This window comes from Aythya ferina (assembly GCF_964211825.1).
Source record: "Aythya ferina genome assembly, chromosome: 4".
Taxonomy (NCBI): domain Eukaryota; kingdom Metazoa; phylum Chordata; class Aves; order Anseriformes; family Anatidae; genus Aythya; species Aythya ferina.
Genome location: NC_140300.1, coordinates 45,622,214 through 45,756,690, shown reverse-complemented (window position 1 = coordinate 45,756,690; position 134,477 = coordinate 45,622,214). Strand labels below are relative to the sequence as shown.

At 39.4% G+C, this 134,477-nt stretch overlaps 1 protein-coding gene and 1 long non-coding RNA gene across 2 annotated transcripts; both read left to right on the top strand.

Annotated features, from left to right (window-relative positions):
• Window positions 1–20,095: 20,095 nt before the first annotated feature.
• On the top strand, window positions 20,096–127,187 carry DCHS2 (dachsous cadherin-related 2; the record flags this gene model as incomplete). Its single annotated transcript, XM_084517974.1, has 20 exons — window positions 20,096–21,940; window positions 60,320–60,511; window positions 69,899–70,130; window positions 84,162–84,398; window positions 85,366–86,385; window positions 87,747–87,934; window positions 88,737–88,836; window positions 94,914–95,071; window positions 95,905–96,745; window positions 97,378–97,617; window positions 101,677–101,811; window positions 102,056–102,265; window positions 103,580–104,434; window positions 110,525–110,635; window positions 113,149–113,360; window positions 114,882–115,033; window positions 117,841–117,971; window positions 119,494–119,780; window positions 122,565–122,703; window positions 123,713–127,187. 20 exons carry the CDS (start codon window positions 20,096–20,098, stop codon window positions 126,340–126,342), a joined length of 9,915 nt encoding a protein of 3,304 aa, XP_084374100.1. The 3' UTR covers window positions 126,343–127,187.
• Window positions 36,569–40,331, top strand: LOC311435959. Its single transcript, XR_014692509.1, has 3 exons — window positions 36,569–37,417; window positions 37,612–37,740; window positions 39,486–40,331. It is a non-coding gene; the product is annotated as an uncharacterized lncRNA (long non-coding RNA).
• Window positions 127,188–134,477: the final 7,290 nt, after the last annotated feature.

Sequence of the window (134,477 nt, the reverse complement as noted above, 5' to 3'; positions counted from 1 at the left end):
TAAGTGCTTCTCTAGTACAAAGTAAGCCTAGATGGTGAGGTGATGCACCTACATCTGGTTGTGTAGGATACACAGATTAGATTTCTCCGCAAGTCATAAAATGAAGTAAAATGGGAGGATTTGAATCACTGAATATATTTTCCATGCTTCTGGGAAGTGTCATGCTGCAGTGTCAGTTAAGTAATCTTGACTTGGAGTCTCATTCGCAGAAAATAATTGTTGCTTATTTCATAAAATCTATGTCTTCTGTATATGATCAAATCACACACATTTGTACCACAAACTTTGGATTTTGTTTTATACTGTACATAACTGCAGAGAAGAAAATGATTTTGATGGTAACATAATTAATAAAACAATTAAAAATGTAACAGGTAAAAGTGATAAATTCTAAGATCATTGTTTGCTGTGTGCTGAAGCATATAATGTAAGTTGTGCTCCTGGAATGCAGTCATTTGCCAGCAGCACAGAAGTTGTGCAGAACAGTATGTATTTGTCAACCTAAAGGCTTACAGAAGTAAATCTTTAATATCCAGTTCCTTCTTGGTCCTGTTAGATAAAAATTAAAGTACTTTGCTTGATTTTAAATGACAGCAATTTAGCCATCAATAAAACCTTCTATACAATATGATTTCATGTCATTTTTTCCCACTTTGTTCTTAATGCAAAACCCAATCAACTAAGCACATTGAAAACTAATTTAGGATTAAAAATCACAACTGTTTCTCATGTAACAATAACATTTATTTCTGCAGTTCAGCTGTAGTGGAAAGTCCTGGCTCTCATTTTATGTACAGCTTCATATCTGCATCAAGGGATTAGCAAAACAAATAAAGAATTTTTAATAATTTTCTCTAATGCGTTTAAAAAAAATCTCAAGAATGAGGCTTAGAGCAGGTTCTGGATGGGAGCTGAGGATGTGGAAAAAAGTTTAGAGTGAAAGTTCTGGTATGTATTACTGAAAGCAAATTAAAATATCAAAATAAAATTTGCTCTCAAATAAGTGGGAGGTTTTTTTGTTTGTTTGTTTTTTGGAAGATTATTTCTCTCACTGGGGTGTTCTATTGTTCACTGAGTTGCAAAAGCTATTACTGGCAAGTTGTATATCTAAGTATTCACACGGCACAATTTTGTGTGCAAGATGCATTTAATTTTATTTTTTTTAGATCAGATTTCTGATTTTTTTTATTAGTGTACTGAAGAAAATGGTGAGGCTTTTGGCTAGTGAAATCGATCAGCTAATGAAAGTTTTGTTCTGTAAAATTTAACACTAGATTAGCAGGACTTGAGACTACTGTAAATAAGGCTTTTTATGGAAAATGTTCCTTAAACAGAACATGCAGTTAGTGAATCGCTTCATTCTTTTAAAAGCAAACAAGCCTTTAGTTGAAACGAGTTTGAAGGCTGCATGAAAAGGCAGAGAAGCTTTTTGACTTGTTCTTGCCTGTCATTTCAAAACTTGGCAGGCAGGAAACTACGGAGTTCCTTGGTGGCCTTTGGGATGGAGCTTGTCACTTTGAGCGACTCCATCTGATGCTTCCTTAACAGTAGCAGTCTACGAATCAGCTTTCTGGCTTTTGCATCTTGAAGCCTCATGAATTCTAGTTCTGTGCTGACAAGGTCATAAGCTGGCTGAAAATGGCAATCCATTTTCCATCCAATTTTTTTGCCATCTGTCTAAAGATGAGCCTGCCAAGAATTTTGATGCACAAAGGGAGCTCTGCATTTCTCATTGCTGTGAGTAAACTCCGACTGTAGGACTATTCAAATATATTTGCCTCTGTGAATGCTCCTACCTGCATTTTTCATATACTTCTTTATCTTAGAAAAAGAAATCAAAATAAGCTGGTCAGGAGTCACTCAATGTTGTAACTTCATCTGTTATATGTCAAATGTGAAAAATATCAGCATAAGCCTTCACAAGTTTTGATGTTCAAAATGATGTGATATGTTTTTGAGCAAAATAACACAATTTAACTGAGACAGTTTTCTCTTTAGTAGGTATTCTAGCAATTGCTGTAAAGCAGCACTCAGATATTTCAAAAGATGTATGAAAACTTCTCCAGGCTTTATTTCGGATGGTAATTGTGGAGTTTCTAGATGCACGCTTTTTGTTTCCCTCTTCAGCATGTACTCATGAAAATCTCAAACTAAAAATCAAAAAAAATTGAATAGTGGATTTGTGGGATAAACCAATAGGTGTTACTGTTCACCTCCTACTGTTCCTAGGGAAACTATAGTATCAATCACCTTTGTGACTTGAAAGCAGCAGCACTTCCTTCACCTACATCTTAGGATTTCAGCCTTCACCTGCATGTAACCTTTTAATCCTTATTTAGTGTTTTCATTTTTAGTATCATGAGTATGCAAGCCCCCAAATGTGTGTCTACTGCATGGATTAATTGGGGTTCTTGCCTGCAGATCAGACCTTAACAGTACAAACAATTCAGACAAATGCTCTGGGTGACAAAGATTGAAATGACCAATAAATATAGTTAAGAAGAAATTGTATGTTTGCACTGATGGTAAAACTACCTTCTATGTTTTATTTTTCTTCCAAATAATAAAGAAACCACCACCACACCCTAATTACTCATTTTATGTGTGAGACAGACTTGCGTCTTCCAACATTTTGTTGCAGTGCCTCTGCATCCATTTTGGTAAGACACCTCACTTTGCCTCACCTTCATTCTTTCTGTTACAGTAACAGTTCTTGGGTTTGGGGATGCTGCAAGCTTTTTTTCTTTTTTTTTTTTTTTTTTTTCAATTGCTCAGAGTACAGCTGAAGGGTTAAACACTTGAGAGCAAGAGTCAATCCAGCATCAGTATGAATTATGAAGGGCAAGGACTACACCTGGGATAGAGAAGGACTTCCTGGGGACCAAACAAGAAATAGTTGCAATTAACTGAGATCTCTCAGGAAAATAAAAAGGACAAGAAAAAGCTAAAATGAGGAGAGACCAAAATTATGACATCTGAAAGGAAATATTTGAGAGCAGGCTACTTGAGAAAGTTCTGCTGCATGTGAAGAGTCTCAAAGCAACGCAGAGTTAGGAGGCTGGAGATGTTTGCTGCTGCAGTGGGATTTCACAGAGGAAGCACTCACACATACAATTCTAAACAAGGCTTAAGTGTAAAGCTTGAAGAGTGAAGCCAAGGTTTGCATTGTGAATAGCTTAAAAAGATAAAGTGAGGCTGATTTTAGAGTTGACTGAATGCACGGATTACCTTAGGACACTGGGTTAGCTTCTTTCTGACAGGCGGATGGCGGAGCTGGAGAACAGCACGAGTTCATAGCTGGGGAGCATCATGCTGACAGGATGTATTGCTGTTGGGAGACTATCATGCGATAAATAAGGATGTAGCTAGTGCAATCAGGGAAACTTTTGTGCCATACCCAAGTGTTGTTTTTTTTTTTTCACTAGGAAAAGATACCACAAATCTTAACAGGACAATCATTTCCAAGCAAATCCCCTTGACAAGCAAGCTTCCTGCATTGACAACTAGAGATCTGCTCTTGATAAAGTAGTAATATAGAGTATGAACAGAAAAATTCCATACAAAAATTTGAGTGTGGCTTTAGCTGCCAGCTGAGTCAAATTTCATGTCCTGTAAGTATTATTAATTCTTTCCTGTTCATTCCATTTCTTTTCTTCCCATGCAACATGGTAATGAACACATTTCTTTCAAAGAAACTTTGGCAAGGCAAATCTACTAGAATCGATCAATTCTGCTAATGACTTTGTTCTATTTTGGAACCGAAAATCCCAGGTTTATTATTCCATGCTGCTCTAAATCAATGCATAACAGGAAATTCAAAAGCAACTAGTGAATCATACTCACTGTAGTAGCTGAATTAAATTATATATTAAAAATGCTTGCTGCTAATTAAAATAAATGTAATAAAATGTAGCGTATGGCTCTTCCTGAGTAAGCCTACTTTGTTAATTTGTAGGTGAAGTTGTATAAGGCTTTTAAATATGCAAGAGGGAAGAAAACTGCACTCATCAATTTGCCAGTTTCATAGTGTTGTTGGTACATGCAGTAGCCAGGTCAATGATGCAGTTTTTCTCCAGGTATTAATATAGCATGGTCATGCTTAAAATAGTATGGTGTATTTCAAACTTTCACCCACTGAAGTCCATATTGCTTTCCAGTAACATAGCCCTTTGGTCTATGGCAGTGTATTTTTTATAGTAGTATTCTCTTTCTCAGAGGTTTTTAATTTCTCCTTGATTTTTTTTATTTTGATTTTGATTTTTTTTTAGGCAACAATAGCTTCTAATGGGGAAAATATTGCTAAGAAATTAGAAGCAATCTCTAGCCCATATATCCAGACTGATAATTCCTTTCTTTTCTTTCTTTTTCCCCCAAACTTGCCCTGCCCTTCTTCCATCACCAGCAGCCCTGTGGAACCTGCAAGGTCCTCAGCTGTGCTGGAGAGCATCATGTTGTCCAGAAGCGTGTGCCATGCTATGGATCACTCTTCCAGATCCCCATCACTTCATCAAACATGGTGACTGAACTATGTGGTGGAAGCATTTCAAGGTGAGAAATTGTTCTTGGAGAAGGGAATAGGCTGACTGGGTAAAATCTAACGTTCTCTGTCGACATGCAGTCTGATATTGACAGCTGACTGTTCTCCCTCCATCTTGTTGCCCCACTATTTTTTCTTGAGTGATTGTTCTCATGGTACAGCACAGTGTGTATAATATGCTCTGGTGGTTTCTAGAAACACCCCATAGTCCTAGCAAAATGTGACAACAGTTTTCATGTTCCAGGGAGAATAAAGACAAGTGGTAAAGGCTAAGACTAATGAGAGACCACCAAAACCTACAGCAAAGTTAGGAAGATGTCTGTGTGTTTTTTTTGCTTGTTTTTGTTTGTTTGTTTGTTTTTCTCTCTTTATCTCCTGCTTTGCTCAGCATCATGCTCAACAACAGTTTATTGGCCTCAGCCAATAAAGGATAAGGATAAGGATAACTCTAGGATAAGTTGAGACTGACCCAGATCAAGTCCTGGCAAATGCTTTGAATTGGTGTGGTCGAGACAGGGAAGATGTGGTAGAAGAATGTCAAATGCCATATGCTAGTGACAAGCTGTCCTCCATGTGATGGAAAGGTTTTTCATACAGCACTCTTTACTATTTATTCTTAATTTCTTAAACCCCATAAACATTTACTACAACATTTGCTACAAATACTGTAGTAAAAAGATCTAGTATTGCAGGTAATACAGGTCATAAAATTGGACAGGACTTGTAAACTGTCTCAAAATTGCAGCCTTGGGAATATCCCAGGAAGTGTAAGGCTTGCAATGATGTGATATCTCCTACCATTAAAACAAAAACAAACAAATAAAAACACGGAGAGGAAGCTACTATAATTAACAGTCACGATTAGGAAATAGGATTTTCTACTCTTCCAAACACTATCTCCATCTTCATTCTGTTCAAAGAGAAAACAGAAAGGGAAGACGAGGGGGGTGGGCAGGGGAACAGAAAATGATTGTTCAGGGCATAAATGGCCACATGTTGTTGTCCTGTAAATGTATGCCTTACCCCTTGTTTAAGCTGAGGCAGTTCATTTGAATCATCTGTGATGACAACTGGTATCAGTATAGTTATAAGGCAAGTTATACCAGAAAAGTTATATCAGGCAAGTTATGTCTGAAAAACAAAGCTGACGATGATTGTGTGTAGGGGACACTACAATTAACCAGGAGGAGACAACACATTTTTAAAATAACACAGCTGTTGTCGTTAATACCTCAGGGTATTGCTGTGTTTCACACTGTCCTAGTTTAAGGCATGTCAGTTTGCACATTTTTTAATGTGGTGCATTTCGCTGGTGTAGACAGGGCCTAAATAATATGCAGTGGAATTTAGAAATGTTCCAGTACGGACAACATATCTTGCCAAGAACAGGAAACCTCATCCTCTTTCATCTTTTTTTCATGGTTATTGTTGAAAGGTTTTCCTGCACATTCTCACATGCAGTTCATGTAAAGCCACTTTTCTCCCTCAAAGGAAGGAGAGCAAAATTAGTACTAAGCAAGAGAGGATAAAAGCAACGTCCCCTCAACTTTACCTGGAAAAAGATTAAAAAGTATTAGTTTAATTTTTTGTTGGTGAGTGGATATAAAGCAGATATACCCAGATTTCCCTTTTCTTCTTTGGTGGTTGAAGGTGAGAAAGGAATCACCTGCTGGAAACATTGGAGCTGTGTTCCTAGGGTCATACCTTCTAAAATTCACTGTGGACTTTGTAGAAACATGAATTTAAGAAGTGCTTTGCTGACAAATTTGTTGTTTCTCCCGCCTAAGATTGCCGTAATGATAAGCATGTTTGTGATGTATCACTTGCCGCAATAAGCGCTGGGTCCCAAGCTGCATTTTCACATGTTTTTGTTCAGAGAATTTCATGCAGATTTTTTTCCTCTGAAGTGGGACTGTGCAGCAGTCCCTGGTTCACACCACGAGGTTTCTGAATTTGCTTGCTGAGATCAAGTCAGCTCAGGGAAAAGAAGATCTGCAGTTGAACATAAACTGTAGCTGGCTTTCTCACTGCCTACTACAAATGTAGTGCAGGCCAGATCCAGCTTGGTTCTGCTCCACCAAGCTGTGTTGGGGCAGGCAGGCTTCTGGCAGAGCTCCACCAGGCCCCGGGGGGTGGCAGATGGTGTCCACCAAATTCCCAGTGTGCTGCTGAGGGGCAACAGGTCAGACTGGCACCACTTCTTCTGGAACTGGGTCTCTTCTGGACTCCAGGACTGAAATCCTGGAACCTTTGGCTTCTCAGGAGCTGAAGTTTTGGTGAAACCCTGAGACACAACTGGAGGAGGCTGATGTCTGCAGTAGCCCAGCCCAATCTCCCTTTTCATTAAAAAATGTGAGACTTTTATGCCAAATCTAGCATGCTCCACAACTTGGCTATCAGCCTTGCATGACAGACATTAAGCTAGAAAAATAAAGCAAATGCACATTCCTGTGGAAATAAATTCTGGGAAGCTAAGTTTGTAGCTCTTATTTCTTTTTTTTTTTTTTTTTTTTTTTTTTTTTTTTCCCCTCATTTTAAATCATGCATCAAGGCAGCAAGGGGGTGAGTTGTGATGTGAGTGTGGCGATCCTTGTTGTTGCATCCCACATAGGGAGGAGGAGAAGTGCTGCTTCTATGTGCTCCACTCTGAAGTCATCTTTGCCATGATAAAATCTCTTCACTGGCATTTTATCCATATCTGACTCATTGGAGATATGCATTTGTTTTCCATTAGTTGCCTCTGTTAATACGATGGGTTTCCTTAATATGATCCTTAAATATTGCATTTTAATGAAAGATTTAACATTAACATTGACATTCCTTCAATGGTCTGATAAATCATTGGAAGATAATTTGCTCTTTCTGCCTCATGTTTTTCTTTTCATTCATTTTGCATCATTTTTCTTTCCTTCTTTCCTTTTCTGTGAGCCAATGTTGCTCACCTGCATACCATGTCTAATGTTTTCGTATGCATTGTGCTACACATGGAAGCTGTGAGGAAGAGGTGGTTTTCTGCCATTGCAAACACAAGTTTGCTCTGTGTCCTCTCAGGGTGCATCCTGTGTGCTGGGAGCAGGATCTGGAGGTACCTGGAGGTCAGGAGGATGAGAGCTGGGAAGAGCGAGGAGTCATTAAGAAGCAATGTTATCATTTTTTAATATTCTCCTCAGCAGGGTGCCTTACTTACTTTCCATGTATCTTTAAATTTTGCACATAGGTTCTGGGGTTTTGCTCCTTTAACAGAAGGAAGTTAACAAAAAAATATCAGAGTGCAAAAGAGAGTGAGTATTGAGAAATAACTCTGAAGTGAGATTTTTCATGTGCTCTTTGAGTCCTATAAACCCACTACAGAAGTAGGACCATAGGATTAAGCCTTCCCAATTTCATACTGTAAAGTTTCCTCTATCAAGACTGGACATTTTTCTTTTCTTCCCCTTTGCAAAGATTTAAGCCAAAAGATAAGTCTTGCCTCATGGCTCAAAGGTCAATAAATCCAGTCTGACATATACCTGTGGGGAAATTAAAAAATTACATTGTCCTCATGGCTGCATTTTCTAAAAACATCTTTTCTCTGCCAGTGTTTTGGTCATAAGCTCTTCTCAGCAAATTCTGTAGCTATAGTTGTGCCTTGAAGTTGCTCTAGTAATAGAAATAACAGGGGAGAGTTGATCTCTACTTCAAAGTATATTCAGTTACAATCAGTTATTAATTTAGGTGAGGCAGACAGAAAAGGGCAAGCTGGGAGTGCTGGGGTGGGATGTTTTCATTCCTTTTAAAATGCTCTAGCAACACTAATGTACTGCTGTTTTCATTCACATCCTTCCGCAGCTCCGAAAATGACAAACTGGGGGATCAACATTTGTTCCACCTAAACACCTGCTTGAACCACTTTCACATTTCCTGCCCTCACCTTCTTCTCAAAATAAATTAATAAATATAAACCCACAGAGTGAGGTATTAGCCCAAGCACTTCGTCTTAATGACAGAGACGTCAAATGATATGAAATGACAATCTGAACTGAGGTGTGTAAAAACTCCCCACCTCAAATGACTGCTTTAGATCTAAGTTTGCCATTGTACTTGTTGAGAGGAATTCCAATACGTTTCCCTTTCCTTAACCTCTTTATTTTACAGTTTATTCCTTGTTCCACAATTTACTGTGTTTGAAATTGGACACAGACATGTATGGGTGGAAAAGCAAAGGATAGGTCCCAAACCGTGCTGTTACACACTATTAACCATAGGGATAGCAGCCAGTGAGCTCACTTGATTATGCCAAACCCAGATTATGCAGCACAAGCCCCAACAATTTGATATAATTTTCTGAAGAAGCTATTCCAAATCTATTTTCTGGTGGGGAGAGAAGACAATGTTTTGGGGAAAGGAATGACTCTCTTTAGCTGTTGAGCAAATACAGAGCATCTGCCTAATATGCACTGTGCATATCCAAAGACACTTAGGCAGAAAAGGTTTGTTTTGGAACAAAGGGGATGGATTCCTGTCCCGTTAGAGTAAATGGGAGACCTGCCATTGACTCCAGGCAGGCCAGCTTTTCACCCAATATCTTTTACATATGTTCTTGTATGTTACGATAATTCATGAATGAACTAAAACAATCCCTGTAGAGAATATATAAAGATTTTTCTTCTCTACCTAGGGGGGGAGCAATCTCTGTTGCTTCGTATATTGGGGTTCTTGGAAAAGATATGGATTGGAGAGCCTTTACTACATTAATGATACATACTTTGTCTTGTATGACTCTTTTGTATAATCTGTCAACCGCAGCATTACACAGAGGTTAGTTGAGAAAGGAGCACAGATGGGAAGAAAATGCTTGAAACTGGATCTGAATGGGGCTGAGGCGATGTTGTCTGGATGGAGGCTGAGGAGAAAATGAAGAGAATAACTTGCCCTTCGAGCGTGTCTATTTTAGGCTGTTCCAAGTCTATGTTCCAAAGGCATGGTTGGATTTCCAGTCCCATTCTGGCTGGATTTCCAAACACTTAGGACAGCATTAGTAGCCAGGACAACTTCTGGGGGGGCCCCGGGGGGCAGGGGGATTTCTGTATGTTGCCTGGCCAGGAGATTCTGATGAATCCTTCTGGGGATGGTTTTTGTTTTTGTTTTTGTTTTGTTTTGTTTTTTAATCCAAGCCTGCATCTGCCAAGCAGCAGGTTTGTTCAACGTGTGCCTCATGAAGATGCATCTTCCATCTGAGGGGAAACTGATACCCATGGAGATTAGGGGCTGGCTTATCCCTCTGTGAGCATGTAGTGCCTGTGCTCTGCAGTCGGCTTTGGCTACCTCTCATCTTGATTTGAACATGTTAGTTTTGGCCGGAGAAGTTCCAGCATGCTGAGTGAGCTTGTCCTTTCTTGGCCCAAGCCATGGTTAGTGCTGGCCCTTGGCCTGCAGGGCTGCTAATGTGAGAGGGAGTAAGAGGTAGCTGGAGAGCCATTTTTTGTTCAAGATCTTTGATTTGGAAACTCACTTTCTCCTCTTGGTCAGAATGCCTTATGGTGGGTGAGTAAGAAGTGGTTTGGAGCTTAGGCAAGCAGAGAAAGAGGATGAAGCTAATGTCATGCTACTTTCTCTTGCAAGACTGTAGTTAGTTAGCAGCTAACTGGGGGAATCCTCTAATAGTGTAACCAGAGTCAGTTTAAATATTCAGTAGAGTAAGAAGTGGCCACCCAGAGAAAATAAAATCATAGCTAATATGAAGCTTGTGTAAATTAGAGTATGAGAAACTGAGAGGAGAAAAGCACTGTTGACACTGTTGACTGCAGAGTGCCAAAATCCCAAGCCTTTGCTGATGAATTAACATTGCCCAGCTCAGGGATGGAAGCAGTAGAGCTCTTTGGGTTGTTTTGTGTGCAAGTAAATAAGCTCAGTTTTTCAGAGCAACTTGGGTGTCTTCCATACCTATGGTATGACTGACTCACAGTTGGGGAAATTGGTTTCTGGGTAATTGAGAGCTGTCTATATTTCCAAGGCTATCCTACAATTTTGACTACATGGCTGTTATTTGTGTAATAAAAGGAATGTATTTTAAATGAATAAGAAAATTAAATTGTTCACTGCAAGAGACTTGCATCTGTTTCATAGACTAACAATGTGCAATTCTGAGTGGTCCAGATTTTGTATTTCCCCAGCACGCTGCTGATTCCTAGCTTCTAATTGATACTTCTGCTATAGCTTTGTCAGGCAGTTAATCTAGGCAATAAGGACACAAAATTGTTGCAGTAAATAAAGCATTTCAGATAAGCACTTTAGTGCTCAGGGGAAGAAGCCCATGGGAATACTTCAGCTCATTCTGATTTCCTTTAAAGATTATCTTGGCCACAAAGTACTATTATTTGTCCTTACAATATATTTTTTTTTTCTGGAAAATGTTAACACAAGCTCTCTTATATCATATTGTCTTATAATAAATTATCATGGTTTGGCTGGTGTTCTGGTTACAGCCTGCTCTAAAACAGAAGGAAGGGAAGTAGCCTAAAATAGCAATTAGAAGAGAGATTTGAGGGTCATGAATTATTTTCTATTCCTGTCACTAGTTGAGGTCTCAGCTCAAAATGCTTTGAAGTCACAGGAAATCCTTTTATTGATCTCAGCAGGTTTTGGATCAGGTGCATTCCCTCTGACCTCGGACAAGTCAGGTGCCTTCTGTGCTTGGAAAGGAAACGTGCAAATTCTGCTTACCAGTTGGACAGGATTGCCATAAAGCCTAATTCATTCACATCTGCAGAGAGCGGTAGAACCCGCAAACCAAGGCCGCTTTTTTAAGTGCAAGCTGCTATTTCTGTGTAGATTAATTCATTTTACCTTCCTACTCACTGCCAACAGTCTGTTTAGTGCAACAAAATCCTGACAGCCTGTGTCAACAACCGAAAGCAGATATTTTATGACAGGGAGAGAAAAGAAAAGAAAATACAGACCTGAACTCTTCCCCTTACAGGGAACGTATTAGTTGAAGGATTTCATTGTGTATGAAAATAGAAATAGTGTCTGTCATTTAAAAGCCCTTCTCATAAAAGAAATGCATGTTAAATTAAAACCGCTGTTATTTTTTTCATTCCCGTGCAATATGGACCCCTCCTGGTTCTTGATGAAGAGTGAGGTGAAATATCGCACAACTGAGCTGCAGAGAAAATATGGGCTGTTCCAAGCACATCAGCCAAAATGAGCGTTCAGAGAGAGATCACTGTGTCATGAGCTCATGCTGGCAATATGGTTTTTTCTATGGGTGTAAACTGAGATTTGAGCCTAGGAGAGACCCTATAGCGAGCCTCACAGGAGCACTTCCACTTGTGTTGTTTTCTTTAGCATCAGCAAGGAAGCTGCGAGCTGCTCCCAGACCTAGAAGCACTGCGACAGCCCCAGTGGGTCCCACAGCTCCACAGTCACCTCCATCTCCCTCATGGCAATAAGCTGAAGATGGAGCCAGAGATGAAAACATCCAGATCTTACCAAGGAGACAATGTAATTTTGTCCCATGTAACTATTTGCCTTCGGTGGGTGCAGAGATGTAGTGGGCAGGGATGGGGATGCAGCAGGCAGGAGCAGGATGGGATGGTGGAGGTGCGTGGACCCACTGGTCCTTTCTCATTTCTTCTAAAGGGAAAAGGATGCCCTGAGTGTGGTCCAAAGTCAGCAAAGTGCTGGATTTCTCAGCATCCCGACTTTGCAGTCCAGTAAATACCATGCTGCACACAAACATTTTACAATTCCTCTTAAGAATTTCCTATCTGTATTACTGGCAAAGTCTGAAAATCATATTAGTAATTCTCGATGTACTAAAAAAGGATAGTAGCTTGTCAGGAAAAAGTGTATTTAAAAATAGGTGTACTCTTCTAATCCCCAAAGCACTGGCACCCAATTTTAGAGTATGACTGAGTCAGGGGGACCCTGGCGTTGGGAAGGGACTTCCCCAGCAGCACGACTCAGACTAGCAGGTTTAGGAATCTGGTTTTATTTGCCCAGTAGCATTTTCTAGCACCATTCAACAAAGTGATGTGTCTTGTGTTATTTTGAAAGAAGCAGCCATGGAGCCTTTGACTCCGGAATCTGGAAGCGATGCACCCAAGTCAGGCATGAACAAATGGCAAGGGTGACTGAAACAGTGAGCTAGGCATACAGACAGTCCTTGCCTAAAATTAGCGATATCGGTTTAGTCTTCCTATATTTTCTTTTTACTGTAGCCACATGTTAGGGCATGTATGTGTATCAGTTTAGAAGAAATGTTTTCCTTTTGGACATGCCTAACAGTCTTCCTTTTTTTCTCAAAATATAAACTTAAAATTAGAAGTTTTTCATAGAGCCTTGCTTGAAGGCTTGAGAAGCTCCTCCTTCCTATTCATTTTGGTTGAAATCATTCCGAAATACAAGCACTGGTTTCTGTACCTACTGATGAATGATATGTGCAAGTGTCACCACCCTTAAACAGTTACAGGATGTAAAAACAAGAAGGTGAATATTCTCAAATATGACTGGAAGCAAATAAAAGGCATTAAAGAAGACATTACATAGACAGTTTCTTGTTGGGGAAGAACATCTGTTTTTAGTGAGTGTGCAGTCTTCACATTTTGAAACTTTAAAGTTACTGCTGCGGCTCTGTGATCTCAAGTATTCAGATTATTATAGCATCTGATGGTTGACATTCCAGCTACCAGAGCAGGGGACACATAGCTGAAATTGGCAAATGTCTACGTTATTTTATTCTTTAGCACACTAGGGAAAAAAAAAAAAAAAAGTGTTGGGGGGGAGAGGGGAGGGCAGGGCAGTGGTCAAATACTGCTAGAGCAGGCTGTGAAAAGCAAGCAGTGAAAAGCAAGGCCTGAGGCACCATCTTGGGATCTGAGCTAGTATATGGCAGAGAGCTTCTCGTCCCAGTGCACGTGCTGTGCGCAGGCACTAGCTTGTCCCTGGAAGCCGCAATGAGGGGATATTTGGGCTTGTCTGGGACTTAACCTGCCCCTTTGGCCTGTTACCTCAGGCTTGGCAACCTGAGAGTGCTCCTGTGGCATCACCTGCTGAAAATCAGGGTCAGCATTTCTTCAAGGCACTTTGTCCATTGTACGATGCAAATGTGCCCTGTGGACAAGTAATTCAACATCTGCATGTGCTCCCCTGTGTGGAATGGTGATAATGAACCTTTTCAGCCGTATAAAGATTCTGTAAAGACAAACTCTGTAAAAAAGGATGAAGACCTTGAATAAGTCAGTGAGAGCATCATAAAAATAAGATTTCCCCCTATGGACATGAAGCGGCTGGAGGAAGTTGGCAGAAATCTGCTTATAGATGCTGCTTCTATGCCTTAAATTAAATCAGGCAATCGACTTCATCTCCAGCATTTGGTCTTGGCTGACTTTCACGCAGACAGGATCCATTAATTAGGATTTACACGAATGTGTTTTCACACATAGTAAAAATGGGTGCCTACCCAAAAGCCATGAGGTGTTCCTCCACCACTTACCGAAATGAAATCAACAGAATTAGCTAACCAGCAGTTTACCTCTAGCTGCCAGCAAAAACAAACGTGCTGCAGAAGGTAATGCAAACATCCGCTCTTCTCTGGCTTCTGCAGGCTGTCACCTCCACACACCAATGTGTAGGACAGCGTAACACCATGTGTCCTGAAAATCAGCAGGTCAGGGCACTCACACAGTGGAAAAACGAGGATTGCTTTGTTCCTGTGTATTTATAGACACACCCACCCACCTTCTTTTTATTAGACGGTTTAAGAAAACAGGCAAACCTTTCAAAATCGTAATTATGCTAGTGTCAGCTGGAGCGCAGCAGCCAAGACTCAGGCGTTCAAGCTCCTTATGAAATTATCATCTGGAAAAGGAGTGCAGAGGCTCAGAAACTGCTGGTTAGTTAGTTGCCTTTAATTTGCATGTGTGTGCGTGAAAATAGCCAGGGGCCTTAATTCACACGTGGATTACAGTGTATTTTAGTTTTAAAAGCAAAGCCCCTTTCCGATTTATAGCTATTTTAAATAATTACTAAGCTCTGAACAGCGAGGGAATCAGCTGGCATAGTGACTGGAGCATATTAAGATCCAGCTTTGTGCCGACCCTCTCTCCGCTCAGTGCCACAAGCTCGAGTCCCCAGCAGGGACTTGCTCTGATGAAGTGATAGCAGCAGGTTTCCAGATCTCCAGCGCGCTGTGTGGGCTGTTCTTCTGTGATGAGGGCAGCTGCCCTGGGAAATGGGATTTTCATAGATTTGAAAGCCAGAAAGGAACATTCAAATCATTTAGCCTGACTTCATTTTACTCTGTAATTCCTGCCTAAAGCCCTATAATTTGTGACTGAAAGGGAACGTATCTGTTAGACGTCTAATCTTGATTTAAAGACTGCAAGTGGCAGAAAATGCATCGTATCCCACAGTACCCTGTTGCAGCCATCCTTACTGTGTGCATCTTGTTTGTAGTCTGAACGCTGCTGACTTTTAACTTCCTACTACTGTGTTTTGACTTGCTGGCACCAGTGGTGCTGTGCGCAGCGTTAACCACAGTTAATGCTGGCTAAATGACTTCCCTGAAGGGAAATCTGGGAAGAGCTAGGTCAGAGCAATCCTGCTTCTGCAGGCTTCTTATGCCTTCGGATATGGTTGTAAAGCTTTTTGTTTTACTCGTGAAAAGTCAATACAGTGGTCAAAGGAGGTTACAGTGTTAAATCTGACCTGGGATTATTTCTTCTCAAGCTTCCCAGAGTTCACCTCCAAATTTTAAAGACATCACTAAATTCCAGATTCAGTGTTGGTAAGCAGATGCAAAAGACAGCTGCATGTGAAATGCGACTCATACAGTCAAAACCTCTTATGTGTTTCCTGCCTGGCCCAAAAGGGTGAACCCTTCTCCATCTTAAAGGGGTTGCTTCAAACCTGCACTGGTTTGTCAGGAAAACAGACAAGAGAAAAATTCCTGTTTCTGTTTTAGAAATAAGTTTATAATATGTTAGTTGTGATATATACTACAAACCACACAAGGAAGTAAAGAGCAATCAAATAGAGGGTCTTTTGCTTTTGGATAAATATTGTTGTTAGAATAATAAAATCTGTGGCTAAGCTTATAAACTATATAGAGAGAGTATATATATGTATGTATATATATAAGTGAATAGAGTGTCAAAATGTGAATGAACACCGGTCTAGCAGAATCTCATTTATATCTGTTAGTATTTAATTTCATATATAATTTGACTTTGTTTTTTTCAGAAACTTTCTTCTTAAAAAAAAAAAAAAAAAAGGATCAGTTATATATTACACATAAACAAGAAGGGTCTTCATCCTGCTGGCAATAGTAGGATTAATGTGATGTGGACAGAAGAAGAAATTCGGATTTCCCAGGCTCTTTGGTGAACCTACCTGCTGGCTGCAAGGCTGCTAGGAGCAGTACACTTGACACATGGTGTGGTGCTCTGGCCTGTAGATGGAAAGGCGAGGAGTAAAAATGGAGCGAGATTGATGGCAGAGAGACTACCAAAGGTCTGTGATGGAAACACAACTTCAGGACAGATTAGGCCTGGATGATAGCACATGAGGTAAGTGAGCTAGAAATAAAGTTAATGTGAAGATATTGATCTAGGCAATCTTACTTAGATGGTTATAACCGAGTGACAAATCCTGAAGTAATCGCACATGGAAGGCAGCAGCAACACCCACTCCACAGAGGCAAAGGCACTGCAGCATATCTGGAACTACAAAGAAAATAATAATAATAATAATAATAACAACAACAATAATAACAATAATAAAAACAACTACTACTTTTCCTACCTGTAGCCTCATTCTCTCAAAACAGCTTGAAAGCCTCTATCTTGGGAGGCAAAATCAGGTATGCAATTTCCCATTGGATTCTGGCAACGAAACGATTCTTGGTTAGTGAATGCTCAAGCATCTGTTCCGCAGCAAAAGGAGTTCTGCAAAACACTTTGTGCTCAAGAGTGACGGCATGGCTCCCAGGAAAATGAAATAAAATCAAATCACTCTTAACTACATTGTGCTGTGTTAGTAGAAAAAGAAGTCCCGTACATTGCTTTCTAGTACAGTCACTGTGACCAGCCTTCATTTGGTCACCGACAAATCTTTTGTGCAGCTGACACTCCTTCAGAGAGGTGTTGCTGAAATCAATATACGTCTGCCTGGGGAGCTATAAATAATGAAACGCCTGATGATCTGCAAAGTTAACGCTTTCTCCATGCATCATGTATCCCAGGCTGAGTATTCATAGTGACCCCAGCCGGTAAGGCTGTGGACAAGCATTCTTCCTTAGATCCAGCTGCAATAGTTGGAGATATTAGTGTGCTTCCCCACCCCACAGTTCTGCCAGAAAGGTGATTTGTATGGGATCTCTGCAGTCCAGCGTAGGAAAAATAACACTGGGGTTAACGGAAATTGTTGTTCCAGCATTGATTAAACCAATTTGTGCCCTTAAAAGCAAACCCACAGAGGATCAGGGAATGCCACCTGCTAGGCAGAAATGCAAGCACAGTGCCCACGGGCTGAAAGGCAATAACAAGCAGCAGACACCACACCGTCCTCAGACAGCACAGGAAATAACCTCATGGAAAGACTTTTCCTTTTGTTTCCTTCAGCTCTGTCTGGAGCAGTTCAGCCACCCTCTGCCCTCAGCTGGCTGCTACCTCCCAATATGATGCATGCTGGAAAGGACCTGAAGAGCTCCCGCTCTGTGTCAGTACAGAGCCAGCTGGTTTGGCTGGAGCAGCTGCTGTGGGCTGACTTTGCTGCAGGAAGGGAAGCAGTCATGCTGCTTCAGCACCACCTCAGCTCCATGGGTCCTGAGTGTGGGGGGGACACGTCTGAAGCTGCCACAGCTGCTGCGTGGGCAAGGCGATGTGTGTAGGTACCAGTAAGTCTAGCAGTGATGGGCCTTCATGGCTGTGGCAACATGATCTCTTTCAGTGATCTTTTGTGCTCTAGTATTTGTACCACAGCTTTGCTTTGCTACAGTTTAATTCTCCCTGAAGGAGGAAGAATTTCCAATTAGCCCAAGGAGGATTAAACCATGGTGAGCATTGACTTACAAATACGGGACAGTTACATTTGAGCAGCTGATCCAGTTATTGCCTCCGCTCCCTTCCTCGCTCCCTTCCCAGAGGCTGGGTCCCTGCCACAAGGAGAGCTGAACTGGCACACGGAGCTGCCCCGGGATCACTGCAGGTCCCTGCCTCTCACAGCAGAGCGGTGCTGACACTGGGCTGCCTGGAGGAAGGTCAGGTTGCTGGAAACGTCACTGCTTTGGAAGTGCTGGTGTGAGCTCTTCACCTGCCTACGAAGGCAGGGATGGTCACCTCCAGGAAAGCAGTTGGCTGTGGCCAACATCCCTTGCCTTCAAACAAGGTCACGTCTAAGTGCAACAAAACGGGTAGAGGTGCAAATACGCAGCACGCTATCCTGTCTGCTCTCTACACCATAAGCCTAGGTAGAAGATCTAAGTAGCAGCCAAGTGTCATTGCTGCAAGAGTGGCTCATTTGGGATGTCTGGGTAGTGCACTGAAACTTTGCACCCTTCCTTTGGGTTAATGTCGCTGTGGTGGCTTCCCTTGATGTCTGACATGATGCCACTTCTATTTTACACGTAGGTCAGCATGTCACTGGGAAGATGGGGAACAGCGGGGGTAGCTAAATATATCCAGGAGACTGCAAGCATCGCCTCAAAATTTAGAAACTTCTGTTTGTGATTTGTGGAAGAAAAGGAATGAGGTCATGAACACGGCAAAAGAGAGGGGGAGAAAAAGCTTAAGAAGGGAATGGAGAAAAGAAGAAAATGCTCAGAGAGGGCAGAAGGACAAAGAAGGTGGAGAAGCACTCACAAGGTAGGGCTTGAAGCAGGCAGCACATCTGTGGTGTCCCAAAGATGCAGCATTTCTGGAAACAAGCTGCAGTTGGGCAGGGTTTTACATGGCTTTACTTGATGCAAAACTGATAACATGCCCTGGTCTCACAAAAGACAGGGATGCTGGGTTATCTATTAATACTGCCAGAACCTCAGACAGCTAAGTCCATCTTATTTTTTTATTTTTTTTTTATTTTTTTTCCAGCTGTCTCCATGCTTGCTGTATCTGAATACAGAACTTTGCTCCTTAGGCACTGCCTGAGCTTGGCAACAGCAGGTTTTGTTTATTTCCTCAGTAAATGCGCCTGATTGAACATGATTCACATGTTTTCTTAGTGACTGCATGGGCTGCATGGGACATGGCAGTTTTTCTAAACTTGCTGTGATTCAATGGAATTCAGGCATTTTCATATTGAACATCTGTGACTTGGGGAGGATCCATGTGTTTTCTCAATGAATATGAATGGAACTGGCAAGGGCCTCAGCGTTTCCTTCTTGCTTCTATGCTTGTAATTATCGCAGTATATAAATATACAGAGACTTTCTCAGAATTTGCACTGTGCCTAAGAAGATCTGACAAAATCTAGATTTTGCTCAGCCCTGTCTCTCTACGTAGGGAGGCCAGTCAGATGTAGTGATATGATCTCGTGCGTCTCCCCTCCTGCACATGCAGGCACACACGCGTGCAGATTTCTAGACTTTGGAAACTGTTTTTCCCTCTTACCTGGATATGTGGACTCTTTAGGTTATAGCAATGTGGGAAAAAGCCACACTTCTCTTCCCTTCTCCTCCCCTACATGGATACTTTTAGGGCTGTTGCAGCGGCTTTGCCCCTTCCTCAGGGAACTGGTGCTCTGGCACCAGAGGGACGTGGGTAGCTGTTCTCAGGGTAGCAACTAGCAAAAGAGCTGCTCTTCCAAGTGTCCCACACTCCTTCTTAGCAGACGACTTAACCTGCAGCAACTCCTCCTGCCACTTTATTTTCTTTGCCCCTATTTCACTTGTTTGCCCTAGGACGAATGTGATTTTCTCCGACTGGCCGGCAGGAGAAAGGGGAAATGGAGTTTGGGAAGGGAGCAGCGGGAGCAGCAGGAGGCTGCAGGTAACTGTTGAAGCATCGCACGTAGCTTTCACGGGAAGATGGATGTCTGGTACTTAGCATTTATATGATGCCGTATACTCTCGGTGGCACCGAAGAAACACTAATTCTTCCCAGTCAGATACGGGAGTCAGGAATACCGAAAAAGGAACGAAATCGTGGTCCCCCTCAAGCCGACCTAAGTTCCTCCTTAGAGCTTATTTCTGGTAAGCGCTTCCCTGCCGTGCCGAGCGCTATTCACTGACCTAACGCTGGGGTAAAGAGCGAGCCTAGAAAGCGAGGACCCGAACATTAAGGCGAGAAAAAAGCCTGGCCGAATATAGGGACCTCGTTTCTCCTTGCAGGTTTCCGTCCGATTAAAATTCTCCCCCGTGCCCCTGCGTGCCCCAGCTCCCCGGGGCGCTCCGCTCCTGCCCGAGCCCAACCCCGGCCCTCCGAGCGCCGGGGGGCGGCGGGGGGCGGCGGGGCGGGGGCTGCGCGGGGCGGTGGCGGCGGCGGCGGAGGGGAGCCGCCCTGCCCGCCCCCTCGCACTCGCTCGTCCTCGCAGCGCCTCGCAGGCTCGCCGGCTCTCCTCCTGCCGGCGCAGCGGCGGAGCATGGCGGGGCGGCGGCGGGGCGGCGGCGGCGGCAGGTGCCGGGGCGGCCGAGGGGGGCGAGGCGGCGGCGGAGCCCCGGCGCCGGCCGCCCCGTCGGGGCGGGCGCTGGTGCCGCTGTGGCTGTGGCTGTGCGCGGCGGGCGGCGGCGGCGCGGTGCCGGCCTACAAGCTGAGCCTGGCGGTGGACGAGGGGCTGCCGGCCGACACGCTGGTGGGCGACATCCGCGCCGGGCTGCCGGAGGGCTCCTTGCCGCCGGGGGGCTTCCTGCTGTCGGAGGGCAGCGGCGAGTCGGCGCTGCTGGCCGACTTCCACGTGCAGCCCGACACCGGCATCATCCGCACGGCGCGGCGCCTGGACCGGGAGCGCCGGGCGCGCTACAGCTTCGCGGCGGCCACGCTGCGCGGCGACGTGGTGCAGGTGGAGATCGCGGTGGCCGATGTGAACGACCACCCGCCGCGCTTCCCCAGGGACCGCCTGCGGCTCGACGTGTCGGAGCTGAGCCCCCCCGGCACCGCCTTCCGCCTGCCGCCCGCCCGCGACCCCGACGCCGGCCGCTTCGGCACGCAGGGCTACGCGCTGCTGGCGGCCGGCGAGCCGCCGCTCTTCGCGCTGCGCTACGGGCGCCCGGCGCCGGGCTCGCCGCCGGAGCCGCTGGACCTGGTGCTGCTGCGGCGGCTGGACCGGGAGCGGGCGGCCGAGCACCGGCTGGTGGTGGAGGCGTGGGACGGCGGCAGCCCGCGGCGCCGCGGCCGGCTGCGGGTGGCCGTGCGGGTGCTGGACGAGAACGACAACGCGCCCGCCTTCAGCCGCGCCGAGTACCGGGCGCGCCTGCGGGAGGACGCGGCGCCGGGCACGGCCGTGTGCCGCCTGCTGGCCACCGACCCGGACCTGGGCGCCAACGGCGAGGTGCGCTACGCCATCAACCGCCGGCAGAGCGACCCCGACGGCTACTTCGCCGTGGAGGAGCGCAGCGGCGTGCTGCGGCTCCGCCGCCCGCTGGACCGCGAGGCGCGGGCGCTGCACCGCCTGGTGGTGGAGGCGCGGGACGGCGGCGCGCAGCCCGAGGTGTCCAGCGCGCTCGTCTCCGTGGCCGTGCTGGACGTCAACGACAACCGGCCGGCCATCCGCCTGCTCTTCCTCACCGAGAGCGGCGGCCCGCGGGTCTCCGAGGGGGCGCGGCCGGGCGACTACGTGGCCCGCGTCTCCGTCTCGGACGCCGACGAGGCGGGCGGCGAGCCCGGCGTGGCGCTGGCCCTGCGCGGCGCCGACGGCGCCTTCGCGCTGCGCCCGGCGGGCGCCGGCGTCTTCTTCCTCTGCGTGGCGGCGCCGCTCGACCGGGAGCGCCGCGACCTCTACGAGCTGCGCCTGGTGGCCCGCGACGGCGGCGCGCCGCCGCTGTCCGCCGAGCAGCCGCTGCTGCTGCGCGTCGCCGACCTCAACGACGAGGCGCCCGCCTTCGCGCAGCCCCACTACCGCGCCGCCGTCTCGGAGGCCGCCTCGCCCGGCACGGCCGTGCTGCGCCTCAGCGCCTCGGACGCCGACGAGCCGGGCTCGCCCAACGCCGAGGTGCGCTACGCGCTCGAGGGAGCGCCCGCGGCCCTGGCGCTGCTGCGCATCGACGCGCGGAGCGGCGCCGTCAGCACCCGCGCTCGCCTCGACCGGGAGCGGCAGGCGGCGCTGGAGCTGCGGGTGGTGGCCCGCGACGGCGGCCGCCCGCCCCGCTCCGCCTCCGCCCGCCTCAGCGTCCGCCTGGAGGACGCCAACGACAACGAGCCCCGCTTCGAGCGCCGCGTCTACCGCGGCCGCCTCCCCGAGCACGCCGCGCCCGGCCGCTGCCTGCTGCAGGTGAGCCCCGGGGCGGGACACCACGGCGCCGGCACCCCCGACGGCACCGGCCCCACCGCGGCCCCGTGCCCCCGACAGCCGGCCCGCCCCGACGGCCGTGTCCCCCCGAGGGCCAGCCCGCCCCCACGGTCCCGTCCCCCCGACGGCCGCCCCGGCCGTCCGGGCGGGATGGGAGCAGCGGCGCCGTGCACTGCAGTGGCTAAGTCACAGCCTACGCAGCCTACGGGTGTTTATTTTCTTGGTTTTAGGGCCTTAGGTTTTCTGCCCTAAAATAGAAACATTGCTTACACACTCTGCAACGTGATGCAGCCCAGGTAATGAGCACAAAAGCTCGGATCTGCAGAGAGACTCAGGTGCCGGCTCTCTCCAAGCCCTACACAGTTAAATAGCCTGATTAAGCTGCCCACTTTGGAGGATTTGGGAGAGTTCTCAGTGTAAAATCAGTAAGATCACACATCTCGGAGGGTAAGTATGGCACACAGGGGAACTTTACAGCAGAGGGCAAGTGTGACACAGAGGAACCTGACATTAAAAAGCATTTCTGGGGCTTTGTAATGTTATCAGAGCTCTCTCTGATAATGAAGAGAATCAGTTCACCCTGCCTTTACAGAAAATGATTCATGATAATAGAAAAAATGTCCGCTTTTGTCCATCAAAAATCCTTCTTTTTTTTTTTGTGAGTGGGGTTGAATGGAGGTTTTTTAAGGCCAGGCTTTGCCAGATATCCCTTCTGCCTTTAGCTCAGAAGGAAATTTCAGAATTTCTACACTGGAAAGCCTTCAGCTTTGTATCTCATATCCCAAAGCGACAAGGGAACCCGGCTGCGGGGCAGGTGCACGGGGCCCCTGCGGTCCGTGGTGCTGAAACGCAGCGGCTCGTGCTTGTGGTTTGGTCAGACAGGCGCCGCTTGAAGGACCCGGGGAAAAAAAATAGAAATACAAATGCTTGGGTTTGTTGTTTATTTGGTGTAGGTTTTCTAGCAGGTCAAAGCACCACGTGCAAGGGTATTATCCGGGGTGTGCTGAGTTTTGCAAACATCACCAGGCTGCCATGATCCTGCTTAGAGAGTAGGAAAAAGGCAGGTTACATGGGTGGATGATCAGACCTGCGAGATTAACGCCAAAGGTGAGCAAGAGTGTGGGAGGAATAACAAATGAGCATCCCTTGGGCTGCCGGGGAGGGAAGCTGGTCTTTCTGCATACAGATTAATCCTGTATCATCAGAGTGATGCCCACATTTCTCACTAGGCTTAATAGGTTTAATCCTTAAACATACCCCCTTTCAAAATACCCTTTTCCAATCCATTTTCCCTGCTTTCATCCTATTCACCTGTCGTAAGCAGGAAAAGCTCTCATAAAGCAGGTGATTTCATTTTCATTGCTCTTGGAGCTTCTGCATGCTGTGAATGAAGAAAATAGTTTTATTTTGACCAAGCCATCTTTCAGGATCTTTGGTAGGAGTCCTGGCTCTCACTTGGCTCTTGGACTTCAGAGCTAGCATGAAGAGGGGGTGACCCCAGAATGTGTTATTGCTGCTCCTGAAAACAAACGCCACACAATGCTGCGCAGTTTTTTCCCTTGTGTTCTTCACTGCATGCTGTTAATGGGAGATTTCTTTCCTTCTGTGAAGCCTTTTACTCTGCCTGTGATAATCAGTTAGGTTATTGTTCCCTTCTGCCTCCTTGCCTTTGGGATAATATCTCATGGGGTAGATAAATGAAGTGTGTCAATTTGCATTTAAGCCTGTCTGTCACTGGTTTCTGCTGTTCTGTAGAAAGTCACTGGTTGGAGAAATTAACTGCACTGCACTTAGGGGACACAGAGGTTTCAGCAGCTGCTGGAGCCACTGCTGTTTCCCAGGCATAGGGACAGGATTTTCTGTGTTGGCAAAAGGCTCTCCCTTCCAGTGCAGATTGCCCAGGAAGGGAGAATCTGCATCCTGAAAAATAAGTGGTGTTTGTTTATGTTGGCTAAGATAGAAAGAAGCGTGGCAATGTAATGATCGCATCACTGAAGAAAATAACACAGGTGAGATCAGAAGTCTGAGCAGACAAATGGGAAAAAATCTTAATGAAGAAAAGGGAAGATCAGCGTGGAAATGATTGGAGATTGGAAAGTAGTACACAGGTATACAGTGAAACACGTATAACTAGATTTCTGAGGATGTTATTAGAGTTTATCACATTTTTGTGTCTTTGGCTACTGAACTTCTGGCTTGTAGAAGGTTGTGATAGATGCACCTTTGTTAAAATTTAATGATTACCATTGGTGATTGAATCAAGTCTTGCGCAGGAGAAGTAGGCTGAGTTTGCATGGTGTGGTCACCATTATGGCACATAGCAAAGGACAGGGGCTGCAGGGTGAACAAGGGGTGTGTTTTGTGGTTCCTGCTGAAAGGGAATGGTCTTTGAGGTGGCAGCACTTCTGAACTTTTAGCCTTTGGGGCTATTTCATAAGTAAAATGCAAATCAGTACAGGTTGGGTAAAGGAACATTCAACATAATATGAGTCTGTTTTCTGTGGATCTTCAGTATGACCTAGAAAGGAGATAAGATGGACAAAAAGTGAGAGCAGCTCTGGCTTTCTTCATTTTTATTTATTTATTTATTCTTTCTATACTTTTCATGCCAGTCTAATGGAGCAATGTGATTGCAAAGCCTGTGGACAGCTGAGTGATGATGATGATGATGTCCTGTTTCTGTGCACCTTGGTGTCAGCTGGGCAAGTTCAGTTGGGTTTAATAGAGGATGATTTATGCCTCTGTGATGATTGCACCTCTGTGGCCTAAGGGTGATGAGTGTGACCGAGTGTCTCTCTTGTGAGCCATTCTCTTACTCCTAATGTAATGAATTGAGGAATAAAGTTTTCCCATTGACCTGCCTTGATAGCACAGGTTAAATTCTCGTTACTAATTTCATTTTTGAGCTTTTTAGGTGATTGCGGTGCTTTGTAATACTCATTGAAATGGTTCTCTCTAGTACAATACATCTATCTCAAAATTAGAGTACTGAGTTGCCAGGTCTGTCAGGATTTTAGCCTCCTATCCGAAGCAGCAATATATTTTCTTTGTCTCTCATGCAGCAGGCTAACACTTGATTTAAAGGAAAATAATTCAGCACATCAGGTTGGCACCTCTTTTTCTTAGGTTGTACCTTTTACCTTGGTGAAGCAGAAATGTGCCAATTCTGCTTTGTATCCTCCAGGGACTCCTGCATAAATGAGTATTTTTCCCTTATTGGGCTATGCGGAGCTTAGAGTTAGAAAGAGATTTGGTGGCTTATTGCAGCTCTCAGCTGAACTCCTATTTCAAACTTAATGGAGGTGTTTATTTTGTGTTACACAGCATGGCACATTCTGTATATGTTTGGGACTGGTAGGTTAAACTTGCTTCCCCAGCAAGGGTGTGCTGGAGCTTGTGAGGTGCTCCGTGGCAGAAGTGTAGCTCACTTAATTCTGCACATGAGTTCTTAGGGAAAGTATAATAATGTGTTTCAAGCCTGTAATTGCATCTTGAAGAGAACATAAATTGTCATGAATTAGTGACAGCCATGTCAGTAGTTTTTCCTAAGTTCATTTTCCTTCATGGTTTATCAGAAAATATGTTTATTGGCTTTTGAGTGATTTCTGACAGCACAGAAGAGGAGAAAAAACATATGTTATCTGTCAGATGATAAAGACCTATGTACATTCCGCTGTTATGACAACTTGCACTTTTCTGGTCCATTAAGGAAGCTGTTTTAGCTCACTGGTTAGAGCTTCTCTGTTCCTTTTATTTAAAAATGACGGTCCTTCTGGTGCTGAGATTGTGAGGGGTTTGTAAATGCAATGACAGCAAAGAAAGATTTTGTTTAAAGCTCTAGAAGCTAACCTAAGTATACTTGCAATTAGTCCATGATTAGGGAAAGGCCTGTGGGTTTCTATAACATAATATTTAAAGGTATAATAAGAAGGATGCTTGGTTTTTGATTTTTGTTTAAGTGCTTAGTATATTTCAGATAAATTGTTTTTACTTGAAATACACATTTCCAAGAGGCACTACCAGAAGGAGAGGGTTCTAAAAAGGACATTTTAACATGCAGCTGTTCCTCATTTCTTCTCTGCCTTCTGCAAAATAAAAAGAAAGAAAAGAGGATAAAAAGGGATGAAGGCTACATCCCTGCTTGAAGTGATGGAGGCTTGGAAGCCATAATCTTTCATTGGGCCCTTGACCATGTAGCAGGACAGCCTGCATGCTGCATTTTCCTTCCATTTCTTTCCCTGAATGTTGAAGCAAGGAGCTGAAAGGAGTGTCCTTTCTCTGAAGAATTTTGGTTTTAGAACATTTCATCCATACTGCGGTTACAGAAATGAAGCCAACAAATTAGGCTATAAAGAGCTGTAAAATCTGGCTCATCCTCATTAGACGTGAGGGAGAAAGAGGCTGGAAGAGATCAGGCCATGTGGGCATCTCTAAGTTTCTTGAGCTTTCCAGGTCTAGCTTCACTGTATCCGATTTAAAGAATTCAGCTGCAGGGAAGAGTTAGGTTTTGTTTGTTGACTTAGAATGATACATTTTAAAGCTACTGTAATTGACAACAGAGAGACCAAAAGCCAGGCTGAACTACAGTTACAGCGAAGAAATCAATCATCTCACCTCTAATTACGATGCAACACTATTCATTCATTCATCCATCCAATTAATACTATATTATTAAGCCTGACAGCAGTCACTGTATCATGATTTATCTGTTTGGTATATGATTTTGAAGCAATTATTTTTCTATAAATTCACAACAGATATCCTTTTGCCCTCCAGAAGCCATTCAGTAGATTCTCAGTAGATTATAATAGCTTTGCAGAATAAAATCAGTTTTCATGGCTGCCCTGAACTTTATTTGATCTATAAAATACGTAGCTTCACAAGTATGGATGGTCTGGGCCTGGAGACTAATAAATGGCTATTTGACCGTGCAATATTCTGATGATTCCTGTATGGAGATGGAGGAAAGGAAAAAATTCAGAAAGCAAAATACATGATTTTAATGATTGTTTTAAAGTCGCTTTAAATTGACAGGAGTTTTACATATTCTTTTGCTTCAGAATTCTAATTTTGGTGCCCTTCTCTAGCTTTTTAATAATAGGAAAAGAGTTCCATTCAATAACTGAAAAGTTTGTAGGAAGGAGAGTCCAATTCTTGGTCCTATCCATTCAGCGCCAGTCTTAAGCACAGGCTGCACACTTTAGGTGCAGGAAGAACAGATCCTAAAAATGCATGGATATGAGAAGTGGGAAGTGGAAGCCTTAAACTTTTGCTGTTTTAGTTTCTAGTTATTCAGCAAGTTCCTTTATAGTCACTGACTTTCAGGGTTAGTGGTTGGTGTGCTACTGTTTCTGATGGGAGGCAGTCCCCTTCACAAATGTAATGGTTTTGCTGGTGTTCACCTTTAGTCAAAGAGCTGACTTCAGCAGTTGTTTTATGCCACACTCGAGCAAATTATAAATAAGCTGTAAATGGCTGGGTATGGCCTGTCTATTCATTTATCAAACATTAACGTCAGTTTATCATCCATATAGATTTTCATAAATTGCTGGGTAAGCAGAAGGCTTAGTCTTTCCTGGAAGGTTTTAAAACATTGGGAAATATATGAGTTCACAACCTCTTAAGGTCCAGCTTGCCAGGCAAAAGGATTGACACATCGCAGAGTAAGCCCTTATTTTTATTTCACTGCTTTATTAATTCTTGAAAACAAACTTCTAATTGCACGCTTAAAAAACAAGAATGATTTATAGAGTCTGCATTTGTCTTTTAAAATTCATGAGTTTGATTTAGAACCTACTCAGGAGTTTTATGGGATTTGGTGTAGTGTGCGCATAGGAGAAACTTGTTCTGTGATGCATTAATGATAGGGTTTGTTTGAGCAACCCTTACTCCCTGTTCCCTGTTAAATGGTAAGGAGCAAGAACACTGCTGTAGATTTTTAATAAATTACTTTATAAATCACAGTTCATTTAGTCATTTCTAAGCTCTTTGAGACCCCTCTCTTTAAACCTGTGCAAATCAGGACCTTTTTAATTTCATTGGCACTTGAGTGAAATCATTCTTCTCTGGTGAATGTAGAATTGCAAAGGATTTGCATCATACCTGGAGATCATGTCCAGTAATGGTGTATTTGGTTCAGTAACAGAACTTCTCTCCTCATAAACATGTGTATATGTATGGTATAAGTGTATATATATATATATATATATAAATGTGCAGGAATTTAAACAGTTGCATCCTATTTAACACATACGAGACCACATGCAGTAACTGTCAGCATTCACAGTGACCACCAGCACACAGTAACGCAGCAGGAGTGCCCGTAAGGACCCATATGCTGGCCAGCGGTGCGTGGGTACAAAATCTCTGCCTCCTTCCTTGGCGATTACTAGGTTAGGGTTTTCAGGGTAGATGCAGGAGGTATGTACCAAAGTATGTGGATCACCAAGGAAATTGTTCTGTGTACCAAATCTGTATCATCCTCATTCCTTGCTCAGTCCCTGTTAAACCAGGCAGTGTAAAGAAAATGTTAACCAGGCTTTTTTTTACATGGGTGAAATTTACCGTACACCCCAAAGCCTCACACTTCATGGGTGAGACATGAGAGTAAGCAGAACATGTTTTAAGGGAAGATGCATTTGTTGCCGCTCCTTTTCCTCCACTCCACATTGATACGGAGCTTACTCCAGAGTGGGTCACATCTGTGGACTTTGAGACACTGCTTTGCTGAGAACTGGACTTCTCTTGTGTAACTGACAGCACAGCATTAGAGACGCAGCTCTAGGTTCTGTCTTCTCTCCTCCCTTTCCTTAAATGAAAACAAGTATTACATTTCTGCCAGACTTTAATGCATCTGATTCCTGTGGATGCGACTTAAAAATCAGGATGCTGTCATGCCAATTTACTTGCACTCACAGGCTGCACTGTTTTAAGAGTAAAACTGTTGTGGTAACAACAATATCTGCTATAATACAAGCAAACGTACTGACTTCCAGCCTTGACAGATGTCTCAATCTCCCGCACTGACCTTGTGGGACTCCTGTGTAGTGTTTTCGTCTCCCCTTCCCCCTTCCTCAGCTATGTCCCTCATGCAGGGAATTAGCTTGTCATGCTTATGTCTGCTCCACTTCCACTGGCTTCTACCTACATCTGGTACTGGGGAAGGGGTAACAGGAAGGGCAGTTTTTTTAACTAATGTCTGACTGAACATATGTGAGACAAACAACTTGTGTATGCCTTGGTGATTTTTTCTCTACAATTATAAATAAACACATATGGTTTAGTGCAGCGTCCAAGGAACTGGATGTATGTCACCAATCAGAGAAACTGCTGGAGACTCCTGCGCTCAGCCTCTGGTGGGTTACATGCTACACCATCTTTTGTTTCCTAATGTGTAAAACCCCAGAAAATATGATTTTATAGTACACATTTGTTTATGTTTTGTAGTTCCTATATTTTGTAGTTTCTTTAAATTCTGAACTCATGGCCAGTCATACCAAAGTAATCGTTTATTGGAGCCTGTTCTCCCAGTTGGCCTTCTGCACCATGACTGCCTTGATAATAGACCGACCGTTTGTAGAAAAGAGGTTTTCTCAAAGATTGTTATCAAAGTCAAGGATTTATTGATATCTTCATCTCTGCTTCCATATAAAAGTACGGCTATATATTAAGCATTCTCATATAGACACCTAATTATTTTTACATAGGGATGTACTGTTAATCTTTTGATAGGCTATTTCTTTGGACATTTATCCAGTTTGATTCTGTAAGGAATTCCATACACTTCTATTAATTAGCTAATTTCTTGACTACATTTCAGTTTGGTACTTTTACCACCATAACGCTTGATGATATTACTGTAGGAGTGATGTTGTGCCCTTATGTGGAAATTGACAAGATAAAGCATGTTCTTTAACATGAACTTCTGTTCCGAAAAGATTTTCAGTTGTCTTAAGATTCTGTCAGATGGAGGAGAATAAGCTCTTTGAGACAAGGATTATCACCTTGTTAATGCTTGTGCTGTACATTGTGCTGTAAGTTTGTGATGGATAGGTTGTTTTTTTGCTGTGGTATTAGAAAATTTATTAATCTCAAGAATGTATCAACACAGAATTTAAACCTTAAAAATCACAGGTAAGTTTGGGGGAAGGGGATCAGTAACTGGAATTATGCCAATTCAGTGCTTGCTCTGTTTCCAGTAGTTTGGTTCCTGTTCTGCATATTTGGTGCACAGCACTGTTACTCGTGCTCATCAAGACAATGAATAGAATATCATTTTATAGCATTTCGAGAGGTGAAATCACCAAAGGCATTTCAGATTTGTTGCTTACAATTGTAGTTACTCTAGTGTAGCCCTGGAGTAGCTTTTTAGCACCATTAGTGCCAAGGGGCAGTTGGTGTTCGGAGCCTCGTCAGAATCCGGTCGCCAGCTTGTGCTGGGGTGATAGGATGGAGCAACATTTGCTCAGGGGGAAGATTGGCTGTTTACCTCACAGCACAAATCAGCAATGTGTGTTTTTAAAAATGAACAAACTCCGTAATTCCTGCCTGCCTTCTGCTTTACATAGACCTCTAAGCCCGTGCAAAGTAAGTGTAAAATGCTACCATATGGTAATGCTGTACGACAACCTCGCGCCCCTTGATGGCTGCAGAAGTTGTGGGGCAGTGGGGAGCTGGAAGGCTGTTTTCAAAAGAGCCTTTGTTGCACAAGTGTGCAGGCAGCTTAGGAACATAAGCCTCGATGAAATCAGCCAGGACTTGTTCTTTGGGGGTTTTTCAGGTTCTCTGACTTTTGAAAATCCCAGCTAATTTAATGTGTGTCTGTGTCTCCAAGGTGGAGAGAGAGAGAGCTGTATTCATGGTGCTGTAGGAGCAAGGGGACAAAATAAACTGCAGTACAAACATGACCTACTTTCCCTGAGCACAGAACTTTTTCTTAATGTCACATATTTTAACACAATCTGTGCTTCCATCACCAGTGACACTGGAATAATGATTTTCCCCAAAGGTTACAGTTGAAGACAGACTCACGACTTCAAAAATTCTTTTCCTTTTAGATTTACATCCATATAATTTTTAAAGGAGCTAAGAGGGGACATTTCATTCTGGTTTTAAAAAGAAAGAAGAAAGATGAAAATGTATATTTGGCTTCTATTGTTGTTTGTTTGTTCTCTCCCTTTTGTTACTATTAAAGCAAAATTCCATATCCTGGAATTTGTTTCTTTTCTTTCTTTAGCTGTCTTTGAAGTTGATGTCTTTAGCAATAATTTTGGCAGTGCTGCAGTCTTATAATGATTTTGTTCTGATAGCAGGCTGCTTTTGCATTCTATTTTCATTGAAAAAATCAACTGCCAAATCTCTTAGATTTGTAATTTTCAGTTAAAGAAGTAAGGTTTGAATTTTCTTGGAACTAATCACTAATTGCCTTTTTTTTTAATTCTTCATTTGTGCCTGTGTCTTTGGAGGGGAAAAATAGCTGGCAGAGGGAACACTCATTTTGAAAGTCTAACTGCTTTTCATTTTCTGAAAGGTTTGTCTGAAGCTGTTTGCGTTGAGGACCAAGGCCAACATTCAGGACTTAGACCAGAACATGTGTTGCATTTCCAGAACACTGCAGTTATGGGACACATGTTATCCTGAAGTTTTTGAAACTCTTTTGTTGAAACGGTTGAAACGCCATTTTGGAGAACATTTCTGTTCCTGGGAGGGTTCTGATGTCTATCATATCTAATTGGAGGCCACTTAAAATGTACTTTGTTACTTCCCTTTTCCTTCCCATCTTGTTTTCATTTCTTCTTACCTGGTTTCTAACCATATGATCTTTTGATTAATAGCTGAGTCTATACTAAATAAAAATGGAAAGAGATGTTGCTTCACAAAATGCAGATTGACTAAATCTATTAAGCTTAGTTTGTTTAGAAAATCCATTGTCAAAAGGATACCAAAATACTTGGCAAAATGTTGTATTTTATCACTTATTTTATCTTCTCGCTAGTCTTCAGAACTTGTTCTAAAGTTTGTATCTGTTTTGGTCAGCATGATAGGACTGCAGTGCCCACATTCATTTGCTCTTCTTTTCTACACTGTTGCCTCTCCTTTTGGTATTTTCAAGAGAGGTGGATTCGTTAAGACCTAGAATAGTTTTGGCTGCAAGCTTGTTGTTTTATTTGTAAGTTCTTTAACAATTCTAGGTCAGATCCTCTCATTCTGAACACGGATTTAATGTTAACTTCAATATGTATAACTTCCATTCCCACATTTTCATTCCCATTAGTTATGATAACTGCTGATATCAGAGTGAGGAAGGTACTCCTTCACCTCTCACTCAGTGGCCAATTTTAACAGTATGCTAGCTTCTCATCTTGGCACTCCCATTTCTGCTCATTTTTTTCTGTTTAGGAGTATCTACATATTTTTATCCTGACTGACTTAAGTCCCAGTCTTCCCCCATATCCAAACCCCTGTATTTGTCTGTTTGCCTTTAACTGTCCATTCCATTTTTAATGTTACTTGCTTATCACTTTAAAACTGAGATACAGGCTGTTGTTTATTTCCCTCTTTTTTTACACTCAAGTTATAATTACATGGTCTGAAGTATTCATGTCTAATATCTTTTACTTTAATTGATTTGTGAGTCTCTGAGAAGCTAAAGGTCCTCATAAAGAAATGATTCCTGGTGATGTGCTTTCTCTAAGAACATTGTAATTCTTTCTGGATATCTTCTAATCTAACCCCAGGGCTGAGGAGGCCTATAGCAGATACTGAGCTTTGTTCCATGTGATGGTGGGGAAAAAATCCACCAAGCGACATACCCCGTGAGCATTAGCTCAACACTTTACAGCTGTTAAAATCTCATCTTCTTGCTCTAAGGACTAACCATCTATGTTTCTCTTGGCTCACAAACTCACATGTGAATTCATTCTAGTTTTGTGTGTGTGTGTTTTTTTCTTTTTCCTTTTTTTTTTTTTTTAATAAAATAGGGGTTAGCTGGGGTTGCTGGTAGAGTTCCCTCTCTGCTGGGACACTTCACTGGGTGATATGTTGGGGATTTATTTCATTAGGCCATGCATTCTTTAAGCCCCTGGAATCTGGACCTCCGTGGGGTCTCTAAGCACCTTCTGGAGATACCATAAATCTTTCATGTGACTGCTGGGATCCTGCCCAGCTCCTCTTGGCTTCTGCAGCTTCCGGCTTTTCTTAAGTAACTGTGCTTCTCTCCCATTTTTTTCTCACATGAGTCTTACATGTCTCCAGTTAAATAAGACCCCATCTTCTTTCTCTTGTCCAAAAATTACTGAGGTTGCCCCCTATGCTCATCTTTCAAGTCTTTTTCTAAGCTTGTGTTTTAGCCACTCTCTTAGTGAATATTTCTAGCTTGAGTATTCTTTGCTCTCTCCACTTCCTCCTGGTGGACAAGCAGGAGAAAATTCACTTCTGGCTTTAATCACTCAGCCAGAGAAGCAATTGTTATTTTCAATGGCCAGTTACTTTATCTGGTTGGGGAGTTATGGTTGGAAACTCTTACTGGAAAAGGTGTGTATGAGAAAAAAAAAAAAGAAAAAAAACAACACTATTTATAAAACAAATTCAGAATGTCAGATGAAGTTCATGAGTGGTTTACAGGGAAGATTCCTGAACTGTCACAAGGAGTGTGGATATTGTCACTGTGCAGTTACTAAAAACGTTTTTATTGTGTGGAATTGTTAATGAAGCCTTCAGAAAGCCTCAAGAGGCATACAGTCATCTTTCATATTCCCTATCCTACTTTTAAAAATGCTCTATATAATTCAGGACTTCTGAATATTTAGAATAGCTGTAATCCCTTTCAGAATTAATATTTACTCAATTAAATAAGATGCATCCCTAAAAAGCAAGAAATGAGAAATTGTGACTGGGGAGAATAAACATCTTACTTCTTCTATTCCTCTTGCATCAGTGAAGTTCTTAAAGGTTGCCAAGTACAGTGCAGCAATAAGTATGAGGTCTTTGGTGGCTATAATTCAGCCTACTTTTGTTTATAACTTCACTGCTGCATGTACCAAATTGGAGAAAAGAAGACCCTTGAAAAACACTTGAAAAAAGAATTTTAGCTCTGGGATGAATGCTGCTGTAAGAGTTTCACATTCTGAATATCTGCACACTGCCTGAGATTCAGATGAGCTTTCAGAGCAAAAGGGTGTTTTCCTTTTGTATATAGCTGTCAAAGTGAAGGATGCTCACCTAGAAAAGTTGTGTTACTAAGGATTTGCACATATGGTTTTGAAATGGTGTGAAGCTAAATGTGATTAACATTAAATGTACTGGTCTACTTACTACTCATCTGCAGGAAGATTCTAGCTGTGAGACAGAAGCTGACCGTAAGTTGCAGCAGCATCTTTTGAAGATCATCACAATCATATCTATTTCATGTGCTTGACATGTTTTGGTCATTTAAGGCAAGGTAATGTCAGAGTGTAGGTATGTGAGACTTCTGATTGATACATATTTCCATTGGGTAACAAACTGTGGTCAAAAAATATTTTTAATTAATGCATGGAAAAAGAGTATAACCATTTTAAAGAAGAGATTTCCTCTAAAGTAGTAAACATCTGAGTTACGAAAAAATACAGATGATATGCTGATAAAATGATAGGCATTTGGGGTTATTTTTGTTTATTGCTGCTAAAAAATCCCTTCCTTGAGTTAGATTTCAAGCTGATAACCCCATTTCATTCCATATACATCCAAAACACCTTCTTCCTTTCAGATATTTCTGTGCTTTTTATCAAACTTCTTTTGATAAAAAAAATCAAACTTTTTTTTTTTTTTTTTCAAACTTCTTATCAGTAATCTGTCCATTTAAGTTTGTTAAGTTGTCAAATTATTTTCTAAAAACAAAGTGGTAGTATTGCTGCTTCTTTTAAAGTTACGTGGATACTCTTGTTTAAAATGTGAGAGCTTCAAGAATACTTTTTAAACTATAAGTAGCCTAGAATTATTCAGCTTCTGTGAACAGTATATCTTCTCCTCATATGGGCAGTCATTAGAGACCTCCTTGCAAACTGGAATACAGAACACAGATTTAAAGTCTCGGGAACATCATGCATATTTCTAACAATTCCAGGAGGATTTTGTATCTCTAGATGGTTGGCACGCTGTCAGCATTTTCATCTGTAGCTGGAGCATTGATACTATGGATGATCTTAATATGATAAATTATTCAAAAATGTAAAATACAAACATTAATTCGGTAGGGCCATTTTTAATTTGTTCTTTTAATCTATGTGATTTGGAGTAATTTAACAGTTTTTAGTAACTCCAGCATCACCAATCAGAAGTTCTTTTAGGTGAAATTTCTGGGTCATCAGTATGTTTTTGACATTTAGGCCAGCAGCGCGGAATAAGTAGTAGCAGTATTAGGTAATTATCTTCTCTGGTTCACATCCTTAAAGTCATGCCTTCTGTTAGCTCTTTTATCACACTTATCCTGGTTCAGTGCTTTACATCTTATCCCACCTTGTCTGAGCTGAAAAATTAATGCACGCTTTCAGTCTGAATAAACCTGAAATGTATTTTATTGCTTTTTCCCCCTTTCAGATTAAATATGAAATTAATAAGGTGCTCCAGGCTGGATGAAACATTGGCTTTGTTTGGAAATAAAGCTTTTTTTTTTTTTTTTTTTTGGATCCTTCAAAAAAAAGCAAAGAAGTTTAAGTAAATGTGTAAGTGTTCTCTCTTCTTATCTAATAACTCAGTGATTAACTCACACAGGGACTGAGGCAGAAAACAAGCACCCATCTTCCATTTTCTGGAGGGGGTTGTGCACAGTGGTATCTGTAAGTTAAGATTTTTCCTGATCCTTAGAAACAGGTACAATTCAGACTTTTTTCCACAATCACAGGTTTAGACTTGTGCTTGGAAAATACTTTTAGTCCTGAAGGTGTTCTTAATTGTCGTGACATTACTCTCATGATATACTTTTCTGGATAAGAAAGTCAAAACATAGCATTTGCCATGCAGAAATAGAACCTAAGAAAGGAAATTTGAAAGAGGAAGAAAAGTCCAAGACAGCAACACGAGGTTTTGTTTCATAAAGAAAAGGTTACTGTGAAATTTCAGTTTTCTTTATTTACACTCCTGCCCTGTGACTTCTGCTGGTGTATTTCCCCCAGTGGCCTCTTTAATACTGAAATCCTGATTTAATTATCTTATATTAATTAATACAATACAAAATGGAGGAGGCTGAACATCAGTGGTTGACAAGGAGGGACCTGCCATGAGGTTGTAGAAGTGGAATAAATTTGTGAATGTCTTTAGGAACACTTCTCCATGCAGGAGCACTGAGGTGAAGCTCCCTAGCATTTGCTGGGAGTGATAATGAGTTACTCTGGCACCTAGTTGGTTTTTCCAGGTGTTAGCAGTCTTAGAGGATACAGCCTCAGCTGCATTCACTGCAGTGGGATGTAACACTCAGAGAAGATAATTACCTAATTTCATTTCTGCAGGAGAGATTATTAATGGCTTAATTCCCACGCCCTAGAAATTTCACCTGCTCAGCATGTAATTTGCCTCCTGCCTTCTCTAGTCGCTTAGTGGAGCTTTATATCACTGACCTCTATGCTATGTGTTAGTTTTTCTTTGGTTGTCATACAATGTAGACAGGAAAAATGGATTACTGGAAATGTAAAGCTGTATCTTGTAATTAAGGCTAGAGTAAGCAGAGGTAGCATACTAGATGTATAACTGTAAAGTTGTGTAGTTTGTGAAGTGTATGTGGGAAAGCATTGGGTAGCTTAAAGTATTTGTAAGTCTTACAGACTCTTTTCCTTTAGCAAGGATTGTATTTCAGTGTGCTCTAGTCTTGGAAATGGATGGGTTCAAGGTGGCAGCAGTAGTTATCTGTATAATCTTTCTGTCTTTATTTAATCATTTTGATAACATCTGAAATGTATTCTTGAGGTACTGAGATATAGTAAGTACCTACTTGTCTTAAAATGATCAGATTATGTTAAAGGGATCATTGCAGCAAAGCATTGTAATTAATGTAATACTAAATGGAACAGGGCAAATATTCCACCATTCACAAGCTATATTATTTGATTGGAAAGTCCTCTTTATATGTAAATGCCAGGTTGTGGTTAGCCTGCATGGAAAAAGTTGTACTTCTGCCTGTCTATAGAGGTAGTACCTAGAGAGCTTTTAGAAGTCTAGCGGATATTTGAAATGGAACACCTGGTAAATTTTAGATATCACTATTTTCCTTGGGAGTTGTATGAAAAGACACCCACCACACCCATTGGCACTAATGTTTGTAACAAAGGGAATTAAAAATACTACTTAGTTACCTTTCCCACTTCACCTACCAGTTCTGGAGTTCAGCTCTGACTTGCATCCAGACTAGTGTAATGCTTTCTGCCTACAAGCTCAGTGATAGATGGAACATGGAGCACACAAATGTTATTGAGGCAGACATGCTTTCAGGTAAGCCAGTACTGAGCAGTCAGAGGGATTGTGGCTGTGCTTAAACCAGGGTAGGATTTCATTGCTGCCAGTTCTCTGCACAAACTAGAAACGCTTGTTTTGTTTCTTCTTCTGTATTTTTAAAATTTTATCAAAATGTTGTATTTTTGTGCTTTGACCATGTGACTAGTTTATTTTTCTTCTTTGTTTTGCAGCTGAAGCTGTTTCAAATTATTACTTTTGTCTCATGCATTCTGTCTGGAAAGAATACTTTCTCCCAAAGTCACTAAGAAAAGGCACGTAGTGCTACACTGTGTGCTTTATCCCATGAAATCCTTCATGTTGTAAGTGACGCCGTAATGAACTGGAAGATACATGAATTGTGAAGTCTGATTTTGATAGAATAGTGTTTCCAATTATACAGAGATTTTTACTTAACGTGTTTTTTTTTTTTTTTTTGTTTTTAATTGTTCATGTTAAACTTTTGTGTTCTAGCATTCATCAGCTCAATAGAATTACATTATAAATTTTCATATCATAAGCCAGAATGGTGACTTGCTTTCTGTGCTGTTAAAGAACTTTCTCATATGAAAAAACGTGCTTTCAACGTTACAGATGGCAGTAGATTCTTAAAAAAGCTTTTATGTTTGTCAGCAACATTTGCATTCCATGCTTTAACAGTCAGGAACACATAGTAACATCAACGTGACAAATGTGGAACAGTTAGTCCTGTCATGATGCATTTTTGGTGTGTGGCAGGGTTTTTCTTTTTCTAATTAAGTCAACCAAAGACTATTCGTTTTTCTTTCTTGTCTTTCTGCAATGTGGTTGGTAAATCCCAAACAGCATTACCCAGGATAGCGGTCAATCTGTTTTGTTCCTGCAGAGAATTGCTGACACGTGTTGGAGAACTTCTTAAAATGTCAGAGCTTATTACATTAACAGTCATACTACTCTGGTTCTGTCAGTGTTGCCATATTATGTCAGAGTTTAAGTTCTCTTGTATTCCTGGCCATGATGCTTCTCTACTTTGAGTTTAGTAATTGTGAAGCATAGTCCTAATTCTGGATTCCTTGTCCATTCAAGATGGAAGCTTAAACTGGTTTTAACAAAAAAAAAGAGGTGAAAATAGATACTCAGATGATTTCTCAGACATTCGTTCCTCTTACTGCCATTATTCTTAATTTTCTTAGTGTCACCTGAATTTGTTGAGGACAGAACAAGTATCTTCCTTCAAAGCTGTTGATAACCCTTATCGGACAACACTGTCCAAGGTGTCAGAGTGAAAGACAAACTTCTTTTCCTGTCTTAATTCATTTGAAAATGCCTTGTACTGATGGCTCTACTGAGATATTTAAGGACAATTAGGTTAAGTGTAATTATGTAATAACCTAGGTCTTAGGTAGGACGATGAAGACCAGTTTTAATTTTATTGTGACTTGTTCTTTGTTGTCTGTCATAATAGTACTATCTCTGTTTATTTAAGTATAAATTTGAATAGTGTAGTCATATAGCAGTTTAATCTGTCCCATTGACTACAGTGATATCAGCCATGGAAAACATCAAAATTAAGTATGCTTGGGTTTGGCATTTAGGTTTCCTTTTATTTCTGGAATTTGCCAGCACTATTTGCATTGTCATTGCAGCATAAAATCTTTATAATTTTGAGTAACCTTTGTAAGGTTTTCTGCTCTATCAATTTTCCTATTGCTAATTCTTCTCTCCATTTCTGTGATATTGTAAAGAGTTATGGTACCTAAATTTTCAGGTTTGTTACAGCCTGTCTTTAGATATGTATATACAAGAAGTGCAGCTTGATTTCACTATCTGTGTTCAAGGACGTTTAACACAAGAATCAAAGCCCAAAGTCTGTGGAAGTAGTATTTCAACAAGTATAGAAAAACCTGAAGAGAGCATTGTAGTTCACAGTAACTGTCAAATTTCCAAGTGTCTTAATTGCTGGGAGATTCCACTCCAGCTGTGTAGATTGCCCATGTATCTTAGAATTCCTCAACAAACATCCTAAAACAAATTTGAAGCCATGCATTTTTATATTTCTACAATGACCACGGGCAGTATTTTATTACAGAATGAAATTTGCTTTCTTCCGGAGTGTAGCAGCTGTAGCGTGTCCAAATGCCTTCATCTGAGGAGCTCCAGAACCAACAGGTCAGGTCCTATTGTGAAAAAGAAACCAGCCACCCGCTTTCTTTGGAAAACAGGATACTGACTCCTCACCGTGAAATCAGGGCTCAAAGGAGAATGTGAAATTTAACAGCTGCTGCTTAGTTTCTCTTGAGAAGGCTCACATGCTTCCATGAGGCTTGCATTCATTGTCCTTAGACAGCAAGATACCTGGCTGCTTGGAGGAGAAAGGAAAGGGGGTGGACAGTTGATGCTCCACCCCCCACCCCCCCAAAAAAACCACCTTATTGTCTCCTTCCTGGATATTATTCTCTGGAGCTGGCTGATGGCTGTTTACATGGTTGCTTATACTCATCTCTAGCTACACAGAAATTGAATAGGTGTGTAGATGTATTTTCATGTGTAACTTTGTTATTGAGGCTACATGACAAAAGCAAATGTGGATTTCATGGAGGGGAAAACACTCCACAGGGCAGAACTTGAAACAAACCATGAAGAGTACTTTTTCCATGCTGGCACTAGAAGCCTAGAGTAAGGAAGGAGTTGATGTGTGTTATCTTCTGGGACAAAAGCAACTGGAGTTGTCAAACTCCAGGGCCAGTACAGCAGACCTGCTTCTTCTCAGGAGTAAAATGTTTGTAGCACACGACAGAGCTGCAGTGCCACCTCAGTATTCAGTCCCTTGGACTGTTAGCTACCAGATAACATAGACATAGGAGCTATTAGTATGTGAAAATGAGACACTGCTGTGTAACGTTAATGAGCAGAGAAGGAGCATATTAACTCTAATTTATAAAACCTGTCAATGTACTATTTTTATTTGTTGTTGTAAGAAAAACACTTTTTTCCTAAGTACTAATAACAATACTATAAAAATACTATTACAACACACTTGTGAGATTTTCATTTAGTAGTTAGATATATACTTAGCTTGTACAAACCACTATGCTGAAAAGATGCACTTCTGACCTTTGGTGTGATGAAGTAATAAATAATAATAATAAAGCTTTAAACTTTCCTTATGACTGTGTTCAATCTGGCTTTAAAAGTTTATATCTGTCTCTAAGACTATGTGAGCTTCATAGGCAGATAAAGGGGTTAGAATACAATGATCTTTAGGTCCTTTCCAACTCAAACTATTCTCAGTTTCTATGAAAGTATACGATAAATGATGCTAAAATGTGAGAATCCTCCTCTTCCTCCTCAACATTTCATCAGATACCCATCTTCCTGTTCTGGATGTTGGCAACACCCTTTCTTTAGGCCTCAAATAGCAGTATTCTTCTTTGTCTGCAACTTTTATTCAGTGATTCTCTTTCCTTTCTTTCCCACCTCCTTGTTGATGTACCTGTGCTATCACTACGTGTCCTCCAGATTCTCCAGAATCTGGGGACCTCATCCTTGTGACATGGGACGTAACTGACCTGCAACTGTGGATTATTCCTATTGAACAGCTACTTTGGTGTTTGTATTATTGAGAAGAAAAGTTAGAAAAATCATCTGAAAGAAATTTAACATTTTTCAAGGTAAAATTTTTCTTTTGCCACCGCCGACCAGATTCTTGTAATAGAGGCAGGGGTGGGGATTTCATTTCAGCTATTTGCGTTACCAGGGAGGCTTAAGGAAAAAGGCTTTGCTTTGTGTTTTTGTAAATCTAAGGTTTGTTGTTGTCCTCATCCCTTCTGGAAAGGTTCTCCTTATTTGAGGGAGGGGGGGAAGCAAGCATTTAGATGTGTAAAGTTAGACTGATGGTTCTGTCATTTTCTAAGAGCAATCTTTCTGGTAGCTGAACTTTAATTGCAATGAAGAGGTCTGAAGATAAGAATGAGAACCTTCAACTTGACCTGTTATTTAATGGAAAATTAATCAAATGAACAAATCGAGAAGAGGTTTAAGTGATTGTGGCTACTGAGCAAATGCCTTGCTGTACTTGAATCTGGTTAGAGCTTGCCCAGGACTTGTAGTAGTGTGTGGAGTTATTAGCTCAGTTGCAGCTGAAGTGGTGAGGCCTAAAGGTGATAAATTTTGTCTTTGATCGAGTGCAAGTGTGACAGGAATGGGACCCTCTTAGTAAGTCTGGCCTTTTGAGTGTTTGGGAAGAATTATAAATTCAGGTAAATACCAAAACTGGCAGCCTAATGTTGTGTGAGGAGATTACTTTTGGTGTGGATTATACTAGAAAGGTGGTATTTTTATTTTAACAACTCTTATTTTTCAACCAACGCTATCTTAGCATTGCTGGGGTTCATCCAGCTGTCTGCTATGCAAGTGTGAATCTTATTCATGTTGTGGATAACTAGGAAATAGGGCTCTTATATTTGATAGCAGAGAGGGATGTTAGCAGCACATAAGCATTTACATTTAACTTTACCCAAGGGCTTTGTGGAGAGGAAGAGCAGAGATGTTTTACGGTTTTCTGAAAAGAGCTCTGAAACCATCTCAGCGCAAGCCCAGTAAGCCCTGTGAGGTGTTTATGGCAGTAGTGTTCCCAGACGGGAGGAATTCTGCTTTTTGGCAATTCCTGTGTCAACTTGGAGGCAGTTATTGTCAAGTCTCTTATTTGGCTTCCTCAGGAATTGAGAGGTGGTATTACAGATGAGAAGTAGATAGAGGAGTTGAATAAATGGAGAGCTTAATATGGTGTGCTCCAAAGGAGACTCTTCTCAAAAAGAGTCTTGAAAGGTAAGATGATATAACTGAATAACAAGGAAGTTTTAGCTTGTAGTTATTCTAAAAGCTCAGGTTGTTAGTTATAGCTTTGTAGCATGTTACTAATGAACACTTCTTCTCATTACTCCTTCTTAGTTTTTAGGACTGGGACTGAACATCTCAGGCTGGCTACCACCCCTTCATTTGTCTTTGTCACAGAAACCACCATGAAGGAAGCCACTCTTCTTGGTAGCCAAGCAAAAAGGTTTAAAGTGTTCAGACAGCAAAATTTTCTCAGTACTCCGAAAAGTGTGTTCGCTTATGTTTGGTGTTGATACACATCAAAGGAAACTTGTCCTGTCAGAGGGGAGAGAAAGGTTTTCATTTTGTCAGTGTGGTTAGTTTGGGGCTTTTATGGGAACCAAATGTATGGTAAGGAAATATCTGCAAGTTTCCCACAAAATTCATAAAGTCTCATTACACTTCTTTACATTAAAAGATCCAAATACAGTTGTTCACATGACATTATCTGGTTGCACACAAAATGACTGCTGTGTGACATTTCAAGTTTGATAAAAGTAGCATGTAACTGTGGACAGGTTACCCCAATAGACAAAATAATAGTTACTTCACTGAGTGATTAAAGCCTGAAAAAGAGGGAAAATAGATCTGCTTAGATACTACCCAGCCAAAGAAAATAAGGACCAAGACCTCAACAGTAGCTGAGATTTATGGGATGCTGATGCTCGCTGAAAAAAGGGCTTATATCAAGTATATGCTAGCTTAAAATTAATTCAACATTTGTAATTTTACATCTATATTGTAACTGTTTGTGTTTAAGCATGTTAATGTGAGACAGCTGCTAGAGCTTCACACAGAGATGAAGTCCACATGAGCCTTTTTTTTTTCCATGCAATAGAGAGGATTCATTGTTGTTTATGCTTTGAAGTGTTGCAGCAAAATAGTGTTTCACTACAGAACTGTCTCACAACTAAGCAAATAGTGAGATACTACTGACTGCAGGTTTTTCTGATTTCCACTGGTTCAGTTTAAAACTGCTTGTTATCAAACAAACCAGCAGGAAGGGTTTGCTTTTCCCATCTAGCTGCTATTGGTGACACATAGGTGACAAGGAGAAGCTTTTGAATACTGCTGAGGTGCCTATCAATGACCAATATGCCTGTGGAGGAGGTCAGACTATCTTTTGAGGTAATAATTTCAGTGCTAATTCTTCAGAAGGCAAGAAGACTGGTGTATTTTAGCAGTGCAGGATGTTGTGAAAGGGGGTGATAAATAGTTCTTGGTATTGCTTGGAGTCAGTTGTAGAGTAAGAGTAAGGCAGATGCAGATGTAGAGTAAGGCAGATGCAGACACTGTAAACACTCCTCACACTGAAGGCTCTGCTTTTCTACACTTATCTTTTGAATTATCTGCGGTCATGTAACCTTTGTTTTTTTGAGTTGAGTTTTCAAGGTGAATTCACTTAGACATAGACATGCTTATAAGACCAGTGGGCATTCATTAATGACTTAATCCCATTGAGTTTTGTGGTAACTTGACTTGATTGCAGAGCACTTTGAACCCCTGTATTTTGATGCAAGAGATTCCTCACTTCAGTCATGAAATTATTGTGTCCTGTTCAGTACCAGTACTCCCATCTTGCTTATAGAGAGGGAGTTTTACACAATGCCTGAATCCTACAGCATATGTAGTTCCTGACATACATTTTTCCCTGTTGAATCCAATATTTGGGGATTGGTGGATGAGTTTCTTTCTTTGTAGGACCATTGTTTATAGCAGCAGTCCCATGTGCCTGCCCCAGTTGCCCAGAAGCACAGGACTCTCATGGAGCTGCAGTCCACAACACCTGGCCATTGTAGGCTTCCTGTAATTTGTCTCTAGCCTTTTATTTTGCAAAACATTGCCGTTATCTAGTACTAGTTTATTTTCTTAACCTTTGGGGGGAAAAAAAAATCTTGACATGATTGATTTAGGCACAGGTATCAGATGAATGCATGTCAGCATGACTTTGACATTTTATCACTGATATCATTGCTTTGGAGTGATATTATTTTCTATACTGAGTGTGAAATGAGCCTTGTTAAAGGCAAAGTGTGCTCATTCCTTTTCCTTTATAATGTTATTACCTTATGTATTTAAAGTTAATGATCACTCTTCCAAAATTTCCCAGGCTATTGCTAGCATGTTGAAAATTATGGAACTCTGTGCAAGGGGAAAGACTATTAAAAGAGGATAAACATACCACTGCAGGGTTTCCTTTAAATTTTGTATTAAATATTTTATTAATTTCATAATATGGAATCTTGTAAGACTTTATTTGTGAAAACTGTAGCTTAAGATTTTTGAAATGCTGAAGCTGTAATTATTTTATAATTAAAGGAGGAATTGAAGCTGAAGAGATGTTATTTCTTATCATGAAGTAATGTTACAGGTTAGGTGGCACCACAGAGAGGAGGCACTTGCAGAGGAAAATAATGTTGAGAATAAGACCTCTTTCTGCATGCTGGCCTGCATATAAGGCTTTTCTTCTGTCTTCAACCCGCTACTGGTGACAGTGGGATTAGTTTCAAAATGTGTTCAAGTGCAGTCATGGTCAGTTCAAATCTGTCCCCCAGGATTTTGTGCTGTAATAGAGAATACTGTCTATGCTGGGAAATGGATTTCAATTCACATTTTGCAAATGCCTTTCCTTGGTGTGGTGGTAAAATGCTGAATTCCTCATGCTGTAGAAATTCACAGCAGTGTTGCCGTATTTCTTATCTTTGGCACATAGGCTACCATGTTTTGTCTCTTTCTCTGTAGGGTGACTTTATATCAAATTAATACTGGAATTTCTTAACTTCTGTCTTGCTGTTCTTAGGATTGTGTGGAAAAAATATTAAATGTATCTGTCCTATTCTCTCTTGTGGCTTTAGAAAGTAATTTTTTTTTCTTTCAGGTAACTTTTATAGTTTTCATTCTGTCCTTTCCTTGGTCTCAGCCTATCCCTCCTTTGCTTTCCTGTATGTCATATATTTTGAAAGGTGTTGGTGTGTGTACATCTATTTACAAAACATATTGAGTTGAATTTGCTCTTGGGACTTTGTTTTCTACATGTGTGAAGCTGCACATTTTCCTTTAAAAGGTGTGGCATGCACGATCAACACACAATGCTGACATCAGTGGCTTTACGTGAAAGCTCATTTGTCTTTCCTTCCCTTGTTTCAGTTCTTCATGCACCAGCAAAACACAAATGTATTTTGCCCTTTTGCCTAGCTGGATTTACTCCATTATTTTGCTTTAAAGTTGTCTTTTTAGTATCATTAACTGAGGTTGCTAAACTTCCTTTTCCTTGAAGTGTGGAGGACTTTATTTCATGGCAGTAGGCTGAGGCAGAAGGACCGCAATGACTTCAGAAAGACTTTTTTTTTTTTGACTCAAATTATCTTAGTAATGGATGTTATTTACTATGATTAGGTAAATTATTCTTATTAATCCTGTGGAAATGCATCTTTACAGGGTCAGAAAAGAAAGATCTTTGCATTGTGGGCTGTGAAAAAGCCTGATGCTGTTGACAGTTTAGTATTAGTATTGTGGGTGGCTTTACTACCCAAGGGCTGTACCAGTTGGTACCTGACATACATCTTGATTTCTCTGAAGGATGAAGACCTGGATTTCTCTGATCATTTCACTTTTCCTGGAGTTTTGTGCTGAATTTCCCCTTAAGTCCTTTTCTTTTCTTTTTTTTTTTTTTTATATGTTATTTCTAGTGAGAAGAAAGGTAAATTCAGTTCCAGTTAGGGCAGCAGAACTGTCTCTCAGCACTTGGCTCTATTGCAATCGATTCTGACAACATATAGCACCTGGTATTTACAGCTGGTTCTTCAGTGTGTGAATACATACAGAGCACTGGTGCTGTCACTGGGAGCTGAGTCAGAGTTGTGGACCTTTTCTCTTTAACTGTTGTGACTAACTGTGGAGAAATACTTTGTGTTTTTGTCTGTAAATCTCTCCCTTGCTTGAAGATCTCTTTGAGCATATTGCACAGCCTTGCAGATAATTACTATAATCAACTACTTGGCAGCATCTCCTGCTGTGTAATAATCCTGTTTAGCTCAGCTGCTGTCAAGGAGCAGCAGTTTTTATCCCTGTGTGTGCTATTTATGAGTGGGTGTTAATGATAAAGTAGCTCTACCAAGGGTGGTCAAAGACAGCTCACTGTTCATGAGCTATGGCTGCTACTGAAAGATCACTGTGTTCAATACTGCTAGGTGTACTTTTTCCAGTCCATTCTGCATCTACTTCAAAACACACTTGCTTTTTATTGACCCACCTGCACTCCTGGTGCATGCGATGTGCATGACATTACCAGATATACATTCAGGCTGTGCTGCTGTAGCATTGGGTTACAGATGTGAAAACAGCTCAAATGACAGTGTTCTGAATCTTAGTGGTGCACAGAGTACGGTGGCTATATGGAAATCATTTCCTGACACAAACTTGTCTGCAAAATTAAATGTGCAGGCTTCTCTAATTCTGAAGCTGATGGGTAAGATGAACTACATTTACTTTGTGCTAGAGCAGGTGCTTTCCCACCAAAAATCTTCACTCTCAGCATAATTTTTCTTTATTAAATTTCTCAAGTGTCTTTGCAACACCTTATATGAAGAATGATATTTTAAAAGCTGATAACAAGAAAAAGCATTTGATTGCTTTTTTTTTTTTTTTTCATTCTTGATTTTCATTTTTATGCAAAGTGTGGTACTTTGGTAACACATTTTGAAGCTAGGACACTGGGTTTCCTCCAGCTGCAGTTCAGCCCTGCTCTGTGCTCCGTTACTGCATCCTATCTGTAGATCTGCATGCTGGTTGCCAGGAGCCTTCCTGACACTTGTGCTAGCAGAGAGATGGCTGAAATGTTCTGTCTTTCTGTTGGCTCAGCATCAATTTCCAAGTACCCATTTTCTCCTTTGGAGTGGAAAGGTATGTAGCCTTTAATTCCTTGTCTAACAAAATATACTCCATTACACTGAAAAGGCATAAATTCCAAAATGATGAAATAAAATTCTTCCTGAGCAGTGACCTTGTAGCCATGGCATGTTTTCAGAAGTAGTTTAATGTGTTTAGAGAAAACTTGGATGTTTATGTGTGTAATGCAAGAAAAGGTATTTCATTCAGAAAAGTTTGGGGAAGAATAAAAGCCTGACCTCTGCATGCTTACCTATTTATTATGTTGAATCCTTCATGGAGGAAGTGAAAGATGAGAGAAAGGGAGTAGTTTATCAGCTATGGGTTCTTTGCATTTTACTCAGGGATGTGGCCCTGGCCATCCTCCAGAACCAAGGTACTGAACTAGAGAGCCAGTTCTATTTTGGTCTGGAAGCTTTGCATCTTTATAATGCCCCTTCAACAGCTACAGTTTCACTTGGGAAAGGGAGGGGGGGGGGAAGAGAGGTTATAATGAGGCAGGACAAATGAGAAAAATGCACTGGAACAAGATCTTGAGAATAAAATACAACAGGGTATTTACAAGCCAACTGGAAACCTGTGGTGCAAAGTGGAAAGAGCACACGCTGCAGCCCAGATATCCCCACCTCTGTACTGAACGTTCTCCAGTGTCTCCTGTGTGGCTGAAATATAATAGTCCTGTTGTGAAAGTGTAGCTGCTGTGATTCCCTCTTGTGTTGTTTAACAGCAGCCAGGTCTCTGTAAGAAACTTTGTTTTACAAGGTTAACGAAAAGGCTGTTGCTATGTATCTGTTGTGTAGCTGCTGGCCAGGGAGAGCTGCCACCCTCTAGAGCTGCAGAAAGGACAGAACCTGTGCTGGGGATAAAATGATATGGCAAAGGTTGGGAAAAACAAGGTATTTTGGGTCCAGATGGTGAAAAGCTCCAATGCAAGCGGCTGAGATTAATGAATGTTGTGGACAGGTACCAATACTACGTATGAGAGACGGAGGCAATTGAGAGGAGGATCTCATTATTCAGCAGTTCCCTATTCTGAGTGCTAACATACCTTTTTAGTTTCTCCAGAAAGCAGAGGAATGCTATGCAACAATGAAAATTAGAACTACAAATTCAGCATGTATATGGGACAAAACTACAGGCTTTTGGCTTAATAAGAATATCTGGTCTGCTTATAGTTTAAATACCATGCTACAAATGGTCTCATCTGTTAGTCTGAGGAAAAATGTAGAGAGTCAGTAAAGAATGGATCATCTAAAAGTAGCACATATGATAAAGTGATTTAGTATTAGTAACATACTGTCTGAATATTCAGGGAGGCTTCAATCCTTCCTAACCATATGGATGTGCAAATTCTGCAGGCACAAGTTGGACATACACTTCTTTTTGGAGTTACTGTGTTTTTAATTGTTGTTTCTGTGAAGCAGATACTGAAGAATGCTTCTAGTTGCCAGACTCATCTTGCTCTTCTGGTTGCTGAAGTTGAAATTCATTCCAGTTAGCTGTTTTGATCACTGAAAGGGCTACATCCAAAATGTTCAGAACCACTCTTCAGAACAGAATATTTCCTTTTCCTAAGAGAGAGCAATAGACTTCAGAGAATTTTGGAGCTGAGCAAATGGACCTGGCCATCTGGCTTTCATAATCTCCCACTTCAAAACAATTCTGAATTCTGCTGCTGTGCAGGAATATAAGAACAGCATAGGGCTGCAGTATACTGTTTGTGGGAGAACCCCTTATCGTGGGGGGTTAGAGGGGAAGGGATGCCTCTATCTGTGTAAGTGGTGTGGCCAATTTATACCCTGTCAGCATCTCTCATTTCCTTCATGGAATTTAACCCATCTGTTGCTTTTACTAATTAAAATATGCTGTTGGTACACAGTGTGCTTTCCTTAGATGTTATGCTATAAAAAGTAGCTGCATTCTGTGCTTGTAGATGTGCTTGAGCTACTTCCACATGTGATGCTCCTTTTGTTATTGTGTATTTTGAAAAGGCTTGAGATTCAGTGGGTCACACTATTTAAAAACTCTACACCTCCAGGGGACTGGAGGGGGATTAAGTGAAGTAAGCAGAGTCAGAGACGAATCAGTTGTAGCAGGACAAGATCCACTTCTGCAGTGGGTTCATGGCTAGAATAGTTATTTTCTCCTCATTTCCTTTGATTTGATCCTGTTAGTTGACTCTGACTGTGCATCCTGACATGTATGCTGGTAACATGATGGTCTTGTGGCTGTTGCATAATTGGGGTTGTGCGTGAACAGAGAGGGATCATAGAGGAAAGGCTGGTGCACCCCACGGTTTCATTTAGACAGTCAGCCTGTGGCCAGTGTGCGCCTGGGGACAGAGATACTTTTGGGCCTGTAGTTTTGTGCTGGGGTAGTTAATGACCTAAATGTTATGCTGTTCATTTAAAGATCTGTAGCGTATTAAAGGGTGCTATGTAGAATTATTTTCATTCTTTATAAGTAAGGCTTGTTTGGTGTGATAGGTACCAAGTGAACTTTACTAGTCCTTCATTGAACAGTTTTCCGTGTATGCAGTTGAGCATAATTCTCATAATACTAATTAAGATTGTAGTTTGGGAGCAAGAAGTTATTTATGGTATGTTCTCTTCTTAGATATTGATAGTGTTTAAAAGCTCTACCTTTAGAACATCTTCCAAAAAGTAGGGTGGTGGCTTTGTGGTGCTTCTGTGACCCCATTATGTGTAAGCAATAATATGCAGGTATGTCCTTTAACTTCTTGGGAATGACTCTGCCACCTCCACATATTCAAAGATAGGCCATTGTTCTGGTCTCAGTTAGAACAGAATTAATTTTCTTCCTAGTAGCTGGTGGAATGCTGTGTTTTGGCTTAGGATGAGAAGAGTGCTGATAACACCCCGATGTTTTAATTGTTGCAGAGCAGTGCTTATACCAAGCCAAGGACATCTCAGCCTTTTGCTCTGTCCTGCCAACAGGCAGGCTGGGGGTGCAGTAAGAGCTGGGAGGGGACAGACCCAGGACAGGTGACCCAAACTAGCCAAAGGGGTATTCCATACCATCTGACGTCATGCTAAACAATATATAGGGGTGGCTAGCCGGGGGGAGGGGGCCGGACTGCTCGGGGTTAAGCTGGGCATCGGTCAGCGGGTGGTGAGCAATTGCATTGTGCATCACTTGTTTGTACATATTATTATTACTTTCCTATTATCACCATTGTAACATTATTGTTATTATTGTTATTATTATTTTGTTATTATTATTTTCCTGTCTTATTAAACTGTCTTTATCTCAACTCACGGGCTTCACTTTCCATTTCTCTCCCCCGTCCCAGAGAGGGAGGGGGGAGGGTGAGCGAACGGCTCACCCTCACGTGGTATTTAGCTGCCAGCCGGGTTAAACCACGACAGCCATCTAAATTACCTTTAAAACGCATACCCAGTTCAAATCAAAGAAAGTGATGGATTAGTTGTGTATATTTACTGCACACTTTTGTTTTATTTTGGACTAAATAGTCTTTTTTTGTGAGACAGTATCCCAAATATTGTTCAGTGTCATTCAAAACCCTAACCTGAATAGCATGTGTCATGCCTTTTGATCTTTCTGGTTGCTTTTTGTTTTGTAGTCTGCAAGCCTCAACTGTGTGTGTGTGAGACTTGTATAGAGCAAAAATAGCTAGGGATGGATATGGAGTGTTGGAGAAATAGGAAACAAAACTGGTGTGTATATGAAAAATTGCTTCAGAAGAAAGGGGAGAAATGTCTCTATAGTTTGTGTCAGGCTTCATTTCTGCACCAATCATTAGGAGATATATAGATCCCTTGCTAATTTTTATATATGCAATGAACAGAATATAAAAATATTTTTTTAAAGTGCTATGAATACATTATTCAAGCTGTGAGTTTGGCCACATTTTAAATTTTCCATAAAAGCAGAAATGAACTAAGAGAGCCCTCATCTTCTTACTTCCAAATATAAAATGACTATGATTTATAAGGCTAGTTACACAAAATGTATGCTTTAGTTAGGAGAGAAATTCTTCTCTTTAAGACGCAGCTCTTATAGGGAATGACAGAAAGTGGTGCAGGCTGTGTTTCTGAGAGCCAACCTGAGACGCTCACTGATGATTTGAAGATGCTATTAGTAGTGTTATTTTGCATGTAAGCGCATTAACAGGTATTCACAAGGGGAGAGGGCACTAGGAACCAGTTTTCTGAAGGTGCCACAAACTGCAGACCTCACCATGAGGGTTTTTAAAGCTCTGATTTCTGTGGAAGAATATGGGAGGGTAGGCAGTCTCTAGCACATAAACAAGAAGTGGGCCAAACACTTGAAAGACTTTTAGTACCTGTTGCACAAAGAATATAGGATAGAAGGGAGCCCACCACTATTTCAAGAAGTAAATAAACTAGATCTGCAAGTCAAAGGATGGTACTGTGAGGAATGCAAAAGAACCTGTGTAGCATTGATTGACTTTTTTTTTTTTTTTTTTTTTTTAAAGGAGGACTCTTCCTGACTTATGGAAAGGGGGTCAATTTGGTGCCTCAGAAAACATCCAAACCTAATGCATAGCACAGCTTCAGTTATAAGGCAAGCCTGGGAGGGAGTTCACATTGGATGGACCCTCTCTGAGATCCTCTGGGCTTAATCAAAACAGTGTGTTTCCCAAGATAACCTTCTGCAAGGGTTTTCTGGCCAGTAGTGGTATTTTGAAGGCTGGTTCTCCAGAGGCAGCAAGCCAGCAAGCCTTCCTGTTAATCTGCCACATGAGCCCTTCAGCTGTGTTAAACCACCACATTTACCTAACAAATACAGAAATCTGAAAGTTGCAATTTAGGCAGCACACATGTGGTGTTTATTTACTATGAAAGTGCAGTAACAAAACCTTTTTTTCTTGCAGAAAAATCAATCTGATTTCCATCCTGGCTGTTCATTGATCCTTCCTAGTGTAATTGAAGTGAAGTAGGAAAAGAATTTTTGAAGTAATTTGACTAAATACAAATAAAATCCAAGAACATTTATTCTGATTGGTATGTCTTGGGAGGAATTTAAGCTCTGTTCTTAGTGATCTTGTTCACAGCATGGCTCCATAAATAGCTGTATCAGACAAGCCAGGAATATTGGTTGAGCACTGTGGTTTGTGGGCAGCGATTAGCAGCTCAGACTGGTTTGAGGGTTTGGAAAATGCTTGCATAAACACATGTAAGTGTGCTGTTTCAGCCTGTTGTAAGTATGTGCCATTACTGCAAGAGTTTTTAGGTGTTTTCCTGCTGCCGTTCCACCACTTGCCCTGGGCTCAGCTGCATCAGGATCAGAGCTGGCTGAAATCTAATAATGCAACAATAACAGCAAGTTTTAATGACAGGGTTTTACTGGGTCACTTCCTAGAGCTGGCCGGTTGTGCAAGCCTGGGCGCCCCCAAGAAATGGACAAGGCTGCTTATCCACATCTGCAGTTCTTTCTCTCCTCTGTAACCATCCTCCTTCAATTCCTCTGTTACAGACAATGGTATAATTGAAAGATTATTTTATCCTTAGTGTTCTGCTTTAAGGTCACACATCTACTCTTCATTCAGGATATCTACTTTGATCATTTAGGCTCAATTAGCTAGTATATCACATTCCAGATATTTATATAGTAATTATATTGATTTGATCTGAACCAAGAAAATTATTTCTTCTAATTAAAATTAATGTAATATGATATAGTGCCTAGAAAAGTCATATAATCAACTTATTCATACAAAGGAACTGTAATAGGAATAACATCTTAAGCAACAAGATAGCTGGTACCCTGAGTTCTTTACAAATCCTTATAAATCATCTTGTTAAATGCAATATTAAAATGAATACAACCCCCAAAAGTTAAAACATGGTCCAGTGTAAGATCATCAAAATAACATGGTATATACAAAATATATTTGTGACATATTCTAGATTATTAAAATCATTATTCATAACTCCTTGCTTTATGCAATTAGCACAGAATAGGAAAACTTTTGTTCTCTGCTATTACTTAGCAGAGGTTCTTAGACTTGGAACTCTGCAGCTTGCTAAAGTTAATGAATAAAAATGGATTTGTACTTAAATTCTTAACTGTGCATAGCAGGTCTTTAGCGTGCTATAAAATCTAAAATTATAACAGTATATGAGCAGCATTAATGAACATGCTGTTTTGCTTTTACTGAAAAGTAGGGGTCACCTTTGATTAAATAGTATTTTAGTCCTGGAAATATTTTCTGTTTGCTATGACAGTTTACCTTCCTCAGAAATATGTTCTCCATTTCTATTCTTCCATTTTACATAGGCAATAAAAATAAATGATATAAATCCAGATTGTATTTGCACAGTAAGGAAAGAAGGACGGAAATGTAGACCAAATGGACTGACCAAATAGATGCTGGATCTCTTAGCAGATGATCTTGGCATTGGACCCTAAGCTTCCTGCTCCTAAAACACACTTTCTAATCACTACTCTATCATGTAGTAAGTAGATATTAGCAGCACTGCTGTTTGGAATGAAGTCAGATATTGACAGCTGTATTTTGTGATGGTCCTGATCCTATTGATGTATTAAGTGTGATAAGGGCCTGCCTTGCAGATTGAACCTGACTCCCAGATTTCTGGATCCTGGCTTGCATCAAGGGGATTTAGCTGCTCACACCACTTTGGGGGAGGTGTAGAAACAAAACTAAAGGCACGTCAGGAACTTCTGGTTTAAATAGCAGTGAATTCAGGCTCTGGGTAACATCAGAGCAGGAATTTCAGATTACTGTTTGGACTGACATGCACAGTTCTTTCTGGATCCCCCTTGGTTTACTGGATGATGACTAGATTTCAGAATGAAAGCATAATGCTGAATGTACTCATGCTATTTTCTCCACCAATTATTTTATTTTTCTTTTTTCTATGGATTAACTGATAGCAGTAAATTGCAGGTATGTCAATATCAGCAGGTTTGTTCATTGCTATCAGTTAGAAAAGAAGACAAAAATCTAAAATCTCACCATCATACATCAAGTCAAATGTTTCCTTTCATTTACTTGAAAGATGAAGTGAAGGTACCAAATGTTACGAAACAAATCAATATGTTATTAAGATAAAAATTGGTGTGATCTATGTGATTCATGTGTGAAATGGGGTTAGGCTTATCTGATTTAAAAAACTTGGGGTTTTATATGGATATGCCATGCTCCCTCATGGGTTGGCTCACAAGTACAAAAAAAAAAAATCCAACAACACAGGTGCGCTCTCTCTCCTTCTTGGAAAGAAGTGATGGATGCTTCCAAAATACTCATGGTCAGTTGTTGTGATGGCATTTGGATTGTACTGCAGGACTAGTCTGGTAAGGGTTTGTCATTAGGCATTGCTGTATTGCCATGAACATTTCTGGTGTCCCATAATATGAAGGGTGTTGGAATTTGGTTTGGTGACCCCTGGATGTTTGTAGGACAGGACTATTTTTATACCACTCATCAGCCCTGTAACTGTGTTATTGAATTGCTTCCTTTCAGTGTCCTGGTAGTTTCCCTTTGTCTGTATCCATATGTAGTGACCTGCCTTATATTTTGATGAGGAAGATTTTGGAGTAGTAGAGAATGGGTTTTATTTACATTCTGATTTTCTTTGATTACCAGCAGTTAATTTGCTTTTCACAATGTCGCTTCGACTGAAAGCATTAAACGCACCTTCTATACACAAAATAAAGTCTTAAATTTTGACATTGAGAGACCCCAAGCAGGCTCCATGAACTATAAAAGCTGCATCTTGGCTTGCTGGAATCAAATTGAGGAAACTTGACAAAATGTGTGTTGTATGGGAACAATTCTTAAGCTGTGAAAAATTAATTTAGTACTTTTTAGTCTCAATTAATTGCTGTCAGAGATGACCAATGTCAAGAATGTTTTGGCCAGACTGCCTGCTCTTTCCCATTGTAGCCTATTTTTATTGTCAATGTGAAAGCCGTAAAATGAAATCTGGTCACCCACATGTGCAATTCAATATAGCAAAGCAGTCAGCTTTAAGGCTGCACACTACCGAAGTCCTAGAAACAGTCTTTAAATAGAATGCAAAATGCATGCCCTGAATTTTTTGTCTGCATATTGAGTTAATTGGACTGTATTCTCTGGTGTGGTTTTATGTGCACAGGTCACTTCTATTTTGTATATAACTTAAAATATTTGTTCTGCTTTTCAAAATACACTCAGTTGTTAATAAACAGGAAATAATGTCTTTAGAAAAAAATGAAAATACCTAAATCTATAGACAGGAACTTTATTTTCATCTGTCAAAACAGTAGGGTGACAGTTAAACATATGCTTCAAGGTTTTGAAGCAGTGGGAACTTTTCTGTCAAACTGGATTAGTCTTTGAAATGACTTGAACTTTAGGGAATTATAAATTCTCTATATAATATCTATTATTTATTGACAACACTGTTTCATGTACTTAGAATATGGGGAAAGATTGCCCATTGCTGTGAGTTGTTATAGTCCCACTGAAGTGAGTGGAACCAGCTGACAGTCTACCAAATGTATGCTTTCTATTAGTTTGTAAAGTCTCTTCTTCCTTAGTATAACACTGAAAAAGATTTTTCTGTTCCCATCTATCTGAGCATGGTGCCAGAATTTTTTTCTCCATTTGGACTTCCACATGTGTTGTAGGATTAAAGTGTACATATAGATGAAGTTAATGATCTTCAAGTACACGTTATTTTTTTCTCTGAGATGAGGCCTTCTTTCCACATGCAAATAGAAAGTTATTTCTGCACTTCTAATGTCTGATACTTGGTCATTTAAAGACACCAATTATTTTTATCGCTATATTTTATACCCTTTCTTTTCTAACAGTTCCCACCATTTGTTGCTTCATGCACTAATCTGAGCATCACACTGATTGCTCAGCTTTTTTTATTGTTCTCCATAACACTTCTCTAGGTTCCACCTTCCTCCTCTTGAGCGTACATCACTGTTCTAGCCATTTTTTACTTTATTGGTAGTGTCAGCAGGGCAAAAGAAACTTTCTTTTTCTTTTGACAAACTTGTGGTCTAGAAAGTGCAGAAATAAAGGATGTAGGTTACAGAAAACGTGACTGACTGGAGGAGTCCAACCAGCAGTTATCATGCTGCTAAGCCATGGCTTTTGTTGGCTTTTAGAAATGTTTCTTGGGAATGCTTTGTCCTGTAGTTACTTACTCCCAAGTTTACACTCCTTAATTACACACATCTTCAGTTTGGCACATTGAAAATGTATTTAGCTAAAGAATAAGTAAGGCCCTGAGAGCTTAATTTCCCATCCCCCCCCCCCCCCCCTTTTCTCCCAGCTCCCGATATCATATTATCACATTCAGCCTACAGAACAGTTGAAGTTACAGCTTTGTGCTCTCTTGCCTTCCCCACCTCCAAGGCCCATAAATCCTTTCAGCTCTATCACCTCTGTGCTATTGCCAGCACACAAAGCTCTTGATCAATGCACTGAAAACTCTCGCTGCTGCCTTCATTTCCTTTTGCTGGGACTGCTGTAACTCAAAGCTATTGAACACTTAATTACTGTAATACCCTATAGGAATGGTACTAGTACAGCTTGTAATGCCCTAGTGCAACTGTTATACCCTGCCGTGCTTTGGCTCATGACTATAGTATGCTTCAGTTCGTAAAATGTGTGGTAACTTGTTCTCTTCACCTGTATCTTGAACTTGAATCCAGTGAAAACACACAAACCTTCTAAATCAGCTTGTATTGATAATTGCTCCCTAGACCTCAGGTGTTGTAGTGCTATTCAACTTCTGTTTGCTACAGTAAATTATTCTTTCATTTGTAATTTCATTCTTTTCATCTTCAGAGCAGAGACTCCATGGGTAAAACTGCAGATTAAAAAAATGATGAAAAAACTGTTAAGTGGGTGAAAATTGAATGGGTACTATGGACTTGGACAGAGATCATATTTTTATAAATGCAGACATTGATGCCATTTAATTCTGGCATCATTTATTGATCTTCAAAGATCAATAAATAAAATAAATAAAAGACCTTCAAAGCCATACTGCTTTGAACTGAAGCATTTTCCTTTTAAACTCATCAGTCATCCTTCCTTTGCATGTACTGTTAAAAGTCTAAGGACTGCATAATCTAAAAGAAGGAAAACAAGTGGCTGAACATAATAGGCTAAACTTCACACTTGTAATTACTCACCCACATTCAATTGCAGACAAATGTCAGCATTTACACATGTAACTGTATAGGTATAATGACACAGGACCTTTCATTATTGTCACTAGATTTCAGGCACAAAAAATAAGTTAAAGTATTTTTCTCCTAAGGACCAAATGAATTACTGTTCGATGATTGAATACAGAGGGCATGCTAGACTTCTGTTCTATTGTCTTTTATAACAGCAATAACAAGGTACAAGAGTGATAAAATACATGTGGTAGAATTCATTTATGTATAGCTGTAAAGCATGCTTAAGGCCAGATCTTGGTTATGCTGAAGTTGAGGATGAGTTTTGTCTATAACTTAACCAGGAGGAGTCATTGGACTGGAGTCACTGAACTGGACTGGCCATGAATTGCACCCTGTGCTATAGCTGGGGGTTGCAGGCTGCAAGGGAGCATGAAAGGCTCTAAAACTGCAGGGCTCCCTACCATCTGCAGTGCCAGAAATCCTGGTTTAATGGCCTGAAGTGCTGTAAGAAACTTGAAAAAGGGATGTGATGGAGTGTGCTGCACAATCCCAGTCAGAGATATCTCTTGACATACAAAAAAGTGGATCATCTCATGCAGAAGCAGGCAAATCCATACAGTGCTTTAAGACAGAAAGGAGCAAAAAAAAAAGGGTCTGAACTAATGTGCATCTTTTGGGCCATCTGTCACCTTGAAGTTCTGATGTAAGTAACTGGTCTAGGGTAAGTTTTAGCCTTATTTGCTTAAACTCTTTGTACACAGTTTCTTTCCCCCCACTTCTATGATTGTGCCCTCACAAGCCATGTTTTCATTCAGGTGAGTTTACTTCAGTCCCAGTTCAGTACCCTAATGCCAAAATGATTCCTCTGAGGGCCAAGAGGTGAGTGCAACACTAAGGTGCTGAGTGGTCTTGACCACATGTTTATACCAGTGAGGAAGGCAGCTGGGGCCTGTTCTCCAGCCTTGTGGCCACTGACTTGCCACAGCTTGTGTCCATACACACAAATTCATTTGTCCCCCTTCCAAAGAAACAGGATGAGCTCATCCAGACTTTGCTAGGAATAGTCCCTGGTATGTCCTGCTTGGCTGCTGTCAAAAACATGCCTAAAACTGTGCCAGATGTCCAACAGTACAGGCAGCTGTGCAGTAGCACACCAAACCCCCGCCCTCCCTGGTTCATGACTGCGGGTATAGCCTACAAACCTGGGTCAGGGCAGGTGATCGGTCTCACAGGTCTTCTTGGGGAACTTGACTGGGTTTAAACTCCCATACTTGGTGGTTATAAGGTTTCTGAAGTTCTGGTTAGGTCTTCAGGCATTGTACTCACAGGCAAGAAAAAAGGACTTTTCTTCAAAGAAGTAGAAAATTAAGCCAGATGAAGAAGAGAAACCTTTCAAGTATCTCCAGTAGTCACAAACTAAAAATGCAGTCTATTTTATTGTGTACTTATGTTTACAGATATCTCAAATCTTATTTTAAAAGTGAAAAAATTCCTGATGGCATATACCACAAGAAAGCCAAACTCAGCACAATTTTTTTAATCGGGGACTTTGTGCCTTCAGTTTTATTGCTGTAATGTACAATACTTCTTTGTTTGCCAAATATTTAAGCTATCTACCCCTCAGCTGAAGAGCAACAGCTTTACACTTCAGCGTCCTATGTATTTGTTTTTTAGTGGCTGGTGAGGCAGCACAGCCTTGTTGCAGTGCTAGCATTGCCTGTCAGAGTTCATTCCTTGGGCTGTGGATGGAGGGTTGGTGGGAAGTCTCTGGTGGTCTTGGGGCCAGACAACTCTGGCGGATCATGGCTGTCCCCCCTTGGGTCTTGGAACTCAAAAGATGGAGACCTCAGCTTTTCTGGGCGCGGAGCTCTATCATCTTCATAGCAACAGTATGTCTTTTCATCCAGACAGTACTGTTGCAGCTTGTGACCATTGTTTTTCCTCCTGCCCTGCACCTGAAGAGGGACCCTGATGTATTTTCAGTAACATCCTCTTGGATAATGGAGGGCTTCTAGTAGATCTCCCTGCAAACCACCTCTTCTCTATGCTAAGCAAGCCCACTTCCCTCAGCCTCTCATAGGGCATATGTATATTTTATGGGCAAAGCCTTCTGACATTATAAAAACATTTTAAAAGTATTTTTAATGACTGTTGACTTCTGCTTTGTTGGTGCAGGTGGACATCCCTCTGAATGAAGTCTTGCTTTAAAGTAGTTGTTTACAGTGTTTGGGATTTGCAGCAGTTTTCATGCTGCTTTTTAAATGTACTTAATAGAGCTGAAAAAATGTTGGTCTTGTTGTTCAGCATCTGTAACTCTATCCAAGGCTGTGCTTGGGATCAAGGGAACCTGGTCTCTCCCAGGAACTTACTGCAGTCCATACATCCTTTGTTTCGTGCTGTGCATGCAGGTGATGGCTGTGTTCAGTGGTGCTGGCAGATATCTGGCTCTGCAGAGGACTGCAGATTAAAGCACCCTCTAGCCCTTGCCTTTCATGGATCACTGTGTCACCAAGCCCTCGATTAAATTAAGGATTTAATTAAGCTCTGGGAAATCTTTCAGACAACACTTTCAGTAAGAATGTCCTGCATCACTTCTCTATGCACATGTAATATTCATGATAATTCATCCAAGAACTGTGTGAATTACCTCTGCTGATAAAAATAACAGGAAGGGAGAGTAGCTTAATGTATGGCCTAGTGACATGGCTTAATGTGCGTGTCTTTTCCAGTTAAGGGATGTTCATTTGATTGAGATGATTATTGACAAATAAACAAGTATGTTACAAACATGGTCTAATCGATCTTCTATTCTTGTTGCAGTAATTATGCTGTCAACATCTGAGTTGTCATTTTACAAAATGCAAACAGATAGCTTAGGGCATGTTTGTACTCATAGGGCATCGTGTGTATGCATGTTTGCTTTCAAAACACAGGCATCTTTAAAACAAAGTCTATTTCAAAGGCATCTTTAAAACTGCCTTCATTTTTCCTGTTTTCCTGCAGGTCAAGGCAACAGATGCTGATGCTGACCAGTTTGGTGAAATTGAGTATTTTCTTTATGATGGATTCCATTATTATGAAAAATCCAAAACCTTCCAGATTGATCCCCGTACTGGTCAAATCTGTGTGTCTCAAGATATTGACAGAGAAGGAGATCCAACTACTTACGATCTCTTAGTAAAAGCTGTGGATGGGGTAAGTTTTGCCCTTCTGTAATGCCAGGTTTGTGACTACATCTGCAAATTTGGATGTGCTGTGTGTGTACCCTTACAGGGAAATGGAGTATGTGAAAATTGCATGATTTATGAATAAATTTTCTTGACTCTACAGAGGACAGAATGATACTTCACTAAACAAGTTTTGACCTAAACTGATAAAAGTTCAAAAAGTTCACTGTGCAATCCAGAGTCACTCCTAAATGAGGTATTAAAAAAACATTTCTAGAATGTGTTAGTCCTTGTTGATTTTCCTGATCCTTTCAGGACTGGTGGACTTCAACTGCAGTGTATTAGCTGAATTAAGTGCTATCATGGAGTGCCTTCATTTAGTTTTGTCCTAGTTTGTATGCTTTGAGGCCAGTGTGAACCAAAGCAGGGTAAAGGAGGAGTCAAAAGAATGGTGAAAACAACAAAGAACATTATGAAGAACAGGCCATTTCCTTGGACAGGCCAGTGGACTGAAAATTCAGAAGAGTTCTGCTTGTCAAATCCAGATGTACACTGGGGTAAAACTGCCTAAAGCTGTAAAGAGCGCTATGCAGTTGTTCTTTTAGATTGTCTTCCTTTGAAACATACTGTGGAGATGTTTGTTCACATCACACATCAAGCTGCTCAGGGGTGGACTCTATAGGGTGACATGTAACAGAAGATTTTGGTAAAGTGTCTCCTCAAAAAGAAGGGGAAAATAACTCTCTGCTTCATTTAGTGATGATCACAAAACCATCTGAAGGCTGTTGGCAACAAGGTGCCCAGAAAGGAGACCACTCACTACTTTTCTTACTTTCTTTCACAGTGAACTGTGAGAAGACTGAAGAGAAAGGTTACTGGCTGTTTGCAAACATCACATTTAACAACTGTTTTAAACTGAGGGATTCATATTATTCAGGTCACGTTTTACAGTACAAGTTGAGCTGAAAAACATCAAAAAAAATTTGTCTATAAAGTTTTTATTTTGTACTTCAATTATTATGCTTGCATTTAAAGTAGTCCTAAGCTATCTAGTATACACTTTTTGAAAAAGCTGTTTTTTCTAGAAATAAGTTTTTCATAAAACATATGTGCTTTTCATTATAATTCTCCAAATTTCTTCAGTGTATTGTGATTTCTGTATTCGTGAGTAGATGGACTTGCTGCAGTTGGTGCTTGGTGCTATTTGTTGTGTTCAGAGGATGTAGTGGTCAAGGGTATATTTGTATGCTGTTGAATTTGGATGTATGTGTGTAATGCACCTGCATTTTTCTTTAACAGTGACTAATCAGTGTTTATTTCAGAGGCTACAGAAGCATTCTTTTACATTAATACTGCCTTTCGCAATATGTTCTTTCTATAGTTTTCTTTTTGAGGAGAAATAGCATCATATCACTTTTTGTTTGTTTCCTGACATACAACTCTATCTTACAGATTACTTCTGAACTTAAGTCTTTTTTTGGGACAATGTCTGAAACTTCTCCAGCAGAAGTCTGTGGCCATTTTGGAATTTCTCTGGGATGTAATTTCTGTCTTCAAAATTCCTTTCTAGGCAAAATTTCATAGTGTACACCTAAGTACAGATATCAAAAAGTTGAAGAATAAAGCAGTCAATAATACTATACAAAACACGAGAAAACTACTTTGCAATAGCTGATAGCTTCATTTTTCTCCTACATCCAGTGCTGGTTTTGTGCAGGTCCTCACATGTTTTGGATCTGTATAAAGAACATGTACGTTGAAAATCTAAAAGAAAATAGGTTTACATGATTTTTTTTTTACATGAGAAAAGTTTTTTTTTTTTCTTAAATTGTTGCTTTGATGATACTCTTCATGTCAAAAGTTATAGGAAAATGGGCAATGCATTGAAACTATAGATTGTTTCATTTTTAAGATAGGTCTGTGATTTATCTCCATTTAGGGACCTTGTGTTTTCAGTAGTTCAGTAATGGAGAGGAGGATTCAATTTTTGATTCCCTTGTCTGTGACAGACAAGACCTGATCTTTTTACTGGAACCCAGCACTTTACAGTTTCTATTGATTGCACTTCAAAAAATTAGGTCATCTGACACCTCAATACTGAAGCACCAAAAATCAATATTTGCCTTTCAAAATTTCCAGTATGCCTGAAAAAATGCTGAGCCACCAGCCACCTCTACAGCGGAACTGTAGTGGGTTATTTTATCTCCTGGCACTCTGCTGCTGTTCATGATGGATTAAATGTGTTAGGTGTGCAGTTCAAGGTGGAGGCTGTGATCAGGGGAGAAACACATACAAAGAAGTTGGGGGAAGAGTGAAGGGTCACTGTTGACAAAGAGGAGGGAAGAGAGATGAAGAGGAGAGAAAATAACAAAGTTAATTAGAAATGAGGAGAAAAAGTGTTTTCCAGGTGGTGCTCAGCTAATCTTACAGCAGGGCTATCAGTTTCTTCCACCTGTTCATGCCTGCTCCATTACATGGTTTTGGATCTTGTTGGTTTTGTCTTTTATGCCCTATTTAGAAGCAGTAATGGGAGAACTGAAATGGCCCACAAGAGCCCATGGACAGGAAGGCACAAAGCACGTTCTGTTAAACTAGTGTTAAATAAACATCCTGTGAGTATGTGGGAGCCATCGTACTGACTTAAGTGGGGTCATAGTGTTAGCTTTATCAACTGACAGCACTGATTTGGGTTCCAAAGTCTCTCACTTCACACGTGTATCTGGTCCTCCTCCTTGAAATGCTTTTATATGGAAAGAAGTCATGTAGCTAGCTTATAGAAAAGTTTGCACTGTATCCATGGCATCTGCATTTAGCCCTACTTTTGGGCCTTTGTACATGGATTGTGGAAGATAGACATTTTGCTCCCATAGCAAGGGTCACACGCTTGTCATTTGCACACCAGATCTGACTGGAATTACACCCAGCTAGTCCCAGCTGCAAACAGCTGTGTTTTGCAATTGTGACAGATCAGAGTTTCGGTAGGCATTTCAGGAGTCTTTGAACTTCTAGTCAGATACTTTCTTGTATTGATACTAAAATTGAAATGTTTGCCTTCATCTGATTTTATTTTAAAGAAATTTTATTTTGGAAAACTTCACAAACAATTGAGAGATTTAGATCAAACTTCCTGTGAAATCAAGTATTACAAAAAGAAAATATGGAAAAACAGGAGTTCTAGTAAGTGTTTTCAAATGCATAGGGAACAAAGTTGCTACTACTTCCCATTTGAATGTGTGGAAGTTAGATCTGATAAGTTTTGCTGCTTATGTTTTTTGTTTCTTTTTGAAACATGACTGGGATGGGTACTAATACAGTGTGTTTTCCTGCTTGCCCAAGGGTGTCCAAACAGTTACATATGCAAATTTATGCTTCCATTACTCCTTTTAAGTGATTCTATCTTAGTCCTAACATGAATTCATTCTCATACAGGAAAGCTTATTTTTTACAGCATATGTTTTTGCTGCTGTATGGTGGCAAACTTTATTGCTATGTATCATGCATATTTCAATCCTATTGTTTATTTGCATTTTTATGCCTGTCATCTTTCTTTTTCTTTCAACAATAGTAATGCTTGCAGATGTTTAAAAATCAAAACAAAAACAAAGCCTGTTATGGTCCATGGAAACTTAATTGGAATAATGCTAGTTTAAATTCTACCTACTGGCACCTATATCATCTGTTTAGGGACAATAGTTGTCTGGTTTTCAAAGCCAAAATCTCCAAGTTGCACAATTTTGGGGTTGGTGGTGCACAATGAGAGGCCTTCAGGAGCATGTCCAGCTTCAACATTCTGAAGATCTGGCGTATGCAGTTTTTCCCCTCAAAAATGGGGAAGACCTATGCTTGCACAGGTTGCTCTCATGGATTTTCCAGCTCCAGCAACAAACACCTCTCTAGATAATGCAGTGCACGTACAAGTCTACCATTTCTTTATCAGCGTGCCAGGAAGCTTCAAAAACTGCAGAGGACAGGCAGGATGTTGTGCTTCTATGGCCCTCACAGTGTAAGGGGTGCCATACCACATCCTTGCAGTGGTGGGATTGTATGCATCATTATGGGCTTAAACGTGTCCAATCCCAGCTGGATCTGTGTGGTTTCTGTAAAGTCTCTCCATAAGACTAAGTTTGTTAGAAGCACATGCTTGGCTATGGCGGAATCCAGGAGAAATTTGTATGCCATGATGAGAGTTCAGATGATGGAAAAAACCCCAAACCTGTTTTTTTTTTTTTTTTTTTCTTTGTAAAAGGTGGGCTACTTTGTTTTTGCCCTTTCTTGCAGGTGAGGTTCTTAAGAGCTTTGGTAAGGCTGCCCTTCATTAGGATTTGACAGCTGTCACTGAATGGTGGTGGTGGGCTTGTTTGAAAGTCTGTGCTACAGTGACTTCTCATCTTGCTTGTTTTCCTCTGGAAGTGAGCCAAAGATAATTGGTTCTGCCTTGGCTCTGGAGTGTGGGTGAGTGTCCTGCAGCCCTTGGGAAGCCTTGACTACTTAATCTGGGATGCAGTGGGGAAGGATGCTATCCTGCGTTCTCATCAGCTAGTCTGGGCTCCTTCTTCCCTGTCCTCCCGCTTCAGGCTGCTGGCGGACAATGACACAAAGAGCTCCTTTAATACCCTGTAACCCAGATACGCCTACTATTTGGGGTCAGAGGGAGCAAAGCAGCCTGCATATGGCATGTTGAACCTTTTGCAGAGATAATGTAGCAGCTGAAAAACTGAAAACCTGGAATGCCATATAAAAGAAACAAGAATGCTTCTTTTCATCTGTGGTTAATTAATATTAAGTTAAGGCTTAATTGGTAGCTTTTCTAGTTTTTTTATCTTTGAGTCATTAGTCGTCATCCTTTTCTGAAAAACTGCTTTTGAATAGATCAGATTTCTTTTGGATGCTGAAAACTACTTCAAAATCAGATGTCCTTGTAGAAACTAAGACTTTTTAACGACAGTTTTTTAAAGTAGATCATAAAGTAGTCACATCTATTTGCATATACAAGTGCATCTGCTAAATGTGAAGGTATGGTTTTATAGAGCATTATGAATCACATCTGTGTGCTGCATACTCAAAATGGTTACTTACTGAATTTACTCAGGATTATGTGTGGCCTTACACTGGGTGTTGTCACCTGCTCCTTGTTATGAAGCAGTTTTTCAAAACTCAGCTAAAATACTGAGAATGCTTGCATAGCCAAAGTGCACATATTTAAAAAATTAAGAACAGAGGAAAAAATTGAGCTTTATGTATTGTGCATTAACTGACCTTGCTGTCACAGAATACATGGTTAAAGCTGCCTTGCAGTATTACACAGTACCACAGTACTGTGCCTGGGTTCCTGCTGAACCATGCATTTTGTAAGTAATTGCATATAAAGTCTTTGAGTTCTGTTGTTCACAACAGGAGCGTTGGCATACTGTGAGACAAATAGGTAAACATCTTACCTGAACAGTAAGAGTATTTTTTAAGATCTTTTCCTTTAATAAAAATAAAAACCCTACTAAAAAAAATAAAGCTGGCATAATTTTCAATTTGTCTTGAGATTGTAAGTGAAAGTTTTATCATGGAAAGAAGAGATCAGGTTTAGGCTTCAGGGCTGAAGTATAGCAGTACTTTTACTCCCCCCCCCCCAAAAAAAAAAGTGTATCTTGTCTTTCAAACTCATTTACAGCAGATCATGAAATTGCCTACCAACACAGAGTATGCTATTACTAACTTTTATGTTACAGCTCACTTTTATAGAGGTACATGAACAACAGTTCATTAAACACTTCAACTCGGCCAGTTATGTAGGCTGATATTTATTTAGGTTCTGAAGAACTTCTAATGATACTGAAGCCTCATTGGCTCTTATGCTGTCTTTGAGTATAGAGACAGATTTTGCTCTTCATCCTTTTTGTTGTTGATTTTATTTTTTTTTAGCAAACACAATACTTGTCCAGTTTTCTTTGTATTTTACACTGAAGCAATTAATGTAGAGATAAGCACTCAACACTCAAAAGCTTTAACTTCTTTAGAAGCTTTGCTTGTGAAATAATTGGCAGATCCTCTCCATTTCGACAGGATGGGGACTTGAAGATTACATACCATCTTCTAGGTTTAATAAAGAAAAGAAAACATGTTTTCATATTAGAGATCCTGTATATCACAATTCAGTTGGGATCAAGAATTTGACAGCACCATTCAATGATCAAAAAGGTTGGATACTGTAGTGGAAATCTTGACAGATTCTTAAAAATTTTATGTCAACAAGACCAAACAGAGCTATTCAAAACAGCATTGCTTCTACTACTTGTTAATCTCAAGCATCTCTCCTGCTACAGGCAAATATTTTTTTAAAGATAATGAAGAGGGGTACTAATAGCTTTATATTTTCTTACAAGTCCTGTAAAAGAAAAGAAAATATATCTCATGGTTATTTTGACTTGGTGGTAGCTTTGTATGTCCTATTCTTACTGTATGGGCCACTAGAATCACAGGATTCTTATACTAGCCTACATAATTGTTAGTTTTTGTCACATCAAAACAGTAGTTAAAATATCTGAACATTTGAGAAACAGGATTTCAAAATGAACTGTGGCTTTTTGTTGCTTGTAATATGTTTTGACAAATGTAATTTTCTGTCAACAACATACTTGTTTAAATCAGCCTTCATGTTTTGGAAGATCAGCTTTGCCTCTGAGTAGATATATCCATGTGTTTAGAAATAGAAGCAGTTTATTCCTTCTCACTGGGGATGTTACTTAAAGATTTTCATAGCCAGAGCAAGAACTGGGCCATAACCAAGTTAATATTGCTCTTGACTCATGTGAGGGAATACACTGACGCTTCAGGAAAAGTAGGGTCTGTCTCCATCATAAGATTCGGTCTCTTCTGGGAGATTAAGTAGTTAGTAGGTCTCCAACTTGCTTCTCCCATATCGCCAGACTGACTCTATTTCCAAATATTTTACAGTCTTTACATAACACCATAGGATAAATATAAATCCTCTGGAGAGGGTTTTGGTTTTTCATGTCTGTTTAGCAATAATGAGACTTGGAAGAAGCAGCTAAACACATTATCATGAGCTTTTTTGCAGTTTGGTTTCATGCTGCTCTAACCTTTCCTCTTTTTAGATGTTTTATAGTCTTGACCTAATTTCTTCCTTGGCCCACTCACTTTCCTTAAAAACATTATTTCTAATTCCTCTCCTAGAATACCTGAAAGCTGTGGAGCTGCAGCCCCAGGGCATCTTCTGACTGGGCTTCAACAGAGCACATAGGTTTTAGGTCCTGTGCAGTGATCTCCTTCTCAAGGAAATCAAGACCTTGGGGAAATGCTCACACTGCAGCGGGGTTGGGGTGGAGGCAGTAAGCCCACTAAATACGCGTATCTCCTGTTCCCCATTTCAGTGCTGTGATTCACAACTGTTCTGGCAGTCCACAACTGTTTTGTACAGTGCCTTGCCCTGCTCCCCAGGTGCTGGTTGACTGCTCCATGGCTTGTTGTGGCCTTGCTTTCCTCAGAAGAAAACCCAAGTGTGCCACAAGGAGGATGTGGGCCAGATCTCCTAGTTTTGAGGTGAAATATAGGCACAGTCTTAATTTTCTGAGCTTTCATGGAACTACCACCCAACAGGGATACTGCTACTACACAAAGTCAAACAAAAATCCCGATGGAAAGCTGGGGAGAACGCTAATATTTTCTCCACAAAATTAATTCTCATCTTGTGTGAGTAATAAACTCAAAAATAATTTCGGAGACATTCTTACACTGCAAGAAAAAATAATATTGAGTTTAAATCATTAGATACTGTTAAACCCAACCTTCATGAAAGTAATCAAGACATAGGATATAGATGTTTTTTATATCTCTACAAGCTATGTTGTGTATCACCAGTACTGCAATTGCAAAATGAAGTTTGGATGTGCACAGCATAGCTTGTCATTTGTATGTGCCAGCATCCCGTCTGTCTCAGCAGTTTCTGTAAGTGACTAATTGATCCCAACACCATGCTCCCAGGGTCCTTCCTCCAGCTGTGCCTTGATGCAGTGTGTGTGGTGTGTGCAAGGTACACATGCATCTGATGGTTTAAGCCTATGTTATACACATCACTGCCACAGAATTTGCTGTGAGTTTTTATTTTATATATTTTTAAGAAAATACTACCTAAATATAACCCCTCCTCCCAACTGATCTGCAGGGGCTATGTGGCTATGAGAGACAAATTGCCATTTGTTTCACTCCAGGGCCCTGTGGGGTCAATGCTTCAGCACCCACAGAACTCTCTTCCAGATTGCCACAAAACTGTTTTGCCATGGCAAATTATGATTTCACTGCAGTGTAATGTGATAAGCCAGTTTGCACTTTCTTCTTGCTTCTCCAATTTTGCTGTAGAGCTAAAGGTGGCTTTCTGTCTGCCCAGGTGGTATTTAGGGGAGGTCCATGTGGGTGCCTGTAGCAACCCAGGTGAGAGCAGCCTAGCAGCCAAGCCTGGGATGGCAAAGAGGGTCATTTACTGAAGCAATGCATGCTGCCTGGCGCTTTTCCCAGCTATTAGCGTAGGGGAAAGAAACATGATCCGAAAAGTTGAGCCAAGCCCCCTGGAAAGCATGGTCAGACCTCTTCTCCCTCAAAATCACAGGCGTGCTTGAAATAAAATTATGTAAGCAGTTATGAATTTGACATGAAAAAATATTTTCAGCTATGTGCTTCAGTCGAATTTGGTTTTGTTCTGTCTGTGTACGTGAAGTGGGGGTACATAGACATATATATTTACACACACATGTGCATGTACTATATAATTTGTATATGGATGCAATTTACATTCATATATACTTACATATTTATATACAGTGTGTGTGTATGTATGTACACATAAGTATGCTGCAAAGCTGCTTAAACCTGCCAGGGTGGTAAATTGAGAATGGATCTTCCATGCAGCAGCCTGGCAGGTAGGCTTCTAGCTGTCCTGCAGTGGTCTGCTCTCAGCCTCTGTTCCTAATCAGTGTTGCAAAAGTATTGTATTCACTGTTAAAATGGTCACGCTTTTAAATCTGAAAAATTCATAGACAGAAAAAAGTTACTAAGCCCTGACTTTTGTCTGTGAAAGAATAAGCAGCATGTAGGTGATTAATGTAAACAAGTGTGAAGTCAGACTAGCAGAAATTGATGTGTGTACTGCTTGTTGGTGTTAACAAAAGTAGTTTTGTGTTCAGGCTTTGCACTGTATTCTGTTAGTGAGCATACTGAAGCTGTTCTCAGTGTGTAGCTGGCCTGAACTCAGTATTTTGGGATATTTACTGTGCATACCTTAAATTGTTCTTGATAGACGTTTTCATCGCTCAGTTGTGTTGCAGTGTGTTCTTGAATGATGTGCTGAAGCTAGATTCATGTCATTCAATTGTATGCATTTATAATTATTTTTTTCTGATTTATCCAACAGGGAGGGCTGAGTGCCCAAGCTTTTGTTCGTATAGAGATAGAAGATATTAACGATAATCAACCTGTTTTTGAACAAGCCACCTATGTGACAAGCATCAGCAGTCATGCACAGCCAGGAGCAGAGATCATCAGTGTTGTTGCTACAGACAGAGATTTGGGAATATACGGAGTAGTCACGTATGAACTGGTCCCAGGAGAATTTTCTTCTCTTGTCACAGTGGATGCCACTACAGGTACTTTGTGTGATTCAGAAAGGTTATAATAATATATATATATATCTTCCTTGAGGACGTGTTGTTGTGTGATTTCTTTCTTTCTTTTTTTTCCTTTTTTTCCACACCTGGAGTCATGTCATACAGCTGAGACTTAACTTCTGCTGAAAAGTAGTTCTAGAGGAGGATGGAGGATTTAGGTTTATCACGAAGTCTTTTTATTCACTGGAATAAACAGGAAAAAGGGAAACAGTACTTGTCAGTACAATACAGGACAAGCAATTGTGTCACTTCACCAGTGTTTCAGACAGAAATCCATTCATCGTTCTAACAAATAAATAAAATAATTATACAATAATATCTGAATTCATCTTTTTTTTTAAGTTTACTCTTGAAGAGCAATAGAGCAAAAGACCTCTTGAGATGCTTCTTTCATTTCATCTCTCTATTTCCTAATCTTTTCCTACATTGTGCTAGAGTGCATCTCCTGTTCTGCTCACAATCTGCCATACCCAGCTGCCTCCCTGCTTGATTCAATGATTAGCTTCAGAAGTGTGTCTTCTGCATTTATTTCCGGCAGTGAACCCTCCCGCTTCCAATTTCTGGCAGGAGGTTCAACAAAGGTGCAATGATGAAGGCGAAAAAACAATTTTGGCAAAGGCAAATCTGGATTATTTTTTTTTCCTAAGGCAGCTTGAATCAGGCAGGTTGAATTGCTCTTCTTGTGTCCACAAAGCAGCCTGTATAGTCTGCTTTCTAATCTTAAAATAATTATCAACGTCAGCTAGAAGGAACGTGAACCATGTATCCACAAATGCCCGTGGTACCTTTCAGAGAGTGAAAGCTAAGCTGCAGCTGCCACTTAACTAGAGAGTTAGACCTTGCATACTGCTATGACTACATACTCATCAAAAGTTTTGCTTCCTGATGGTCTTGGCACAGTGGATTACTCTATATTCTTAAAAGAATTTTTGGGGCTTTGTGTATTGTGTGCATATATAAGCTGTTTGGCATGTGAACTACTATGAGTCTCTATTCTTTCAAAATTATGCCTGTTTTCACTTTCTTGTATGGTTCCCCAAATATTCTGTTGAACAGAAGAGCCTAATCTTCTTAGGAAGTTGGCCTGGTTGTCTTGGCTATTTCATAATTTACTTAACTGTGAACTTCAACTGCCTTTCAAATCAGATCCTCTAGGGTGTAACTGTTGCCAACAATATATAGGTCAATCAATAATTAGGGAGCTGGATCTCCACAGGCAGTTAACTGGTCACTTTAAAACTGCACCGGTAGGCTGGTTGGAGAGACCCTGTGGGTTGTGCTGGAAGAACTGGCTGTGCAGCAGCCCTTTCTTCTGAAAGGGTTCTTCCTCAGATTGTGACCTTTTGGCCCTTTTTTTCTTAGTTTTGGCACTTTATATAGGAAAAATGTCATCGTTAATCATGGAGAACATATAAGATAACGTTATCTTGCAGATCTATCATAGTGTTTTATCAAAGGCAGACCAAATTCATGATGAAGTAGCTTGAGGTCATTATTACTGATGTTTCGTGATGAGAAAAGCATTTGGTTAGAGATGCTATTCCCAACATTGTAGTGCTTGGAATCTGATTGCACTTAATCAGATCTCCCGAGTAATTCAAGAGGTCAGGCTGTGTTTTGTTTTCACTTATTAATATTGATGGTGTGGGGAGTGTTTTTTCTATTTTTCTTTTTTTTTCTTTTTTTCTTTTTTTTTTTTTTTGAAGAATATGTTTTCTGTATTTATATTCCTTGTGCACTCACAATCATGCTTAGGGTTAATCACTAGCATGTATAATTATTTTTAGACTGGCAATATTTAAACAAAATAAGCATAAAAATTGCCAAGTTGCTACTCAGAAGTTGTGCAATCTTTGTGGATTAAATACCTGTGAAAACTGTTTAGATATGTCTCTCTGAAGGTTATGTGTGGAACTTCATCTAGTTACATGGGCTGCATTTTGTGAACAGACGGCGACAGACAAATGTGATTAGAACAGAAGTTCTTCAGGAGATAAATCACCAAACCCGTAAGACAAACATGATATTACTGCAGTTTTGGTATTAGGGATTCTGATCTTTCTTGTGGACTTGAAATCTGTCACTGATCTGTTTTTCATTTTTTTCAGTTTGCAATGATGCAAATTGTTTGCCTTTTTTTTGTGTGTGTGTGTTTTTCACTATTAGAGGACCCAAAAGGAGATGTGTAGTGTTACAGGTATAAGAGGACAGAGATATATTCAGTAATATGAGATGTAAAATAATTTTTGGCTTAGTGGTTTGTCACAGTGGTGGCATGGTACGTGAAAATAATTGCAAGGTGGTGCTGCTCTCCACAGCATAGGTAATGGCATCTAGGTTGTGCATTTGAAAAACTCATCTCATTTTAGTGTTCTTCAGAGATGTTTTTGGTATGCTGCACTTAAAATGCTCACTAAAGATGCACTTTTTTCCCCAACTCCCTTTTCATTTTTAGAAGAGAAATGGGCAAAGTAATAAAAACTGTATCTGGAATTCTTCACTTTTATGGATTGCTTCTGGCGGTTGCTTTGTTGAAGCAATTATATGGGTGTATCAAGAAAGCCATTAGCTTTGCATAGTGCACTGTGGTCACAATACAGGTATCATACCAGCTGGTAAAATGCTGACTGGATGTGATATATCAATGGTGCTTGTGATACATAGAGCTCACGAGGTTGAGCTACATCCAAGCTGCTTGAAGGGGTTCCATCTTTTGTTTCAAGCATTCTGACACGTGGGTTTCATGTGTTTATAAATTCAGTGGGAATAGGAAAGAAGAGCCTTCCACTGGCCAAGAGATACTCATTTAAAAGGTTCTTTGAATTCTAAACCTGTCTTTATTAGTGGCACTTGTTTGCTATTTTAGCTTTTAGTTTCTCTATTTATTGTTTGGGATACACTCTTACACTCTTGTAAATAACATTTTTTCTCAAAGGAAAATGCAATAAAAATTGAAATGAAGTATTTTTCACTTGATTGATGATAGACTGTCCACAGAAAAAAACACTTTAAGAATTGTTTAACTAGAAAAATGTATGGATAGGGAACTGTAAACTGGTTCTTCTGCTAGTTCATGACTCTTATTATCATTTGTTTCTAATGTTGGTGTATACAACATCTTGGCTTTGTTATGTTTCCTTTTGTAGATATCTGATCTATGCATGATCTATGAACAGCTCTTGTGAACTGATTAGAAAAGAGCAAGCTGAAGAGCTCTTCTGGCTAAGAAACTGTCTGGACTATGCTAGTTTATTTTCCCTATTGTTACCTAACAAGCTATCTGAAAGTGTATTTATAGTTATGGCTGAGCAGGTAATTAAAAACGTAAGTCACAGGGTACAATCAGAAGTGTGGCAGAAAACCTATGCAGTGCTTAACTTTAAGACTTTGGGATTAACAGCTGCATTTACAACTCCCATTATATTACAAGCATTATTATTTTCTTTCACCCAGGGGCTTAAAATTAATTTTTCTATGGAACTTAGTGTGATACCCTTCTTGAGAGCTGGATAAAAGATGGTTATCGTCTCATTGCAATCCTGGTTCAAGGAAGCAGTTTCACATCAACAAAATTAATAATAGTCTTTGAAAATTATTTTGGGCCAGTGTGACTTCAGCATGGCAGTCTTCAGATAAGCAGTCTGTTCATATTTGAAGAACAAATCCCATAGCTGGTTGTTGTATACAGAGAAAACTTTGGCATGAAGGTGAAGTAAAAGGCAACAGACATCAATTTGTGTTTGTTTGAAGGTATTAATGATTTAAACCTAGTAAGAAAATGATTTAGATAAGGTAGTATTCACAGTTGACATTACAGCAATATAAGCATTAATCTTAGCTTCTCTGTTTCTTTCTTTTGACAATATAAGGCTCTTGTTTCTGTGAATCCTGCCTATGTTAGATGCTTAAAACAGAGCCAATGACTATCCTTCTTGTATATTACCAATTTTGTTTCCATGAGGAATTAAGAGATCTCTCCACTGACTTGAAGATACTTGGTTCAGGCCTTTGTCATGATACCTTTGGTTCCTTACTTATGCTAACAACTCTGTACTGAGTACAAAAGACCAGCCTTTTTACAAGCTGGTTGGTAGTTTAGTGTTAAAAATTCTCAGCTTAAAGTACAGTTTCTGCAAAATAACTATTCTTTTGAGGAAATTTAACATGCCAAAAATATATATCCCTTAAATATATATATCCTTTAAGATGCATTCTGATTTCTTTTTAACTGAATAGCATGCAACTGAAATGTCTTGGAAGAGATGTAGGGCAGTTTAGGGTCTTAGTCCATTGGAGAGGAATAAAGCAAGAAGGCACAGGAAGAACATACAGGTTTAAGAATGTAAAAATCACTAACTTAGCCAAAAGGCAGTATCTTGTCTCTTTAACGGTGTCTGGTAATGGAAGCAAAAAGAGGGGTTAAGAATATAACTAGCGCAGAATGTTTCTTCCACTGGTACATTTTCCTTGCTTTGGCAGCATACAATTTAGTGCTGTACTACTTCCATTACTGTACTATGGTACCGTATGTAAATGCAATTTAATGTCAAACTGAGTTAAAACAAACTTCTTGATTTGGTTCAGAGCACCAGAATAGATTAATTCCAGTTAAGAACGTTGACAAGTTTTGTTTTACTGAAGAAAATGGAAATGCTATTGTCTGACAATTGCATTTTGGGAGATTTTCATTGCATTAAAAATGCCTTGTTTGATTTTTATTACAATACAGGTTGAAAATAAAAGTTAAAATACCAAAATTCTTTTGGAGGGAAAAAAGATTAAATTTTGCTGAACTCCATGTATTACACAATATTTAATATATAGCAGATTGTAATATGCATTTAAAAAAGAAAAGGAAAACATCCTTTTTAAAGCAAGGCTGTTTTTATGATGATTAATGATGTTTTCGTACAGTATTGTAGGAAAATTTGTTTATTTTTAAAGTACTTTTGGCATTTTCATACAACATATTGTGCATTTGCTAAACATATGAAGAGGTTCTCAAAAATAACATTTAAAATTAGGAATGTTTTTATTTTGGAACATTTTGAGACCACATTTTTTAACTGAAGTTTTTCAATTACTGTTTTTTCTGATCTTCTGATCTTTCATATGAAATTGATACCAATGCTGTAAATTAGAGGAGTATATCTCAGACATTGGATTAGCTCACTAGGCTTTTAACTTTGAAGAATTTTATTCATGTTAAGACACAAAGGAAAAACTAGAGGTCTCAGCTGAATAATTTGTGGACTTTTACCTTTATCACAGAGATCTCATCTATTGAGTAAAATATTGTTTTATTGACATAAAGGACACCAGAAATATTATATTATCATTGAAGCATACAAACTTTGCTATAATTCATAAGTATGAGAGTGCAGATTTTGGCCCTGAAAGAAAGTTCTGTGGCAGAACAGCATGAAAAAAAAATACATAATGACAACTCTTCATGTATATAGCTCTTTTTTTCTTTTATGAATAAAATTCAGTAGAATCAATCATGTACAAAGAGAAAAATTCCTGTGAGCTCTGTGCCAAAAACTCAACAACGCAATAGCGGCAACATGTGTACTTGAGATTCATTGTGCACAACAGAACGCGAAGTATTTACCAAAACCAGATACTCTAGCCCACTCCCCTTTCTTATACTTCAGTTGTCACTGTCAGGTCTCAGAAACGAGAATTCACCAGTTGAGACAAAGAGCGAGCTGCTGTGGTGATGCACTGCCACACCTCTTGGTCTGCATGAGGCAGGTGATGTGGGCCAGTGACAGAAAAAAATGGAGAAGAGGAAAAGATTATACTCAAACCTCACATTTTGGAGGAGAGAAATAATGCAAGGTTTATACAGTTAAGTTCAGGCGATCAACATGTTTCTTTAATAGTGATTGTATAGGTCTCAGGTACAGAACCAGTTACTGCTGGCAATGAGCACACCATGTTCTTATTTTCTCTTCCATTTCAGTAGAACAAAGTACTGGTGGTATTGTCTTTCTAATCAGCAGCTATAGATAAACGCGGTTTGTACTTCACTGCCTCTTTCCTGAGACTGTCCAGTATTTAGTTTTCAGGGAGGTGGCAGTCCTGGAGCCTTGCAGTTGGTCTCTCTGGAAAAGTGAAGGCTCTCCTTCACGTTCTCAGTTAACTTGAAGAAAAAAGCGCCAAGTCACACAGAACAAATAGGCTTGGCAAAATGCCTTCATGCTGCTAGACTGCTGAACTGAACACGGTAGGGAGTCCATGTAGTAGAAAATCAGTTTGTGAGGATTAAGATGAGTATCTGGAATGTTTTTTAATGCTCTTAATTTAATACAAGATCAGCAAATCTATTTTATTGTGCTTATGTTATGCTTCAGTCAGTACCTGTTCTGGAAACGTGCATCTTTTTGCATAGTGCCTTCAAAGTAATATTATCTCTGGTTACCATAGCAGTGGAGATTTGTTATCAGGTTGTGCATTGAACTGGTTTCGAATCTGCAAGCTGGCAGCTTGGTCGAAAAGGTCCTCGACTAAGATGTTTTTGGAAAACTTCAGTAAGCTGAGCAATCAAAAGTGGTGTGGTAGGGGTGGTGAGGCAGTGCTGGAGCTGTGTGTTTTGCTCGGGGAAGGCTCTGCCTTGTCTTTAAAAATGCAGCTGTTTGTTGGGTAAGAGTCCAGCCCACTTCATTGTTAAATGCTTTGATTTTTTGTTTGCTTGTTTTTAAACTCAGTTGTCATGTGGAAGTGTTACCTGCTTACCTACAAAGAGAATGAGTGTACTCTGTGTTGTTATTATGTTAGATTAAAGAAAACAAAACAAGTCAGGATGAAATCACCATGCAATAGCAAATTGGGTCTTCTCAGTTATGTGGGGCTTTATTAAGAAATTGGATTTTTTATTATTTTTTTTTGTGATAGGGAAGGATAACTTAAACATGTGGTAGTAGAGGAAAGTAGAAAAGGTGATGTCAATTAATACTTGCTTTTTCTGTGTTGAATTTAGTTTTAGTGTACTATGGTGAGTCACAGGAGCCTTTGTTGTACTAACATTATCATTGTACTAACCAAAAAAATAAAGGGGGGGGGGATGGGGGGGAATCTAGTCCTGTCCTGTGAGGTTTATAGCAGGTTGAAATTGTGAGAGAGTAATGAACAAATATGACAAACAGTCAGTGCAGCCATCTCTAGGTGCTTTTTTTTTTTTTTTTTTTTTTTTTTAATATGCACTGTAGGAAATGCATTTTGAGGAGCTGAATGTTTAACTTGACAGTTTGCTGAAGAATATACAGCATATATGCTTGTGGGAAATTTGAGTGTTTTTTTTTTTAATGTTGAAATTTAACATGGGAGGAAGGGGATCAAACAAAGCATTTTATTTGACTTAAATGTCAAAAAGAAATGAAATGAAGCAATGGCTTCACAAAGTAGGTGAGGAATTGTAATTGATTGGGTCACCAGTAAGACCTACTTCAGCTCTTCCTTTGCTTTGAGCACCATTGGATCTGTTTGCCTTCAGGTAGGTTTTACAGTCACCTGAATAAAGCTGGAGCCATAAGGCTTTATTTCACTTAATATTTCTGTAAGTGTTTCAGTCAGAGTGGAGCATCTTCCCTGCTCATGTTAGCTGCAGGTGTACTGGTGGCTTCATTGCAAATGCCATGGCATTTCTTGCTAATGGGGGGCCAGCCTGTTCCCTTTTACCTGTTCAGAGTGCTGCTGCCTGGCTTGCAGCTGGTGGGAGCACAGTCAGCTTGTTTTGCCTGCTCTTTGTTGAGAGCCTGTTAAATAAAACACTCCGTTTAGAACCAACTTAAAAGCTATGAATAGGTCTGATCCAGCTTGTATCTGAAACCTTTTAGATATACTCAGTCTTGCCTACCTTTGGGGTTCACCATCTCTCATGAAATCAATAGGCAACCACACTTTTCTAATAAATAATTAAAAAAAAAAAAGATATAACCAGTGGTCTCAAAAACTTGTCTTTGTTAAACTCAAATTCTTGAAATCATTAGAGGTGATCTCTTTTTAAGAGCATTATGATTTTTTTTTTGTGTGTGTGTGTGTGTGTGTGACTAATGAGCACTGTTTTAGGGTTGTCCTGCACCTGAGAATGTTTTACAGAGGATGCTTCATAAGAGTCTGCTAGAGAAGGGCCACTGTCTAAAGCATTGCCAGTGCAGGAGGATGAGGATTCTGTAAAAAACAAATATAGATATGCAACTGATAAAACTTGAGTCAGTTATTTACTGTAGAAGCATTAAAATACTGAATACTTTCAAACTTGAAATAGCCCTCTTATTCACTGAAATTCCAAACAGTGTTTGTGTCATGAAGATTAAGCTTTTAAAAATAACTTCGTATGAGCTGGAGCTGTGTGTATTGATGCGAATAGACTGTAAATAACACCGTAATTCCTCATTAATTCTTTCCTTTCCCCTGACAGTTATTAAACTGGCTCTTCAAATAGTGTGTTCTGCAGGATGTTGTTATGGTTACCATCAGGAATGCAGCTTCACTTGAAATGAATAAATAAATAGCATGTTTTAAATACAGGTGAATGGCTAAAGCTTGAACCTAAGTGTCATGCTAGGATTAGAGGATAGGCAATGAGCCAAACAAATAGAAATGTCAAACACTCTTTTTCTCCCTAGAACAAAGCTGTTTTTAATGTTAGTGCAAAGTCTATGTCCCCTAACTGTATTTGCCTCTCCAAGGTGAATTTTCTAGCACAGTTCTTTGCCACATGTGAAGAGCAAAGCTGTACATGCATCTCTGTACCAAGAAGTTAGCGTGACAGGTTGGGCAAGACATACTCCTGACAGGTCAGTGGGTCAGTTCCACCCTATATGTGGTACTAAGCAGGAGGTTCAATACTAGCTTTGGAGGTGAATCAAGGTAATGAACTAAACATCCCTTTTTGCCATCTGCTTGCTGTCTGAGCTGCGTCAGACCATGTCCCATCCTAGGATATGTGCTGAAGAAATATGGCCATCATCTACAGTTGTTAGGGCATTCAGCTTCATCATCTGAAAAAACAGTATTGGTTGTTGTTGAACTTTATTCTTCTTCCTGTGTGCTGAAGTTGCTTTTTTTTATTCCATGAACAATGAGAAAAATAGAAGCTAATGAAATAAATACAATTTCTATGTGATCCAGACTATGTTACTGAAGCTAGTGTGTCCTGATTTATATCTTTGCCTTTTCAATGCTTGACTAGTGAAAAATGTTTTTGTTTTTTTCCCTACTAATGGCTATAAATGTAGAGTTGTTTTTTTGTGTTGATTACTTGAAGACCCTGTGGAAAAACAACTACATTTTCAAAGTGGTCAGCCAAAAGCTTACATGAAAATCCTATTGGAATATTTAGCACTGTTTCCTCTATACAGAATATGACTTTGGTGAGTGAGCCTACTTTGATCTATGCTGCTGTAATGTTAAGACTGAACATAGGGTCATGGAGAAGACCAGGAATATATTTTAACAGAACCATTACATGTGGCCTGTCTTGTACATATAACCCTTGAGGAATAGCACACAGAAGCAAACCCACCTGGGGAAGCAGAACACAGCTCAACAAAAATAAGAGCAGCAAAATCAAATCCAAGAGGAACTTTGATGTTGCCAGAGAATGGCTGGTGCCACAGAATCCTGCTTTTCAGTACTGTGTTTGCATGTTCAGGGCAAACATTAGCTTTGTTTCACCTTTGTTTGTGTATAGGCACAAAGCGGAGAACAACTTTTTGGAAGTGCCCTAGCATGTGTCATGAGGGAGGAAGCGTGAAGCGGGTCAAAGAGTTGGCACTCATGACTTCACCCTTCAGTAGTACTAGCTCTCACAGCACTATATTGAATCCCTGGATTGTTATAACAATTTACACTAGCTAGTAAGCATAGATTGTCCTACAGCAAGACGTCTTCACCTCTCAGTGTGGCTGTGCTGAGCTAACCTGCCTTGATGCAGAGCTTTTCCCAAACCACACCTTGTGGCAATTGCAGCTCTATCTAAAATGTGTGTGCACATCATTATAGGCATTCTCTGGGTCATATTTATGATTTATAAAGGTTCAAATCCACAGTCAATCACACCCATGAAGATCTATTCAAGAACAAAGGATTACAAATATGTAAGTGAGGCTGGATGATGACATTTCATCTGGAATTTAATTATATAATTGCTCACCTGTGAGCCAGAATTGATTCCAGCACATTCTGCAGAATGAGGAATTATCAAAGGTAAAATCTTCAAAGCAGTGCAGTAATATAAACAATAAATTTTAGAAGTGGGAATTAAATGTTATTGAAGACAGCAGAAAAGCCTGTCCATATATATGGGAAGCCATAAGGAAAAAGGTGCCACTTCTCGTGCAGTAACTTCTCAAAGTAGAACCACGCTTCTGTCTGTGTGGTCCCACACTGGGAGCTTTGGTCTTAAAAAGGCATTCCTCAGAGAGGAGCTGTCTAACCACTGCGTTGTTCCCTTTCCATCATTAGCCTTCCTGGAAGCTGTTCTTCATAATGGAAGAGTATACTTGTACCACAGCAACCCAATTATCTTTTAAGTTCTCTGAAGCCACAAATTCAAGGCTGCAAATAACTACAGTAATAATAACAATAATAACCCGCTGTCTTTTCTTAATCACAGAACAAGAGAGAGAGAGGAAAATTATGACTCATCTGCAGTCTGCTATTTAGTGGAGGCATACCTGTTGAGTTTTGCACACCGATGTGTGACTTTGGCAGCTGGATCCTGCCTTGTGTATCTTATGGTTAGCCCTGTGGGCAAAGACAGAAAGAAGTCTTTGCAATGTAGTACCAGGGGTTCTCCCCCACCATGCTTCAGCAGATCAAATACACCTAGACAACCTGCTCTGTGATATGTTGGCAGCTCTTTTTGACCCAAGCAGTCATGGCTGTCCATTTTAGCCAGTCTGGGATTTTTACCGAACTAAATAGAAAGTAGAGTCCTAGGTGCTGTTTATTTCTGCAGCTTCTTTCCTATTAAACAGCTGTCCTAGAGCTTAATTTGTCATGTTCCCCAGTATATGACAGAGCTGTCTTAAACGTCTGTGTAGGTTATAATCCATGTCATCAGACTCAAAGCTAACCTCTAGTCATACAAATACTGAAAGAAACAGAATGTATATAATAGAAACTAAAATCAAGTTATAAAATTTCCAACATATTATAGTTTTGAGGCTGGAAGAAACCATCAGGAACACATACTTTTTTCCTGGAATCTGCCAGTTGTTAGTTCATATTTGGTCCTGCAAGAGAAGACTGAATTGCTGAGATATACTTGCCTCTTCCCTGTCTAGGGCACAGCAAAAGCATGAAGAACAGGAACAAAAAACCTTTTCTTTCCTGACTCCTTTCTGTAGCAGTCTGAACTGTCATGGACTGTGCTTTAATCTGTGTTTTGTCTAGGTCAGCAGAGAAGTAATTTTGATTCTGAAATATTTCTTTTCCACAAAGTCATCAGAGTTCCAAGACTAGAGCAGTTTTTGTTCCACCTATTGCTAAGGGGTGTTCTGATTCACTATTTATTGCTTTTAGAGTAAAAATTTCAACGTGATGCTTTTCTGTAGAAGTTTTCCCACTCTTCACATATATCTTGAATATTCCAACATGATATTTTTGGCCTTTTCAATAGAAAAATATCCAATAGTGAATTGGTCAAGTTAGTAAAATACAGTCCATTTGATGGTTTCATTTAATTTGACAGCAACAACGTTTAAAATCCATGCTTATACATTTAACCTCTGGGAAAAGAAGGTTAAAAACCTTTTTCCTTCAAGCCACAGTTACTCACGTTACCTCAGGAAATGCCAGAAGTTTATGTCCCCGGAATACTACTTTGTTAAGCTAACTAATCGTAAAACCCAATCATCAGAAGACACCCCCTGCCCCTTCCCCCCCCCCCCCCCCCCCCAAAAAAAAAAAAAAAAAAATCCAAAATAAGGTTGATTCTTGGAATTGCATCAGTTACTGGCCTAGGAATTGGATTAGCAATGAATTCTGAATCTATATAATCTATCTGTATCTTTTGAGTTTTTACTGTGGTTTGTCACCCTGGTGTAAGTGTCCTTTGTGGTTCGTGGAAAATATTCTTCCTTGATCGTGAAGATCGTTGCATGTCAAGACACAGTTTGTTATTATAATGTCCTGGCAGTGTAATTGGAAAGTATACTGCATTCCAATTTGAATATTTATAAGGATTTTATGCATTTTCCATTATTCTGCCTAAAGTGCATTGTAGCAAATTAATGTTGTGGCTTCACACTCAATTTTCAGAATATATATTGTAGTTGAATCTTTCACTGATTCTCCTAAGGCAGTTTGGGTTGCGTCTAATTTACCCTGACAAATAGGACCACTCATTAACTAGCATGAATGCCAAACATCATCCCTACTAAACCTGTACTGAGAGCCAGGAAATTATGAAGGTAGCGCAAAGCTTTGAAGTTTGGTTTTACTAAGCTGTTAGAGGCTTTGTGGTCTCATTAGTTTCTGCAAAAAGCAGTGGCACCTTCTTAAAAATATCCATTGATATATAGAAAGTGGTCCCTATTAGCTGAATTGGTTGAATTTGCTACAACCTTCATTCTTAGAAGCTCACTGCTATTTTTACATTTAGTGTACACTTAATAATTATTAACTCATTTATTGCTAAGAAGAATTTCCTTTGGTCACCTCTCATCTTCATTTTCATGTCTAAAACCTTACTTTGCAACTGTCTCTCTGTGTGTTGCAAACTCTGTAACCCCCCCTCCACAAGAGTCTTTGAATACTGAGGAATTTTTGTCCTCCTTTCAGAACAGGTGGAAGTGTTTTTCCTTCTGCTCAGTGATAGAGACGATGATGGACAGCAACGGACAAAATAATGCTAATGCTCTCTAGGGCATAATTACATTTTTTTTTTTCCTTCCATCTTTTACCTGGCTGAATGCACCTGGTCTAATTTAACTATGTGCCACAGGTTATTATTTAATTATACAATTTACTGAAGTAATACAATTTGTTGAAGTAATAAACATACTGTGATCTGCTATGTTGCCCTATAATCTAGTGTGCTGCCCTACATTTTTAAGTATTTTGTTCACTTCATCTAGACCAGATGTTTCAAAATGCTCTAAGGTTTAATGTTTTACTCAGTGTTTTTATGTCTTCATTTATAAATCCTTAATTTGTTTGCAAAGGACAATCATTAACATGGAGCAATAGCAAGTGGTGAATCATTATGAACATCCCATAGAGACCAACATTTTGGATGTAACTGTCAATACTGAGAAGTTGTCTTTTCTCAAACAAAGCTCTCTTTGAAGTTTAGACAAGCTTTTACTGCAGAAGATGGGCCAGGATTGCTGCCTTGTGCATACTTTCTATCCATACTACCATCTTAAGTAATAATAGTTGCTAATGTAGATGTGGGTTACTGTAGTAACATACAGAGTAGCTGAAAATCAAGCATAATTATCTGATATTACTAAAGACTTATTTTAGCAGTCAGAGGAGAATGTATTTGGAGACAGCTAGTCTCGTTCATCAGAGTTAAAGGATGAAAATGTATTTATTTTGAGGAAAGCACTTCCAAAGTACTGTATTTCTGGACAAAACATTGCATTTTCTTTTCAAACAATTACTTATTTAGCGTACTTTAGACAAAACATGATTGGTAGCAGCTTGCAAATTCAACAGATGGAATCTGCCTTAGAAACAGGATATTTTACCAGAAACTTGTAACCAGACAGCAGGTGATTGCTTCCCAGATAATTCCCACAGAGCCCACTGCTCCTAAGATTGGTATTTTGGGGACTTAACTGCCTCCTGTGTGGATTTGCAGATGTTTCTGCAAATCTTGTTTGAAATAAAGTTACTAATTTCCCAAACTCTTGAAAAGCTTTTTGTCAACATTGTCTGGTCCTCTCTTAGAGCACAGGTACCTGTTGAAGGCATTTTGACATCCTGCTAGATTTGGCAGAGTGCATCCTTAACTTATTTTGTTACTCTTTTATTTCTGCATGGTTTCAGGAATTATTTACCTGATCTCAGCCCTTAGTCACCTGGCACACTCTGCACTCTTCCTGACTATTTCTGCACGGGATGGAGGTGGTCTTTCCTCTGCCATCAATGCAGCTGTCACAGTACACATCCTTCAGACCACTTTGGCCCCTGCCATATTTGAGAGATCCCGGTATGCTTTTTCCGTCCCCGAAGATGCTCCTGAAGACAGCCTGGTTGGAACTGTAAGGGCCAAAGGGCCCCCAGGTAAGCTGTTAAATCATTAGTCATGAGGGGAAAAAACAAACAAACAAACAAAAATGCTCATGAATAGTGAGTATTCAGAAATTTCAAAGAATCTACAGGATGTGTTGCCCCCTACTCCTCCCTCTCCCACCCAATGGTGAAGTCCAGACAAGTGTTTATGGGGCCTTAAAAATATATAGTTATTTGTTTTTTTTTTTAATGCTTTTAGAGGGAAATGGGTTAACCCCTGCCAAGCTCCTGTCATAAAACACCCTGTCGTGAGAGCCATATATAACTGTTTTTTATGCAGAGCAGTAGGAGCCATGAGTCCATGTACCAGCTTGGTGATGGATCCACATATGCAAGGTGGTAGAGGCAGAGGTTTCATGTATCTATGATTAGTCAGTTCTCCTCCTTGGAAGGGACAGGATGTTGACCAGTGTCCCCAGAGAGGTAGCAGCTGCAGGGAAGCTTTGTCAGAAAGACTTTAGATAACTTTTGGTTTAGATAGCATCTAGTATGCCAGTTACAGCAATGGCCATCCATGAACAGTAAGTTCAGTAAAATACCATTCTTTCAGGGAACTGCTACCTGTTTCATTCCTTGCTGTAGTGAATGCCTGGTTATAATGAAATTATTCCCTTAAGACTAATTTATAGGGGCTTTTTTCTGTGCTTTAGATCAGAGGAAAACAAGAGGCTATTATACTATTTTCTCTATAGAGTTTTATCATACCCGTGAGAGGAAAAAAAACCAGTGCACAAATGGGCAAACTATATACACTCAGATCAAACCTGTGCAGTATTTATTTTACTGCTCCAGGGATGGGAACAAAGAAGCATATAAAGCCTAAGAAAGTCAAACATCTGTGTAGCTTACATCTATTCTGCTAATTTTAACAGCATTCCTTCTTCACAGCTGTTCTTATGAACTGTAATGGTCTCACTTTGTTTTTGTTGTTTCTTTTGCTTATTATTTCAATTTCTAGATTCTGTAGAAGTGGTTTCTTATAGAATTTCCTCTGGTGACCCACAAGGAAGGTTCTATATTGACCCCCGGTTTGGTATCATCCGCACCAAGGAAAAGCTTGACCACGAAACCCAATCTGTCGTGATGCTCACAGTTCAGTCACAATTGGGCAACTCTCCTGTCTACAGTAGCACCCAGGTCAACATATCTGTGATAGATGTTAATGACAACCCTCCAGTATTTCTTCCTAAATCGGATAAGGTAATCATTTCACACACCCAGCCTCCTGGTACTGCTGTCTACATTGCTCATGCAGATGATAAAGACAGTGGCCTAAATGGGGCAATCAAATACAGTCTTGCAAGCAATCAGTCAAATGCATTTAGCATTGATCCAAGCCTTGGAGTGGTAAATCTCACCAGGACGGTGTTTGAGGATAAACAGCAGGAATATACTCTACACATAGCAGCTGAAGACCATGGAAGTCCTCCTCTGAGTTCTTTGCTGTTATTGACAGTGATTATTGAAGAGCAGAAGATGGGCCCTACTTTGGTTTTTCAGAACTTGGTGTATCAAGTAGAAGTCAGTGAAGCTACCCCTCCAGGTGCCCAAATCCTTCAGATTCAAGCCCACTCACTTAATCCACATGGTGTTACCTCCAAGCTGACGTATTCCTTAGAGTCTAGCACAGATTCTGTTGCATTTGGAATCAGAGCTGATACTGGCTGGATTTATCTTCGGAAACATTTGAACTATGAATATGCACAGTTACTAAGTTTTAGAGCCCTGGTCAGCATCTCAGAGGATGAAAACTCCATGCAAAATGCAAGTACATCAGTAATAGTTAATGTCCTGGATGAGAATGATAATTCCCCTGTGTTTATGCCTGAGAGCTACTTCTTCAAAATGGAAGAAAATCCAGTCCCCAGGGGTGTGGTTGGCACTGTCACAGCTGTTGACAAAGACTCGGGAAGAAATGGACAACTTGCTTATTTCCTCCTGTCTGATGGAAAGTATTTCAAGATGAATTCCAACACAGGTAGTGTTTTTATGATTTATAATCTGCCTAATATTGCTTTTGGAAAGCAGCCCTCCCTAAGGGAATGGAAACAGTGGAAAGCTTTCAGGAACTGCCATGAATCTTGGGTTGGTACACAAATATTCTAACTAAACACTTCAAAATTTGGGGAGTGAAATAAATCTAATATATGTTGATGAAGGATAAACTAACCCTTAGGATCTGATTTTTCATGGCTTCATTCTGACCACTTGGTTATAAGTTCTGACTGTTCCAAATTTTAAAAAAGGGAGTTTTAAATTATAGCTTCAATAGATTATATGAGGAACTTAATTGCCTGTGATCAGGTAAAGTTGAAAAGTACAGATCAGCCATAAGTAACTATAAGGGTGACTATGATATTTGATGGTTAATGTTTTAAAACATTTGTTAAAGCTTCTGCAAGCTACATCCAAATGGAATTCATGTTGTATAGGCTACCACAAAAACAGGTTGGCTGAGAGAAATTCTTCACCACACGGTGTGCTCTGCAGTGAATCCTAAATGCCTTGTGTGATAAATACTATATCCGCGCAGTGTAACGATGCAAAACACGACACAGAAAGCCCAGAGGAGGGGAATTCCTTCCAGTAAGGAATGCGGGTGCTACAAATAATGCAATTAGGCAAAACGTGTAATGAGCAAAAATCTGACCGTTTCCCAGAGATCCTGTTCTCATGTGCAGTGAAGAGGCTCTCGTAGGATTTCTTTCTCTAAATCTCAAAATTCTCATTTCAGAGCAGGTTCATTGAGTGCATTTATGGAAATTTAAAGGCAAACAAAGGAATTAACGAAGATCATCTTAATATGTGCTTATCTGTGTGAAGGACTTTGGTCATCCACAAATCTTTGGCTATATTGAGTATGGCTGAGCAGATGGGGATGAGATTTGGTCAGATTTATTTACTGGGCTTACCAAAACGTGTAGGAGACATAAGGCTTCCTGATTAACTTACAGATGTTGTACTGAGAATTTCCTAACCCAAGGGCATAGTAAATGCCATTTATCGGTAGTTAAAACCCCGTGCTCATAGATTATCTGTCCTGAAATGTGATGAAGAAAGGGATAGGTAGATTTGTTTGGAAGGTCAGTATATTGGTTTGAAATGTTTTGTACCTTTGCTTGGGGCTACCTAGAGTATGGCAAAGAATGTAATGTAGTACTAAAGTACAAGCACACACTTTGACTGACAAAACACTTCTACAGGTTGGAGCTTGGAAAACTATGGTTTGATATCAGCAGCAAGGTCTATCAAAGGACATATCATTACTGCGTGTCATAAGAATGGTACTAACATAATAATATCTAACTCCTTTTCTCCCTCATTTTCTTTGTCCCTCAGGTGAAATTATAAACTGGGTTGCATTAGATCATGAGAAACAAGCTCACCACCAGTTAACTGTGCTAGTGACTGATCATGGGTCACCGCGACTTAATGCCACAGCAGTTGTATACATCTCGGTGATGGACATCAACGATAACAAGCCTATCTTCCCTCAGGTTGCACCTGGAAAAGAGCTAAGCGCCAAGGTCTGTAGAAGCCCTTGCCCAGCCTGTGCTGCGTAGTTAGGGCTTGTTCTGAGCACCACCCTGTGGCAATAGCTCGAACTGTAAATTGGGTTTCAGTCTGCATTCCGGACACTGCACTTCGTGCAGTGCCTGTGGTCAGGCTGCTACCTGGGCGCACTGCAGAGTGAAGCAGTCAGTCACAATGAGACGTTTTCCAGTCTGCCTGCCCAGCATACTGCCTGCAATGCCTGATCTAACTGAGATTCAGTTAAGGTTAATTAATTGAGATTCATCTACCAGCCAGAAGTTTTTTGATCAATGTGAAATGAATAATTTATCACCCCTAAAGTATTTAAATTGCCTTTTTGCTGTAGAACTGAAAAATCATTAAACAGGAACAGTATAACACCGAAACAGAGACATAGGAGATTCTAAATTTAGACCCTGATATATGCAGAACTTTCAAAACTTGCAAAATGATTTCCCACCCTTGTAGACTGCTAGATACAAAGGATGTGTATATAATTTTGTTTATGCATGTAGTAGATTTTTTAAAAAAATTCTGACCTCCAAATCTGTTATATTAATATATATATATATATATTTTAATTAGTGATATATGCTATATATATATATGCAGACAGTAAAAGGGGATTGATAAACTGCATTAACCTTTTTCTGAAATGTTATTTGCACTGACCATAAACATCACTAAAATGTAAAACACAGAAGCACTAAACTTTTGTGCTAAGGAAATGAATTTGTTTTAAGGCTCCGTGTTGCATTCGTGTTTGTAAGTTATTTATAAATTGCTTGATGACAGGTTCTGGAAGGGCAGCCATCAGGAACACTTATCACCACTATCTTTGCAAAGGACTTTGATTCTGGGAACAACAGTGTCATACTATATTCAATGGAATCAGGTAAGAATTTAAAGTGGAATTCATAAGGAAAAATGCAATGAAATAGAGTTTTCAAACTGGCATATACATGTATACATGCAGGATTTCACATCTCTCTTGTCTCTATTAAAGTAATGGTGCCTGTGTAAAGAGGACCATTATGTATCATGTAAATAGGACCATTATGTATCTAATTAAGCATCTCTGGAGGCATGAGGAGCTTCCTTCTTTCCCTTCCTTCCCTGCTGCCCTGCTTTCCCAAGGGCTTGGTTGCTTTTGTGGCCAGCCAGAGAGCATTCAGACAGTACTCACAAAGGATTAGGACCATGATCTTGTACAGTACAGTTCAGTGTTTCAGTCAGTTGTTTAACATCAGAAAGGAAAGATGATCTTCCTTTTCCAATGACCAGCTGAAAATTTTCCTGCTAGAAGAATGGTTCTTGACAGTCTGAGACAGGGATCAGAAGGATCAGCGGATTATCTGGGCAAACAACGAGGCTTGTGGTTTTTAGTTCATATTATTATTAGCCTTTTTTTAGCCTTGTGTTAGCCTGATATAGCATTGCTGCTTAAGAACACTTCTCCTTTTTAGTTTTTCCCTGAACTCAGATGTAGCACCCAACTTTATTGGCAGTGGAATCAGTGGCAGAGTAGTCCTAAATGAGAATGTGAGTGGGACTGAGGCATGGATACTGCTAAGAGACATAGATGTCATCTATTTTTGTCAGGTATCACTTACTACATTTTTACACAAGGGAGACTTCCATCTGCAAACAGTGAGGAAAATGTCTCTTCCTCCTGTTTTAATTTGTTTTTGGTTCAAAGCAGCAAAAGATGCCAAGAACTGAACTTTCTTTTATTTTGTACCTGCTCTATTTTACTGGCTTACTGCAATCAATGTCTTTTAAGCTTGGTGTATCATTGTGATAATTTTCACATTCAATACACTGTTTCATCAGAGAAAGAAAGCATTTCCAATATTTCTGTCTGCTCAGCAGCTTTTCTCAGGTATTCTTTCCTCCTTAGGCAGAGTGCAGATGGGTGCTCAGTTGGTTTAAACTCATTATGATTATTTGTCACTGCTGAGTAAAGAACAAAATACCATAAAGCTACTTTATTCCTCGATCTTCAAGGGAAAGGGAGTCTGAAGCCTCTTCTTGCCAAGGGTGAAATTACTGAAAGATTCCTTTGGATTATGTTATAATGTGTCTTTACATACCCTTTGGACTTCTGTGGGGTAATGGAAGGATTTTAAGATCCGAAATTCACAGCGGCCAGAGAGTTAACTCTGCTCTCATCCACCAAGAGATGCTTAAAGAAATGAGACATTTAACAACTCTATTGAAACCTTTGCAGTTGAGATGTATTTCGGTAATCAGTCTTAAATTTTATTGCCATATTTTTATTGCATTAATTTGGCTACAAGTGACCACCTCTTCCAAAGGGATTTGGAAGAAAAAAGGAAACTGCAGAATGGGTAGTATCCAACCCTTTGTTTGGTGGGTGATGGTCTGGCAACCATGGGAAGTATTCTTAAGGGGTTGCTGCCTCTCAGCAAATCTCACTGAATCCCTTCAAACAGCACACTGGATTTTCTCTTGGCTTCTCTGTAGAGCCATCAAGTCCCCTCTATGAGAAAGAATTCAAAATACAAAAATGATTAGCAACACAAAATATGACTGATCTTGTAAATGCTGTCTCTAGAAAGGACAAAAGAATAAAAACAGCAGCAAAAATAAGCAACAACAAAAAGCAATACTAAAATAGCTCTCTAAGTCTTGGAACTAGATATCTTTCTGATAAACAATTCCAGAAACAGCTGAGCTACTCTGATACTAATTTTTGTCATTGCTTTTTGGTTGGCTTTAACATCTGCTCTTTTGTTTCATGGTGAAGTTCTTGCTTGGTTTATATTTAAAACAGTGTTTTCTAGTTTGGGGACACGGTTCAGTGCTAAAATCTGAGGAAGAAATATGATCTGATTTAAAGCCATACTTACTAAACACAGTTACCTGGTTAATTGGAGGACTGGAGAAAAAGAAATACGTCAAAGAAATGTAACAATAGATAACAACAGAAACAATAGATTAAGCTATGCAGGAGGGCTAGTAACAAATGTCAACAAATTAAACAAGCAAAAATCTGTAAAGTAAAATGTCAAGAAATAAAAATGTTGGGAGGAATCACCTTTCAGAGTGTATTTCCTTCAAAATGCCCCTCACTTTTCCAAGAAAATGAAAACAAATCATCCCTACACGTTCATGTCTGGAAATGCATGATCATATGGTCATACCCCCCTCACTTTTGTAGTATCACTACCTAATTCAAAAGGAAGTAAATCCCAGATATGTTTGTTATCCCTTATGGCTGCCTTTATTATTGTCAATAGGTTATATTATAGACTTTATACCAGAAATGAGCCTGTATTTTTAGTGCTTCATAAATGATTGCTTGTGTGCTAAGAGTAGCACTGGCAAAGTAGAGGCTTTTACAATTGCCATTGGACCTAATCTGCAAATACATTAAAACTTGACCACTAGAGTGCTGTGAGAAGACTAGTTTTCACTGCTAAGACACAAACTGGCAAGTGTTGAATGTAGACAAGTGAAAAGCCAGTATTTGCGATTCACTCCAGCGTGTTGTGTAAGCATCATGTGGGGAGCATTCCAAGCCTGGCGGAGGGCTACAGTTCTGCAGCAGCCCCACGGTGTTCAAGCTATTTCAGAGCCATGGCACTGCTTACTTCTTTTCTATTAAGAAAAACAATTTTAATTTTATCTCAAAGGACAATGAGATGGCCAAGGCACCAAGTATTTTAAAGACTACGTAAAATACATTTCTTTGGGAAATTAGGCTGCGTACTGAGGTTGCTGCTTTGGGGGGAAAATCTTGTGCTGCTTTCTGTCTGCTTTTTGGGCCATTTTGCCTGGGTGCCAGTCCTCCTGGAAGGCTTGAATGTTCTCCCAAGGTTCACAGCCACACATTGCATTGCAATATTTTTGTCCAAATTTGCGGATTCTGTGGTTGTGTTTGAGAGCACAGAGTTGAATAAGTGCCTGGTCTTTGGAGAACTCAAGTGAATGAAAGCCTGGTGGACAGGTCAGGCAATGAAGAGCTAGAAAACCTGAGTGAAACAGTGTATTGGTTTATTGGCAGGTTAGAGTAGAGTTAAAAGCACAAGAAGAAATTGTGGTGGCATTGGAGTCTAGTCGCTGACATACATATTTTTCTGTTCCATGGTTTGTTTGCTCTTCTCTAACTCCTTTCTGATCCATTTGTCTCATACTTTTTTTCTTTGTGCATAAGGGGAAACCCACAGGATGTATGATAAAAGGAGAAGTTGCCTAATTCAGGTGACTTACAGAGATGAAAGTTGGGCAAATGTTTCTGGAAGTGCAGGGAGCATGAGCTTTTAGAGAAACAACTCTTTGAGCATAAAACTTAAAACCACCTTTTTCATTGCTTTGAGCTCCCCAGAAAATAACGTGGAGGATTTGGAGTGTATTTAGAAAGTGAGCAAGCAAGGACTTACGTTCACTTGCCCTCTGTTATCTTGGGCAAAAGTATTTAAGTGATCTGCCTGTTCTCTTAGCATGTGTCATCTGTTAAATCAGTGGCAAAGCAAGATTGGCTGTTTAAGAAGGCTTTTGAAAATCAGAAATTGAAGAAAACGGTTTAGCATCAGAATATAGCATAAAAAGCTGTTTGTAGATGAAGGGAAATCCATTGCATGGCAAGATTTTTTTTTCTTGGTTTATTTATTTATTTATTTATTTAGATTTAGGATCAAATGTCTCCACTTTGAAATTGTCTAGAAAGAAAATAAAAAATAGACTGATAAAAATGTTAGTAAAATAAAACCAAGGCATTTCAGCTTTGACTGTCTTAATAGTGTGGTACCAGATAAAAAGACAAAAATAAGAAACAATTCCATAATGGATGTTCCTAAGGTTTCTGGTTATACAGGCTCTTCCCAACATGAGCAGACTGTCTTGTTACTTAAGTCTCCATTAAAATACGCTAAATTGATGGTTTCAAGCAATTCTTGGATTTTAGAAGAATGATAGTCTCTAATGAGTAACGCTACAGTAGTTTCTTTTCTGACCGGTTCTTTTATGTTATTCAGAAATGTAAATTCCTGTCTCCTGTCAGATAAGCGTCAGCCCTCCTGAAGCTCTGAATGATGCCTGTTTCAGTTGACCTTAACTATGTGCTCTGTTACTTCAAATAGAAAAATGAGTATTGGTCTTTATGGTAGAGATACTGACCATCCTCAGTTACTGCTGGAGCAGTGGTAAATCCTTGTAGCTTCTAGCTCAGACTGCAGTTATGTATGTGCAGTATTTTCTTGTTTTCCAGTATTCTATTTTGGCTCAATTTTGTAACTACAGATCTATTTTGACTGGGAAAAAAAAAAAAAAAAAAAAAAAAAAAACTGTTACTGTTTTTTGTGTTAGCTCTCACTATTAATTATTTTAAATGTCAATTTTAGCAAAATGTTAAAAATATTTACATACAATTCACATTGTGTTCTCTTTTTCATATCTTCTTTGCTGTTTTGCTTAGCTGGGGTTTTGTGTCATGAAGCATTATATTGGACAAAATAGCATATCTATGCATGTAGATATACTGTTGGGACCTAAAACTGAAAGGTAACCAAAAGCAATTTATGAAAACGGTAATATGGCAGCATTAATATTTTGAAACTATTGCAATGCAGAATGTGAGACTGTATCATTCAATATAATTGTCACTACATATTGCTTCCTTTTGTTGGCAATTTCCTCATTTTGTTCCAGACTGTGAGAGTCAACCCAGAAGGGACTTGTGGAGCATTAAAAACCTATAGTCAGTCAAAAATAACAGAATAATATTGGGAAAAATTATTTGTTAGAAAACTCTGTTTTCTAACTAGCGAGCTCAGTGTTTGTTCAAATTCTACAGGTGCAAGTATTTTGCAGTTAGAGGCAATGTGACTGGGTATATGAATGAATACTTATATGTGCAGCTAACTAATTTTCATGTGCAGATTTGGAGAATATAAACAGCTTCATGCTCGCTTAGGTGCCTATGGAAATACAGTTTTTTATGGGTATTTTTTGTACTACATCTGCATTGAATTTATTTTTACCACAGTTTCTTATTAGAATAGCAGCTGTTACACTACATGACTTTGTTTAACCCACCAGCACACCTTATTAAAAATTCATGTAGCAAAATTGTTTGTGTACTATTTTAAGAGAGAAGTAGTTAGGACAAATTTGATTTTCTCAGTTTCTAGTAATGTACATCAAATACTACATATTTTCCAATTTTACTAAAGACTGGGAGTGATTTCTGTTGTGCTCCCTGAAAGTGGAGAAGAAATTGCAAAGACCTGTTGACTCTTCTGTGGTAGTTCTTTTTCTTTGAAACTGAAATAAATGTTATATGATGCAACTACTTGTAGTAATTTTAATTAGAACTTGCCAATTATTAGCATGAGGACAGTCCTTGGTGATGGATGAAAACTTAATTTCCAATATTCACGTTGCTTTGGAACAAATCAGTGTAAGATGCTAGTCAGCCCCCGATGTCTCCCTGTTCAGGGCAGAGGCAGGGCAGGCTGCGTCACTGTGGTTGCATTGTTTTAGGGGTACAGGGGTTTCTTTGCTGACTCATAGTCCACCAGGGACGTGAGCCAGCTGTGTATCCAGCACCACCTAACTGACCCTTCATGCCACTTCAGAGAGAAAGGCCTTCTCTGGCTCTGCTTGCCAACTTTGGTTGGAAACAGGAGTGGCAGTCCTGGGGTTTTTGCTGCACTCCTGATGCACACACCATTAATGTGAGCAACATCAATACAAAAGTGAGCAGTTGCTTTGGTACTCCGTGGTGTTTCTCTCTCTGAATTTTAAAATCCACAGTAAACAGGTTATAATAATTATTTATTAAATGAATTGAACCAAATAAGCCTGTGAAATCCAAACGCCTGCAAGAGTTCCCTTTCCTTTCTGTCATCTTCCTCCTTACTCGTTAATTACCATGTTCAGTGCCATGGAGGCATTTGGCAAGCTAAAGAGATCTGTAATAACTGATACCCATTTTTTCCCCTTTAGAAGAGGGTGCAGGATGCTTCCAGATTGATGCTGTCAGTGGGGAGCTGAGAACGACCCGGTCTCTGTCATATACTGAGAGATCAAACTACAGAGTGACAGTCACTGCTAGGGATCAGGGGATGCCTTCCCTTCAAGAACACGCTGCTGTTTTCATCCAGGTACTTGTTTGTATTGGACAGGTAGAAAAACTATGCTGCATACTTATTTTCTTTTAAATAATAACAAAATAAAAAATCAGTTCGGGAAGAATCCAGGGAAATAAAATGAAGAAAGGAAAAATTTGGAAATAAGCATGTTGTCTCAAATTTCTTTAGTCTAATTCGTTTTCTGTTGAGTGAGGAAATCTGGAAGCTGGACAGATAGAAGCTAAAACACGTGTTGGAGTAGATGTTGTTTCTCAGCTATATTAATATATTTTCTGAATTCTCTGTCTGTGCGAGGACAGCTCATTCACTTGTGCTGGTTCACAGAGGGCTGCTCTGCATGGGAGTGTGAAATGGCAGCCTGTGCTCTTCCTGCGGGCAGCAGGTCTGCCTGACCATGGCCCTCTGCACACTCTGTCACTGGGTGTCACCTGTGCTGTTTGTGTTTGGCAAAATGTGTAGCACACCATGCTTCCTTGTGCAATCTCTCTGTGAGAGTGCTGAGCTGCTGTCCCAGAGAGAAAGGCAGCTGAAGTGCTCTGGAGCAGGGGCAGAAGTAGCAATGTTGGAGACACCTATCTTTGGATGCCTGCATATCAGGTGATGATAGACTATGTTGTCCCTTATTTTTTTCATGTGGGAATGAAAGAGAGAATTATGGAGTGACTGGCCAAGGGCTGTTTGAACTCTGCTAGAACATGTCAAGTTTGTTTCCTGGCTTTTAGGCATAGTTAGTATAATTACATAGCCACAAATGATAAATGATTAAACTGTCAATAAAATAATTTTCATTACACTGCTTCTAATACCAATGGGAAAATATGGCAGTCTTTGTGCTTCTGTTATAGGTAATCCCACTTCCCCCATGGAGGGGTGTCTTCTCTCAAGATTTCAAGCACTTGGTCATACCTGAGAACTTTAAACCTGCACAAATACTGACTTCCGTAAGGCTTCCTGGTAATCATCTAGCAACTAACAGGAAGCTGTATTTTAGTATTGCTGAAGATGTTGATGATGTTCATTTCGAATTGGATAATTTGACGGGAGACCTTTTTCTTTCCAAGGAACTTGACTATGAAACAGCTTCACACTTCCTTTTACAAGTTCTTATAAAGGATTACAATAATAATCCTCCACAGAATAACACCGTGTTCCTCAGTATTAATGTAGAAGATCAGAATGACCACTCCCCATGTTTCCAAGATGACTTCATAGTGATTGGCATAGAGGAAAATGTACCTGTTGGGACTCTGGTTTACACATTCAATGCAAAAGATGGAGATGGCAGTTTTCTGAACAGCAAAATACAGTATTCTGTGGAAATGAGTAGCATGGCTGAAAATCCATTTCTTATTCACCCTTCGTATGGCACCTTGGTCACGGCATTTCCACTGGACAGGGAGATCACTCGCTCTGTGATCCTTACAGTGTCTGCCACAGACCAGACAATAAACGTGGCTGATCGCAGACTTGATTCCCTGACAGCAAAAATTGTTATTCTAGATATCAATGACAACAGTCCCAGTTTCATGTCTTCATCTCTTTCCTATGTTGTGGAGGATGCAGAGGTGGGCTTCCTTGTGCACCACATAAACGCAAAGGATCCTGACGAGGGAAGAAATGGGCAAGTTACATATCACATCATTTCAGGCAATGAAAACAAATCATTTATATTGGATAAAATCACAGGTACTATAACTTCTGTCTACAATCTGTACACTGTGCTTATCATGGTCATATTTGGAAGTATATACAGTGCAATACTGAAATACCACATAACTGTGGTACTCTACCCCTGGTGATGAGCATGGTGGTGCTACTTTCAATATGCATGCTCAGTGAGACTCAGCTCAGAAATTTATGCATGGCACTGTGACTGTGTTGTGCAGATGTACTGAAATGCCTTCCAGTAGGGCATTGAGGGAAGCAGGGAAAAAAGTGTGTGCAATGAAATATTTCACTCAGATTTTTACACAATGCATACTTAAAGCATGTATACGCACCTACATTGATATATGTAGATGCTATATGTAGAGCTGCTAATTGTAGAACTAACGTGCAAAAAGAAAACAAAGCTAAGTAAAAACTTTAAGCCAGGAGTTAAATAAAAAGAAATCACTTCAACTTCACTTCAATTTCCATGAATCCCAATTTTCCCTGATGTCAAAATGAGTATTTCTGGGTGACTGTGAAGGGAATGATCTGCTCCACAGTCTGGAAGCCTTGCAATAGTGGCACAGAGTGCACTGCGATGCTACTCTGAAGCTGTGAGTGCTGGACCAACTAGCGTCCTAACCTGGAGCTTCCTTTCTTTATAACAGGACTCCTAAGTACAGCCCAGCTTCTGGACCGTGAGGTTCAGGAGCGCTACAGTCTGATGGTCATGGCTATTGATGGTGGCAGCCCAGCTCTCTCTGCAACTCAAGTTCTGACCATCGTTGTTCTTGATGTGAATGATGAGAGACCAATATTTCTGCAGCAACTTTATGAGACTGCGGTTCGTGAAAACCAGGATCCAGGGGAGCTAGTCATAAAGGTGGAAGCTATGGATAGAGATGCAGGTAATTTCAGTCCCTTTGCTATAAATTTCATTGTGAACACAGTGGACTGATCAAATCTTGCTGCCTGATTAGTATATCAAATATAAACTGAGTGCTTGGGTGATGTGGATAGCTCAGTGTGCTCTAGATTTCATGTGAAAACAGCCAGAGTATTCTGGTTATAAGTAAGAAAACAATGCTCATCTCCATTAGAGTTAATATTTGAACATTTTGTTTCTCTCCATCAGTTTTGAATAGTTTTAAAAGTTATGAGATAGGGTCCTGGTTTTGTAAAACCAGTAAACATGCACTAATCTCTTCTGACCAGAGAGGGGCACTGTCATCCAAGATTTTCCAGGTAGCTGAGCTACGAAGGAATTTTGGAAACCACTCTGGATTTCAAATACGATTTTACATACCTAAAAATACTAATGCACTGCTTTTCCAACATACATGAGATGGATGAGTAAAAAGGGTGGTTCATAATCTCACAGAAAATGGTGAAATGTGAGAGAGTCTTTGCTGAGCAAATAAAAAACTCCAGTTCTTCAACTACCTGTTCTTTCGGGGTATCTGAAATGCATATGATGCTACAGGTGGTCTGTGTGCTGGAGATAATCACACCTTCAGGAATACCAAGCACAGCATATACAGTTGATGTAACCTGAAGCAGTTGCACAGAGTTTTTGATCTGTAGTGAATAAAATCTGAGGAAAGAATTAAACTTGTGAATATTACTGCAATTGACCTAAAACTTGTCTCAGCTTTGTCAATGACTTTCTCTTTAACATGTGTTTGCTTTCTGCACATCTTGAGAATGGTTTAAGTTTGTGCTATCCAAAAAATAAAACTTGTGAGCAAAATCATCTTGTGTCTCCAGTAAGATTTACCATTTTAAAGTAGAGCACGTACCAATTGTGAAAGGGTGCTGTGAGATGCACAGCTCAGCAGAGATGCTGTATGGGAGAGCTATTTCTCCACAACTATGTAAAGTATTCAGAAATTAGGAAGGAGTGGGTAGTGTATATGAACATCTTCATGCCATTTGAGCAGTGTTACCGTCTAACTCTGTCTCCCTCACTCTTCCATGTACTTTCTTTCCTTTGCGCATCACTCTATAAAAACAAAGGCTGAATTGGATGTTAAAAATTTTTAGATAATACAGAAGAGGAATGGGAATTTGTTTGAATTCCTCAGTCTCCTTTCTCCATTCCTTATGTTCTTTTATCCCACGTTTTGTGGGAAATACAACAGAAGGGAAATATTGGGAGCCATTAATAGGAGGGAGTGGGACTGGCTTGGCAGGGTGGAGAGGAAGGGCACTCCAGGTCTACCAGGTGGCATGTGGCTGGCCAGTGTGCACCTGATGGAACAGATACTTGAGGCTGGAGCAGTGTTGGAGCTGCGTTGGGTCCTTCCTGTTTTGTTTGTTTTGGGCGTGCTTATTTTTGTTATTATTAATTATATTTTAGTTTATAATTTTTCCAGTAATCAGAGCCCTTCTGTTGTTTTTTTCCTCATGTTTTCATGATTTGGCCCAATCTCATATGTATGTTGCAGTATTGTTCCAAATACTGAAAATGATGCTCGAAATGTAAGAAAAGATTTATATAGGCGCCATACAAATATAACATAACTAACTTTTCTTATCCTTTTGGGACATAATTTTTGAGTAAGACAACTGCTTTCATGGTGTTCTTTTTTCCCTCTTTTTATCACATTTTAAAGATCATTTTTATTTGCTCTTTAAGTTGCAATTCAAATCTCAGTAATATTTCCAGTCTCAGAAGAGGACTTTCCTCCCTGTATTGTTTCTTTCACCTCATATGTTCCCTGACTGACCACGGGGAGGAATGATGGAATGATTTTTACTGACAATTGCAGCCATCATCAACCTTTTGGTTTTATTTGTTTCTCTACTTTATGTATTATCTGTGAAGGGAAGAGCAAGCAGCTGTCATCTACTTTGTGTTTGACCCAAGCTTTAAGCTCGCTGCCACTTCAAAAGGTCTTTTGTGGAAATCACTGCTAAAATTTTGCTTCCACTGATTTATTTTTTTCCCACATAGATATCCATGAAAAAAATTCTTGTTCCACTGACTCCTATCTCTAGTTGTACTTACTGCAATCCTCCCTTTCCTCATTTTATGTAAGTCTTCTACACAGTGTGGGAGCTCTCCACTTGCCCCAAGGCCAACATCTAACACAAGTAAATGCAAGTAAACACATGTCTTCAATTGCTCATTCCAGTTAATAATTTCAGCCCCCTAAAATGTGACTAGTAACCAGTTAACCAGGAGGTTGGATTAAGTGCAGATGTGTCAGCTGCTATGTGAAGCCCATGGTGCATGAGCACATAGAGTCATCACCCTCCTCTCTTGGCAGTGCATACAGGCATGCATTTTTTTTCTGCCTGTAGCATATTGGTAATTAAGGATGGATAAATGCAGACAAAGTTGCAAATATCTTTTTAAAGGTAGTTGAGAGTTGATAGACTGTGTTGGTAATATGAAATTTTCAAGATACTTTCCTTCATTGTCCCTGCAGCCATGATTTTCTTCCTTTCTTCCAGAAAGTTGGAAGGATTTCTGTAACTTTTTTTTGTATTTTTATGAATATGTTGCTTCCTTGAATTGGTTTAGATGCAAATAACAGTAATAATTCCTTCAATCAAATTTCAGTAGTATTGTCAACTACTTTAGCAAAGTTATTCAAAGGCAAACAAAGGCAGTCACAGGCATCAAAACTGTAGAATCTGTTTCTTTTCTCATTTTGGTGTTTCTCCATCAACTCCAGTGCAGATCGTTCTATTTTCTGCTGCTGTAGTTGAGATCAGGTATGCAGTGTTAACTTGGAATAGCAGTTACAGTATTACCAGGAGTACTTTGGTTTTCTGGGTGCACTAACTGTCTCTGTGTGACCAAAAGATTGTTTATTGTGTGAAAAAAAATGCATAATGATTGAATGAAACAGAAGAACGTGCAAATGAATGAGCACAGTTGTACAAGATGAGTGGTTGCGGCCTTTTAAATATAATATAGTATTAAACTCATTAGCAATCTTGTAATGGAGATTTCATTGTATTTTCTTCTGACGGGTGTTGAAACTACATGAAATATGAAATAAGTTATAAAATAATCATAACTCGTAGGAATGTGGAATCCCAATTCTTGTTCAACTCAGGCAGCTTTGGAAGAAGGGGTAGTAAAGGCCTATACAGTTTTAGCCTAGTATTTCCTAGAGAAGGACAGGAAGAATAATATTTGTGCACTGTATACAAATGGTAGGTGCAATTAGGAACAGATTGGAGATGGCATTCAGAAAAAACACTGAGGGAGGGAAAACCTTTTATCTTCCCTTCTGGAAATTCTGCAAGACTTCACAAAGGCAAGCAATATCATTTCAAAGGTTGGCTACAAGCATGAACAGTCTAAAAGGCTTGAGATGTGCTGTGGGAATGTCCACCAAGTTAGCGTTTGTGTTGAAGACAACTAGGAAATGCCTACCCTATGAATCCTGATGGGACTTAGGTACCTGCCTGCTCAATATTACAAATATTTAGAAGTTGTGAGCATGCCAAGAAGCGGATGCTTTCTCTGGATGTTTATGTTATTCCGTATCATACTTTATAGAGATGCTTGTATTGGCTCTGAGTGAGGAAACTGGAGAAACAGAGCTGCCAGACCAGCCTGGTGCACGGCCTGACATCCTGTTGAGAAATAATTAATTACCTCAGGGAGAGCACAAGACAGATGCACAGATTCCACGGTCTAAGCTAGTGCTGTATTACACCACAATGATATGTCAGCTTGCTTGGAGACTTGCCCTGGATGCTGAGAAATGCTGCTGGGGTCACTTTGAGTGGCAGGCAACACATTAGGTACAATGCAGCAGCTGGACAAGCATTTTGAAGATCCAATTTTAAATTTTAATCTGTTGTACTAATGAAGAAGCAGTTAATCACTGCATTAAAAATAATAATTTAATCCATAATCCATTTCCCAGAGCGTGGGGGAAAAATAAAGACAGCGTGTAAGGAGAGTGGCTCGGTTTTGCTAAAACTTCCATTCTGTTTTTAAGGACAAAATTCCTTGCTTCAGTATGAAATCCTGCCAGGAACTGGATCTGAAAAATTTAGGATGAACTCAGACAATGGAGAACTCACAACAGCTGTATCACTGGACAGGGAAACTCAGGAGTTTTTCAGTATTAAAGGTAACAGTGTGAAATACCTGTGACTGCTTGTAAAATGGGAGGTGAGAATGGATGTGGTGTTGTCGTCATCGGTACTTTCACTTCTTGCCATTTGGATTAGTTGGAAGTGGAAGTATTTTCAGGAACAGGAGAGTATGTGCTCTTTGCATAATGCAAGTAAGTCTACTGTTCTGATATTGTTAAAGAGTATCCCTTGTTGCTCCTACCCTCTGTACAAAATTTGCTTTCTGTTTTTTAACCTTAGTTTTGGTTCGAGATGGTGGAACTCCATCACTATCAAGCACAGTGACAGTTATCTGCAAAGTGCTGGATGAAAATGACTGCTCTCCCAAGTTTCTCTTTCCTGTCTCTGAGATTCATATTCCAGAGAATCAACAGCCTTCAGTAGTCTACGTTGCTGGGGCTGTAGATATGGATGCTGGCAATAACGGAGCTCTAAGATACCACATAATTGGTAAGTTATACCCTATCATTTTTATTAGTATAAATCAGGAATCATGTAAACAGCAGTATCTAGGTTGTAGACTACCTCCTGCCTTGTCCACATCCTTCTTTTACGTAGAGAGGGAAAAAAAATCTTTCACTCCTTTGTCAGCATTAATAAGCCCTTTTCAAGCACACCTTCAGTCTGTTTTCTGGATTTGAAATAGTACAGAACAGAAGAACAAAAACAATCAAATGCTGGAAGGAGGCATTTCACAGAATCACAGAATTTCCTAGGTTGGAAGAGACCTCAAGGTCATCGAGTCCAACCTCCAACCTAACGCTAACAGCCCTCCACTAAACCATATCCCTAATTTATCACAAAAGCGTAGTTTTGTCCCTTTTGTAATAGTTGTGGAAGTATTGAATGTAAATATACCCTTGCAAGTAAGTACAAGAACTAACTGAATTTTATTATTTTATTATTATTTTATTATTTTTTTTAATTTTATGTCTTGAGAGCTTCTTTCACTCACCAATTAAAGTTATACTTAATTTTCATGTTGCCAAACTCTCCACATGTCCACTATGCCAATGTAAGCTCCACAGCTGTTCAAAGCCTCTGGTAAAATCTGTGCAGAAATACGAGCATGCTGCGCTTACTTTGGTTTGTGGCTCTCAGTAATAGCTGAAAAGTAGGCGCATAGCTACTGTGGTAACAGCCAACAAATTTTTCTTTGAAGAAGCAGTTAAGAATTCCTTTGTGTTTTTTTTGGTTTTAATTTTCATGATCTTTAATTACCTTTAATGGTCTTTCTACATGTTATAAAGTACGTATGCCATTCATTGTTACTAAAAACGCTAACTTTTCTTCTGTCAACCTCATCATATTTACCTTCCCCCGCAAATCAAGATCTTGCACAACTCTTCACTTCCAAGAGACAGGTTTGTAGAAGAGAGCAAGGAGCACATAATTACAATCGTCAGCAATGCTTTATAGGTTTCTGGAATTTGTAACTAAGGTTGGGAAGAGGTCACTTTGTGCAGCAGCATAGTTGCAGGAGATTTTAAAAGGTGTGCTGCTTTAGGAAAAAAGACATACATCTGGCAAAATAGCCACTCTGTAAATTAATATGATATTCTGTATTTACTGTCATTGCCACCCACTGATTTAAATGAAATGCAGGTTTTAATTCTTAGAAGAGGAATAAAATATGTGAAAGACACATGAGCACACCAGCTGCACTGGCAATTGGATAGTGTTATTGCAATTAACGTGGTATTCACAAGGGATTATTTTGCAAAAGCAATTGTTTGTCATCATTTTATTTTGTGTGTTTGAAAGGTGGAAACGATGGAGAATACTTCACACTAAATAATACTTCAGGAAAACTGTTGGTCACTCGTACTTTAGACAGAGAGGATATCAGCAATTTCACCCTTGTAATTGAGTGCCATGACCTAGGCAGGCCCTCGAGAAGCTCCACTGCACTGTTGTATGTAACAGTCCTGGATGAAAACGATCACAGCCCGCTGTTTGCGAAGAACCAGTATCATGTCTCCGTGAGAGAAGACCTAGAGGAAGGCTCAGCCATCTTGGACCTTTTTGCTTCTGATGAAGATGATGGCCTGAACGGTGAAGTTATATACCGGCTGATCGACGACACCTTTGGAGCATTTGCCATTGACAGCCTAACAGGTTCCATAGTTACCACAAAGCCACTGGACCAAGAGACCAAATCCCAGTACACGTTCAGGGCTGTGGCTAGTGACTGTAGCACCCACTGGCCAAGAAGTACCACCGTCAGCGTTGTGGTGCACGTGGATGATGTCAATGACAATGACCCGGTGTTTATGCAGAACCCTATCAGGGCCTTCGTGCCTGCTGAAACTGCTGTCAATGAGACGGTAGCCACTGTGAGAGCAGAGGACGTGGATCTGGGGCCAAATGGAGCTGTTGTCTTTAGCTTGGTGCCAGAAACTGTATTTCAGATTGATGCAATGACAGGTGCCATTGTTCTTCAGCAGCCCTTGGCTTCCGAAGACTTCAGTGCCCGGCTGCTTGTGATGGCTTCAGATCAAGGCACCTCACCTCGAACAGCCACGGCCATGGTCTTTATCATTACAGAGGGACAAGAGGAGCAGATTTCATTCAGCCGTAACTTGTATGAAGCAAGTGTGCCTGAGAACAGTGCAGCAGGTAGGTATCAAATCCCTGTCTGTGTTCCTGCAGCTGCTGGGGCCCTTTCCATTTGGGATGGTAATTGTAACAAATAGGATAGGGAAACGTCTGTCCTGTGCAGCATCGGGGAAAAGTTAAGCTGAATCGAGCAAATATCCCTCTGCCGTTTGCCAGTGTACCAGCCAAAGAATCATAATCTGTTAGTGGAGGCATTGTCTGGCAGGCACATTTGCTGCTCATGTGCAGTGGTGTTGCTCACATTAAGCAGAAAGCTCCCATACCAGAGATGGTGTGTTCCCAGCCCCTCAGCCTGAGAAGCACTGAGTATCAGTGGGTTCACTCCTTTAGCAAAATGACTTTAATGATGGGTGGACAGTGCTTACTCCTTGTTTCACTTGTCAACACACTGAGGTTCAGATGAGATGAGTGGTATGTACCAGCTGCAACACAAGTTTTTGTTTGTTTGTTTGTTTGTTTTGTACTTTTGCAAAACCCTTAATGAACTGTAATAGCTTTCACAGAGACTGTAAAACCTTATTTAAATTTTGGACTTTCCAGAAAGAGAATACGGGGGCAGGGTGAGGTAAAGGGGGAAGAAGTTTGGAGACTGTAGTACATCAACATTCAGACTTCTACAACTCATCTCTAGGTAGAGCCTGCTACCTGTAGATAAACAGCTTAAATCACAAGGTGCTTACAGATTTATTTTTTGTTCAGTGTAATGATGAGAATTACTACTCTATTTTTTTTTTTTTTTTTTTATCATTTAGAGGGTATTTGTAGTTGTGCATCCTGCTGATTAGATATGGTAAGTACTTCTTCAGGCTTCAGGGGATGGGTTCATCATAACAAGGGGCAGAAAGGAGGGCCTTTCACATTTTTTCCACCCACAAATCTGACTGTACAATTGACCAGACGTATTTAGAGGTCTGACCTGGACTACATTCTTGATTCAAAAGCTGCCTTACAAGGTTCACCTTGAACAAGTCATTTATTCTCTTTCTAGTTCAAATTTCCCTCTGTAAAATGAGAGCAATATTCCTCTATATCCTAAGGGTATTGTGAGACTAGTGAATTCTTAGATCTTGAATAACAGCCTATATATTTGATTAGGAATCAGCAAAGACAAAATGTGCTAATAATTTTGGAAAACCAATCAATATACATGGGTAATTACAAACAGAGTAGAGAACTGAGGGTGAAGATGTCTGTGGCAGAAACTACTGCTAGGATTGCTGAGACATTTCTTCCTACGTACCTCGCTGAGACTACAAGCCAAATTTTCAACAGTGTATTTTAAAATTAAGATAATGTTGTGAGTATTACTAATGTTTCAGTTAACAGGACAAAATATGCAATATGGTGAAAAAACACTTTGGATTAAGTGACTTTTTTGACCATAGATAAAATAGCCTGAAAGCAAAAGATTTCATTAAAAAGTTGTGAACTGCGACCAAGCCACCAGATTAGAGCATCCATCTTGCTTTCTCACTGTCTGTCAAAAAAACATGCAGGATTTTGTAAAAAGTGGAAGGCTTCCTACAGGAAATAGAAGAGCATGCAGTAGAGTGGTGGTTACAACACCCTCTGGAAATAAGAAAGGTAGAGATTTAGGTCTCCTCAGGCAGAGGAGTATTTACATTTCTCTTACTCCATTCTGAGCACTCTAAGTACTGAATCCACAGGATAAAAGTTTATTATTATTATTATTATTGCTTTTTTGTGTGTGTGAAATCAGTGCTTCATTTATGGCTTCTACTTCAAATACAAAAAAATAAAAATAAAAAAAATCCTAAGTACTTGACGTTTAAAAATTCCTAAGCCTTGACATTTAAAACATGTTTTTTATTCCATGAATTTGACTAGGATTTGCAAATAATTTTGTGTGGCCTAAACCTGTTTTTTTTTTTTTTTTTTTTTTTTTTTTTTTTTTTTTTTTTTTTCTGACTGTGAGTCACAGATACACCCTGTTTTATTAGAGTCAGCACTGTACAGTAATTAATTGTGTGTTGCTCTGCAAAGGAGAGGGAAGCCCTGAACTCTGAATTTTGTCTATCCATTGATGCAGCAAGCTTATATTTTTAGAATGTGTCACAGGAACTTAATTGTCACTCTTCTAGGGAGAGTAAGATGAAGACCCTGGCATCTACCTTTTAATGACAGATTGGATTCATTTGCACTAATCCTGCATTATATCAGGAAAGATCTAAATTTCTTTCTATTCAAGGAAAGATAATAAGAGCAAAGGTTTTGTTAGGAAACAAGTTAAAAGAAAGAAGATGAAAATGGGAACTATGCAGCAATTGATAAACTAATCTTGTCCTAAATTTTCCTAAGTGTGGATACATTTATGGTTCAGGCTAGACGATCCAGCCTGAAATCATGGAAATACCCCAAGGAATTGTGGTAACAGAATGCCATAGTCAGATATTCTCCCACTCAATCTGTAGAAAACATAAATCAGATTTGATTTAAGTTGTTTTGATTAAAAGAAATTTCACAAAGCTTCAGGGTAAGCTACAGGGTTTCATCCCAAAATTTTAGTTTGTATTTTTAATAAAAGTCTATTTGTAAAGATGATCACATTCTTTTAAGAGTATGAAAGATTTTACCAAATATTAATGTTTGTTTTGCTCTGCTTATAGTATTTTCTTATTTATATAAGCATAAGTGCATATCAAATACTTCACTTTTCAGGAAAAAAGGCATGATTATAATTAAAACTCCCATAGAAGTTAGCTTACAGGATATATGTGATCTGGGACCCCTTCAAGAATGAATAGCAGCAGTGTATTCAGTCCAAGGGAGATTTACATTACACACTGATTATTTGTAGACCTGGTATTAATAAATGCGGCTTTTCCTCCTCATTTTATTTCTGCCTTAACTAATAGAGTGGGAAAGGTCTAAGTTTATTTTAAAAAGAATCAAAACTCAAAACAATATAAACAATGAAAGCCAAAGCCAAGGGTCCATAGTTCCAATTTAGTCTAAAATTGTCTTTTAGATAAGTACCTCAGGAACTGGCTCTTATGGTCAGAGTTTCTTTACTTAAAGTGTATGACCTCCAAGTTTAATGATCTTCAGAAAATCCTATTCCTCTACTTTTTTTTAATAATGAACATTTAATGTCTTTAAATATTATAAACTGCATTTAGAAGCCAGTCAATACGTAATTAGGTCTCTGCATTCTCCAGAGGGTTCCCAGAGAAACCTTTGTTATTCACCAAGCTTTCAGTTGAATGATTATATGCATAGCACTTCTTGAAGACAGATTCAGCAAAAAACCATGTTGACTCCTCTGCATTTGCAGGTTTGTTTTTTTTCCTAATAGATATAAAATATGTAGCCTCTTATTTTGTGAGTCATCCCTTGTGCTCAGTTAGCTTTTTCTTTCATTAGCAATTAAGAGATCTCAGGAAATAAGGGCAAGGATGAATCAGAGTTAGATGATAAAGGAGGAGAAAAAGACTACAAGGCTGACTGCAGAAGACAGAAGAATTGTATAGATTATACAGTAGCTCAGTTCTGGTGTGCATTGTATGTCCAAACACAGAATACAACAAATGTTGCTATGAGCCTGTTTAGCCAGGTAGGCAAATAGTGCCTAAGCTGTCCTGCTTCAGTTTCAAGTCTGCAGGCATAAAGTAAAAGTTGGTATGCATGATATTTTAAAGCAGTTTGAGATACTTTCAAAAGCAATATATCTGTGATTTAACTGGAAAAAAACAAAGCATAAAGGTGTAAGAAAAGCAGTTTAAAATGTTTAATATTCTTAACTGATTTAGAAGTTGACTGCGTAGCATTTCAAGCTCATCTATCTTCAGCTGTGATCCTCATCTCCATCCTTCCTTATACTGGCTTCAGTGCTGACCTGATCCTTGCCGTGACATTTCACTGTGCTTTACAGCCAGAAAGCTCCCTTTCTCCTGTATTAATTTTCCACCAGTTTGGCGCAGTGAATTGGCTCAAGAAGGGCTCTGCTGAGCATCAGCTCCATGGAGAGAAAAGGACTGTGAGGAACCACAGGTGAAGGCAGTATCTTGGCACGCGAAATCTTGGCAGCTACAAGTCATTGTGATTTGGAATGCTGTAGGGGCTGAAGCTTCAGTGCAACATGCTGTGACCTCTGCTTGAGCAGTGTTTGAGTCACGTATGCTCGATGTTGTAAGCTACTGGATGGGTGCTGTCTTTTGCTATTTATCTGTATAGGATTTATTTGTGTCACAATAGAGATGTCAGAAGTTGGTCATAATTTTTTCACAATGAACTGTAAAAAATTGCTGTTTAAAGGAGTCGTTTTCTGTGAAATTTATCAGAAACAAAGGAAACATGCTCTTTGCCAAAAATAAACAAATAAGGTTTAAACAATTTTAATCACATGAAAATATACAACTTGAAGTATTAGGATTTGAGGACCCAGAGCAACATTTTGTTAACTTAATCCCTGAAAAACGGATTCAAATGGAAATACTGCTGCTTGCTGTATTTGTGGTAGGTTTTCTTCTAAAGCCAGTAGTCAAAGAGAACAGAAAGATTGCTGACAGTATTGGAAGATAAATATAAACAGTCTGGACCTTGATTTTTTTTTTCTTATCTTTAGCTCTGGTAGGAGGATGCTATAAACGATTGCCCTTTTGCTGGCTTCTGTTGTAAATCAAAGAAGCCCAGCAATGAACATTCAACCTACTATCATCCAGAAGATCCCTATTTTAGATCCTAAAAGCAACTTTTCATATCCGTCTGTTGGATGGGTAGATCTTATTTCCAGAACCCTTATAATAAGTATATTCACTAGTGCAGAAAACTGTATCTGTCACAATCAGAGTGTTTGTGTTTTTAATTGCCAGATTTTAGGAACAAATTACGAAACATATAAAACAAGATTTCCTGTTTTTAAAAATTAGTGGCTAACCGTACTTAAATAAAATGAATAAGTAACAATACCAAGAACAACGTTTCCTCTCAAATTTACACTAAAGATAAAGCCCTTCCTTCCAAAATTGAATGTGAACAGCATGCCCTTTGTAATGTAATAAAATAGCTAGCTGACTGTAATGCTGTTTGGAAGAGTTCAGGATATATGGTAACTTCATTCCATCACAGCTGGATGGAATCAATTAAAATTAATTTAAACGATTAAAATTGGTTAAAAATCAATTGCCATATGTGCTAAAAGATTTCCTAACTCTTGAAAGGAACAGTTATTTGGGAATATTGATAATTAGTTTTTAATAAAACTTGCTACATTTCTGTTTACCATGATTCTGATTAGGATAATGTATTCAGTTTGAAATTTTTTTCTTTAATCCTCTTTCAGATAGGATTTTTATTTCACATCTTTTATATTCTGTATTAAATCATTACTTTTTTTCATTGAATTCAGATACTGCTCAACTCATCTGTCTTTGACACATTCTGTTTTTCATTCCATTTGTCAGAAAATGACTACTTAAATTTTTTTAAGAATATTTCAAGTATTTCTCAAAAATTCAAACTGAACTTAGATAAATGAAGAAAAAATAGAAGACCTCTTTGAAAGGATTTAGAAGTAACACTCATTCTTATGCATGCTAACAAGGACTATTTTCCTTGAAAGAATTCATGAAAAGGTTAGATTGTAATGACCAAAGGTAGCACAACCCGAATAAGAGGACCACACGAATAAAAAGACGCTTTCTCAGACAACCTCAGAAAGGGAGTTTAATATTCAATGTCTATTTTGGCCTTCAACTCAATCAATGTTATCACCACTAGAAAGAAAAAATAATATTTTATTTTTTTTTCTTTTCCAAATATAACTTCAGTTAGGAGGTAATTTTGGTGGTACTTGGGAGTTTGCAATCAACACAAGTTAAAAACTTACACTTTCATTAGGCAGGTGATGAAGTCGCAATCACACAAGTAATTTACTGGGCAAGGAGGGATAGGGCCTTGCCTATGAAGTTGCATTACAGTGAAAGGTTTTCTTGTCTACTATTTCAAATCATGAATGAGCAGCTAGGCTAGTTCATGTGTGTTTGGCTGTGCATCTGCTATCACTCAAAGTAATAAAAAATTGCAATAAAACCTTATTAAGTGGACATTATGAAAATGTTGTTTCCATAGGTACGTCACTTACAACTGTAGAAGCTTACGAACACAAATTTACAGGAGAAAGCATAAAGTACAGTATCCTTGGTGATGAGGAAAGCGTATTCTCCATACACCCAATTACAGGTAAACTTGGTAGTTTTTCTTTTTCTCAAGTGTCTGTCTAGGTTAAAGAGTGTAGTCACTTCTCTGGTGTGTAAGAGAGTGTAACTTCTCCGTTTGCTTCAGTTCCTTCTGAATATGGGCAGCAAGAGACAGCTGGCCTTTTGAACAGGCACAGTCTATTTGGGCTGGCCGTAGACAATATAAGCAGTTTTCCTCAGAAGTAGTGTAGATAAGTTGTACTCTTAACAAATGCCATTCTCTTTGACTTCCTGGTGGCTTTCATCTCTGATTATTCTGCTGTCACCAGGCACCAAGCAGTGAACTCCTGCAGAGCTGATAATGTTTGCTGCAGATGGACAGTTTAAAATGATTTTGTTTTGTTCAGATGAGGGGCACTTAGAAGTGCATATACTTGATTTCCAAGTTCTTCTCATTTCACTGAAATAAAGCTAGAAGTGTTAATCTGAATGACTGTTATAGTCACAGGCAAGTTTATCCCTGAGGAAGTGAATCTTCTCCAATATCAACTGCCCAAAAATATTGAATGCCAAAAAAAAAAAAAAGATGCTAGTAGTTTTTTGTTTTGTTTTGTTTTTATCAGCCAAGTTGCGAAATGGTTGCACAATGTTTTAACTCTCATAAGCACTTTCTTCACAAACACCAGTGGAATTTCTGTAGCTCAGGATGTTGCAAATCTTCCTGTGAGACTTTTGAGCCATTGTAGTTGAGTATTGAAATAGTTGGTGTAAATGTAATAAAACCTTTTTCCCATTTCTTAGAAAATATTGAAGTGCTGCCTTTCCATACTTTTTAAGAGTAGTTCAATATTTATTTTGACACCAGTGACTCTCTACCCATTCTTTATAAAGCAGAAGTATTTGGAGTTGTATTGATGCCCTCTGTAACTTAGGTGTTCATAACAGCTAGAGGTCTGCTACTTTTCAGTTTTCAAGCACTAGTGTTAATTAACCCAGCTTTGGAAAAAAAAAAAAAAAAGATCTCCAGAATTGTTTGCTGTTACCAGACATCCACTATACTATCTAGAAACTTTCCTCATTTTAGGGGGATTTATTATATTGTTGATCACATGAAGTATAGCTAGAAGTGACCCAAGGACATAAACTAATCTGTCCCCTGCCACAGAAAGAGAACAAACTGTGCCTAAGTCTAACAGGCATTAGTCTGTCATGTTCTTAACAGCCTCCAGCAATAGTAATTCTGCAAACCTGGTAGTCTCTACAAGTCTTTGCAGCTGGAAAGTTTTTCAAATTTACCCAAATGTCTGCTGAAAGAATTTCAACTCATTACTTCTTAACCTAATGGCAATAGATATAAAGAGTTTTTGCCTTTGTCTTTAATGCATTTGAAGAGCATTACCCTATTTCTTCTTTGTATGCACTTCTCTAGAATGAGACTCTTGTTCTTTCTTGTTGTCTTCATAGGTAATGTTTCTCCTGTTTCTTGATTCTTTGCTCCATGTTGCTACCCAAGGATCTTTCAGTTATTCTCTGCCTTCTTGAAGCATATTCCTTCTGCCACTGTACTTTTTTGTTGTTGTTGTTGTTGTTGTTTTTGTTTGTTTGTTTGTTTTTTGTTCTGTATACAGAATGTGATAATTTTTAAGTATTGTGCTGGAGAGAGACCACCTGCCAGCTTTGATATGTTCAAAACACAACTCTTGATCATGGGAGAGATCCATAAACAGCAGTCAATCACTACTGCTTGTCTTAGAAAATAAACTAAAACATACTAGCTTGGAAAGACACAGTAGTTGCATTCTTATGCTAGCATAAGTTCAGAATATAGATAATCATGACATCATTACTTAAAAATTAATGCAAAGCTCAGTTTGAAATCTAATGAAACTGACGTACAAATGGGCTATGTTTGATGGTAATGAAGAATTTTAATATATTACTGTATTGGAACATTGAAATAATGATGACAGATTTCCAAGGAAATTTCAGGTGTAATGTGGAGATGTCTGGTTCTGTCTGTTGTCTCAGTCACTGATTGTTTTTGACAGAGTAACAGTTGGTGGAGAAACTCACTGCATCAGACGGAATCTAAGTGCTTTGCCTTTCTGTCAGATACAGGCAGATACAGCTATTGCCCTGTTTATATATAGTTGGAGCATTAGATGTAGCCACTCTGCAGATGAGAGCCAAGAGTCTCTTGAGACACAGCTGGTTCATAGTCACATGTCAAGGAGCCCACGTCACACAGCCACTTTCTTCCTCTCTAACCGCTCTACAAGTTGATTTCTTTTGCTTTAGGAAATTGCCAACACAGTGGTTGATCAGTAAAAACTTAGCTATCTGAGATTTATCCAATAACTTACACTTAGAAGATGATGTCAGGTAGAGGGAGGACACAGTGGAAAGCTTGCTGAACTTCTGTGGTGTGTTCAGCAAAGGAGACCACATACATTTTAGGTTTTGTAACTGCTTTTGTGGGTGTAATTTCCTAATTATGTATGTCATCTCTCTCTCTCTCTCTTTCTCTCTCTCTCTTTCTCTCTTTCTCGTAAACAGGTACAATCACAGTAAGAGAGCCAAAATTTCTTGATTATGAAGTTAAGAATAAAATACATATTTCAGTTCTGGCTGAAAATAGTTTGGATTCAGCACTCTGTGGAGTGACTATTTTGATACAGGATGTGAATGACAACGTACCGAAATTTGAGCAAAGCTTTTACAGAGCATCGGTATGGGAAGGACAAACTGCTAAAACAGACATCATACAGGTAAGTAAATGTTTGTAACTACAGAACTCAGCCTGCAAAGATACAAGTTTGATTAATTTGGTCATGAATGCAGTCCTACTCAGTCTGTTTTGGACCACCATCATCTTTCAAAAATCAAGAGTGGGATTCTTGGTGTAGCTACTACTTTGCTTGCATATCTAAAATATTCAATAATTTAGTCCAGACCATGCTTCAGGTCTTTCAGTTTTATCAAGTTGAAGGAGAAATATCTCCTTTATATTATACAAAAATCTTTCTTTATATTTTTACTAGTTGTGCAGCTGGACTTAAATTTTTTTATTTTTTATTTATTTATTTTTTAATATTCTGTTTATCTCTTCAAGTAGTTGAGAAGAATTATTCAAAGCTATGGTTCTGGTTACAATGTAGGCTGGGTTCTGCATTAATGCATCTACTGTGAAAGGGCTGTAGCAATAAAAAGAATACTTTCAACCCATCAGTCTAGGAGTGGAGTCAAATCCAAGTGTTCAATTTAAAATCTGATGCTTAAAGAGCAGCTTGTCTCAATTTAAATGTGCAAACACTTCTTCCTCTGAATGGATCCATTCTCTGAAAGTGTTTCCAGCTGGCCATGTTAGAGCAAAAGAAGACATCAGTTGGACTAGAAGAACACATAATTTCCTCAGTACATGTTCTTGCATTGCAAGTCAGGTCACAGTGAGGGTCATGTTAGGTACTAAAGATATTCCTCCTCTAGAGAATAAATAAATGGAAAGCTACAAATGCCTCACAGGCAAAGTGATTAGAAACTGATGGACGTTGTATTTAGAGAAACATATGTCCAGCAATGGAGAAAAATCAAAAGGCAGTCAACCCAGATGTGTAGTCAAAATTTTATGACATGATACATTCTACTATGTTTCCTTTATTCCGTCTGACTGGTTGTCTCTGCCATGGTTTGGATCCTGTACTCATTATAATGCTTGTTCAGCAACCAGAAAAATACAAAGACAATTCGTTGAAGAGTCAGAAAAATCTTTGAGGAACCTGTGCGTTGCTGTTGAATGTTATTAACAATATTGCTTTTATAGCAACATTTACGCTGCTTGTTCTTATTTTAAAAAGTAATTAGTGAACCATCCCATGAAAGGTCTGAAAACTTTAATAATTACATTTGCCCTTTATCTGTATAGCAGTAATACTTTAAAGGGTAGTCCTGGGCTAGTGAGAAAGTTCATTTTTAGGCACTAAACAGAGATAGGATTCTAACAGAGACATTATAGTAATGTAAACAGTGTAAAAATGATTACATTCACCTCTAATGCTTTATGTAGTTGAATTTCAAATTGTGTGGGCAAAGAATTTATGTGCATACTATCTCAATTCACGAGCGGATTTCATGACCTCATATGACACGTGTTGAGGGCCAATATGATTATTTGCTTAAATCTGTGCTGTCAAGAGGAAAGTAAGCAGAAATAGATAACTGTAGTATATTTTTTTCTTACTGAAATAATGTTCTGCTGTTTTGAATTAAGCCTCAGGTTTCCTCCTAAACAGATATTTGCAACTGACCTTGACAGTGGGCTGAATGGAGAAACCGAATACTCAATTTTATCTGGTAATGAAAATGCAACATTTCTAATTGATTCAGCAAGAGGGATTTTAGCAACTAACACAATCCTAAATCGTGAAAACACTTCATCTTACAGGTTTGTATTCAGGGATCCTATAAAACCTTATTCTTCTTTTTGTTCCCTTTAGCAGGAGATTGCTCATGGTATGCGTTTTACAGTTTTCAGTTGATATCCATTAGCCACAGAGCCTGGGTGCAAGCCAGGCAGCATTGAAAACAGCCCTAAAACTGCCCATGGATTTGTACCATGGATTCTTGGGTACTTCTTAAAGTTAAGAAGGAAAATAGTTTTATTCAATCAATTGCAACACTTACTGATATAAGTGAGCATGATGATTCACTAGAGGAATGATGACAGTTCCTGGTTTTCAGTTCATTAAGAACTACACGGCCATTCCTTTTCTGGAACCATTTTTTATACATAAAGACAGAGAGAAAGCACTCAAACCAAATCCAAAAAGCAGGGACATGTTCTGTTTTTTGATTTAAAATAGAATCTTTTTCAAACTTCCTGTATAATCAGATAAAGATTCTTCTGTAATCTGTTTCCATGTATAAGTTGTCTTGTGCTCAGTATTAGTTTTTTCCTGTTTTCCAATAAATTGTGAGTAAATACAATCAAGTGGATGTGAAAATTTTTCTTTATCAGTCATGCCATACTTGAATTTAGAAAGAAAACAAACTATGCCTTGAGAGAAAGTAAGAGCATCCTGATTCATAAATATACCCTTTTTATATACTGCAATCTCTACAAAAATTAGGTTGCTTTATATGTGTTAGTAGAAATTACTTTTTTTTTTTTTTTTTTCCATATGGCTGAGGCATCAGTTAAAGTATTTGCAAGTTTCTGATCCTCCAGGGCCTCAAATTTTTAATCATTCAGTCAGAGTTCTTATGAACCAGAATAACTTTTAGAAAACCACATTAAAAAGATGAACAGAATATGATTTTTTTCTTTTAAGTATCAGTGTAAGATAATAGTCTCCTAAAGGGAATGCTTTGTTTTAACTTAATATGCAGAGTACTTCATTTGGAGTTTCTTTTTCAGTTTTTCAGTGAATCAGAAACATCAGTCCTGATTTTTAGTCATTTAAATAGCATAATACATTTTATTTACAAGTAGTACTTTGAAGAATACCTGTAATAAATCCTCCAAGGAAGGATGTTTGCTGTTAGTGAAGCATTGAACATGTAAGTCTAGCAATTCTGATATCTGTCTTTAATTGGAAACCTGACTTATTTCAGTATTTATATTGGAATTCTAGCAATTTAAATAGACAATTTGTTCAAGGAGTCTGAAGCTTCATATTCTTTCTCTTTATTAATACTTTTTAATCCTGTTGCTAGGTGAAAAGTGAATAGCAAAAGAAGTTTTTACAAGTGTTATGCTGTTTAATTTCAAAATGACACCATTGGTTCTTTCCAATTTGCAAGGAGTTGTTTATTTTTATCTAAATTGAACATTTTCATCCCCAGAAGTTCTAAGCCTCTTGTAAGAGGGATTGTAATGAAAGTGTTGACAGAACCTTAATTTTAATGCCTTGGCTGAGATGTTTTTATGAGAGTTTTTTCCTGAAACCTTAGAAAGTGATTATTTTTAGTAAAATATTTCCATATGTACCTTCCCAATATTCATTCTAGAAAAAAAATACACTTTCTATATGGAATTATACATGGTCACTGACTGAATACTAGTCAGCAATTCAAGTTGTGTTCTCTCAGTGTCAGAAACCACAGGGGCACCCAGAGCAGAGCTCATGTGGTTCAGGAGTGGAAGTGCAATCCACAGCTTGAGTTACAGCCTTGGTTTTCTGTACTGTCATGTGAGCATTTAGAAGCTGGTATCTCCATGACACTTTGAACAGCAGTTGTGACTTAGAGGGAGAAATTAAACTTTCAGAAGATCTGTAAGGAGACCCAGGAAGCATGACACACATAAAAATTGTTAGTACCCAAAATATTTAACATGTATGCCAGGCCCCAACATGTAAATTCTTTCTTGTAGCTTGATGTTTTCTGTTTTCAATCATCTATTTTTTTAGAGCACCTGCTGAGTTAGATTTAATTTTAAATTTCATTCTGAATAATTCATAATTGTGGGCAAGAGTGAATAATTTTTTGCTTACAGTAACAGTTTTCTCTGTATTGTTTAGAAGCTGGTTCCCACAGAGTAAACATCCTTCTATCTGTGTTTATCTTTGCTTATTGTTTTCTTTGCTATGTTGTTTGTGGAAATCAAAAGGTTGTTGACAGTTCACTACTGATCCTTATGCAGGTCTAACATGGATGCCTAAAGGCAAGCTCTCTTAATCTGACTATGAGATTCTGGTCCCAGTAAAATCAGTGGGAACTTTGACAAATGGTGTCTGTATTCAGTAGTTTCAGTTTATCACTTAATAGTATAATAGGGGGGTTTATCTCCATTGTCTAAGTATTATTTTGGAAGTTTTCATGCCACCTGATTTTCTTGTTTCTGTTGTCTCTCTGTAATCAATGAGGACAGTCAGGTTCCTCCAAAGGACAATTCAATACTTACAATTTATTCCTGCTCTGAATTGCTTTCTGGAGAAATGTCTTATTTGCAAGAGTCTTGCTAGCTTTTATAACTACCTGCATTTCGTATGAAATTATGTGAAATAAATGTATCCTTTTGTCTTTATGATTTCAGTATATTTTTACCACCTAGAGTCTTTTGGACATTGTTCATACAAGAGACAAATCATAAAACTGCAGACAGTCACCCTTATGGGAAGAAAGATGGAATTTACATTGAACAACAAGGAGCTGAAAGAGCTAACCTGTTTTTTTCCTTGTTTATATAATTGGTGAATAAATCTGTGACTTTTGACAGATGGTGACAATTCCTGCTTCCTTTAATTGTAGGTTGTTTGTACAAGCTGCTGATAAAGGAAACCCTAGACTTTCTGCTACGAGTATTGTGAGGATAGAAGTGGTAGATATTAATGACAATGCTCCGATTGTCCAACCACCAGGGGAAGTGGAGGTCCCAGAAAGTAAGTGTGATGGTACAGCTAGGTGATAAGATCAGGATTTGTCAGACCACGACACTACTTTCAGTGATTTGTTTAACCCTAAGATTATAGACAAAAGGATAATGGATCATATTAATACTGAAATAATCAAAGTAAATTGTGATCTGCTTTTGCTCTCAGAGGCATTGTTCTTAGTCTGTAGACATTGTATTTAAGAACAGTTTGGAATAAAATCATAGGCAATTCAGAAAGAAAAACAAACTCTACAGAAATACATCTGTAATCTGTTCCTTTTGGACTCCAATGTCATATTGTTCAGATGTCTTCAATTTCTTCTTTTCTGCAATAACAATACTTGGTGTTAAAACCAGCATTGCTAGAAATTAGACATTTTGAAGTTCATTGTGATGAAAGAAATTCTTTCTGCAAATTTGAATGAAACTTTGAAGTGCTATGTAGCTTGATCTAGTTGATGAACATGAAGAAAAGGGCCCAGACCTCCAGAGTTCTCATCCCATCTGGTATGTGCTGTGACATTAGCTCAGCACTTGCATATCTTAAATCCTAAGCCCAGCAGTTTCAATTACAGACATATATGTGATGCATTAAGATAAGCAGCAGCATGTTTACGAAGACTTAGTCCAATCCTCTTGTTAACAGAATGTATCAAGGCTGTCTTTCCAGTGATTTTTTTTTAGTCTTTTCTAAATTTAGCTCCCACTGGTAATGACAAGAACAGGAGTCATGGATGCACAGCAGCTGTAAAGTACAGGCTATTTATTTTTTTGTATTCAGTTTAAGAACATTTGCCTGAGGGCATGGCACAGCGTGTTTGAGGCTTAATGCCCCAGGCGTGCAAATGGGAAATGGTTTAGTTTCTGTTAGCTCCAGGCTTGATTAGATTATCACTGATAGTCAGATTCAATTTGGAATCTGTGGTACTGTCAATTTGACACATGACAAAAGCTGTCTGTATACAATTTCTAAATCTCCTAGAAATATATATTGAGCCCTTAAGAGTTTTGTGCCATGTGGATATCTCTCTAGTGGCCTCTTCCTCCTGTGGAAAAGCTTCGTAACTGTGGTTGTTGATTCTAGAAAGACCAGGAGACTCGGTTAATGCCTCAGTTAAATATTCCTGTGGAATTTTGTGACACTGTTCAGTAAATTCATGTCAGCTAAATATATGTCAAGTTTCCACATGTTGCCTGTGGAAAAACATAGAAGTTCCTGTTGCTGGTGAAGAAGCAGTTATCAGTACACTGCATCTGTGAAAACCTAAAGAAAACCTAGACTAAAACTGGGAAGAAGCAGAAGCATGTGAAGAAATCTGCTACTTGTTTCTGTGTTATTTCTGGATCTTGCTTTTATTCTAAAACATGAAGCCATAAGACCAAAAAAAAAAAAAAAAAAAAAAAAAAAAAAAAAAATCTAAGGCAGAAAAATGACATGTCTAAGATTTAGTATCAGAGAATTGACAAAATTCTCAGAAATTGTAGTATCTTCTTTAGTTATGACTTAACTCCAAAAATTATTGTTTCAGATGTCCTGCCTGGTTTTACAGTGACTCAAGTGTCAGCAACTGATGCAGACTCCAACCCAGCACTTCAGTTTGGCTTTACTGATGACAGTAGTTCTGGAATGAAATTTGCTATTGATCAGCACACCGGTGTAGTCACAGTGGTGGAACCATTAGATTTTGAAGAAACTGCTGTGTATAAGCTGGGAATCACAGTTTCAGATTCTGTCCATCGAACAGAAACAGAACTCACAGTCCTTGTTTTGGACATCAATGATAACCCACCAGTGTTTACTCAGGATTCATATCAGGTGGGGAATTGGGAAACAAACAACAAATGTGTGATGTCCTTCTCTTTATGAGGATAAGTAGTGGGAGTACATATTTATATTTGTGTGTTAAAAATGTATTTGATCACCACTAAGAAGGGAGGTCTCTGCAAACTATTACTGAGAATAGAAACAGAGCAGATTGTGCAAAATACTCTTCTAGGAAACCCCTGCCCTTTCCTAAGAATTCTGCTGAAAGGACTGAAAGAATTGTTCAGTTTTCATGTTTGTGTTTTCTGGCTTCAGAAGAGAAGTGGTGTGAATGCTAGCTGTACTCCTTACACTGTGCATTCATCACACAGTTACTGGATATAGTCCAAAACCAGTTTGGGGAGCAGTGTCCATTGTTCAGGACTGATTGTTCCTTCTGACAGAATGGTAAACAAGTTGGTACGTTTATTTTGGCCCAATTACTATGGCATGTATTTCTTCATTTCCAGTTATGCAGCTCTACAGAGGTGTAGTAAACGTCCCTGTGGTAGGTTAAGCATGTATGGTTTGTAACACGTAGCCCTAATTTATAGCAGTGGCACTCTTCTAGGCAGTGGGGGTGTATCGGTTTTGACTTCCCCAGCATCTCCTACTAGACAGAGGACACAGCTCACCTTTTGAACTGCAAGATTATTGTAGAAGACAAGTTGTCTGACAATGTTTTGAACCAAGGCTGTTTTAGGAGCTACAGGCCACCAAGATGTTGTCCGTGGGTTTATGCCTGGTACACCATGCCAATAAGCACACAGAGTCGGAATCCACACAGAGGTCTTTTAATTAAATAATTTGCCTGACTTCTTCATGGGAGACAAAGTCTGAGGGGCTTTGATGAGGGTTACAGACAGGAGAGAGAGAGTCTGGAGCTGCAGGCGAAAAGAGGCTGCCAAAGCAGTCCTCTCTTTAGGCCTCATTCATGCGTGGCTAGGCTATGGGGCTTGGCCAAGAGAGTGTAGAGCGTGGATTTTTCAGTCTGGCAGGAAAGATGCTCAGGAGGTAACTTACCTCCTGAGCATCCTAACCTGGTGGGGTGAATAAAGAAGAGCCAGACAGTTCTTCATGGTGCCCAGTGACAGGACAAGGGGCAATGGGCACAAACTGAAATACAGGAAATTCCTTTTAAGCTTCATGAATAACTTTGTTGTTGCTCTAACAGTGATTGAACACTGGCATAGGTTGCCCAGAGAGGCTGTGGAGTCTTCATCCTTGGAGTTATCCAAAACCCCAAACATACATATTCCTGAGCTAGCTGCATTAGGTGACCCTGTCCTGAGCAGGGCTTGGACAAGATGGCTTCCTGTGGTGGCTGCCGGCCTCAGTCATTTTGCGGGCCTGTGAACTGAGCTCTGTGCTTGACTTGGTGCTTTTTGTGTGCTGGGTGTGCTCAGAGCCAAAAATATGAGGCACCACAGAAGACTTGGATTTAGTAATGCTTCATTTATAAATCTCAGACAGCTTTAAGAAATAAGTTTAAACATTTGGCTTAGTAGAGAAATTTCAACCTCTGAGCATGTGTGGGGGAAGCAGTTTAGCCACTCAGATAACTGTGGGTCAGGCTCTAGGCACCTGTGGAACTTTCAGGCATCTGAGTTGTCAGGCTTTGTGTAAATCACCCACTTAAACTTTTAAGTCAAGATCCCAGAAAAAAAAAATGCACTTTTAGTGCTCAAATGATTTCTAGATCTGGCCTTAAGTTTTCTTCAACACTCATGTGTGTCTGATTTTGACGAATAGTTTAGGCAAGTACTTGCTTGTGCAGGTGCTAGGAATTTTTTTGTAGATAGAAGCAGACCTTACAGGCAGGGTTATGAACTGATGTAAATCAGTACAGTTCTATTGACTGTGCTAACATAAACAGCTGAACTCTCTCCACAGTCCTGATGTTTTGATATGTTGCCTGGACAGTATGGTACACTGCTTCTTTTTAATCAATGATATGTATAATTCCCTGTTAACAGTCCTGTAATTTTTACCCTTTTATTGTCCTTTAAAGTGTTTTCATATTTATTCTATATATGGCTATTATATACACATATAATCTGTGTGTCAAAATGATTTTGACTAACACTTGAAGTTACAGCACCTATTTTCATAGCTGCTATTCATTCGAAATTTATAAGGTGAAAGAAAACTAATCACAAAAACACTGATAATGGAAGCTCTTAAGAAGAGCAAGGACTGGCTTGGTTTTCCAGATTAAGTGGGGAAAAAAAAAAGCGTTTTTAAAAATTAAATTACACGAGTAATCTGGTGATTATTCAGGCTCTAGTGCTGGAATTTTCAGAGTCTAGGAGTTGTGGGTTATTGTTTTTTTTTTTGTTTTGTTAGTGTTTTGTTTGTTTGTTTGTTTGTTTTAGATTCCTCAGACTGGCACAGCAAACTGCATTGTATCTATAGAAATCAAGATATTTCTGAAAGCAGGGATAAAAGCCAGTCATATTTGCAGAGTGCTGTGAAGTATTCCTTCTGTTAGCGTGTTACTGAAAAGAAATTCAGCAATTCATTGAATTTTTCATAATTAAACCTGAACTAGATGGCTTTTACTACTATTTAAATCTTACTATAAATTTTGGCTGTATTGTATGCAACATTTTCAATATCACAGCTCTTTGTTTTGTCCCTGAAGGCAATGGGCAGATGAAACTTGACAAAGTTGGGAATTGTATTTGTGTGTGTTCTTTTTTCCTAACCAGTTCAAATGAAAGGAAATGTACTTTTTTTACGTTCAAAATACTTCGTTAAGTTTTATCAAAACTGTCATTTTACTTTACATGCCAGGTGAGCTTTCCAGAGCTCATTTCAGTGGGTGCCACTGTTCTGACCATCTCTGCTGTGGATAGGGATTCACAGCATAATGGAATGATTTCCTACAAGGTCCTCTCCTCCTCTGAGGGATTTTCCATTGATCATAAGAATGGTGAGTTCGTAAGCATGGTTTATTATTTCAGCTTATTCACTGTAAACTGTAAAGTCTTATTCCGTTCCTCACCTGTTGCCAGTGATCAGTTCTGGACATCATTGATGGCTGAAGTCTACCATATATTTTGGCTAAATCTGCCATTATCTCTGTAGAACTGATAATGTCAAAGACCAGAGTTCACCATTTGTCCCTGAACTATACACAAGATATCTACTCACAACATTTCATAGGTGCTATTCCTTTGATGTAGTTTAATAAAACGTCGCTGTACATTTTGTTTTCTCTTGTGATGTTTCAGATCACATATTAGGCTGTATTAAATTTGTTCATACCTACTATTTTTCAGAATAAGTTGAACTTATAATGGAGCTTCTCTACAGCTTGGGCTGTATGTTTTTAAGATTTCTGCTTTACAGAACTTCAATAATCCTAAATGGAATTTAATAAAAGTTTTCTAAATTGAGAACATGCTTTCCAAAGTACATCATTTTCTTAAATAGTGAAGAGATTTACTGATTTTTCTGACCTAAGTCTGTAATGCTATGGGAGGTAGCAAACTGTGGATATATGTGTCTCAGTATGCATGTGTATGTATAACTTTTGGTAATGTCAGCTTCAGAAATTACTTGATACTCCAAAAATGATATGTAACTGTTGTTCAGTGTGCAAGTGCATCACTTATTTTCTGTTCCCAGGCATTTTTGAGGTGATTTTTTTTTGAATGTTTTATTTTGCCTTTTGTTTTCTGAAGTTTGCGTGTTCAACCTGCTATAAGGAAGATAAATTTTTGTTAGTGTAAATGCAGTATGTGGTTTTGATACTGCATCATTGTGGGTAGGCCTTGGCTTAGAGCGTTAGCTGTGATTTTGTAGAATTACTTCGGGGTGTGCAACCATTACATCACAACCATGTCATTTTCAAACATGACTGATAAGATTCAGCTTTTGCAATCACATTTACATGCCCTAATGAATGTGGGTTTTTATTATTTCTATCTCATTTTCAGGTTCGGTGTTCACTACCAAACCAATGTCACAGCTGAAAAACAATAACGTTATTCACCTCCTGATAGCTGCCATGGATGGTGGCAATCCTGCCCTGAGTGCAGTCACCTCTGTAGAGGTACACATAGAAGATGTAAATAACCATGCCCCTCAGTTCACAAGGGCATTGTACAATCTCAGTGTGAGAGAGAATGCCTCAGTTGGAGAAAGTGTTCTCACATTTTCAGCAGTTGACTTCGACTGGACACATGAAAATACATACATGGAATACTCTATTATTGATGGCAATGCAGAGAATTTATTCACCGTGGAAACAAGCGTCATGGAGTCAGAAACATCCTACAAGCTCGTTGGCAATCTTGTTTTGAGCAATAGTCTTGACAGGGAAACTGCTGCTTCCCATCGTTTGGTCCTCCTTGCCTCTGATCATGGAATGCCCTCCTTGAATGCAACTGCTACTGTGCTAATAACTGTACTGGATGTCAATGATAATCCTCCAGTATTCAGCAGCCCAGAGTACCATATTCATGTTAAAGAAAGCACCTCTGTACATAGTCATGTCACTGAAGTTTCAGCAAATGACCGTGACGTGGGCACTAATGCAGAGATCACTTATGCTATAATCTCTGGAAATGACAAACAGTATTTTTGCTTGGATGGGAAAACTGGATCAGTGGATTTGATAAAAACTCTGGATTATGAGGAAACCATGAAATTCACTTTAGTTGTCCAAGCCACAGATGGAGGAGCTGATGTAAAAAATATGGCTTTTTCTGTTGTCCATATTAGTGTCCTAGATGACAATGATTATACCCCACTGTTTTTATTTCCCAGCATGAACTGTATTGTCAGTGAAAACTTGCCTACTTTTTCTTTTGTGTGTTCTGTTAATGCACTGGATTTCGATAAAGGCTCTTATGGACATCTCACCTACTCCATCCAGTCTTCATGTTTGGCTCAACGTGAAGTTCCTAGAGACCATGATATGTTTTTCATTGATCCTTTGACAGGAGATATTCATACAAAGCAAATGTTTGACTTTGAACGTCAGAATAGATACTGTCTCATAATCCAAGCAAAAGACAAAGGTGACTCACTGGCCACAGTTACAGTTCAGGTAGATATTGAGGGGAAGGATGAATTTGACCCAGTGTTTGCACAAGATCAGTATTTCTTCAATCTCCCTGAGAAAAACGAAGCAGGCCAGTTGCTTGGCCAAGTGACAGCGTCAGATAATGATGGTGGACTAGATGGAGTTGTTCATTACTCACTGCTAAAAACTTCTCCATTCTTTTCTGTAAATCAGACCAGTGGTAATATATATTTGACTGAAAGTGTTCATAGAAAGAAAAATGGCAGCAAATGGAATGATGACAAGCTGGAGTTGTTGATAAAAGCACAGAGCCCAAAAATGGAATCAAAGTTCACTGTATGCACTGTTTTTGTGAATGTTTCTGATTCTCCTGAGAGTTATCCCATTGTGTCAGCATACCGCCTGACCTTTAGCCTTTCTGTTTCCTTGATAGTGTTTCTGCTGCTTGTTATCAGCCTTATTGCACTGATTCTGAGACATAAGCGGAAAGATACAATGAACTCCAGTGTGGAAAAAGAAGCAGTATCCTCCTCAGCTTCTGATTTCAATTTGGCCAGAGAAGATGAGGACTGCCAGAAAATCCAAAGTACTGAGAGTAGTATGCTTCCCATGGGTGCCATAGCAGAATGGCTGAGCTTGGCAGGAATCGAAGAGAGGAAGGATGATGGTGTCCCCTGCAGGCATTCAGGCTCCAGTGGCCGCAGTTCTGCTGAAGGAAGAACAGAGGAGGATGAAGAAATCAAAAGGATCAATGAACTTTCTTGCAGCAAGAGGGCCAGCTCTGTGTTGAGTGAGCAAGGCTCACGGGTGCCAGATTCAGGAATCCCAAGAGAGTCTGACCAGTTCTCCTGGCAGTCTGGAGAAACTGATGTTGTGGCTACCACACGAAGCATGGAGAACATGCAGGCCATTCAAGGTGAAGGTGGAGAAGAAGCCTGTGATGCAGTCTATGCAAAGAACACGATGTTGTCCCAGACACTAAAGAAAATTGGAATAAAAGAGAAGGACATAATGACAGACCTCACAAGAGAATATGCCTTGATATTAGATAGACAGGACCCTGGGTATGATTCACTTGTAACTCTTGGCACCTCTGATGAGGATCTTAGAGTTGGTTACAGCTGGGATAACGTGCTCAGCTGGCAACCCAGATTTCAGCCTCTTGCCTCAGTGTTTAATGATATTGCAAAACTGAAAGATGAAAGTGTGCACATTCATAGCTTCCCTAAGGAGAAGAAATCATCTAATTTTCCTCCTCCCTTGATAACATCAATAGCTCAACCTGGCATAAGGACAGTGCCACCTCGAATGCCAAATACAATATCAGTGCAAGCATTTAAAAAATACCCTCGTTCTCCATTTATCCAAAATCCTGGATACCCTTCACCAACTATGACCCCCAGTTTTTCTCCCTCTCTCTCTTTACTTACCATGCAGACACCTACTGCTTCTCCAGTAATGTCCAATGGGAGAATGATAGGAACGTGTCTTATTTGTCCAAGCCATGAACTTGCAACAGAGGAAGAAATTCAGGTCTAGGTTATTAAATGATGGTAGTCTGTGGAAAAATGTATGGCTTGAAGTGTTTTTAACAAGCAAAATATGCCTGTTGGAACTGTATCACCAGTATTCTTTCTGTATTCAAGAACTGAAAATGTTAATATATTAACATAGCCACAAACTTTCTAACAAACCTTCTTATTCTTTGTAGAATATGCTATGAGTCCATGGCGTTTCTCCTTTTTCAGTTCCAAGCAAGTGTGGTTTCCCATGTAAATCAGACAGACAGGTGCCTGATAACCAATTTGATCAAGTTTACTTTTTTTTTTTTCCTCATAATATGTCAATAACAAATTAATAATAGTAACTGTTTACTGTGGAAAACCTGTATTAGCATGCCAGTAGATTCTGACTGCCACTGTGGTTGCTTCAGGAGAGAGTACTATAGGCCAAAACGTCATGATTTTTTTGGCCAAAAAGTCATTATTTACCCCCACAATAATGGATCACTCATAGGGTCCTTTGGAAAACATAATACCCAATGGTAAGATAAAAGTAACTTTCCTCTTTATTACTAGAGTAATAAGTATCTATTGTCTTTCTGTCAATAGGACAGAAGGATCCTGGTCCCCAGGCAGCTGTAGGATAGGACAGTGTTACAGTTGTGAAGGGCTCATATACCTCCACCCTGCTCATTGGTCCTGTGCTGGGCACATCTCTGCAAGACCAGACACCTGGCCTTGTTTGTTGTATGCATCATACATATTGCATCTCGTCTATGTACGTATATCCAGACATGTACACATGCCTATACTGATGTGTATGCTTGTATATTTTATCAGATCAATAAAACGCAGAAAATACACCTACAGTATTTCTGGTTTCTCTTCTGTGTATATTTAAAAATCGATGATGGTTCTTTTGCATCATGTATATTAAAATTGAGCTATAGGTAAGAGCAATTAGTGCGTGGGAGCCTGTTCCAAGTTGGATATGTACAGAGTGTGTATATTGTATAGGTTGTAACAGCTAAAAGGAAACGTATAAAATGAAAATATAAAAAGGAAAAAGGAAATGTAAAGTGCTGTTAGATTGAATGATCATGTGGGATCAGTATCATGTGTAATGCCTTTTGTTTCCTCAGTCATGCATGTCATGATCCTTGCTGGTTTACAACCTGTGGGTTCATAACCTACCTTCAAATAAGATCATGTTTATAATGCTGCACCTACATGGTACAAACATGCCATGAGATCCATACTGCTATGCAAGAGTGTTTCTTTTAAAGCTGGCATGTGTTCATTACATTGCCACATAGTCTTAAATGTAGATGTAGCTTAGGAATTCATCAGGGTCAACAAATCTTACTAGAAAAGGAGATGGGAATAAAAGTTTTACAGCTGGACAAAAATCTGTACCAGGAAGAGGGAAGAAAAGAGGAGTCATTCCCAGTCCATATCCGGATATGGAGCATCAGTTCAAATCCATTTTTTCAGTATGAATTGGGCCATTAGATTGGCTACCCCAGGGTTGTGGGATAAACTTCTTTGGACCTATATCTGAAGAAGGCAAAATGTGTTTTTGCATTTTTATGTCAATATAGACTGCATGTGCAGTCTATAGACTGTTATAGACTATAGAAGTTTCAAGATTAATTCATGAGCTTTCAAAGTAACTTGTTTTGGCTGCTTATTGATGCAGTAGTTATTTTTGCAACTGAATGGAAAATACTAATTTTTGAATGACATTTCAGTGAGAAATCTGTGTACATAAAAGCAACTGTAATGTGATGCCATGACATCAACATGTAATAATTTCATAGCGCAAATAATACGCTATTTTAAAACCTGACAGATTTTTCTGTTATGAAGGCTAAAGGTTAGCCACAAAACTTGTTTTTTACCTTTTAAAATTACACTATCTACAGCTTGTTTGGTTTTGATGTATGTCTTGACTATAAAGTCATTTCTGATTAAATGAGAGATATGCTTTGTGATGTTCAACTCTGTGTGTTTGTAGTTTCAGGAGGCAAACAAGACATGGAGGACTGCTTTTTCTGTATAGTCAGCATCTTAGCTGCTATCATTTTAGGTTCAGTCAGTCCTGGTCAAGTGGCAGCTGTTGTTGCTCTTAGTAGGAGTAATGAGCACATGCTATCCTGGTAGAGGGATCGTCTTTGCAGTGGGTGATCAGTGGAAGATCAAATGCCTCAAAAAGCAAATCTTTCACAATGATGAATATGAAGTGGTATTTAAGGTGTTGTTTCAAGTACAGATTAATGGATTAATAGCTTTTTCTTCACAAATATTGCTGTTGCAAATGGAATAATATTAGTGCTATAGCTCTTCAAGCATGCAGTCATACTTTGTACAAAGATTTGGACCTTACCATGCTTGCTAACATGGGCCTGCTGTAATTCTGCCTGAAAATGAGCAAATCTTGTTTCTGTTCTTTTTGCTTCTTCAAATATATTTTCGTTTTGATGGCTCTCTGAAAGGATTATGACTCACATCCTATTTCTCAAGCACATGAAATCATGAAATAACCAAGACATACTTTGTGCTCCTCTTAAATGCTACAAGAGTCTTTTCCATGTCTTTTTGTGTATTGGCTCATTCTGTATCAAACAGGAAACAACACTTAGGTAACATATTGTTGTTTTGTATACTGTCAAGCTTAAAGTGGCTATTGAAACAAATGTTTGCAATAAATCATGCATAGTTCTTCTAACCTTACTGTTTTTTCCCCTAAGTAAACAGTGTAACATCTATAATTTATCATGAGTTTAATATTAGCTTGAATTGAAGAGGCTGTGTTACTTGCAATTCTGCACACCAGTTTTAACACTTTGGAGAAGGTACAGAACTTGTTAGTGGAAAATCATATTAAGCTCAATGCATAAGCTATAAAATAAAAGACAGTTGTCTCTTCTGGAATTTTGGCTGCCTGCCTTTTGGATTTCTTGTTGGCAGCCTTGAAAACACTGGTGTAAATCACTACCAAATGGATATCAAAATTCCATCTACCAGTAGTAATCATTAAATTGACATTCAAGCAGATTCCTGTGCAAAGAGGAAAAACTTTCATAGTTTTCGGGAATTCATCATTTAAGGATTATAAAAATATATATACCTATTTTCTAAAATGATATGAGAAAAACACTGGTTACTTACATAAGTCCATATCTAGTTTGTAGTTTATCTTCAGCTGAAGACAGGAATTAGTCCTAAACCAGGTCTAGATTTAAAAAAAAAAAAAAAAAAAAGGTTCTGATGAAAATGAACCAAGTCTTTTGCCAAGTCTATTGCACTGATCATTCCTACTATTATTTATAATTGGTTGCTATTGATTCTCTTTGCTTTTCTTTAACTGACATGTAGCTTCCTGAAGAATTTTCCCTAGCTTTTCTTCCTTACAGTTAGTGTGAATATATGCAAAACCTTTCTTGGGAGACCTATAAGACAAAAATGTGCTGCCCTTACAAAAAAACATTGCTAGAACATCAGCTAACACCAGACGGTCAGTTGTGTCTGTATGGCTTTATAATTTTACAGCCCATAGAGGCAAAGGCCAAGTGGTGATTCAGGTGGCCATCTTAAGCAGCAGGGGTGTTGTAATTAAACCTTATCCTTGGTCAGAGCTCTCAACATGTCCTAACTTCATTGTTCCTTGAAAAACAGCCCCTGGAGTGGAAGGACATGGGGAATCCTTGCAGGGGAGGGAACTGGCACAGGTTTGCTTATCATTGAGGGTGGTTCCCTAAAATCCTGTAAAAACACTAATTGGAATGGGAGGCACTTCTGACTGTAATGGAATATACTGTAATGGTAGGTTTATATTTAGAATTTGGCTTACTTTGCAAATGAAATGGCTTTGCAGCTTCTTGCTCCTAGTATCTGGCACAACAGAAACAACTGACTATGGCATTGTGTTGCTCAGTTTGCTGCTGATGATCTGGTTGGAACAACTAAGGTGTTGCAATATCAAATTGAGTATACTTTCGGGTCTTGCATAGCTGCTCGTTCTGCTAGCTGTTCACCATCACGTATAGAAAGTCTAATATATATTCAATCTGAGTATGGATTTGGATGTTCAGGTCTCATTAAACTGAACTGCAGTCTGGCATCCAAATCCTCGTGGTGGCTTTGAAAATTCCACTGTATATACGCACAACATTTTTAAAACAGTGGAAAAAATGTAGATGCCTAAGCAAAAAAAGGGGCCTTACAGAAAGGAAAATTGAGCATATAAAACCTCTTTTAGGCTTGCACTTTATGTTGCAGATAGAACTATTACTTGTTAAAAAAAAAAAAAAAAAAAAAAAAAAAAAAGCTTTTTTTTGTACAAAGTATGAAACATAATAGAAGACCATCTATAAAGAACACTGAGAGGTATCAGGGTAGTCTAAGATTGTGAAATGGTTCTGTTTCTTGATACGTATGTGCTACCTCAGCAATGTAGAAAGTACCAAATCCTTTAGCTAATCGTAGTCACAAGAATCAAAGTTTCTGCCCCATTACTGTTCATTTGAGTGACCCAAATGAGCCCTGTGCCTGATGAAGCATTAGATGGTAAACCAAATGCCTGAAAATGCAGATGTCACATTAAAGGACTGAAATTATCCGCTGTGATATTCAAAACTTTAGTTGAAAATCACACTACAACTGGAAAAATATCTTGAATGTGTAGTTCAAAACAATGGATTGCAGCACTACAAACTATGTTTAAAAATATCAGCCCTGTCCAAGTCACCTTATCCACTGGAAAATAATCTTATATTAAACACTCTTTTGAAGCTTAGAGTATTTAACACACTCTGAGATGCTTGTCCTGAAACTGCATGTAAATTGCTTGTGAAAAGCTGTCAGAAGTCTCAGAAAATGGAAGTTGAATTGTGCACAGTGCATTGAGCCGACATGTTTGAGAATGGATGGAGCTAGATGATGCCCACACATCAGCCCAACTTGGAGGAATACCTTTCTGTTCCCTATGTATGCCCACTGCATTTGGTTGAAAACTTTCAGGTGGGGAATTCAAGAGGGTTTTTAAAATGGCATTATTGGTTCCATATCCAAACGAAGTGAGTAGCAAGTCAAGCCTGCTTGTGTTGACCTCAGAAATTCCTGCTTCAAGCCCTGCGTATCTGGGTGTGGACACATTTCCAGCATCTCCCTTTTAACAAACTGAAGGGTTCATTTAATTTCAAAAGACTTGAAAGTACTGGGTTCTGATCCAACAACCCAAGACTTCCACTGATTTCAGTGGTGCTTAGATAAAAAAATGCACCTGGAAGAAATGGACAACACGTGTGCCTTCCTGGTACTATAACAAGAGTCACTGGCAGCAGAGAGCTGGCTCCCCAGTGTGCAGGGCTGTAAACCAGCAGGAAGAAGCATTAAAAGAAGGGAAATCAAGAGCCTGGAAAAGAGAGTAGAACCAGCATGGGGTGCGGGGAGGTTCAGAGGGGAGGTTCCTCTTTGCTACATGGTGATTGATGCGAGTCTTGCTTTATATGCTTATTTTGGAGTGCATTTTAGAGAAGTCTGAGAAGGTCTATAAGGAAAAGGTCATCCTACTGTTTCATCATTCTACTTCTGTGTAAACTATGGTCTGCTGCCTCATTAGTTAGTGCTTCTATTGAACGCACAGAATAACCATGCCTTTGTATAGGGATTTCGCTACTTATCTTTATACTGTAAGCACATTACCTGAGGTAAGGTTCTGGGTAGAATTAGTCTTCAAAATGACACTAACAACTGCTAACATCACAGTAGCAGGAAAAGGCTTGGCGTTTCTTGAATGGGCTGTTGTGTGGTGGTTGTTTTTTGTTAATTTGTTTTGAGAGGTGCATGTTTTTTTTCCATTTTGTTTTTAAGTTTAACAGTTTTACAGTTTTGCACTCTGATTTTTGGCTTCTGTCATGCTACTGGAACATGTTGTGCCATTGGTTGACCACATATTCACTGGATGAAAGTCGAGGAAAGGTTTCAGCAGCCTACTCTGCTCTGGCAGCAGAATGGTAGAAAAATACATATATCTTCATTTCTGGATATTGTGTACTGTACTTGATCAATGATATGTTTGAACTCGCCCAGTTTTCCTCCAGAATTTTTCCATGTCTAGCTAAAATGTTCCAGTGTGTACAATTTCATCCCCCATATGTTTCTTGTAACTCAGTTTTAATAACTGAAAATTGGGGATTTTGACCCTAATCAGTTAAGGTGTGAAACCAAGATGTGAAAGTTTCCTATTAAAACAATGTGGTCTGTTCCATCATTATAATTAGATATATATGAGGTTTTAGTAACACAAAGCCTCCTCTTACCAACAGTTTCTGGATGGGGTTTAATGAGGTTTTTATGACTTGAATATCACTACTTAATTTATACCATACAAACAAAAAGAAACAAGGAAATGTAATTACTCCAAGCAGAGTAAAGTTTAAATGATGAAGTAAGGAGGGCATATTGATAATTGGGTTTTAAAGCATTAGGCTGAATTGAAGGCCTGTCCAGTTTGCCCACCTGGCTTGAGATACTAAGCGCTTAAGGAGGTCTTGTGGTAGTCAAGGTGTAGTGCCCTGGGTGCCTAGTGGTAGGACTAGTAGTCCTGCATTACAGCTCTTTCATTTTGTAGCAATGATCATGCTCACATGTATAAACAGAAGTGCCTAGTGTTGTGTCCCATAGTAAAATCAGTCATGCTTCTTGGCAACAGTAGGGACTGGTAGAATACCATCATATCCATGACCTGCTGAGCTTCACAAGTTACTGAAAAGCTGCCTCAAATACATAATAAAAGGATAAATTTCAGGGTCTTCTTCCTAAGAGACAAATTCATTATAAATGATATGAGCCAAATCCTTCCAGTGACTGCTGAATTACGTATTTCTGGAGCATGTGTACACTTGACTACTGTGGTGTAGCTCCTAAGCAGAGTTTTTGTGAGTTTCAACAATGAGCAAAAAGGGTAATGTGTGAAAGTCTATAGCAGAGAAGAGAAAATGGGATAAGGAAAAGCAAAGTACGGACACTGATCAGATCTGTCTTAAAGAGCACTCTCTGCTAAGAATTGAGTGCCAGTCAGCTCAATTGGTTCAGAAGACAGAGTAGTGTGCTGCCTGCCAGGAACAGAATTAACGTGTTGAAGACCCAACAGGAGAAATGCGTGCTGAGGAACAAAAAAGCTTGCTTTCTCCACCTATGATCTCATAACAAAAGAAACTGCTGTGAGTTTATGAAGGATGGTGATGGCAGGCTGTGGCATGAAGACATAGATAGAATCTTTGGTGATCTCCAGCAGAGTTTTGCCAGCCCATCCAGAAGGAGGATAAGGATAGGGGAAGACAGTGCAGAGAAGGTAAGGGAGGAAACACACAATTTCTCAAGTCTGGTTCTATTACACAGAAAGAAAGTGAGCGGGGAAAAGAGATAAGGGAGAAAGGAGTCACAAAAACAAAGGGAGTGGGCAGGGATTTGGAGCTTCACAAAACTGAGTGAGGCCCCTGATCAAATTGATCAATCTTTAAAGCTGGCACTGCTCTGAGCATGAGGTTGAACTACAGATCTCGAGAGGTTCCTTCAAGTCTAAATTATTTGGTAACTCTTACAGTAGGAAAGAAGTATTGCCATCATCAGCAGTGATCAGGTAGATGATACAATGAGTGATGAAAGGTCAGGTATGGAATTGGATGAGGTTAGTAAGCTACAGCTGAGGTTCTTGTATGTTTTCTAGAGATGTCTTGCAGCACAGCGAAACTTCAATTACTCCTGCAGGACGTGAAATCAAATCTAATAATTACAATTGCAACACAGGTATCAAAAATGTGTTTTAATCAGGAAGAGCAGAACTAAAGGCAAAAGGTGATGAGATATTACTGTACATCGCTAATGATTGCTAACGTAGTAGACTGTAAAGTGTGAAGGCCACCAAAAATAAAGGTGCTTTGGATTACTGTTACATTAGAAGAAATTTGTTGAACTATTTCCCTTGTATTTGGTTGGCTATAGAGTCTGTTGTAGATACTAAGGTTGGTTTAGGTACAGGCATACTATAGATACAGGATTTTCCATAAATATTGTGGTATGTTTCCCTGTAATAACATATATGTAGCAGTTGAACAGATATTACAAAACATACCAGGACTGAGGTGTTCATTTGTTTTATAGTTAATA